This window comes from Aulonocara stuartgranti, assembly GCF_965226115.1.
Source record: "Aulonocara stuartgranti genome assembly, chromosome: 16".
Classification (NCBI taxonomy): domain Eukaryota; kingdom Metazoa; phylum Chordata; class Actinopteri; order Cichliformes; family Cichlidae; genus Aulonocara; species Aulonocara stuartgranti.
The window spans coordinates 27,308,673-27,452,851 of NC_138952.1; the positions used below are offsets into that span (position 1 = coordinate 27,308,673).

At 42.2% G+C, this 144,179-nt stretch overlaps 2 protein-coding genes across 3 annotated transcripts; both read left to right on the forward strand.

Moving 5' to 3' along the window:
• Positions 1-244: 244 nt before the first annotated feature.
• Positions 245-60,350, forward strand: LOC309691586 (amine oxidase [flavin-containing]-like). Of its 2 annotated transcripts, XM_082509365.1 has the most exons (16): positions 245-335; positions 438-638; positions 32,747-32,841; positions 33,112-33,249; positions 48,285-48,389; positions 48,510-48,601; positions 49,386-49,527; positions 50,575-50,724; positions 52,331-52,490; positions 52,570-52,666; positions 53,814-53,867; positions 53,953-54,010; positions 54,099-54,196; positions 55,654-55,765; positions 56,536-56,598; positions 57,032-60,350. In XM_082509365.1, the coding sequence occupies exons 2-16, from the start codon at positions 584-586 to the stop codon at positions 57,185-57,187; spliced, it is 1,575 nt and encodes a 524-aa protein (XP_082365491.1). In that variant the 5' UTR covers positions 245-335; positions 438-583; the 3' UTR covers positions 57,188-60,350. The 2 variants fall into 2 exon arrangements, with proteins under 2 accessions (XP_082365491.1, XP_082365492.1); XM_082509366.1 differs by lacking the exons at positions 245-335; positions 438-638; positions 32,747-32,841; positions 33,112-33,249 and adding an exon at positions 35,963-35,982.
• Positions 60,351-76,297: 15,947 nt separating this feature from the next.
• Positions 76,298-100,992, forward strand: LOC309691585 (amine oxidase [flavin-containing]-like). Its single transcript, XM_082509364.1, has 15 exons — positions 76,298-76,500; positions 78,047-78,141; positions 78,412-78,549; positions 89,772-89,876; positions 89,997-90,088; positions 90,999-91,140; positions 92,188-92,337; positions 94,608-94,767; positions 94,847-94,943; positions 95,418-95,471; positions 95,557-95,614; positions 95,703-95,800; positions 97,258-97,369; positions 98,310-98,372; positions 98,806-100,992. Exons 1-15 carry the CDS (start codon positions 76,446-76,448, stop codon positions 98,959-98,961), a joined length of 1,575 nt encoding a protein of 524 aa, XP_082365490.1. The 5' UTR covers positions 76,298-76,445; the 3' UTR covers positions 98,962-100,992.
• Positions 100,993-144,179: the final 43,187 nt, after the last annotated feature.

The following is a 144,179-nucleotide window of genomic DNA, read 5'->3' on the forward strand; positions in this document are numbered from 1 at the left end:
ATAGATAGATAGGAGCTGCCATAGCAAGTATAAAGCTGTTCTGTGTCTTTGTGCAGCCAGATGCATTCTTTGGATGCACCTCACGCTCTACTTAGCTTTGTGTAAAGTAAGATGACGGTTAAACTTGAAAACTCAGTGTACACACCCTGGTATTATATAATACTATGCTGATAAGAAATATGCTGATAAGCCTTTGGCCAGACAGTTACAGCACCACAGTCAGGGACATCTGTGCTTTTACAACTACTGCAAAGCATAAAGGACTAAAAAGAAGACACACAGAGCCACGGAACTGTAATGGGTTTTTAAATTTCCTAGTGAAATGTGGGTCTATAGTAAGTAATCTATACTTTCTTCTTCTTCTTATGTTTTTTTTTTTTGTTTTTTTTTTCTTTTTCATTCCATAAATTGTTTTCTCTAACCCTCCAAACCCACAGGGCAGCGCTTTACTATGGGTAGGCGGAGTCTGCAGGGAGTGGGCCTGCCCGGCGCTTTTTAATCCAGATGCTCTCCGCCGTGCACCCTGCGTCCGGCAACGAGCTGACACAACCAAGAGGTGAAAGAAGACACACCACCCAGCAACATGACTGCACCCAGCAACACCTACGATGTTATAGTGGTCGGCGCGGGCATATCAGGTAGGCTGCACGTCAGAAAACTTTAGTTTTGTGTTCAGGCTCCGCGGACGAGCTGAGCAAATAAACCGATTAAAGCCAAAGCTCCGAGCAGAGCTGGTAGCGGTCAGATGCGCTTTGTGGAAGGTTAACTACACAACTGTGGCCGTGAGCGAGTGTGTGAGAAGACGCGGCACATCCTGTATCCACAGCTGACTGTGTGCAGAGCTGACAATGATGGAGGGTTTTTTTTATTCGTATTGTTTTTCTTCTTCACGGTGTTCTTCCGTGAGGCTGCCTCCCCTCCCCTCCAGCAGCTAGTCAACCTCTGTATCACCGCAGCAACAGCAGAGCAAGTTGAGTAACAGCTAATCAACCAGCGCATACTTTGTGTTACATAAGAGGACGTGAGCTGGAGGGGTTCGCGTAAATGATTGTTGCTCGCATCCATAAGGCTGACATGTGTCTTGGCCCGTGTTGTTGGATTGTACAGATAAAAGCAGCTGGTTTGTGTTCGCTCTATGATCCAGGTGGAGACTGGCCGTGATGCTGAGGAGGAGTCCAGCAGCCATGTGAAAAATGACGCGATGTGTGGATTACAAACGTTGCATTTGACGCAATAGGTGTAATATTGCACACTTGCATTTTAAGTACAAGTTGGCAATCTCCCCCCCCAGTAGTAATAAATAATAATAACAATGATAATAATGCATAGGAGGGGAGGGAAATGCACTGGGCGCCTTCTGGTACTAAACACTCCTTAGAAAACAGGCTGTGTGCTGTTCTTACCTAACAAGGGAAACCTTTACTATGAGGATAGTGAATGTTCTCAATCCTAGAATGCAAATCTTTGTACATAGTGTCATTTGGTAGGGATGTGCTGATACATCAGCTGAATATCAGTGTTGAGTCAAAAAATGATTTTATGTCCAGTATTTCTGCTTATGTATGTATGATAAATAGTCTGCAGTCAGCAGGATTTACAAAGAGGTTATGTATAAAGTAAGGAAATCCGTATCTTTATGACTCTGTCTTCTACATTATAACCGATCCAGACCTTACCTAACTGTTACGTTATAGGTTTTGCAATTTCTGCTGCCTTTTTGGCCAGACCTCTCTTGAAAACAACATTTTTAATGTTGGTGAAACATTTACATTCATAAATAAATTATCTAAAAAAGTCGCTTTGCCCAAAACTGCTTGTAGCTGTCACTTTGTGACAGAAATGTTCTTTCTGGCTCAGACTGGCTTGATACCAAATCACTTCTTGCAAATGATCACTTTTTGGCATAGCACTGGTATTGGCCAAAATATCTGCAAATATGATGGTGTATTGTAGCCAGTATTTATCTGGTGTTGCACGTCAGTTTTGCACTGCCTGAATAGTTCAAAGTTGGGCTGGGTGTAGGGCTATTTCCATTGGACAAAAACGGAAAATAAAATCCACAAAAACATTCAAGATTGGGAAAGAAAGAAAGAAAAATAAAGGGAATGGACTGCCACTTTCTAGTACCGCAGGTTTTTTTGTTTTGTTTTTGTTTTTTGACTGTCTTGCCCGGTCACACTAGGAAAAATTGGTGATTGTTCTTTTTCTTTTTTTTTGCTTTTGAGTGGTTGAGGTGGCCAGATGATCACCCAGAGTTTGAGCCTACTGTACAACACCCTCAACTTCAGCAGGACCACTTTCCATATCAAGGCGATTGGAAACAGGTTGCCTTTCACCAAGTGAGCTGTTTCCAATTGTCCAACTTGGACTGAGTGCAGTCCCTCTCAGGTAGACTGGCAAAGGTTCGCAAACAATTACCCTTTAATTTATAAATGCAGGCAGATTGCCAACACATTGTGATCCATGTGCAGTGATGAATGCTACAGCGTGTTTCTGTGCAGTGGTGGACTCGACTCGGTTATATTCTGGTCATTTTTGAGATATTACCACAAACAGATTGCATGTAGTTGACAGCTTAAACCATTCAGTGGGAAACTGGTCGCAGACTTTCTCCCAGTCTTTGATGTTTTCTCGCCATCGTGACATTTTGAAGATGGCAGTTGACTGCGAGTGGTTTTAAACCAGGTCCTGTCTTAAATTTAAAACATTTGAATTCATTAAGTCTGGTAAGAATAATGAGCTCTGAATCAAAGACGCTGATTGACATACTGTATGTCAGCGGTCCCCAACCTTTTTTGCGCCGCGGACCGGTTTATGCCCGACAATATTTTCACGGACCGGCCTTTAAGGTGTCGCGGATAAATACAACAAAATAAAACTAGTACCGGTACCGAAAAAAGAAGATTTATTCATAACACACGTGAAAAGACCCAGGAAAACCGAGTTAACGATAAAAGCGATAACAAAATAACGCTGAAAACCTGAGCCTCAACTCTCGCGGCCCGGTACCAAATGACTCACGGACCGGTACCGGTCCGAGGCCCGGGAGTTGGGGACCGCTGCTGTATGTGGTGTAACGTCAAAACTTTGAATCCCTGTTGTTCCCGGCTGTTTCGATGCAGCTACACAACTTTCAGACACACACTCCTGCAAATGAGCAGTCAGGTTGGCAGGTGCAAAACTTCAGGGCAGGATTTTAGCATCTGTGGCGTTGGTGCGGTGACTGAAGTTGTTTTTCCCGATGTGAGTGAACTTCTGTCCTTTCTGTTCCCCATGCCTGACCGCTGCCTCACTCTCTGTTAGTCTGACAGTTCCATCGACTGCCTGCCTGCCTGCCTGCCTGCATGTCTGCTGTCAGGCACTAAAGAATTTAGGTCAGTGTCAGTTCAAATACCAGTCACACAGACAAAAACAAATGCTACAGAGAAAATGCAACAACACCAGAAGACCCTGCTGGCTTCCCCCTGCTCTGACTTTCCTCACTTTCCCACATTAGGTTCTTGTAATTACACCGTTTGTTTGTACTGCTGCCCTTTGCAGGGTTACAATGAGGGCCACATATAACAATCACTGTCCAATCAAAGCACATATGAAACAGGAGGAAGAGGGAGTGCTCTTTCTGCCCCTTCAGCACCTCTCCACTAAGATGTGTGTCTCTCTAATTTGCTTGCAAATGCAATTGTCTGTTTTCTGCCAGCCAGGACCACGGACCTGGTGCGTTCGTGGCCCTCAAGGTGCAGCCAACACTTTCTGAGAAAACATTAAATGCTTGTGACAGCCTGTTATCAAACCAGCAGCCGAGAGGATGCCAAGGAAAAGGAGTGGAGGAAAGGAGAAGGGGGAGGAGGAGGGTCAGATAAGCAGAAATAACAAGGAAGGGACGATTTCCTCATGTTTTGCCTGAGCAGCTGTGAAAGTGGACAAGAATATGTCAGGATTAGGGAAGCGAGAAAGGGAATAAAGTGCAAACTGGGAACTTGAGTTGGTTGTGAAACAGCAAAGAGGATGGAAGTGGTAAAACAGACAGTTCAAAAGTAAGTGGTTCACAGGGCCTGTATCTCCCAAGCTAACTTAAAGCTGTCATGCAGTGCAGCATAGTTTCCCCCATTAAACTGCACAGTAGAGGATTTAGAAACTTTGGCTGCACTTTGTGGTGATGAACTCTGCTGGACTTTTACCCGGAGAACTGGCTGTAAAGTTAAATGACTGTAAAATCCCAAGATAAAATTACACATGTGAGCACATTAGGGCAGGCAAGGGTCCAAGTAACATACATGTCATAATCAGACAAAGAACCAACATGCTTCCTGCACGTGTCTATAGCGTAGTTTCACAAATAGTCCTTTCTTGGTGTGTGACTGTTTATGTGTGCTTCGAGAAGGGAATATAATCATTCCCATTCAGTGCAGTTTTCCATGTTGTGTATACTTTAAGAACATTTTAAGCTAACAAAGCGCAAAACATAGAAAGCTTTTCAACCAAAGTGCTTGTCTGTGTTTAGAGGGTGTGTTGTGCTTTTATACTTGTTAGAAGTGAATGCAGGTCAGACATTGGTTTACCCAGCCGACGTGAATCGTTTTGGTTCACTCGGTGCACCATTTGTCATCGAGTGACAATGTTGTATTTGTGCCAATAGAGGGGATGCATGCTCTATTACCTCTACTGAGGCACATCCTTACTTTCTTAAATGATGTGTGAAATGCTACATGGAATTTGTGATGATAAATATAGAGTAAATAATCAGCTGCCTCGCCAGTGACTCCCTCGTCTTAGGAAGAAGCTAACGTCATCTGTGGTTGGGAAACACGAGATGGCAAGGACCACAGCTCAGGGTTAGCTTAGGGTTCTGTACAATCATCCCCTGTGAGTCGCCATTAACTAAAAATGGAGGAATGGGTTAAGGTGCATCTATTAAGTATTGCCATCCACCCATTGTGATAAGCACTGTGTGGCCCAAATACAAAAAAACAGCAGCAGTGAGAGAAGTTATATCCCTCTTGGTGAGTAGGTTAGCAGGAGAGCCAGGTTCACATCTAACAATGAATGATTTAGCCTACTGTGATGAATAATGAATAAAGCAGATTCATCCGAGTGAACATACAGTATATCAGCTGAACAGTATTAAGTTATCATATTATTATCAATAAATTTATTATTGATTTACTGTCACAAATTGAATAGATCGGATAAGGAGCCTCATATTTAATGATGCAGGCTTTATTTGAATGATAGTTTGACTGTAGCATTGTGGTTGTATAATAACTACAGTTCCCTCTCTAATACAAATAGAAATGATTCAGCTGAAATTAGGGCTGCCACGATTAGTCGACTAGTCACGATTACGTCGACTGTCAAAATCGTCGACGACTGATTTAATAGTCGACACATTGTTTGAAGCTTTGTAAGATCACAAAAGAGGCAGGAATAAGTAGTGGGACTTAAGAGTGTAATAACGGACTGAAACAGAAGATGGCAGCACTGCATGTACAAGGATGCCAGCTGCCGTTAAACCCCAAAGAAGAAGAAGTAGCTCTGTCCCAGAATTCATAGCGCAGCCCAGCTCAGTTTCCAACAATGGCGGCAGCTAGTTAGTTTTACTATTACTCTTATTATTCTTTCTGGGTCACAAAATAAACGTTTAACATGTTTTTAGGCGAGAATGTAGCTGTGTAAACCTCACATATCTGCTCAGTTTATCAAGACACCACATATTTTCAAAAGTTTTCAGAGACGTCTGTTACCCACCAGCTCGATAGCTAGCCGGGGGCAAGGCTCACTAGAGCCCGTGAGAACACCGGACTCCCGGCAAATCGTTTTCAAACCCACCGCCGTTTTTCACTACTCAGGTTAAACATATATAAGTCACTTAGATAACTTCAAAATGTCATTGTTTGGCTTTTTTTTTAGTATTTTATTTGTTCCTGAGTAAATCAGTTTGGCTGAGATCAACGTTATAGTTTTTACACAGCTGAAAAAAGTCAAGCAGACAACTGATTATCAGAAGTGTGAGATACTCGAGAATATACTGCGGTGTCCCGTTATATTTTAGATAGCAAGGAGTTTATTAAACTTCACCGAAACAATCTGCAAATTTCATTAAAATTTAATAAAGTATCATCTTGTCTTTATTTTTAGTTAGCACATACCTTAAACACTTAAAGCTGTAAGCTAATGATAGTTATATAAGAGCAGATGCATGCTGGTGCAATAAGCTGTACGTTTTATGTCCAATGGATGCATGATCTGATTAGTCGACTAATCGCAAAAATAATCGGTGACTAGTCGACTATCAAAATAATCATTTGTGGCAGCCCTAGCTGAAATGTATGTCTGTGTTTATGGGTGTGTTGTTTTCATTTAGCCTTTGCGAGACACACTCTAGTTCTCACAGGTTTGTTGTTCTGTACAAGTTTATCATAGTTAACTAACACTAAACTGAAAACAAGGTTTAAGTTAAATTAAAAAATAACTGGGAAACACTTTTGTAATCTTTGAAAACTAGCTAAAATTAAAATATAGAGGAAACATCCTTAGTTTTGGCATCTGTTAGTTTGGTGAAGGTTTTATTGTAACTTACCCGATGAGGCATTGATGGATGGTTTACTGAGGCTCTCAATGTCTACATGACTCTGGGTCAACCACTTTCATAAAGTTCTGTTTTTATTGTAATATCTGTGCTGATTTTTTCAAAATGTGGCCTCTGACATATGACCTCCATACAATAATGATTCAAAATATGATTTTTCTGCTTTACTCAGCACAGTACTTCCTATAGAATTATATTCCATTGGTGACAGTGGAGTTGATGCATGCTGATGTGCATGCATATCTGTGAGCTTAAATTGAGAAACACCCCCACTTTCTTAAATTATTTATTTTATGCTAAATTTTGTGATCATAGATAAATATCAGTGGGCCATAGCAGCACATGAACCAGTTCTCCTTCTCCTCATAGGGCCTGGTTAGAATGGCCTTCTTGATTGCAGTGATCTTCCAGACATTTGGTATCTTGCATGATATTGTACTTGGAGTCTGTTTGAGCACAAGACAAGACACTTTCAGTTAGGGCTGGGCCATATTATACCGTTCACGGTAATACCGGCATAATGTTAAGCAACGATAGGAAAATGAAATATCGCGATAGAATATGAGAAAAACGCGCATGCACAGTGCCTTTGTTTTCATACGCACATGGCCGATGACAGATGAACCAGAATTGGTTTGTAAAAATGGTGCAACTTCAGTGATGTGGAACTGGTTTGGTGTTTGTCCGTCAGATACACGACAAAGCGCATTTTTTTGCAGAACATGCAAGCGGCCGTCGTTATTGTCGTATTTGTTGGACTAAGATGCTCTTAAATCTGGGAGTAATCTGGGTGCTAAACTCCGTATGCTTCAGGTCAAACAACACTGCAGCATCACTGAGAGTTAAAAACTGTCTAAATTCTTTCATCTTTAATAAAACGATCAGCATTGCTGCTTTACCAGGTGTAACTATGAAGTTTAACTTCCAGGCATCCATGAAAACAAAATTTATTACATTTAACGGAGTTAGAAGTTAGCAGGAAGCTAGCGGAAGTTAGCTCGCTAGTTTCGCTAGTTACCTAAGCATGATATAGCATGTTCTGACTGAGAGATTTCTGAAAAAATTCAAACGTACAGCTCTGCTATCACTTCCAACATAAATGAAGACAGGAAACTAAACAGCAGTGACGTTTGTAGGGTTACTGAAGTTGGGCTAGCTGGTATATAATGATGTGCTCCGTGATCGCTAGCGACACACAGTGTTGCCAACTTAGCGACTTTGTCGCTATATTTAGCGAATTTTCAGAAAAAGACGTGAAAGCGCTTATCGCTTTTACTCTCAACAAGCAGCGGGTGCTGTAACGCAGTCAGTTCTTCTTTTACTCTTTTACTCTTATGCTGTTTTGTGGATCACAAGGTTTAAAACTACTTATAAACACACACACACAAAGTAACTCCACCAGAGTGCCTATTTCGGGTCACTTTTGCCGGTCCAAGCCCGGGTAAAGGAGTAGGGTTGGAATTGTGACATTAAAAAACAATAATTACTAAAAGAAATTTAATTTGTAGTTCTAAATAAACTCTAAATGCATTTAGGACGTTTTTTACTCACTTTATGTCTCTTCCACGATGTTATTTCTCTCAACAACAACATAGGTTACAATTAGATTAGCATGACCAATTATGCAAATTGGGCGATGACGTCATTTAGCGACTTCTAGCGACTTTTAGGACAGCCAATAGCGATTTTCCTTACTGAGGAGTTGGCAACACTGGCGATACAGCTATGTTAGCATAACATAAACAGTGAAGCTGGAGGAGGAACACTAACACTTTTCCACATATAAAAGTTAACGTTAAGGTTCCTGATAGTTAGAGACAAATGCAGTCGCATGGCAGGATGCTGTAAACGGACCAAACTTCAGTCAGGAGAACAACTGAGATTATCCATCCACAATACAAGGTTAGTCATTAATATACTGCAACAACATGGGAATAGAGCAGCTGCCAGAGAATTCAACATTAATGAATCAATGGTACAGAAGTGGAGGAAGCAAGAAGAATGAGTTTAATAAAGTTTGATTTATCTGACTGCTTTGTTTCACTTAATGTGCCTTATAATCCCGTGCACCTTATGGTCCGAAAAATACGCACTGCACACTGCAGTTTAATGTTGCAAAGCACCTCTTTTTAACTTCAGTGGCTATTATACATGGTTATGCTCAGGATATGTCAGCCCATTTCTACTGGAAATGCCTTTTGGTTAAACTCTCAGCAAGGAATTTGCATTTGCACTGTTACATTTTTATAAAGCTTTAATGTACATAAAAACCAGCTTCTTGTTTAAGTGAAAATAAATGGAAGGTTGTCTTTTTGCGCTAGTAATGTTGTGGAGTTGTATTTTGTCTCGCATCAATTATATCGTCAGTTATATCGTTATCGCAAATTTTCAAATATATATCGTGATAAATATTTTTGGCCATATCGCCCTGCTCTACTTTCAAGTAAGAATGCTGAATGATGTGGTCATCCTGCCAGCAGGTAAAAATTCAAATTCAAATTTTATTTGTCACACACACACAACCATACACAGTATGACATGGGGGTGAAATGCTTGTAGCTGTACAATGCCCGACCATTAAATGACAGAAGAAAAGTTTTACAATATTTACAATTTACAGGTAACACGAGAGGTAACACGAGATGGAAAGTTTCCATTGCACTGCATTGCACTAAAGGCATTACCAGATACAATTTAGTTAAAGGATTTTAGTAAGTGCAATCCTGGTGATGGCAGAGGATGGCATCTTTCCGGAGGACGTAAGTGATAACTTATGTTCTCTGTAAAGATAACTGTGACATGAGTGAGAGCTGAGCTTTAAATTCACCAAAAGTCTCTAAATTCTACGTCCTACGTCCACCAATGAGATAACAGTGATATAAAAAAGATAAAACTCTTGTATATAAGAGTCAGTGCTCCCCAGGGTGGCTGTGGCTACAATGTAGCTTGCCATCACCAGTGTGTGAATGTGTGTGTGAATGGGTGGATGACTGGATATGTAAAGCGCTTTGGGGTCCTTAGGGACTAGTAAAGCGCTATATAAATACAGGCCATTTACCATTTACCATAAATTCCTAATTGCAGATGGTGAACTTTTAGCAAGAAGACCTGAAATACCTAATGTAAAATCACTCGAAGATAACCAAAATTCACCTGTTTCATGATGTTACAGTGTTGCAGCAAGTTACATTAAAATTAAAACAGTTGGGTTAGAGACAGTAAATTGTGAAGTAGAAGAAAAACAAACAAAAAACCCAAATGAAGTATATCAAAACTGTGATAGACTTTCACTTTTTACATTTTTACTGACCCTGATATCCTAAGTATTCAGTTAAATTAAATTAAATGTTATTTTATAGCACCAATCACAACATCAGTCACCTCAAGGCGCTTAGTATTAAAGACCCTACAATAATTCAGCAAAACCCCATCAATCAAACAACCCCCTATGACCAAACACTAAGTTGAGAGTGGGAAGGAAAAACTCCCTTTCAACAGGAAGAAACCTCCAGCAGAACCAGGCTCAGGGAGGAGCACCCATCTGCTGCGACCGGTTAGAGGTCATCCAGATCTTTGTCTTTAAGACATTCCTGCAGTTTAACTAATTGGTGCTTATCATTTGGCTTCATGGAAAAATAAAGCTGGATATCATCTGCATAGCAGTAAAAATCATGCTGTGCCTTCTAATGATACCCCGGACCCTGTTTTCTTCCCACTGTTGCTAAGTGCTTGCTCATAGGGTGCTGTCTGATTGCTGGGGTTTTCCCTCTAATATTGCAGGATCTTTATTCTACAATTTAAAGCCCCTTGAGGCAACTGCTGTTGTCAATCGGTGCTCTAGAAATAAAACTAAATTGAATTTAAGTGGTGCGTTCAATCTCATAAATACATTTCTAGGACTCATTGCACCTGCTGTGTTCTAAATATATCCGTCAACGTATGTGAACAGTCCATATGTGAATAAATCCTCACCTTCTCTTGCAATTTAGCTTCATTATGGCTTCAATCCTAGATAACCACTTTCTCTGTCCAGCTGTGCAAACAACAGAGCCTGTGGTGTGTGCGGTCTGATTCAATCATTCGTTGGACAACATGTAATAAGTGCATTTCTGCATGCCTGCGCCTCTGTGTTTGCCTTGTGTGTGGCAGCTAAAGTCATGAGAAATGTCAGGTGTGTTAATGTTACAAATGCTGACGTTGGCTGTGTGAAAAGTGCATTCAGCTGATTGATGTTTGCACACCTGGAAAGCCCTTTTCTCTGTTTGTGATATATTTTAATTGAAGGATTTAGGGTAGGCTTATGAGGTCCTCTGTTTTTTTGTTCACTGCTTGACTGACAAAATTATCTGTCTGCCTGATGGTATATTTAACGATTGCGTGAAAGGAAATTTACAACTTTAAAATGATTTGCTATCCTTTTGAGGGCACTGCCCCTTTAAGGAAGTTGCTATAGATAGAATCACATGGGAAACTGATACAACTCACATGTCTGTATTGCACATGCACAGCTACAACACTGCCTTCCAGCCAGTTCTAACTCAGCGTAGAATGAAGACAGCAGCTGTAAAGCTCAGTTGTTTACATATTATATCTTTGGTGTTTAGCTCATTAAAACGTTCATTGCTGATTTATGGTGGGTTGTGTTCCAGACTGTTTCTTGGCAGGGAGTAGTCATTTCCTGGAATTGGTCAAGTAGAGGGCTGGTTACTGATCCTAGAGTGGAAACTAAACATGAAGAAGGCTATTTTAATTATTGCACACCAAACTTTCAAAGCATATTAAACCTGCTCTGACCTTTGTAGCAATGAAACATCAAATTAAGACCACCTGCTTTATGAACCAGGTAATGGGTACCAGCAATGTTCCCTCTAATTTTTCATGTGTCTGAGCGAACACACAAACTCCCTGAGCGGTCCCTTGGACTACTGTGAGCAACAGCAGACGTGTGCACTGTGGTCACACCAGCATCGAATCCATCCAAGTTACATGGTTTATTAAAATAATCAAATTACAGCATTTGCATTTATGTTAGACTACTTTTAATTAACTGCTTTAGCCCACTTACAATGAAAATTTAAAAAAAATCTAGTCATTGACCTGTGTAGTATGTTCACACTATTGGAAGTAAAAATAACTTGAACTCCAAAACACAACTTAATTTTTCTTTTTTTATATATATATATATATATAAAGCTCTGACTTGTATTATGAGTCTGTGGTCTGGGAGCGAGTCCTGTAACTCTCTGTCTGCAAAATACAGTATATAATGACCAATGTTGGGCAATTAATTATATAGTTACTTCTTCAAAAAAGTAACTGAGTTTTGTAAACAAAGTTTTTTGCAGCTGTTTACCTAAAAATGCAGCCAAGACGTTTTTTTAAAATAAACATTTCAAACTATTTACAGAACAATCAGCTGTTCTGCATCAAATTTGATGCCACACAAATTATTTGTGCCACTCCAAAAAATTATTTCTGTCCACTATGAGATAAAGGAGAACAACAGCCTGATACCTGCAGGCCTGACAACAGGAGATGTGTCACTCCTGTAACACCTGTAACATTCAGCAGTCGCCTCATTGTTCTGACGCACACAAGAAAACTATTGACTACACTACACACTAACTACACAAGATTTGCACTAAACATGGCGAACCTCTCACATCTCAAAACACCGCGTCACTCCTAAAACTTCCCCCTTCCTAAACAACTAAATACCATGTTGCCATATCATCTTTTGATTGGTCGACATGGTACATTTTTCGACGAATAGGAAAGGGTTGGTTTTTTTGGTTTCAACTTTGCTCACAGGCGGAGAGCGTTTTCCTTATAAAACACCATTTTTACTGTTTCTTCCCTCAGTAAATATAAACAACGATAGTATTCAGGAAGAAAACCAAACATTGCAGATATTTTTATCATAACTCTGGTTTTACGTGGCCTATCAACTCAATTTACAAACTGGTATAAAGTCCACACTTTTTCCATCAATTGCTCCGTCTGTCCTGCTCACATCTCCAATGGTTGTACACGTTGTCATTAATGTGGCTTCACTCCACATCAGCCGCTTTGCTAGCTAAAACACCGGTGTCGGCACATAAGGACGCTGTCATAGCCTGTCAACGACGTTGATTAGCTGCGTATATACGAATGTGAATCGCATCATTGGCTGGACTATGGGATAAGGTGGCATCGTTCTAATCCCATACGGGAGCAGCCAGTCACTTACTGACTAACACTGCAAAACAGAATTGTTAAAGTAAAACTTTCAATTCAGGTTAGATTTTTTTTCTGTGCGCAGAGACCGTGCCAGCAGTGTGCAATTGCGCACGCGCGCAGCTTAGAGGGAACATTGGCTGTATCCCAATTCAGGGTCTGCACCCTTAAAGTACGCAGCTTTAACGGTCCACAAGGGCCGCGTACTCAAAGACCATTAAGGCCGGAAGTGCGAGGCTTGTGAAATGGGACGGTCTAGCCTCCGTCGCGCTGCCCAGGTTGCCTAGCAACCATGATACTAACATCTGGAAACGTTTCATACAGCATTGTTTGACAGAAATGAAGGAGAAAATCTTTTGTTCATTTGTTTGTTTCTTTCTACATGAGCTTTGATCATTCTCTGTAAGATTAAGCTCAGCTATTGAACAGCGTATATTTTAAAGTAAAGGCTTTAAAACCAAGTTAGTACAAACGTCACTAATGTCACATAACTTTGCCGACATGTGGCCAACAGTAATGTTTTAATGTTCTTCGTTAGTAAACATTTGCACATAAATAAGTGACATAATATTCAGTACTTACTTAAAGTTTACTCTTCGGGTGCCCCTCATCCACTGTTTTTTTTTCCGGCAACATTATCCACACCCACCGCCGCGCTATGCATTCTGGGATATGTTGGGTCACGAAGTCTACACGTCCTTAAAATTCAGGGAAATGAAGGACGCATTTGAGGGCCGCATTTCGAGCAGCCTTTGGATTGGGACAGCCTTTGTCGCGTTGCTGTGACGTAATCGGCCTTAAAATGCGGCCTTTAAGGCTGCAGACCCTGAATTGGCTGTGTCCCAATTCAGGGTCTACACGCTTGAAGTACGCGCACTACGCGTACTACGTACGGTGCGTACTATGAGTACGAGAAGTGCGGAAGTGAGAGGCTTGTGAAATGGGACGGTCTTGCCTTCATCGCGCTGTTCAGGTTGCCTAGCAACCATGATACTAACCGGGAGAAATGTTTCATACAGCTTTGTTTGACAGAAATGAAGGAGAGAGAAAAAAAAGTTTTTTTGGTCATTCATTTTTGTCATGACATCACTTTGATTAGTTGAGTATCTGAGGCTGAGACCACAGGACTGTAAAACACGATTGTTGGGCTTCACTTCTGTACTGAACAGTCATTTCAAGATTAGTTAGTAAATAACAATTAGCTAATGTTGTTCATGAGACTAAAATCATCTCACTGTGGTAATGTAAATATAAAATGACCAATATTATAGTATTGTCAGATTATCATGAGATATATCTCTATCTATCTATATATAGATATGCTTTAAAACCAAGTTAACACTGAAAGTACAAACATCACTAATATCACACAACTTTGCCGACATGTGGCCAACAGTAATGTTTTAATGTTCTTCGTTATTAAACATTTGCACATAAATAAGTGACATCATATTCAGTACTTACTTTTGACAGTTCACTCTTCGGCCGCTCCCTTCTGCCGTGTTTTGCGGCAAAATTATCCACACCCACCGCCGCGCTATGAATTGTGGGATATATGGGACCACGAAGCATGCACCGGACCACGCTTGATATTTGGGGAAATCGACGGTGCATTTGGAGTATGCATTTGAAGTACACTTCGAATTGGGACAGCCGTCGTCGCGTGGCGGTGACGTAATCGCACTTAAAATGCGTACTTCAAGCGTGCAGACCCTGAATTGGGACACAGCCATTGGGTACCAGACCTCTAGGGTTCTCTTGGTATCTGACACTTGCAGTGGATCTTTTAGGGCCTGTGGGTGGGGCCTCCGTGAATCTGATCAGTGATATGAATTATGCTTAATTAGCTCAAGATATGGGTGGACTGCACACTTTAGACTCTTTGAGTTCAGGAAGCTGTTTCTGAGGCGCTTCATCAAAATTTAAATGAAAAAAAAGTCGTTCACTTAATGCATAATAAAAATATAATATGTAGAATTTGGGAGTTTTGAGTGGAAAAGAAACTTTTTTTACAACAGTTCTCATTTTTTGAGATACACTAGTACACACATTTTTTGGGTGGTTGCAAATGTAAATTTCCAATAATGTTAGTAACAGTCAGTTAAATGGTAAATGGACTGACATGTATTAAGCACCTTTCTACTCAATCTGAGCACTCAAAGCTCTAATTTTCATCATTATAAAAATCAGGACCTAGGTAACCCTAGGTCCAGTTATCCTCATCACCTGTTTCCTGACAACACACACAAAAGAGAATATTCTTGTGTGTAAATTTCAAGCTATTCTGTAATTGCTTGTCAGTATTGCTCCTCAGTTTGTTGCTCGTAAAAACCAAATTAGTGTCTGCATGTTGAGAACATGAGATTGGGAAAATGTAATTGCAGCACATCTTGTAATTGTCTCCCCCTGCGGATCAATATGTAGCCTCATTGGGCTCCTATTCAAGTGTCTCACTTGTCACTCAGACACTATTGGATTTTTTGTTTGTGTTCCTGTGAAAAGAACATTGTCTGGGCGCAGACACACTGAGACACATGGAGAAAATCAAATGTCACACACTGACGGTGTGATTTGTCTCTCTGAAGAACATGTTCTTCAATATTCTTAGAAAGCAGGTTCTAATTTTCAATTTAGGGCATAACATTTTTTTTAAAGAAAAATATTTTACTCAACATTAAACAACATCTCAGATTTATCCCTTTAAAAACAACTACACCCCTCATGTGTAAAAGATGACATAATTTGTTAACACCAGTAGTGAGAAGATAAATACTTTTATCTGTTTATGGCATTGTAAGATACAAACTAACTGCTAGTCATTGTTATTTAGCAATAAGATTGGACAGCTGGATGTAGCCACCATAATGTCACCAACATGTTTATGAACTTCTGATTTATGATTCCAGTTTGGCCTTTTTTTCTCATTGCTATATTGTTTTTTTTCCAGTGTGTATGATCATATTTTGCTAACTGTAATTACTGCTAGCATATAAAAAAGTAATAATAGAAATTCATTCATCACAAAAACTCACAAACTGGAGCAATGACTCTCTAAATAGTTGGTAGAAGAGTTGGTACAGTTAACGACACAGTAAGTTTGGATCGTTTCTACTTGTATCTCGTTTTGAATCACCCCGAATGTGCATATTGATTTGTCATATTGTTTTAAACCCTCATTTGTGTTTTACCCGTGCATTCTTTGCTGGTGTTTCTCAGGCTCTTCTTTTTTCTGACGGCATGCTGTATTTTTTGTTCACCCTCTGCAAGTGCATCAAAATAACTTTTGTTTTTCTCTATCTGGCATTTGGGTTCTCTTTTTGCTAAAAATATCAGAGCAGGTAATGTTATGTGCAAAATAATTGCATTACAAATGCTCCAAAAAGCACCAACAACACAAACATGGTTGACTGGTCTAGTTACGTGAATACAGTGAACTGTGGTGAAGCCTAGCAGGCAAACAGCGGCCTATTTGTCCGTACTCGTTTTTGGAGTGGGCATTTGAGCGACTGCAAATGAGACATGCAGTTGCAGCTAGAATGAAACAGCTAGTGTGTCTCTTGATTTTTATAGCTAAAAGCTAATCTGCTTACAAAATTGCTATGATTAGGGATGTTCCAATACCAGAAATTTAGCAGATGATACTAACGCACATAGAATCACATACTTACTTCTCTACACCCAATTTAATACCATGGTTTAAAAAAATACAAACAAACAACAAAAACAGAGTGATTATCCCATCTCTGACACAGTGATGGCAGACCAGTTATTTAAAATTTTACCATTATAGTTTGTTGACATGACACAGACTAAAATGTTAGGATGGTTGCAGAGTAGCCTTGTAACGTTACTATGAGGTATGATGATCATTACATAATGTTAGCCTAAGCTTTTGTATAACAGTAGCCATTGCGAAACATAGCTGATTTTGCAGTATGATAAATTGCACAGTAAGATAAGATAAGATAAGATAAGATAACCTTTATTAGTCCCACACGTGGGAAATTTGTTTTGTCACAGCAGGAAGTGGACAGTGCAAAAGTTATGAGGCAAAAATTAGAATACAATAAGAATAAATACAGTACACAACTGTACAGAATAGAATAAAATAAAATACTATATACAGTAGAATAAAATAAAATAAATATACAATAAGATAAAAATAGAATACAAATACAAATACTATATACAACTGAGTAAAAATACAACGATGACAGAAAGGATTATTGCACTTAGTATTATTGCATATGTATGGATGTGTGTGTTTGTTCAGTTAAAGTCTTTATTATGGAGTCTGACAGCAGTGGGGAGGAAAGACCTGCGAAATCTCTCCGTCCCACACCGTGGGTGCCGCAGTCTCCCACTGAAGGAGCTGCTCAGTGCTGTCACAGTCTGCTGCATGGGGTGGGAGATGTTGTCCATCAGGGATGACAGCTTAGCCGCCGTTCTCCTGTCACTCACCACCTCCACTGGGTCCAGAGGGCATCCTAGAACAGAGCTGGCCCTTCGGATCACCCTGTTCAGTCTCTTCCTGTCCCCAGCAGAGATGCTGCCGCCCCAGCAGACCACGCCATAAAAGATAGCAGAAGCCACAACAGAGTCATAGAATTTCTTCAGGAGTGGGCCCTCCACTCCAAACGGTATAAGAGTCAGGTATTTCCATACCTGACTCTTATACCTTTTTTTAATCAAGGAGTCAGGGTGGCGCCATCACAATAGCTGCACTTTTTTTTAAATATTTCCACGTGTAGGTTTTGCTGTGCCATTTGTACTTTTTCCTGTCCTTCTGCAAGTCCTTCTTCTTCTCCAGCGAGTAAGAGTTGACACAAACTGCAGTTGTCTTGGCCAATTCCAATTTCTGACTTATTTATCTATGTATGTCTGAATTTTGCAGATTATAATTTTTATTCTAAGAACTATAACTGAGAGCATATACATACAAGTAAAACAAAAAATGTTCTTCAATGCCTATTAGTATTATCATGATAAAAAAGTTACTAAACTAAATTTCTCACAAATTACAGCATGTTATAGGCTACACAGATAATTAACTGAAATGAGATTTTACCTTACTAAAAAAGCAGAGCTTGTGGTTACCTCTGAGCAATGAATAGCTTATCTTCAGCCACTTTGTCTTTGTTAGCGTCTTTAAAATGTCCACATTCAGCTGGGTCAAGGTGATTTAATGGGGTTCCCAGTCAAAATATCTTTGTGGAATGCCCCACCAAACTTGGATTTCACACTTGGAAAGTCAGAGCAGATTTACATACCACAAGTTAGCGATCCAAGATGCTGGCACTGGATGTAAAAAGTAGTAAAACTGTAAACTTTTAACCTGTACTGCAACTGTTGTGGGGTTTTTATTGACTTACTAAATAAGCCATCTCAGTGCACTGAGTACTTTCTATCAGTCTGTCCATGAATGTGTTTTTTAGCCGCTTTGCTAAGAACCGAAACAAAACAAATTTTCCCCAGCTTCTTCTGGATCGCACTAACTTAGGAGCGACATCACTCCAGAGTTCTGACATGTGAGTTCCAAGATATCTGGAACACAACACAAGTGTCTGAATAGGTTTGTTGTTCTGTACGAACTGTACGGTTTATTGTAGGATCTACTGTACAATATAAAGCGTCTGCTGTTGTGATTTGGCGCTATATAAATAAAATTGAATTGAATTGAATTGAACGTTTTCAGGGTGGCCCCCTTATGGTTTACTTTGGCAAACGTTGTGTCTTCACTCACTTTAAAGACCATCCACACTAATGATGCATCTCTTACACGAACACGAGGTATAGTTCTGAAAAAACAAAACAACTAGGTGCTGTCACATTTTTAGAATTTTGGTATACTAAGCATCAGTTCTAGTGACATCTCTAGTGTGAATCTTCTTATCTAACTGTCAGCTAGACAAGAAGACAGGCGATAGACTGAAAAGACAAAAAAAACAGTGCCATTTAGGAGTTGTTAGTTGATTCTGAGCTGAATGTCTGTCAGCTCTCATCTGGTGTAGTTGAGGGCTGTTAATGTGATTGGGACTATTAAAACTACGAAACACTGGGGGGGAAACATGGCAAGAGCAATTAGAAGTGAAGAGACAAATGGCAGGTGGTAAGCCAGAGGTGGAATGAGGGAAAGTCAGATGATAGAAAACAGCAAGCAGCAGAAAAGAGATAAAAGCAGGAACAGGAAATGGCCAAAGGAGTGCAGTTTTGAAACATTCACTACAGTCACAATCACACGCTAGATGGACAAATATCCATTACTGCCACCCATTACTGATAAAAAGGATGTTATGTGTTGAAGATTACAGGTTTAGTGTAGGTAGAGCAGCTATTATGGCACAGGAATCGTATTAGTTCTCAGCCAGATTATTTAATTCTTGGAATGAATTAAATAATCAGAGACAAGAAGCAGAAGCTGAAGCTGCCTGGTTTACATGGCCACACCTATTCCTGGTCATAACCCATATCCTGATTTTGTCATGTTTTGTCATGTCATGGAAAAATGATGTTAAATTAAACAGAGAGAAGCTCATGTCCACACTTAATAAACAGGGCATGACTGTGGCAAATCATAGGCAACCAGGCAGACTTTGTCTTTTGTAGGGTAGACCTGGGTTACAAATGGGCTTGCAGGTGAGCAATAGGTGGGCCCCTTATGAGAAAGCAGATTGGATATGTAGAAGGGTGTCACCTGACATTGAAGTGAGCTGCTCTGCAGGGATTGTGGCTGAGCTTAGTTGTGGCAGCTTTCTGCAGTACCTGGATTTTTGTTTTGAATGAGTGTGAATTGTACTGGGAACGTTTACTTTCAGAAACCGTGGGAGACAGGCTGATATCTTTATACACACACACACACACACACACACACACACACACACACACACACACACAGTATACAAATACGGTTTGCTCCTGCCAAGTGACCAAATCTTAACAATTACTGTTGTCAGGGAAACTGTGCCTGCCACTGTCTCTTTTTCCAGCACAGAGGGCAGAGGGATGAAAAGAAACGTGTGTGCTCCTCATAGCTGTGCAAAAAGCTTTGGAAACTTACTCCACTCTATCAAATAAGGTCCAACCCATAAACAAGTAGTCTCAAAACTTACGTTAGACTCTGTGTCCAATAAAAATATAATGTAACAGTTAGTTGTTTTTTCCCCCCCCCTTTCAAATGTCTCAGAGACACCAAGCAATTAGGTCAACCAGAACCCTAAGGTGCTGTGGTGGAGAGGAGAAAGGCAGTGGTGGGAAATCAGGGGAGAAAAACATATACAGGGATTTTCTGGGAGACAAAAACAGGAGTACAGAGATGGGGAAAGGAATCCAACTGCACTGGAGCGCACAGCAGAGGAACCAATTCACACTGCATTATAGCTCTAAATTGCGCTGCCTTATGTTTGTTCACATGCTTTGTATATATATATATATATATATATATATATAAAAAAAAAAAAAAACACCCAGCACGCCCCTGCGGGCGGTTTATCCTTCAAGCTCGGGTCCTCTACCAGAGGCCTGGGAGCTTGAGGGTCCTGCGCAGTATCTTAGCTGTTCCCAGGACTGCGCTCTTCTGGACAGAGATCTCCAATGTTGTTCCCGGGATCTGCTGGAGCCACTCGCCTATCTTGGGAGTCACCGCACCTAGTGCTCCGATTACCACGGGGACCACCGTTACCTTCACCCTCCACATCCTCTCGAGCTCTTCTCTGAGCCCTTGGTATTTCTCCAGCTTCTCGTGTTCCTTCTTCCTGATATTGCTGTCATTCGGAACCGCTACATCGATCACTACGGCCGTCTTCTTCTGTTTGTCTACCACCACTATGTCCGGTTGGTTAGCCACCACCATTTTGTCCGTCTGTATCTGGAAGTCCCACAGGATCTTAGCTCGGTCATTCTCCACCACCCTTGGGGGCATCTCCCATTTTGACCTCGGGACTTCCAGGTTATACTCCGCACAGATGTTCCTGTACACTATGCCGGCCACTTGGTTATGGCGTTCCATGTATGCCTTGCCTGCTAGCATCTTGCACCCTGCTGTTATGTGCTGGATTGTCTCTGGGGCATCTTTACACAGCCTGCACCTGGGGTCTTGCCTGGTGTGATAGACCCCAGCCTCTATGGATCTTGTGCTCAGAGCTTGTTCTTGTGCTGCCATGATTAGTGCCTCTGTGCTGTCTTTCAGTCCAGCTTTGTCCAGCCACTGGTAGGATTTCTGGATATCAGCCACCTCCTCTATCTGCCGGTGGTACATACCGTGCAGGGCTCTGTCCTTCCATGATGGTTCCTCGTCTCCCTCCTCTTTCTTGGGTTTCTGCTGCCTGAGGTATTCACTGAGCACTCGGTCAGTTGGGGCCATCTTCCCAATGTATTCTTGGATGTTCGTTGTCTCATCCTGGACTGTGGTGCTGACACTCACCAGTCCCCGGCCCCCTTCCTTCCGCTTAGCGTACAGCCTCAGGGTGCTGGACTTGGGGTGAAACCCTCCATGCATGGTAAGGAGCTTTCTTGTCTTTATGTCAGTGGCTTCTATCTCCTCCTTTGGCCAGCCTATTACCCCAGCAGGGTACCTGATCACGGGCAGGGCGTACGTGTTGATGGCCCGGATCTTGTTCTTACCATTCAGCTGACTCCTCAGGACTTGCCTGACCCTCTGCAGGTACTTGGTGGTTGCAGCTTTTCTAGCGGCCTCTTCATGGTTCCCATTCGCCTGCGGGATCCCCAAGTACTTGTAACTGTCCTCTATGTCTGCAATGTTGCCTTCTGGTAGTTCAATCCCCTCAGTTCTGACTACCTTCCCTCTCTTTGTTACCATCCGACTACACTTCTCCAGTCCGAACGACATTCCAATGTCATTGCTGTATAGCCTGGTAGTGTGGATCAGTGAATCGATGTCTCGTTCACTCTTGGCATACAGCTTGATGTCATCCATGTACAGGAGGTGGCTGACAACTGCTCCGTTCCGTAGTCGGTATCCGTAGCCAGTCTTGTTAATGATCTCACTGAGGGGGTTCAGGCCTATGCAGAACAGCAGTGGGGACAGAGCATCTCCTTGGTAGATCCCGCACTTGATGGTGACTTGTGCTATGGGCTTGGAGTTGGCCTCTAGTGTTGTACGCCACATCCCCATTGAGTTCCTGATGAAGGCTCTTAGGGTCCCATTGATCTTGTACAATTCTAGGCATTCCAGTATCCAGCTGTGGGGCATTGAGTCATAGGCCTTCTTGTAATCAATCCAGGCAGTGCACAGGTTGGTCAGTCTGGTCTTGCAGTCTCGGCTGATTGTTCTGTCTACCAGTAGCTGGTGTTTTGCGCCTCTGGTATTCTTGCCAATTCCTTTCTGTGTCCCGCTCATGTATTGACCCATGTGCCTGTTCATCTTAGCCGATATGATGCCTGACAGGAGCTTCCATGTAGTACTGAGGCAGGTTATTGGTCGGTAGTTGGAGGGGACCGGTCCCTTCTTGGGGTCCTTGGGGATCAGGACCGTCCGGCCTTCAGTTAGCCATTCCGGGTGTCTCTCGTTAACTAGCAGCTGGTTCATTTGTGCTGCCAGACGCTCGTGGAGTGCAGTTAGCTTCTTCAGCCAGTAGGCGTGAACCATGTCGGGCCCTGGTGCTGTCCAACTCTTCATACTGGAGACCCTTTCTTGGATATCTGCCACTGTGATGGTTACTGGACCCTGTTCAGGGAGGTCGCTGTGGTCTGCCCTCAGATCCTCTAGCCACTGAGCATTGCCGTTATGGGTTGCATCCTTCTCCCATATGCTCTTCCAGTATTGCTCCGTCTCCAGCCTTGGTGGTGCTGTTCTCTTATTGTTCCCTTGCCACTGAGAGTACACCTTTGCTGGTTCTGTGGAGAACAGCTGGTTTATTCTCCTGCCTTCTATCTCTCTGGTGTACCTCCTCAAGCGGCTGGCCAAGGCTGTGAGTCTTTGCTTGGCAGTTTCCAAGGCCTCAGGTATGGACAGCTTGCTGTATTTCTTAGGCACCTTATTCGTCGCACCTTTCTGCAACTCCGTTAGTTGGCTAACCTCTCTCTTGCCCTCTAGCCTCCTTCTCCATGGAGGGTACTGCCCCTTGTGGCTGTTCAACTTGTAGCCAAGCATCTCACTGATCACTGCTGCCGTATTGTAGATCAGCTTGTTAGTGTCGGTAATCGTGGTTGTGGGTATTGTCCGTAGTGCTGCATTAACATCATCTAGCAGACCTTCTGAGGGTACTTCACGTAATCTTGGTAACCGGCTACGGGGGATCCAGGTTTCAAGCTTGGCCATGATCCTATTTTTCAGGTCAGTTCCTCTCGCACTCAACGATCCTTCTCCTATCACACTTGGGGCTATGTACCCAATCTCGGGTGGGGGTGATGATATCTCCCCCCTGACCTGGCGTCCTGACTCCTCCTTGCCGTAGCATTTGTGTTGTACCTCGTCAATCTCTAGCTGTGAGAGCAGTCCCTTCTTTCGAATGTTGGAACACTGAGCTACTAGTTGTTTCGCCGTCATTGTGGATGTTGGGTATCGAAGAATCCATAGGTCCCTCATCCTATTCATGTAGCCCCTTCCGCCGGGGTTACTTGCGTAGTAGCATTCCAACAACGCCCTGTTTTCGTCCCTTGCCCACCGATGCCTTCTTGTTCCAGTAGCCCACTTTTCGTCAGGGTGCCCTGGTTCCTCAACACCTGACGCGGACCTTGTTGATCCGGGCGACGTCCGAGCCGGCATGCCTTCATATTTATCTGTCTCGCTCATGTCTGCGGTAGGCTTGCTTAGCATAGGGGGTCTAGCCTTAGGACCCTTACTGGATACAGACGCCCCAGGCAGGAATCGAACTTGCGATCCTCTGTTCCAAAGGCGTGTAGTCTAACCACTACGCTATCCAGCTGCTATATATATATATATATATATATATATATTAGTGCTGTCAATAGATTAAAAAAAATTAACTAACTAATCTCACAATTTTCTGTTATTAATTGCGATTAATCTCAATTACTTTATTAATAGCCTGGCTCCAATTACATTTTTTTATTCTTTATATTTTAAGTAATTATCGTTGTTCACCGAAGTCCAGTGGTCTCCGGTGAGAGCGACATTCCTTACTTGCACAAGCTTGCTGGACTGCTGAGCCCTCTGGTCCCCATACAAAGTGTGCAGTCTCGACACAATGGTTCCTCTCGAGGGCAGATTGTAACACTCATCTCCTGATGCAGCACGAATGATTTCTCTCAGTCCATCATCTTCTACTATGCTAACTGGTCGGCAGTTTTTAGCTATCCAAACAACCAAGGAATTGGTTACCTTTTCTCTCACATTTTTTGTTATTCGTCCACAAGCACCATACTCCTGAAGCGTAGACTGGCGAGGTCCCGTAGAGGTGGATTCAGTTGGGTGTTTTGCTCTCAGGTGATACGCCAGTGATGAACTGCTTCTGTGGTACTTGAATTCAGCGTTGCAAATTGTGCATCTTACTCTCGTTTTGTCCAACAAGCCATCAGGCAACTTCTTAAAGAGAAACTTTCCACCCAAAAGTCCGCCCTCGTCCATGCTTGCGTGTGTTAGCTAGTGTTAGCTAGATAGTAGCATGGTGTCACTTCTTCTTCTTCTTCTAATCATTTCTGTCAGGCCAAACGCCAGCATAGCACACTGTTGCCCCCTCCTCCAGAGGTGCTCATGAATTTAAAGGTCTTAGATTACAGGAAATTAATAAAAAAACAAAATCAGCGTTAAATTTTTTTAATGCATTAAACATTTCGCGTTGATCTTAACAATTAACGCGATAATTTTGACAGCACTAATATATATATATATATATATATATATATGTATGTGTAAAAAAAAAACTAAAAAAAAACACCCAGCACGCCCCTGCGGGCAGTCTATCCTTCAAGCTCGGGTCCTCTACCAGAGGCCTGGGAGCTTGAGGGTCCTGCGCAGTATCTTAGCTGTTCCCAGGACTGCGCTCTTCTGGACAGAGATCTCCAATGTTGTTCCCGGGATCTGCTGGAGCCACTCGCCTAGCTTGGGAGTCACCGCACCTAGTGCTCAGATTACGACGGGGACCACCGTTAACTTCACCCTCCACATCCTCTCGAGCTCTTCTCTGAGCCCTTGGTATTTCTCCAGCTTCTCGTGTTCCTTCTTTCTGATGTTGCTGTCATTCGGAACCGCTACATCGATCACTACAGCCGTCTTCTTCTGTTTGTCTACCACCACTATGTCCGGTTGGTTAGCCACCACCATTTTGTCTGTCTGTATCTGGAAGTCCCACGGGATCTTAGCTCGGTCATTCTCCACCACCCTTGGGGGCGTCTCCCATTTTGACCTCAGAACTTCCAGGACATATTCGGCACAGATGTTTCTGTATACTATGCCGGCCACTTGGTTATGGCGTTCCACGTATGCCCTGCCTGCTAGCATCTTGCAGCCTGCTGTTATGTGCTGGATTGTCTCTGGGGCATCTTTACACAGCCTGGCACCTGGGGTCTTGCCTGGTGTGATGTCAGTGGCTTCTATCTCCTCCTTTGGCCAGCTTATTACCCCAGCAGGGTACATGATCACGGGCAGGGCGTAGGTGTTGATGGCCCGGATCTTGTTCTTACCGTTCAGCTGACTGCTCAGGACTTGCCTGACCCTCTGCAGGTACTTGGTGGTTTCAGCTTTCCTAGCGGCCTCTTCATGGTTCCCATTCGCCTGCGGGATCCCCAGGTACTTGTAACTGTCCTCTATGTCTGCAATGTTGCCTTCTGGTAGTTCGATCCCCTCCGTTCTGACTACCTTCCCTCTCTTTGTTACCATCTGACTACACTTCTCCAGCCCGAACGACATTCCGATGTCATTGCTGTATATCCTGGTGGTGTGGATCAGTGAATTGATGTCTCATTCACTCTTGGTATACAGCTTGATGTCATCCATCAAGCTGTATGGACAACTGCTCCATTCCGTAGTTGGTATCCGTAGCCAGTCTTGTCAATTATCTCACTGAGGGGGTTCAGGCCTATGCAGAACAGCAGTGGGGACAGAGCATCTCCTTGGTAGATCCCGCACTTGATGGTGACTTGTGCTATGGGCTTGGAGTTGGCCTCTAGTGTTGTACGCCACATCCCCATTGAGTTCCTGATGAAGGCTCTTAGGGTCCTGTTGATCTTGTACAATTCTAGGTATTCCAGTATCCAGCTGTGGGGCATTGAGTCATAGGCCTTCTTGTAATCAATCCAGGCAGTGCACAGGTTGGTCAGCCTGGTCTTGCAGTCTCGGCTGACTGTTCTGTCTACCAGTAGCTGGTGTTTTGCGCCTCTGGTATTCTTGCCCATCCCTTTCTGTGCCCCGCTCATGTATTGACCCATGTGCCTGTTCATCTTAGCCGCTATGATGCCTGACAGGAGCTTCCACGTGGTGCTGAGGCAGGTTATTGGTCGGTAGTTGGAGGGTACCGGTCCCTTCTGGGGGTCCTTGAGCATCAGGACTGTCCGGCCTTCGGTTAGCCATTCCGGGTGTCTCTTGTCAACTAGCAGCTGGTTCATATGTGCTGCCAGGCACTCGTAGAGTGCAGTCAGCTTCTTCAGCCAGTAGGCGTGAACCATGTCAGGGCCTGGTGCTGTCCAACTCTTCATACTGGAGACCCTTTCTTGGATATCTGCCACGGTGATGGTTACTGGACCCTGTTCGTGGAGGTCGCTGTGGTCTGCCCTCAGATCCACTAGCCACTGAGCATTGCCGTTATGGGTTGGTTCGATACTTTGGTGTCACGGTTCGATATTTTTTCGATACAAAAAAAAATGTTCATGCCTTTTTAATTTGTCATTTGTTAAATTTTCACGGCACATTCCGCACCACATCTCTGCGTTCATCATTTGTTTGAAGCCAGCTCACCTCCTGCAACTACTTTTCCGAGAATACGCGCCTCTTTTGTGGTTCGGACTCCTTCTGACATTTCTTTGGAGGTGGAGGAACATCACAGTAATTTCTTAAAGGAGCTTGCTTCTTCGACATCTTTAAGAGTTCTAAACAAATGTCTGTCCTCCTCCTGAAAATCTTATGTACGCAAACACGCATTGCAACTTCTTATCTTGTGCATGTTTTTTATTTTGACAGCGATTCACTTGTCATGTTTGCATAGTAAGCTAACGATTGATAAGACGATGTCAGAGGAATTGGTGCGCAAATTATCATCACTCACCAATCAATGCTGTCGCTCTCTATACACAGTTCACGCGATTGCAAAGTGAAAGCAAAAAACAAGCGCAAATTCAAACGCGATTTCAATATGTCACATATTGACAGTGGCTCACCGATGCCAATGACATAATTACCCAGCTACATTACCGAAAGAATGCAAAAGCATTGACATATATTTTTCCTTCCTACGATAGGCCGACGGGCAGGGCAGAGATAGATTTTGGTAGCCCGACTGGAAAAATCGCTAGCCCGGGGACGTCGGGCTAGCGATTTTGCGAGCCCTGTATCTAATTGAGGAATCACTCATCTTTGGAAAAGAGAGTTTATTACAGAGAAATGTCTCTTTCCAAAATAAAAGCTATACTATACGCTTCTTCTGGGCTATATTCTCAGCAGCATATTAAACATATCAGGTCCCCATAAGGAGAATCACGTGCTAACGGCTGTCTAAATGACTCGGGTAAAGTTTGTAGCACGCGTGCTTGTTGTTTTTGTCTGCTTCCACTTGTCTTTGCACTAGGATGATGTCGGTGTAAATGTGCAGTCATATTTGTTGTGTTCCCACTAGTGCTGTCAGCGTAAATCTCGTTGAAATGACGTTAATGCCACAACACGGCAAATCTCCGTTAACGAGCTACCGTGGATCGCCCCGTGCATGGGGCTGGACGGCCAACACGTTAACGAGCTAACGGCGCTAACACACTAGCTCCCATCCATGTAATTGACCATTGCGTGGCACATCCGACATACTGTTTTACTTTAGTCCATGACGCGCTTACCTTCAGGGTCATATGTCACATGAAAACCAAAATAGTTCCAAACGCCACATCTGAATGAGGGTGGGGGAGGTTCAATTTGCCATGTTGCAAGGAGAGCTTAACTTCTGTCTCGCTAGCTTGCCCTGCGCTCAGTGAATCTGCGTTCGACTACTCCGCCTAGGCTGCACTGTTGAGTGCAGATCCACTGAGCGCTCAACACAGACAGCATTGTCAGAAGGAAAGTTGATAAAATAAATTAAAAATTTTGTATTGTTCGATACATATGCGTACCGAACCGAAAGCACTGTATCGAACGGTTCAATATCGATACGAGTATCGTTGCACCCCTAATATACATATATATATTATATATATACTTGCCTCATTCACACAAGCACTCTTTTTTCTACGTAAGCACTTTCTATCTAACACTCACAGTCAGAGCAACTTGATGAAGGATATTTGGTATGCAGACTGGAGCAGACTTGGATCGAATTGGAAATTAAGACCCCCCCACCCCCACCCCTTCCACCTTCTATTTGGAAGATCACCTACCTTCCAATTAGTAGGTGACCTGCTCTACCTCCTGAGCTACAGTCACCCCAAAGCTGAAGTGTTCTTGCACCCTCTTTCCAGTGTCCTCAAAATCATTCACCCTTCTCAATCACAAAGGATGTTCCAGCACCTAAAAACACCTCAAAGAGGCAAGGACAGGTGAGATAAGTGTGTCTGGAAGAGCTAAGAGCGAGGGAAGCATCCCTCAAAAGGACAGGATCTCTTAAGACTAATACTATAGAAGCAAGGATTTCTCATTTTCTCTCCTGTGTTCTTCAGTCTTGTTCATGGATGTCTCCTGCACATTTTCACTAAGACAGAAAGAAGAGATGAGATGGCAGGAAGCGAGGAGGCAAGTTAACATAATTAAATGCACCCAGGTGTCCCAGGGAGCGATCCATAATATAATACTTCTACTTATACTACTCCTCCTCTCTTGTCTGGTCCCTCGTTAAATACATCTGCACAAAGGATGAGAAGCACCGCTGAACTGACACCAGCTGTTCCTCAGATGTCAGGAAGATTGCACTTCAAGGCAACTACATCTGTTTGATAAATATCAAGCTCGTCTTCTATTGCTCATTACCAGCTATATGTGGCCATAAGTGAAGGTGGTAATGTCCATTGACCTGTAAATCCGCAGTTTCAGCCGTCACTTTCAGCTTTACACCGGAACAGCTGCACCATTCATCCTCTGCATCTAGAAATTCAGAACCAGAGACCAAGTTTTATTCAGAAACATTGTTAGCTTATCTCCATAAAAATGCCATTGTACATTGATTTAAGGTCAAAATTCGTCTTTCTTTAAAATGTAGAAAGCAGTTCAGATTTTAGCTTAATTTTTTGTGAGCTTCTAATATTTTTATTGTATTATTATTTGCCACCACCAACATAATTTCCAGACCTGACTTCTGACCTTTTGAATGTAAAACATAACAAACTACTGCAGTAAGTATTGCAAAAAGACAGAAATTCAGAAACATTTTCTATCTGTATAAACAGACAGAAAGAGCAAATGCATGAAGCAGTAGTGAAGAAAAAAAGTAATTGTATGATTGGTTTTGATTTCTGACTGAGATTCTTGGATGGTTTCTATTTTATTTTCTTTCTTTTTCTTGCCTCCCTGGCTTTTTGGTCCATGAAGTAGCTCGGCCTGAGTGTGTTCATTTTCTTTATTGTTGTTGGGGGAATGGAAGTAAACATAAGGGGAAAACTCAGCCGGCATCCTTTTGAAGTGATGATCACTTTTTGATCTATTAGTTGCGTTTGTACCATGTTTTTTAATTGAAGAAAAGGGGGGATAAAAAGTGAAGCCTTGATTTGGATAAATAAGCTTTCTGATCAAAGGACTAGTCCAACGGGAAGCTACTTTTGCAGCGATTGCTGTAGGCATAAACAAGAGATGCAGACAGATGCTCTTTGTTTTCCAAGACAGAGAGTGACCTTTTGAGCCGAGTGTAGGTTAATAGCATCAATTTAATGGAGATTTGTGAGCCTCCTCCTGGTCAAGTCTAATGCTTTCTGCAAAGCCTGACAGGCTGAGCGCTTTTGTACATAGAGAGGAGGCTGACGCTGGGTAATGCAAAATAAACTCTGTTTAAACTAATGTAAACCTTTCCAGATCAAATAGGGCTTAGTCAGATTTGGCAGGAAAGAATATAGGGGTGAAGATGGCGAGGCCAGAAGGGAATTTAGGGCGAAAGCCAGGAAAACATTTGCACAGATGTGGGTACCTGCTGACAGTAGAGACATTTTGCTCTGTGCTGTTTTCTATTACAAGTTACCCCCTGCTTCTCTGCTCCTCATTTATCAGTGTCTGCTGATGAACATGCAATGAATATAACATGCAGTATGTAGGCTTTTGTGTGATTTTTGGCATGCTCATTTTTGTTTTATTAAAGAGTGCCTGTTTTTCTCTTTAACATTTTTTTCTGTTAGACTCCAGTAGCTTTGCACAGTTCAACAAAGTTCTCAGCTCATCCTCAAGAATAAAACACGCTATTACCTTTAAGCCTTACTTTGTTCCAAATTGGCTGCCCCTCACAATCAAAAGCCGGTCATCCGCCATTTGTTCACTGCCACTTCCTTTAGTCTCTTCCAGTTAAAAGGGAGTTCTTCCCCCACACTGTCACCAACTACTTGCTCATAGGCGATTCTTCATCTTTTTATTCACAGTGCCATGGTGGATTGACATCTGAAAGTACTTTTCCACACTGCCAGTTAGGGCTGGGCCATATTATACCGTTCACGGTAATACCGGTATAATGTTAAGCAACGATAGGAAAATGAAATATCGCGATAGAATATGAGTAAAACGCGCATGCGCAGTGCCTTTGTTTTCATATGCACATGGCCGATTGTTGAGTGAAACAGATGAACCAGAATTGGTTTGTAAAAATGGTGCAACTTCAGTGATGTGGAACTGGTTTGGTGTTTGTCCGTCAGATACACGACAAAGCACATTTTTTTGCAGAACATGCAAGCGGCCGTCGTTATTGTCGTATTTGTCGGACTAAGATGCTCTTAAATCTGGGAGTAATCTGGGTGCTAAACTCCGTATGCTTCAGGTCAAACGAACACTGCAGCATCACTGAGAGTTAAAAACTGTCTAAATTCTTTCATCTTTAATAAAACGATCAGCATTGCTGCTTTACCAGGTGTAACTATGAAGTTTAACTTCCAGGCATCCATGAAAACAAAATTTGTTACATTTAACGGAGTTAGAAGTTAGCAGGAAGCTAGTGGAAGTTAGCTCGCTAGTTTCGCTAGTTACCTAAGCATGATATTGCATGTTCTGACTGAGAGATTTCTGAAAAAATTCAAACGTACAGCTCTGCTATCACTTCCAACATAAATGAAGACAGGAAACTAAACAGCAGTGACGTTTGTAGGGTTACGGAAGTTGGGCTAGCTGGTATATAATGATGTGCTACGTGATCGCTAGCGACACAGCTATGTTAGCATAACATAAACAGTGAAGCTGGAGGACGAACACTATACACTTTTCCACTTATAAAAGTTAACGTTAAGGTTCCTGATAGTTAGAGACAAATGCAGTCGCATGGCAGGATGCTGTAAACGGACCAAACTTCAGTCAGGAGAACAACTGAGATAATCCATCCACAATACGAGGTTAGTCATTAATATACTGCAACAACATGGGAATAGAGCAGCTGCCAGATAATTCAAAATTAATGAATCAATGGTACAGAAGTGGAGGAAGCAAGAAGAATGAGTTTAATAAAGTTTGATTTATCTGACTGCTTTGTTTCGCTTAATGTGCCTTATAATCCCGTGCACCTTATGGTCCGAAAAATACGTACTGCACACTGCAGTTTAATGTTGCAAAGCACCTCTTTTTAACTTCAGTGGATATTATACATGGTTATGCTCAGGATGTGTCAGCCCATTTCTACTGGAAATGCCTTTTGGTTAAACTTTCAGCAAGGAATTTGCATTTGCACTGTTACATTTTTATAAAGCTTTAATGTACATAAAAACCAGCTTCTTCTTTAAGTGAAAATAAATGGAAGGTTGTCTTTTTGCGCTAGTAATGTTGTGGAGTTGTATTTTGTCTCGCATCAATTATATCGTCAGTTATATCGTTATCGCAAATTTTCAAATATATATTGTGATAAATATTTTTGGCCATATCGCCCTGCTGTACTGCCAGTAATGCATCCCCAAACCATGGCAGAGCCTCCACCACCTCGCTCCAGACTCTGATGTCCACATTGACAATGATTTGAAGCAACATTTTCAAATTTGAATTGACTCTCAGTCTAGCTGTTTAATTTGGTGTACCTTTTCTCCCAGTTTCCCCTTCTAAAGAACAGCTTCTTAACAATATTCTGTGTGTTTAGCAGCCCTGTAGATCAGCGCTTCAGAGCCATATGCTGCCCTCTAATTCTCTGCATGTGTGTGTGTTCATGCCTAGATTCATTTAGTAGTCTTATTGAATTAAAGTATAACTAGGAGTGCCAGAGGTCAGTGTATGAAAAGCTGTTTTTCTTCAGTATACTCTGCGGTTGCTAAACCAATGAGTACTCAGTGCTTTTTTTGTTAGCTCTTCCTCCCCACATGATCAGCAGGTTGGCTGGTTTGTGATTCCCCAACAGCCCCCACCCATCCTTCCCCCTCCATTTTTCCCAGAGCTCTCTCAGTTCATTTGAAAAGCAAATGTTATGTAATTGTATTTAAGAGTTGCATGCCTACCTAAAAGCTAATCAGTGTAAATGCACAACGGAAAACAATTAAAGTGGGAATAGCTGTTGATGGTATAACAATGTCCTAACTAGCATTAGGATTTTTGGAAGCCCTTTTTGTCATTAATTTTAAAAGACCTTTAAAATCCCTGTGTGCCTTTTGCTATTGCTTTTTTTACAAGTACAGAAAGCACATATATTGCTTGAATCCTTATGTTTAAGTCCTGTTGGTGTCTCTGTCCTTCTGCAGGTTTGAGTGCTGCAAAGCTGTTGAAAGCCAGTGGGCTCGATCCTGTAGTGTTGGAAGCCAGAGACCGGGTTGGTGGTCGTACCTTCACTGTGCAGGTAAAGCAAAGAGTGTCAATACTACTGTAGGAGCGGCTCATAAAAGAGACAATCAGTAACAGTAATATAAATACTTTCCAGCCTTTTTAATTTTACAACCAAGATAGTGTATCTATTGCTTTTAATGGGCATACAGAAAAAAAATGACATTTACATTCAAGTCATTTATGAGCGTAGAAGTACAAGCATAGATCAGTTAGCCTTTTCAGAAATATGTGTGACATTTCTTTCTTTTTTGTCATGATCTAATTGCGAGTATGTGTCTTTTAGAATAAGGAGGCAAAGTGGGTTGATCTAGGCGGTGCCTACATTGGACCGACACAGAACCGCATCCTCCGTCTGGCCAAAGAGTACGGCATAAAGACCTACAAAGTCAACGAGCAGGAGAACTTGGTGCATTATGTTAATGTGAGTGTCTTTTTTTTATTGCAGATAATTTTCTACTCCAAGCTTTCTTGGTTTATGTCATCTCTGTGTACTCAATGACAGATGTTTACTCATGACATGTTCCAGATGTATTCTTCACTTTAAGTGATGGAGTAAATGATGACAGTTTTCAGAAGATGATGCACCATATCTTGAGTCTGACCCATTATCCAATAGAAAGGAAATCCAAGTCTCTGCTACTTTTCTGGCATCACGCAGTAGGCATGGCAACAAGGATCTTTATCAACATTTTTCAATTGCCACTTTCTGCCGCTGGCACTTTTCCTGTCAGCTTGACTTTTTTATATTTACTGACCAAAGTTGCAACGTTAATACATTGCATGAGCTAACAGAGCTAGCCTCTTTGCCATCAGCAGTAGAGTTTGAAGCATTTTTTGGGAATCTTTTTGTTTGCACTAACAACGAAGTAATAACTTGTCACGTTATCATCATTGTTAACTTTAGTTCACTTGACTGTAATCAAAAAAATTAGCCACCCCCCCCCACACACGGTCAGACAGAACATATAGCAGTGGAGGAGCTTGTTAATGATCTCAAGACTGGGACCAGTTACCAAGAACACCAATGGTAACACACTGGTTATAACACCAGACCTCAGTCCTGTAGAAAATGTGCTGTAGGCGGCTTTAAAACCTAAAGCATTTAGAGATTTTCTGTAAAGAGGGCCAAAACCCTCCTGAGATGTGTGCAAACCTAATGACCAACTACAAGGAATATCTTTTTTTTTACTCTTAGTTTTAGTTTTTTTGGACAGTGGTTTGGGGGGAAAAAATGAAATATGTGGAGCAGAGCCATCTGGCTAACAGGAAGAGCTACGTGAGGATGCCCTTCATGGACTATAACTCCACATTCAACTCTATAATCCCAGACATCCTTATCGCCAAACCGACCTCCTTCAGATGCCCCTTTCCCTCTTATTCCTAGGTTAAAGCTCGGTAAACACCCTGGTAAAGAAGACCCAACAGCGGCTGCACTTCCTCCATGTCCTGAGGAAGAAAAACCTGGACTAGAAGCTACTGCTGGGCTTCTACTGCTCCTCAGTGGAGAGCATGCTCTGTGTACACAGGGCCCACAACTGAGATCAGAAAGGCTGTGCAGAGGGTAATTAATACTGCCAAAAAAAGGCTGTCCTCTGCCACACCTGGAGGCCATCGCCAGATTCTCCTGTCTCAGACAAACCAGGGCCATCACAGGTGACCCTGCCCACCTCCTGTTTGACTCGCCAAACTCACTAACAGCTTCTTCCCCTGGGCCATTTGGACTATTAACAAACAATACGCCACAAAAAACTCCACTCCTGCCCACCCAGCCACTAATCTGAGCCATGGTCTGAGTAACCCTCATCACTCAGGCCACTCACACACAGACTTTCCAACTTTTGCTCTAATGTATGTCTTTTGTCTCTTGTTTGTATATATTAGTCTTGATTTTATATATTTCTCATGTTTGTTATTTATTCCTGCTGTCTTACTATTTAAATTTTATTCCTGCAAAATTGGCATGGGGCACCCACAATTTTGTTGTACATGTACAAATACAATACGGGACTTTTCTATTCTATTCTGGCTGCATTTTCAGCCCTAAAGTTTGCCGTTTAAATCACTATTGCCCATATATCTCCCCTATATTGCTTTCTAGATTACTTAAAGAAAACTGAGGTACTATGAAAAAGAAAACCAAATGTTCCTGTGGTTTCCTATATGTCTACAGAACAGCCACCACTCCTCCCTTCTTTAGCATTAGTGACTGGAGATGTTAATCTTTGCCAGAGGGATTTTAGTAATGCAGTTTCTCTTTTCTGAGTGGTTGAAAGGCAAACAAAGAGGAAAGGAAGAAAGAGACACTCAGGCTATATTTCTTTGTTCTTGTTATTCTGTGCTCAATATCTCATTAGTGAGGCTGCACCACTGTCCTTAACAGAGTTGTGTTCTTCTACCTGATTTAATTTTCCATTGCTACTATGTCCCCTGGTGAAACTACCCCTATTGTAAATCACTGGGCTGAGTAACGTGGCTGGGAGCTTTCTCTGTGTGTGTGGATGGAGAGTGCCTATGTTGGCTATCTTCAGTCACTGAATTATAACTTCAAAGCCAGTCCAATCCGGTCGTTAAGTCTGACGTCACTAGCCGTGTCTGGGCCTAAACTCCGCTGCAGGTCCATATATCAAACGATCACTATGGCATTACTGAGAGTTGAAAAACTGTCTAAAGTCTTTCATCTTTAATAAAATGATCAGCGTTCTGCTCTACCAGGTGTAACAATTGAGTTTAACATCCAGGCATCCATGAAAACGGAATTTATGACATTTAACTGAGTTAGAAGTTAGCAGGAAGTTAGCTCGCTAGCTTCTATCTAAATACAATATAGCATGCCCTGACTGCGGGGTTTTGGAAACAAATTAAAACGTACAATTCTGTTATCACTTCCAACACAAATGAAGACAGAAAACTAAACAGCAGTGACATTAGTAGGGTTACTGAAGTTTGGCTAGCTGTAGCTAATGATGTGCTACGTGACCGCTAGCGACACAGCTATGTTAGCATAATATAAACAAGCTAACTTTTTTTCCACTCGATAAAAGTTAACGTGAGTGTTCTCGGTGATCAGGAACAAATGTAATCGCATGGCAGGATGCTGTAAAAGGACCAAACTTCAGCCAGGAGAACAACTGAGATAATCCATCCACAATACGAGGTTAGTCATTCATATACTGCTGCATGGGCTGGGCTGTAGTTACATCCTAAGGTTTTAAAAACTGAGCTTAAATAAATGATTAGCGGTAATAAAAGCCAAGGGAGGTCAACAGTGATCAGTGACTGTTTTAGGAGCTTTTTTTGTCATGAACCGAAGTTCCGAGCACAGGCAGGACCCAGTAGCAGAACACACACACTAGGGTAGGAGCGAATAAAGAAAGTAATTTTTATTGCAAGTAAAGGTGTCCCGTGAGGGTAGCCTGAAAAACAACGTATGGAACCAGAAGAAACCGAGGGACCGCGCAGGGAACGCCGAGAGCGGGGCTGTGAGAGGCTGTAAAACAAAAAGAGAGACAGATTACTGGGGTGCGGAAAAAAGGCAGCATACGAGGGAAGGTGGAGTGTGCGTCTCACGGTGATAGCCGGGCCGAGTGAACCAGAGGGGGGTGGAGCTCCAAAAGGGGTCGAGACGGCGAAGCTGATGGTGAACCAAATCTCAGGCGGACAGGTGGACAGGCAGGTGGCTCGAAAACAAAAACACGCCGAGTTGTGATCTGGGTACACAGGGAAAAAACAGTGTTAGGTCCGATGGAGAGTTTGTCATAAGAGTTCTTTTCCCGCAGGCGTACGTTACCGCTGAGAGGCGACTACGGACTGGCGTGGAGCAGCAGGTAGGGCAGGATTAAATAGTCCACCTGGTGATCGCCTGGGATGGGATGCAGGTGTGGGGTTAGCAGCCACGCTCGTGGGCGTGGACATCCCAGCAGCACCCCGGACGCCGGGCCGCGGACCATGACATTTTTGAGATTAAATAGAAGAAAATACATAACATTAAACATGTTAACAACACAAAAGCCATATTAAATGCAGACTACTTTAGGCCTGGAAGTAGGATTCGTCACGTCATCACTTAACGACCGGGTGGATTATTATTACTTCTGCCCTCTAGGTGTGTGCACAACAAAATGCACATATGAAACACTACAATATATCCCCCCCTCCACCAACACACACACACACACACACGCACACGCACATACACACACTAAAACATATGGTATTAACAGATTATCAGATTAACAGATACCGTGACCATGTATAGTACATAACACTCCACATAGATTTCTTTACTTTTCTGCACTCATTCCTGGCCGAAGAATTGTAAAATATTATTATTTCTATTATATTAGTAAAAAATATTTAGTGATAGCTGACGGTGACGAGTGTTCGATGGTTCTTTCTGTTTTTTTAAAAGAACCATTACTTTAGCAAAAGAGACAATAAACCACTATGAAAACACCTCATTACATGTATAACTGCATTGATGATTGAAATTGTGGATAAATCAGCAAAAGCAAATAAATAAGTAAAGTAAAAGTAATTATTCTACAGAAAAATGTTCCTTGTCAGTGTTTTATGGACCACAACTAATAGTGGAAATGTTTAAGGCTAAGGTAATTTCAAACTCATTTAAAGCTTTTACTCTGTTTAATCTACAGTAATGCATGGCATTCTACAAAACCACAGAAACATAGGCCTACATTTGATCTTTTAAAAAGAAAGAGGAGCTAGCTACCTTTAGCAGCAGTTTGCCTCGCATGCTGGTCTCCCACTAGTCTTCCACCAAATACCAGACATTTATCTACATTACACACAGGAAACGTGCTACATTTTCCAATGCAAGCCGTTTCCAAGGCAAACAGAGCTTCCAGCGACAGGCTGGAATGACAGAATGCTGTTTGAGATGAAAGGAGAGAGATTGCTTTCACCTTGGCACGTTTTAATTGATGCCAGTTTTTAGATTTGACTTGGAAAGCACTGCTTCCCTCGCTTTTCCAATTCTAGCCTTAAAGTGAATTTTATGGTATGCCACATATGCCATGCTTCCTTCCTCTAACCGAGAGAGATTGTTGCTACACTATGCATAGCTCACTGAAGGTGCAGATTTAAACACCATGGAGTAGGTGTTCATTTGCAGGATTAGAGTACACTGGAGTGGCAGCTGATGATATTGCTCTAGTATTTATTTGTCAGAAAGTTATTTTTAAAGGAGCACGTTATTTAGCATTTAGTAAACCTGTGTTCTTTCAAACTTGCACAGCTGCTGCTAAAAAATACAGTCTGTGCAGAATAATACTCTAGATAAGGGGTCGGCAACCCTAGGCACGCGTGCCACAGTTGGCACGCGAAGGGTTAACTGATGGCACGGCCATAGCTGGACTGGCCATCTTGCATAATGGGCATTTGCTCGGTGGCCCGATGATTTTTTATTTTTTTTGTAACGGTATAAACAATGAAAGGTGTTGGATTGGCCAGATGCTGGCCGGTGTGTAAAAATAGCTCAGTTGTTTGGTGGTGGCATCGTGGAGCTTCCACAGATTCAGTAAAATTAACAAGTGGTGGAGGCTGCACGTGGATGAGGGAGATCGGAGGCAGGACGAGGAGAGACCCAAGGCGGCCGCCGGTCCGAGCGTCAGGTGAACTGAACTTCAGGTAAGAAGTTATGACCTGCAGTCTATCTGGGTCAGATATAAACCAAGCTTAGGTGGAGTTTATTTTCATTATGCTGACTTTTTACAGTCAGTTACAATAACTCGTACTGCGTACTAGCTAGCATGATGGAGTTTCTATACAGCTGGGTCGGTGCTATGATGTTACTGATAGTGAACTTTATTTTATTCATAAGGTTAATTAGTAGAGTTGCCAACCGTCCCGTACAAACGGAATCGTCCCGCATTCAGAAATATTATTACGAGTTTCGTGTTGAGCTGCCCGATGCGCCGCCCGGCGTAGGAGGAACTAAGTCTAAGTCTAAGTTGAGCTGAGAAGGAACACAGTTTGTCCTGTACTTCAGCTAGAATGAAAAAAGACACAAAGGTGGAGTTATTCTGTGTCTTTGCTGCACAGCTGCCTCTTCTTCTCTCATTCTCTCCCCCTCTCTCTCCTGTTGCTACTTCAATCATGAAACTGATCAATGATCAGCTGATCGGCTTTTCTCTCTTGTTTATCGCCTACTTTGCGCCAGAAAGAGGAAACCGCCGGATGTCGCGCTAAACAGCACGTTTAAGCTTCATCAGCTGTTGTTAGAATTTATTTAATATTAATTTTTAGTATCAGCTGATGTTTGCTGGAGCCACAGCTGTAAAGCTGCTGGTCATGATGTCGATTTGGATATGTGGTGAGAGGGAAACATGAAGATGAAACCAGGAGATGTCCTTACTGAATCATCAGAGCTGAACAGGTGATGGAGAAACAGGTTTACCTTTTAGGTGACATGAATGAGTTGAAGGGAAGTTATGAACTGTTTCTGAGAGACAAATAACACCAGGATCCTTTTCTAAGTAGCTGACAGCTGGTAACTGTGCAGGGGCGGGTCTAGCAAAGTTTTGCCAGGGGGGCAGGTAGGGCATTAACAGGGAAAGGGGGGCACAAAGAAATACTTTTCTTTGTTCTTCTCATTTAAAATGTCTGGCTGTTATTAAATAATTATCTGAAGCTTACAACCAAAGTTTTTATCTGATGTAAAATGTATAGAAATCATACATATACCAACAAGATTTTACATCACTGTCACAACAGCATTTGTTTTCATTCAAAGGCTTTATGGCTTTAATACCTTTTTTTGTCCCAGTCCAGCCCTGGGCACGACACGCAGTAAATTAATCTGAGAAGGTGCATCAAAAAATAAATGGCCGCGCCAGCGGTGCACATAGCAAATCAGCTTGCATAGACACATTAGTTGTGCCGCTTCTTAATGACAGTATCTTAACTAACAACCCCAAGTACTAGATTCAACTTGTAATTGGCTAAAAATAACTTAGCCTACTGGTGAGAGGGACGTTGTTAGCTTTCCACATTCCGACACTTCAAAAGCTTCAGGAGCTGTCCGCTCAGCACAGCATCAGCACCACGGAGATACATGGATACATCCGTAGACTCGAGACACAATGCACTTTTGGGCCTTTCAGGTGTATGGACCAATGTTTTATTTTCTGATCAAACCAGAAAGCTTTAATGAGCAGCTAGATTTGTCTCGCATTAACTGGCTGAGTTAATGCCAGTTAATGCAACATCGAAGCAGCTGGAATCCACAGCTGTGCATTTTCACCTGCTGGACATCACTACCTGACAAGTTTAACTGTCTTCAGAACATTGCAGAGGCCTTATTGACAGTATTTGGCTCTACATATCTGTGTGAGCAGATTTTCTCTCACATGAGTGTCCTCAGGTAGCCGTCTGAATGCTGGACACTCGGAGACCTGTGTCTCTGAGTGGGAGACCAGAGATCACATTATTTATTTATTTATTTATTTATTAACCTTTATTTAACCAGGAAGATCCCATTGAGATTAAAAACCTCTTTTTCAAGGGAGACCTGGCCAAGATAGGCAGCAGCAGATGTCTCACAGTTACAGAAATTACTCAAACACAGGCAGCAACAACACACATGCAACAATAAGTGAAAGAATACAAATAAAATAAAAATAAAATTCAATAAAATTCAAATAAAATAAAAAGTCAGTTAAAATGACAATCAATCTAATTGAAACAGTTGCATGTTATGGACTTGGCCTCAAGGATTCGTAGTTTAGATTTAAAATCACTTAATGAAATGAATTCAGTCATTTTCCATTCCTTCTGCAGTTTGTTCCAGGCCGAGGGTGCTAAATGGACAAAAGCTCTTTTACCAAGTTCAGTTCGGGCAAATGGAACAGAAAGCAACAAGTAACCATGCGGACGAAGAGAATACCGACCAGCATGTTTCATTACAAGCAGGGAACATATATAAGAAGGCAGCAACCCAAGTATCGCCTTATATATAAAACTGTATAAATGAGAGTTCCTCCGACTTACCAAAGCAGGCCATCCTACCTGAGAGTATAACTCACAGTGGTGAGTCTGAAATTTACAGTTAGTGATGAACCTCAGAGAAGCATGATACACAGAATCAACCATTCGAAGACATTGAGCAGAAGCATTCATATATAGAATATCACCATAATCCAGCACAGGCAAGAATGTTGCAGCAACAAGCCGCTTCTTTGTATTAAAAGAGAAACACAACTTATTTTGAAAATAAAATCTCAGTTTTAACTTCAGGTTTTTCACAAGATTCTCTACATGTGGTTTGAAGGTAAGCGAGTCATCAATTAAGATTCCCAGATATTTATAGGTGTGAACCAACTCTATTTTATTACCTTCAAGAGTGGTTACTGATGGGATTGTTTGGGCTCGTCTCCTTGATTTAGAAAACAACATGAGCTTTGTTTTGTCTGCGTTGAGAACAAGTTTAAGCTGATGTAATGAGTGCTGGACAGCAGAAAAGGCTTTCTGCAAGGAGTCGATGGCTTGGACAAGAGTTGAACCACAGCTGTAAATAACTGTATCATCAGCATAGAAGTGCAAGTTTGCATCTGGCACATGTAGACTAAGATTGTTTACGTAAATGATAAATAGAAGGGGACCTAATACAGAACCCTGTGGCACTCCGCTGTGCACTGTAACAAAGTCAGAACATAGACCGTCAGATTTAATGCACTGAGTCCTGTTACTGAGGTAGTTTGAGAACCATGCCACTGCTCTCTCAGAGAGTCCTGACTGGAAGAGTCTAAGTTTTAAAATACAATGATCAACAGTGTCAAATGCTTTTGACAAATCAATAAAAAGGGATGCACAGTGTTGTTTTTTATCAAGTGCAATAGTAATATCATTTACCACTCTAATTGCAGCTGTGATAGTACTGTGATTCTTCCTAAAGCCTGATTGATATTCAGATAAAATGGCATTGATGTGCAAAAACTCCTTTAACTGCTCACACACAAGAGCTTCAAGAACTTTGGCCAGCACAGATAGATTAGATATTGGTCTGTAATTAGTTAACACTGCTGGGTCGCCCCCTTTTAATAGAGGAACAACAAAAGCTGATTTCCATACTGAGGGAATTTTATTCATGTCCAGTGTGAGGTTGAAAAGTGTTGTGAGAGGCTCTGCTACAAAATCAGCTGCCAGTTTCAAGAAGTAAGGATCTAGTAAGTCTGGTCCTGGAGATTTTCTAGGATCTAACAGTTTAAGAGCTTTACAGACCTCCTGCACAGAGAAAGGAACAAAGTTAAATGGCTGACCAGTGTACACCGGAAGGTTTGTGCCAGATTTTACAGAGACTGGGTTCAGAGAGTCAAACAAAGAGCCAGAAGATATAAAGTGCTTGTTAAAACAATTCATAATCTCCTTCCTATCATAAACAGGAACAGAATCCTTAAAAACATAGGTGGGTAGAGCGTGGGAGCTTTTACTCACTGAAAGAGACTTAATGATTTTCCAGAACTTCTGTGGATTATTTAGGTTCTCAGTGGTGACAGACAGATAATATTCTGTTTTAGCTTTCTTAATAGAGGAAGTACATCTGTTTCTTAGTTGTCTGAAAAGAAGCCAATCACTGGGGTAGCCTGTTTTCCTCGCTTTGGCCCAAGCTAGGTTACGCTCATGAATGATATCTGCCAGCTCTTGGGAGAACCAGGGGTTTTCACGACCTTTTATCCTATATCTTCTTAATGGAGCATGTTTATTCACAATTTGCATAAACCCATCCTTAAAGAATGCCCACGCTAATTCTACATCAGGGATCAATCCTATTTTCTTCCAGTCATAATTTGACAAATCATGATAAAATGCTTGCTCATTAAAATGTTTAAGAGTTCTTTTAAAAATAATACGATGTTGTGACTTGGCCACTTTAGTATTTCTAATAGCAGCAACAACACAGTGGTCACTTAAGTCGTTACAAAAGACACCCAAAGATGAAAATTTATGTGTGTCTCTGTATTAACAAACATGCCATATTGGGTTAGTTTATTTTTCCTTATCATTCTTGTGAGGCACGGTGGTTAGCACTGTTGCCGCACAGCAAGAAGGTCCTGAGTTCAATTCCACCATCAGGCCGGGGTCTTTCTGTGTGGAGTTTGCATGTTCTCCCCGTGTTCGCGTGGGTTCTCTCCGGGTACTCCGGCTTCCTCCCACCGTCCAAAGACATGCAGCTTGTGGGGATAGGTTAATTGGATAATCCAAATTGCCACTAGGTGTGAATGTGCGAGTGAATGTGAGTGTGAATGGTTGTCTGTCCCTGTGTGTTAGCCCTGCGACAGACTGGCGACCTGTCCAGGGTGTACCCCGCCTTTCGCCCTATGACAGCTGGGATAGGCTCCAGCGCCCCCCGCGACCCTGAAAAGGATAAGCGGAAGCGAATGGATGGATGGATGGATTCTTGTGAGGAGACCATAAATAGCATTTGTATTTTCTGTTGTACAGTTCATTTGGTGTTATGGATAAAAAGTGTCTTTTTTTTGTTTCAAAATAGCTGATAACTATTCGCTGATAGCTGCCAACATCTGCGAACAAATATAATTCTACAAAGTGGTTCTATGTAGTGTGTAACTGTTCATATAGAGCGTTATTAAATTTACTGCTAATGCAATCATATGGCGAAATGACCTCTGAGGAAATTTTAAATGGCACTCGCCATCAGAATGGTTGCCTACCCCTGCTCTAGATCTCACTTGGCTGCATTTAAAAAAGCCACCCTGTGTTTTCCTTGTTGAATTTAAAACATCCAGGCACAGGAAAAGACGAGAAGTCTTCTGTGCTATGATTACTTGGGTAACATATTGATCAAGAACACTGTGTGCTCTCTGTGGTTTTTGTTTAGTCCATTTATTTAGCGACTGATTGACAATGAAGCATGGTTTCGTGATCTTCACCACCCTGTCCCTAGCACTGATGTATTATTGACTTAACCTACTTACAACAGCGCTGCGAAATATCACCAGCATAACACAGACAGCAGTTAGAAAACACATTTCTCTATTTCTGCTGTTGTGGCATGTTATGTGAACCCTAAATGAATCCATTCTGGTGTATGGGAGCTCCCATGTGACTGTGTCTCCCTAGCTACTATCTCTGTAAGATCCACTCGAAGACTCAGACTCACACACGCCACTCGTAGCTTCCTGGCTGGTTTCCATGGCAGCATGCCTCATCAAAAGCAGCTCCCACCTATCACTGTCAGGCAGTGTGTATGTGCTCTGTGTGTGCACATGTTTGTGCTTTTGTGTATGCATATTCTAGTGTTACTGCTCTCACAGCTTACACTGATATACACGTTCACACACCAACAAGTGTTACAGTGGTCCAAGATGGAAGTTAAGAGTCTTGCTCCTTCTCTTCTCTCCATTTTTGCATCTCCTCGTAGCTGTAACTAATGCCTTTTTAAAGCGCTAAAAATGGGATGGGATGCTCACATTATTTCCCTTTTACCAGCTGGTGGACTGAGCTTACCATTAAGCTGTGATGGAAGTGGCTACTATGGCTTTGGCTACCCTGTTATGGGTGTGGCGAAAAGACCCAAATGAAAGGCTCTCAAGCCAGAACTTCCATCCATCCATTCGCTTCCGCTTATCCTTTTCAGGGTCACGGGGTCGCTGGAGCCTATCCCAGCTGTTCAAGGTAGAACTTATTAAGCAGAAAGAAACAACCTATATTAAGGTGAAGTAAAGGAAGTCTTAGAATGCTATAATAATTACAGTGATAAGCAAACTCAAAACTCTAGTAGCTATTCAAATGGGGCCTTTCAGAGAAAATGTCAGGGTTTTGGAAACCATTAGATATTGTAAAACTGTTTGCATTTTATGTTGGCCAATAATGAATGCCCTGCAAGATAGAAATACAAGAAATCTTTAGACTGGCTTCAGAGGTGGTGTTTTGATATGATTTATTATCTTACACCTGAGAACCAATCCCTGCATCGGCAGTTCACAGCAATCAGTCTTTATTACCTATATTTTTATCGTGTGTGTGTTAGTGTTTTACTACACCTTTTTGTTTGTCAGTAGCTTTGAATTACAAAAGAAGAAATTCAAAAGAATAAACTCATAGTTTCACATGGTGACACAAGTCAATAAGACTTTATATGAACAGTAAGCAGTGATCTAACCCATTTGACACCCTCTACATTTCTTCACAGAACAAAAGCTAGAGTAATTGTAAATCAGCATGTGTCCCAAGCCATTGTGTAAGTACAGCTAGCTTTCAAGCAAGCCATGTAGCTAATCAGCTTTTCTATGGCAGATTGTAATCCAAAAGGCCAGTACTGCTTTCCCTTATCAGCAAACCACCGCCTAACAGGCAAATGCAGCTCTCAGCACTGGATTCATTAATGAGGGATCACTATCAGAGACGGGGAAACAGACTTTGATTAAATACTGTGCTTGCTTATCAGAGATTGAGAAAGAGTCCGGGATTGTCCCTTGGATCCTGCAGTACTTTGGACGCTGTGCATGTTTGCACGTTCACAGGACCAGTGAGGGAAACGGCCGTACCAGCTGTGTCTGTTTAGCTTGCTTTTAGAGAATGCCAAGTGCTGCACATTCACTAAGAAGCCACCAGCTTGTGAGAGCTGGCAAAAAGCAGAGGGAACAGCCATCTGATACACCAGTTTGTCATTTTTAGACACACTTTGACATATTCAGATATATTATTTGGAGTTGCATTATTTTGCAACCAAATCAAATCTGTTTTTCTGGTGTTTTTTGGCAAATATGAGACGAGCCTTTATATTCTTTTTGGTCAACAGTGGGTTTTGCTATGAAACTCTCCCATCGAGACCATTTTTGCCTTGTGTAGTTCTTACTGGATAAATCATGAACACCTTAACTGAGGCAGGTGAGGCCTGCAGTTCTTGAGATGTTGTTCTGGGTGCTTTTGTGACCTCCTGGACGAGTCATTGATGCACTCCTGGAGTCATTTTGGTCACTGGCCACTCCTAGAAAGTTTTCTCAATTTTTGAATAACAGCTCTCCACTTGGTTTAGTCTTAGAAAAGGTTTTCCAGACTGATGGATGTTATTGGCTTTGTCTTTCAGCTGTTTTTTTGCGTTTCTATAGATCAAGGCATGACGTGTTGCTTAGCTTACTTCACTTTGTCAGACAGGTTATATTTAAGTGATTTCTGGATTAGTGTGGCTAGTTGAAAGTGAACTTTTCAAAGGTCAGCTTTCCAAAAAATGTGGCTGATCAAAGTAAATTCACAATTTAACAAGGGAGGGCAACTACTTTTTCAAATAGGACATGGTAGGTTTGTGTAGCTTTTTTCCCTTATTAAATGAAATGATTAGTTAATCTAATCATTTAATAATTTACTAAATTTTAAAACTAAATGTAGTTTAAAAAATAAGAAATCAAGAAGAGCAAACATTTTTCCCAGTACTGTATATTACGTTGGGCAATAAAATATTTATTGATCATAGATGTTTGTTTAGAAGTCAGATAAGAGCGTACAATGTAATTTGGATAAAAGTCTAAGGGCAGTGATTAGCGATTTCTGAGATTAATTGAAATCTTTATCTTTATATGGTTGTAATAAAATCCTCCTACTCTGAAGTACAGTCACCTTTGTCTTCAAGCAGTCTTCGTTTGGTCCTCTGATTGAGGACACTTCCCTGCTCGCTGATGTGGAAACAGATGTTGCCATGCTTCATCTCCCCCTCCTCTTCTCTCCTCCCTCTGTATTCTCTTGGCCGTGGTCACCATGGAGACAGACCTGTTGTTCTGTGCACAGAAGCAGAGACAGTATGCTGCAATGAGACACATCATCATCATCATCCCTCTCTGTCTATCACTGAATTCTGTGTAGCAGTGAAGAACAGACTGTGAATACTAAAAAACAAAGGTGCTGTCGCCTTGCAGTCACACACACACACACACACACACACACACACACACACACACACACACACACACACACACACACACACTTTAAAAACAAACAAACAGGTGATCATTTTATTTCAGTAAATGGCTAAATCTAGTAATATCACAAATGATTGTGCAGCTGCTTTTACATGTTTTAAGCAGTGAAAGTCACACAACACTTTGCTGTGCTATTTTTATTCAACAGAAGTCTTCTCTTTCATTGTTTTTGAGGAGTCTGATCTGAGAAATGTGTGAACTTATTATTGATCTAAGGTTCTCAAAGAATGTTCAATTGTTTTCTGTGGCTCTCCAGTGAAAATGACAGAATTTGTTGATACCGAATTTGCCATGCCGTGGGACAGTATGAGAACAATTTGCCTTTCTTTTTTTTTCTTAATTTTGTACATTTTTCCTTTGCAACCGTCCATCTAAATTTCAGAACCCTTGCTATAGATAATATAATTAAAAGTCTTATTTCTTATAATTACCCCTTAGGAAACACTTTATTGTGCTTACCCATGTACTTTTTTATGCTAATCTAACAGATTTGTTTTTTCTTAGCATAATCATACTTTTTGGTGATGCCACTACAGTTGAGTCTTGTAGTTTAAGAGGTTACACATTTCTGTTTCTGTAATATTTATGCATCAATAATGATTTTCAATGATACTGAGAGAGTTTTGCAAGGAGAAACAAAGAAATATTGCTATATTTGACATTAGACTAGCTCAGTAACGGATTTACCTTTAACCGTGACAAGAAGATTTTAGGGCTACATAACAGCTGGACAGTTACAGCTGCATTGTTGGACAATGAAATGAACAACTAAACACTTTTGATATTTGTTTTGTTTTTTTCCTTTATTACAGTGGTATCACCTTACACAACACAATAAGTTAAGAGAATGTAAATAATAGGAACCATTATTAATTCAATACAGCTGCAGACAGCTGCAGTGTCTCTGAGCTAGCAGCTCTGTGAGGCTGAGGGAATTTCAACAGTTTGTGTTTAGTGGGACTTGAAATAAATGTCCTTGTCAAGCTAAATGCCATATTACGGGAGAGATTATTTGAGGTTACATCAACACGTAGCTAAGAGACCATTGCTAGAAAGCAACAAAAATTCATCTCTAGTTACAATTGTGTTTTGGAAACCAAAACACAAATAAGTGACCTTGATAGTTTTGAAACCACTGCATCTACCCCTGACTGTCACCTCTGTGTTTGTATGTCTTTGTGTGTGATTGAGAAATGCAGAAATAAACTAGACCAGGCATAAAAATTATGGCTTTAGATTATGGCTACTCTTATCACATTTAATGATTCAGTATCTCTGATTCAGTTGTAAACATTGCACAAGCTATTACTCCACTTTCTCCACCACTCTTCAAACTGCTTTCACGGTCAGTTAGAGGTCAACTGAAACAAATCTTTAATGGCAAATGCTGAAATGTTGTTCTTTGAATGCTGCCATCATTAAGCACAGCTTTTATAAGCAATGGTTATTTGATGATTGAAGAATATTGTTTTGGTGATGATGGCCGCAATCATGTGTCCAACAGGGAAAGTCTTACCCATTCAAAGGCTCCTTGCCTCCCATGTGGAACCCCATCGCTTTGATGGACTTCAACAACCTCTTTAGAACAATGGATAAGATGGGCGAGGAGGTAAAGCAGTTCTCACTATTAATGAGTATTCTTATTAATAAGCATTCTAGATTGGTTTACTGGACAGGTTGCACACCTGCTACATGCCTGACTCATGCTGAACACCCTCCTGCATTTCAGATTCCCAGAGACGCTCCCTGGAGAGCTCCCCATGCTGAGGAGTGGGACAAGATGACCATGCAGGAACTCTTTGAAAAACTCTGCTGGACCAGGTAACATGTTCAAAATGTTTCCCGTTTGTGCAGAGAATAGGTCTAGCTATTCATCCTGTTATCTCTGAACGTTTATATCCAGGGTAAAGTTGTATTGCTAAATCTAAAGCTAATGCTAAAGTTATAAGCTAATGGTAGCGAGCTCAGTTAGCAAGGTATCTCATAGGGTGCATGGATGCAGCATTCTGCACAATTCCACTCACCAGAGCTGGAAGTAGAATTAACCAAAGAGCACATCATGCTATTTCCAATAAAATGATCTAAAAGGCTCCAACACCACAGTCACAGTTAAGAGGTCCAGTTCAGTGACTCAAACTTGCAGAGGTGGAAATGGTTACAGCTTCCTGTGTCAGCACTAATAAGAATAAGAATTCTCATCCCTGCAAAAACTTTGAAAACGGATGCTGAAGGTTGTAGCTGTTTCATAGAGGTTTTTGGTGGAGAAGCTTCAGTATATGATGCACTGTGAGTGAGAATGTTTTTGATAATCTAATTACTGTGTAAATTTAAAATATGCAGCTTGTAAAAAGTAAATTACATTTTTGTAACAACATAGAAATAACAGTCCTTCACTAATTAAAAGATTGTACCGCTCCTGTGTTTGAATTACTGCTCAAATGTAGATTATGTGCAAGTCTCTGCTGGAAAAGTAGGACAAGCAAACAGAAATCCCTGACATGGTGATTTATTTGTGCTTTGTTCACACTCTTACAGAATATAAAAATTGTGACTGGGGTACCTGCAGTATTTAAAGACTTCTTACCTTCCATGTAATCCCTCCCAGAACTGCTCGTCGCTTCGCCACACTGTTTGTCAACGTAAACGTGACCTCTGAACCCCACGAGGTGTCGGCTCTCTGGTTCCTCTGGTACGTCAAACAGTGCGGAGGGACAATGAGGATCTTCTCCACCACCAATGGAGGACAGGTATGTCTGCCCAAAATTATACCTACTGATTCAGAACAACAGACTGAAAGAATTCGTTTTTTTATATATCTGTCTGAACAAACAGAATATTCTCTCGGCGTGCCAAGAAGTGGACTTGCGTTCTCTGCCTCTCACACAGATTCATTCAGTGATTCAGAGGAGCAGTGTGAACGTCAGAGGGAGATCCCTCACAGCCCAGTCTCCTTAGTCTGGCCTGAATAAGATGCTGTCCACACAAAAGATGTTTTCTTGGAATACTCAGGGCGTCTTTTCTGCTGCCGTTCCTCAAGCTGAGGGCCTTGTTCCCATAGCCACAAAGGCTTTGGTAAACAAATGACAAACAGTAGTGCAGTCGGCTCCTTCCTGTTTGCTCCACATTTAAAGCTTGCACGCCTTGTGGATGGTGCATACATAGGGGTGTTTGAAGTATTTACACATAGTCATCTTAAACATATGGATATGCTATTGGTATGCATTGCTTCGAGTGCAGCTGCACTCCTCCTGCAAAACTGCAAATGTGTCTTTAATCAAACAAGACAAGAAGAGGCTCACCTCGTTTCACCGCCCAGGACTGATTCAGGTGTAGCTCGTGCTTTCACAGCGACTGCTTGACAAATTCATCCAAATGCCACAGAGGAATGCACACAATGTGTTTCTGGTCAGGGATGAGAGAGATGTTGACACTAACCACATGGAAATGGTTTTGTGTATCGGAGCTTTGACAGCCCAAACCTCTCTACCTCCTCACTGTCATCTTCATCATTTAACATTTGCTGGCCTGGCTTTATGAACGTGTTTCTTTTGAATTAAGATGCAGAAATTTGTAGTGAAGGAAATGAATGCGGACTGAGGATAACCGGTGTGTATCACCAGGATAAATCAGGGGATTTTATCGGCTTCATTCCAAACTGGGAGTTTATTAGCCTTGCCGAGGGGTACCCAGAGGGGGATCAGAGTCACTTCTACCCAATATAAATAGAAACCAGTGTTGCTGCATCTGCTCTCCCTGTTGGTGCGCACTGAACTCTGCTCTCTTTGTGTCTCAAGGAGAGGAAGTTTGTAGGGGGTGCGAATCAGGTGAGTCAGTGCATGGCGAGGGAGCTGGGAGACCGAGTGAAGCTGCAGTCTCCAGTCTACAGGATCGACCAGACCGGAGACATGGTTGTGGTGGAGACCGTGGACAAGCAGACCTACAAGGTGAGTTGAGTATATCACCAGTATTTCCTTTGAAGTACTATTCTTTAAGGACACTTTTTATGTCTTTCCTTACATATTCTGCTTTAGTCAGAAATATAATATTGAGCTGGAAATGAGCATTTGAAGTCGATTAATGTTTATTAACTGTATCTAGCACCAGATGATCTCAGAGATTACAACAAGATGGAGAGAAACCTAAGTATTCCACCTTTGAGCAGATCTTGGCCACAGTGAGAATAAAGTAAAGAGAGGAAAATAGAGGAAATGCGCTCAGGGAATCTCTGACCACAGAACAGTTTCCACTTTGCCTCAGTCTGTTTAAAATGAGCTTTGGCCCAGAAATGATGGCGGTGTTTCACCATCATGTTCACATGATAGAGCTTTAACCTGTATTTGTGAACAGTACAGTGTTCATAGACAGTGATTTCCAGAAGTGTTCCCGAGCCCTCCCAGTGATTTCATGACAATCATGCCTGCTTTAGTGCAGTGATGCAGCAGGGCCCAAAGGTCACGGGCATCCATTATTGATTTTCAGCCTTATCCTTTGCACACAGAAATTCCTCCAGATTCTTGGAATGTTTTGATGATATTATTCTTTTCAGTTTGATGTTGAGGAACATTTTTCTGAAATTGCTCCACAGTTTGTAGACACAGTTTTGGGGGTTTTTGCAGAGCATCTCTGAGATGCTCTTTTTATCGCTGGTCGTGTCACTTTGAGACATGTCACTGCCATCAAATTCAAAGTGAGCTTTTTGTTTCTGTAAATGATAATAGTAGATTTCTGATATTTTTCTGTATAAGTGAATAAAAGATGGCTTTCTGAGATCGGCAAGTCACTGCATTCTGTTTTCATTTACAGTTTACACAATGTTACAACTTTCTGAAACTGGGTTTGTAGACACAATTGATTAGTTCAGTCCAGTGGTTCCCAACCTTCAAATGGCCCACAAAACAAATAGTCAGAATGACTTTGCTTATATGGATACATCACCGTTAACGAGCTGATAAGATAATGAATAATGACGCTGCTCTTATGTTTCAGTAGATTGTGAATGCAGGACTTTCCTTTTCCTGTTTTCCTGTTACTGCAGCCATGTTTCAAATAACTGTTATAGTGTTTGTTTGATTTTATTATGTATTAGGAAATGAAACAGATACTATATTTATACACTAGGTAATGTGAGATAATGCAGTCTGAATATGAAACATCCATGTATCTGTAAAACAGTAACTGCTTCACAGTGTTACTCACAAACTTCACTGGCACTGCTGCTCTTTGGCTGCCATCTACTGGCTGCTTGGAAAAAAGCAGTTAAAATGTACATGATCTGTGTTACTTTGTTGATTAGGTTGAATGTTTTCATTTATGGTCAGATGTTCCATTGTAATGAATTATGGGACAGCATTTTCTCCCCTCTTTTCATAAAGGATAGTCCAGTGTATCCTATATTAAAGGAAGCACTGAAGCCTCTTTCCTTAGTATTTGGAGAATTGCAACATCTCTTACTATGGCTGATGACTACCATGCAGATACTTCTGGGTCACATCTTTCAGTTATAAACAGACTATTGGTACGCACTGTGTACTGTCTCTGTCTCTGTGTTAGGCCAAGTATGTGATCGTGGCCACACCACCTGCTTTGAATCTGAAGATGCACTTCAACCCTGAGCTGCCCCCGCTGAGGAACCAGCTGATCAACCGTGTTCCCATGGGCTCTGTCATAAAGTGCATGGTCTACTACAGAGAGAACTTCTGGAGGAAAAAGGGTACGCAGGAAGTGAAAACACAGAGAGAGCGAATGCTGTTCAAGATGATGCCATTTCTAACGTTTTATTGTGTTACCAGGTTACTGCGGCAGCATGGTGATAGAGGAGGAGGGCGCTCCCATCGGTCTCACCCTGGATGACACAAAGCCTGATGGGACTGTACCTTGTATTATGGGGTTGGTACAGAGCTTCAAACAGTTCTCTGTAATTGTGTATATTTTGTATTATGATTAGGGATGGGTATCGTTTAGGTTTTATCCAATACCAGTACCAAACCGGTACTTTTGAAACGGTGCCGGTGCTTAAACGGTGCTCGAACCGGTGCTTAAAGAATGAAGAACACACACTTTGTCCAAAAACCTCTCATGTTTAGCTGTTTCCCTCTTTTTCTTTGGTCATTTTAGCCTTTTTGGCCAGGGTGAAGGGAGTATCTGCCATCAAACAAGAAGACAGCCTCATGTAACTACGACGGTGTTTGCTAGTTCACCTTAAATGCGTTAATGTAATAACGTGGTTAGCGTACTCAACGTAAATTACACATGAACAACATTAAGCTACTCACGCAGAGAAGAACGGCTGCTGCTGCCATCATCATCCGTCATCATTTCTGCTACACTGGCAGGGCTAGGGGCCAGGACTCTCCTCTTCGGGTTCTTGGGGGATGTTGCTAACTCCGGGTCCGATAACAACCCGCAGTAGATGTGCTCGGTGTGAGGTCTCGCAGCAAGCTATCAAATACGGCGCATTTCTCGACTTTAAAAAAATGCTATGCGTCGCCAGGTGTTTCATCAGATTCGAGGTGTTACCTCCTTTGCACAGTATCACCTTAAAGCACTTGTTGCAGGCTGCTGAGTTTGCATCTTTTGCTGTGAAGTACAGCCAGACTTTTGACCGCTTCGCCTTGGGCATTTTAATCTGTAGCTCTGCTCTAAAAGAACGTACGTACCTGGGCCCGCCTACTACGCTTGGAAAGGTAAAATGATTGGCTAGAATCCAAAGTGTATCACATCTCAGGGGAAATAAAGCACCGAAATGCTAAGTGATATCAGCAGCCCCAAAGAAGTATACAATGCTGCACCATGCTTTAGTCAGGTTGAAATACACATTTCGTTCACTAGTGATTATCAGAGGGTTACTGACTGGCCTGTAGGCTTGTGTCTCAGCTTTACCATCTGACTCTGACTCTGACCTAGTATTCTCGCATGAGCTCCTACAAGAATTTCCATACAGTGTAGGACTTGTGCTTGAATGGAGCTAAACACAAGTGATCCAACCAGCCACACATGCTCATGTAGTGTTTTCTCTTTTCACTCTCCCCCCCAGATTCATCCTTGCCCACAAGTGCAGAAAGCTCTCAAGCCTGTCCAAGGAAGAAAGGTAGACACCAGTGGACAGAGATGGAAAAAAACTCTCACGAGCTGTGAGATCAGTTTAATCCCAACTCCTGTGTTGTTGTGTTTAGGTTGAGGAGGATCTGTGAGATCTACTCCAAAGTGCTGGGCACAGATGAGGCTTTGCATGTGAGTTTGGGTGCAGAGTGGTACACAGTCATGTGGATACTGTGGAATCACTTGACTGACTGCTCATGTGCCTGCTTGTTTCCTGCAGCCGGTGCACTATGAGGAGAAGAACTGGTGTGAAGAGGAGTACTCTGGAGGCTGCTACACAGCCTATTTCCCCCCAGGAATCCTTACTCAGTTTGGCAGGTGAGTCTCTCTCACATGTGTACACACACAAAAAAATAAACATAAATATGAAAGTGTGATCTTTTCATTTCAATTGACTTAATTTATTTGAACGTGTCAGCTCCTGGATATTAATGGCTAATGTATTGTAGCAGGCTCACCCGGACGACTCGCCTAAAGAAGGCCCCTGGACATTTGAAAGACTTTGTGTGGGGTGATGGGGTTGTTGGGGACAACTGACCCCTTCAGGTGCGGGCTATGTAGAGGGCTAGGGGGAGGGGCCGCTGGCCCAAAGGCTTATGGGTCTATACCTGATGTTAATGTTTCTAAGTTGTAGCGTTATAACGGCTGCTACAGTTAACATGTGTTGATTTGTCATTGCTGTTGTTAGTATGTAACATTACTGTAGCTGTGTGTTCTGTGCTTAGTGTGGCTGGCAGAGCACTGTGATTTTGAGCACCTCTCACTATTGCTGTGTGTGAAAGGGCATTCCTAATAAAAGGCTGTCCTTCCTGTAGTTTAGCGTTGAGGCTAGCGCAGGAACAGCAGGTTGAAACAGTCTCTGTCTCCTATTTCGCCTGAGCTCACCACAATATGTTTCAGCAGGATTTGCACTTATTTCTGCAAATCAGCGCCACTCGTACTCCATAAAATGACCCTGCCTGTCTGTGCACAGTTCCAGAGGGGACTCACTGAGATCACAACACTTTGTGTTGGATAATTATGTTTACCACACAAGCAATACTGTGATCTCATAATTCATCTTTTTTAAAGAAAAAAACTGACCGGTCCTGTTGGAGGCGTTCCTAACTGAATGGTGTTGTTGCTGCATTTCATGGGTTTTATTGGAGTGTGAACAAATGAATGCATTTTCAGTACAGCAGGACGTGTCCCCAGGATTTGCCCATTAAATCTATAAAACACAATCCAGTGCCGTGGCTGTTTGCAGGTATCTGATAGATTGCAACTGGTTTCATTTATTAGTCGAAGCTGCTTGTTGTACAGATCCTGGTGCATATGTTCACTATTAGAGTTTTGTTAACCTCCATATGAAAAACTGAAACTCCTTGTTAATCGTCATGTGAACCATATTTCATGTCTAAATGTCCTCACCAGATGTGCAAATGTGTTCTCACTCACAATGAAAAGTAAGCTGGAGTTGGAAACCTAACATTGTGCTTTTTTATACAGAGTAACTGTTTCACATACCGGGTGGCCCTGCAAGAAATAGAGTTAAAGAAAAAGTCCTTTCTTTGGTTCTTTTACGTTGAGCACAGTGGGGGTGGGAAGATTAATCCAAAGGAAATTCACTTTGTGTTATATAATCCCATATTGCACTTATTCAGGTGAGATTATATTCTTAAATGAAGTGAATCAGTACAATGCTGGTGCATACATTAAAAATAAAACGTGTTTAAAACCTGTAAACCAGTTTAACCTCTGAAGCCTCTCCTGTTTCTCTCTTTTTTGCTCTTCAGAGTGCTGAGAGAGCCGGTGGGCAAGTTGTACTTTGCAGGCACAGAGACGGCCACCGAATGGAGTGGCTACATGGAGGGGGCCGTACAAGCTGGAGAGAGAGCAGCCAGAGAGGTCAGAGAGCATTTAAGTACCTGCTTTTCACTGCTACGTGTTAGCAAATACCAGTTCTTACCAGTTTAAACACCCTTAGAGGCAGGTTACTTATATATACCAGGTGGAAACCACTTAAATCATGCAGCTGGCACACCTATTAGTCACACCTCAGCCTGCTCCTGGTGTTGTGGATGCTCAGCCAGCAGTGCTGGGGGTCAGCTGATATCAAATCATGACATCCTCGCCTTTTCTCCCCTCTCATTTATGTCTGAGCACAGCTGACTGAAACAAACCATAGAATCAAAATGGTCCTCCCCACTCAGTCTTCTAAATCTCTCTTTAAGACACTCGCCTGCTGCTTGCACTTTATGTCCTTCTTCCAAGGCATTAACATTAGGTTTGGTTTCCTAAGATACTCCCCCATGTGTTCATGTTCCTCCATGTTTCTTAGCTCTGGCTCTGCTGCAGAGTAGGTCAGTTACAGTAAAGGCCAGTCAAGCCTGAGTAGATTATCTGAGTGCATTAAACATAAACATACACTTATTCTTCTTTTTATTACTTAAGTTAAGTTGCTGTGTCGTGTCGTGTTGTATGTAGTGCCAACGTGGGACAGTTCCCCAATTTCATTGTGCTATTGTACTATGTATGACTGTGCAATGATAATAAAGAGTTATCTTATTAACATCACCCAAACTCAAAAATGTGTATCATGTTTAAAATTTAGACTGTTAGACTGTATTTTGATCCTTTTGAAGTCTTAGACTGACACCACCAATGTCTTTTCGCAGGTCATGTGTGCGATGGGTAAACTCCAACCTAATCAGATCTGGCAACCTGAGCCTGAGAACGATGTAAGAGAAGTCCTTATGCACCAAATTACAAGTTGGCCTTTGATTAAAAAAATGAACAATCAGTGGAGAAACACTCTGAAGTCTCTCGTCATGAATCCAAAACACTTTTTACCATAAATGACACTGTGAAAAAGATCATCTTGTAATAAATGAGAAAAAAACTACCAGGCAAGACCATAATGTTTCTTGGGGTTGTAAACCAAGAGAGGTCATTTTCTCCCTCGCTTTCTATACAATCATTTTCAAGCAGAAGAGTTGCCCCCTGCTGGTCGTGTAAAAAAATGCAGGTTTAAGACACCTATGCATTGTTTACACATTTTGGACCCAAGATTACATAAGTTGTATATTGCCAAATCATCTATCAAGTATCTAGTTAATATCATGCACATGAAAAAGGCAGATATCTGATATCATCATTCCCTCCGTCCTGCAGGAAATCCGGGCACTCCCGTTTGTTACCACCTTCTGGGAGAGAAACCTGCCTTCGGTTGATGGTTTCCTCAAATTCTTAGGAGTCTCCACATTCCTGTCTGCTGCCGCCGCAGCTGGCTTGGTGGCCTACAAGAAGGGCATCATCCCCCGGAGTTAAACCACCCTGTCGTCTCACTCCTCCACATCTCAAGGGAACACGTCTCAATAGACACTTGTGTACTTCTAGTGCTTTATGGGCCCAAACTACAGAGTAGTGACCTACATAGGGTATACATTGTTTTTTGAGAAACACCGTGATGTGAGAAGGACTGCTCAGCTCATGCAAAAACACTAACACACTGTTACTCTGTCCACAAACGAAAGAGAGAATGAAGCAGGTGAGAAGGGCTGACTGAAAGGTGTTTGAGAGGAGGGACGAAAGCCTAACTTCAGTTTAAAACATGCAGACTCAGATTGTGAAACCAATGAAGGAAAAAAGATCAGAATCAGTTCGTAAGGGGAAACCTTCTCTGTCACTATTACTATCCCATACAATGCCAATGAAATCCACTGTGTCGATTATATGTGAGTTTATAAAAGTCGCCATGCTTACTGTGTGTATGAGCCTCGTCTGTGTCGCATGCTTCGGTGAGCATGCGTTCGTGAGCGTGTGGTCATCAAAGTTTCTGTACAAAGTTGCGAGCGCGTGTGCATGAGTTTCCACTGTGTGTCTAATTACCGCTGCCTATTTTAGGTGCCAATTTATTCTGGCCAAGCAGCCGTAGCTGTTTGACGAAATCCAGTGACTTCAGAAGAGAAAAGAGTCAGTATAGTGACACTGTCCACATAGAAAATCAGAGAGGAGGTTCAAGGACAAGTGGGGCTTTTTCTGTCAGCAAATCCCATGAAAACACAAATGAATAGTGAATTTTAGCATTGTCTTTGTAGCTAAAGCCAGATGTGAGTCGCAACCCTAAAGTGAGTTGGTACCGCGTGAAATGGGTTTTGTTGTTTCTCTTAAATTTAAATTTTATTTACATCCCAAAGCCCAAATTATGTGCCCTAATATGAATCCTAATATGTAGCCTAATAATGTCATATTAGGGCACCAAATGTGTATTATTCCCAATGAGCGATCTGTGCAGTTGAAGGCTGGCTCCAAAAGCAGGTAATTCCTCACAGACTCCTATGTTAAGATGTCTAGGTTTCCACCTGAAAAGGCATCTTTAAAGCCTGGGGCAGTCTTTGTAGCTAATTGTCTCCTTCATGGTGACTCCTTTCATATAAATCCTCTGTTTAAACTATAGTAAGTCTTAGGTATCAGCAAACACGGGCTACCAAATATGGCCACCAAAAATTAAGACGGTGCCAGTCTAAGTACTGAACCCATAAATTTAATTGGTAATCCATAAACTAATGGTGACAATAATGATTATTATAAATAATTATTAAACACTTCTCAGTTATAGTTACTTGTTGTTTTAACTCTTTACCCGCTTGTATAAATCGACCAGGAGTGACCTTGAATGCTTCAGGCTTATAGAACAAAACGACTGGTGTGCATCATAAGTTAGTGCGGGTGGTCTCTCCCTGTGCAACTAGACTTAGAAAAACCCAGAAACTGTTCTGATTGTCTTCAAACCACAACTTTATTGATATATGCTGAGGTGTCAAAACTCATCATCAAGGCTACAAAGGGGATGTCGTCAGTGTCTCTTTATGGAGTAAAGAGTTAAAGTTTATCCAGACTGAACACAGAGCAGGTACAGATGTTCAACAAATAGTTATGTTTTCTATATTTTTAATCTTCAAGTATACCAAATTTTTCATATCCATAGATAAAAGTGTGCACGTTTTATTAATAAGAGCTCAGAAGTGGGGCTAGAAGGTGAATGCAGCTTAGCTTTTTGTGACTTCTCAAACAATCTAGTTTTTTCCTGTAGTTTCTCTTCAACAGGAACTCTAGGCTCACGTACATAAGCCAGGAAGTGGTAAGACAGACCAGTTCACTGTTAGAATTTGTGGGATTTGTTGACAGACAAAAAGAAAAACTCATCCTAAGAATGAGAAGAGTCAGCCTTATTCTTTTAATGGAAATGTAGTGGTGTCCAGCTGCTAGTGTGGTAATCTATCGGTCAGTATGACGGAAGCATTTGAATGTATTTTCCTCACACTAGATAACACATGCATGGTGGTTTTGCTAAGGTAATCACATTTTTCACTTGTGTATTTTTACCTTTTCACATTCTCACTTCAGATAAACACGATCCCACCGGCTCTAAGGCGTCCTTGTAACAACTGTTTTGATTTGTTTAGGAAAAAGGAAACTGTCTTTTAGAGAAACTTTAAAGAAATGACATTCTTGCTGAAAAACTGACTCGCTGCAACAAAGGTTTAAGTACTGGCTGCTCAGCAAGCAGTGTCATCAGCAATCATTTGTCCGGGTAAAATCATTTGTCGGGGGTGTAGATGTGAAAGCCAACCTGCTGCACAGTCCTCTGTGTGCAGCTCTTTATGCCCACTACAAGAATCATGCTGTTCTTGTCCCAAAGATGTTTGTGAGTGTAGTTTATCTGTTGTGCCTTAATGGAAATTGTAACGTTTTTGTCATTTTATCGCAAGTGCCTGTGACTCTGACACTCTCAGCCCTCATCCCTCTTTCCCTCCCCCGCCTGCTCCGGAGGTGAGAGGTCAGATGGACCAGGTCATCGGTTCAAGGCATCATCTGCGCTCATTAACAGGGGTCAGCATTGTGTTCAAGTGTATCCGAAAACCTTTCATTTTAAAAGTTCCCCTTACCTGAGTTATGTCCTCACTGCAAACTTGACTCAGGTAAAGCCGGGTGTAAAAACACAGCATCAGAGCTCAGACTGTTGAGGTGATCCCTCTGCTTATCTCTGTGTCCGTGTGTGCTTCGTGTTGTCCCTGCAGCGCTTCTTCCCTCGTTGTGGTGTCCCTCTCCCGTCTGACCCTCAGTCCCAGTGCAGGTTTTATGTGCAGTTCTAGAAGTAATGATTGAATAATAATGTCACTTTTTGAACCATCACTAAAAGTGTTTGAGTTTATGGTTGGCTGAACAAACAAAGCCAGCAAATTCCATCCACCCTGTCGAAAAACAACAACAACAAACTACAGCACTCACAACAAACCATCAGCAGACGTGATGCAGCGTTATTCATTATGGGGTTTTTCTGGAGATACCCCCCCTTCCTTTGTCCTTCTGTGCATATGAGCCTTCTTAACTATTCCTGTGACCTGCTCTTTGATGTCTTTGATTCCTCATACAAAGCTGGTGATATTTAACAAAATGTGAAATAAATCTTTTACTCGCCTTAACCTGATTTATTCTGGTGTCGTGTGTCATTATGTCGACTCAGAGCAGAGCTACAGCCCAACGGAGTGAAAACAGCGGTGTAATAGTTAAGAAAAATGTGGGGAAAAAATCATTAAAAGCTAGTCCAATGCCCAATGTGCCCAGGAAGAATAAAACTGCAGTTCCAAAAAGGACACTGTGTCATTTGTAAATAAAACCAGAATCCAATGATTTGCAAACAAGAGAACATATATGACATATCAAATGTTTAAGCTGAGTCAGTGTGCCATTTTAAGAAAAATAAAAGCTCATTTTGACTTTGATGGCAGCACCTGGTTTAAAAATAGTTGAGACGGGGCAACAAAAGCCAGGAAAAGTAGGTAGTGCTAAAAAGAAGGTTAGGTTAAACAGCATCAGATCAGTAACATGACTGGAGTGTAAAACGAGCGTTTCAGAGGAGCAGAGCTTCTCAGAAGCAAAGGTGGACGGAGGTTTACCAATCTGCAAAAACCTGCCTGTACAAATTATGGAACAATTCAGAATAATATTCCTCAACATAAAATTGAATGTGGAGAAATCTGTGTGTGCAGGGGACAAGTCTGACAATCAGTATTGGATGTCTGTGAACTGAAGTGAAAACAGATGTGATTCTGTCATGAAATTCACTGTCACATGAAAATCACCGGCTGTGAACACATTTCACTGTACCACCCACAAATACAGGCTGAAGCTCTACCGTGCAGAGAAGAAGCCATACGTGAACATGATCCAGAAACACCACCATCTCTTCTGTGCCAAAGCTCATTTAAAATGAAGTGACGTAAAGTAATCAATCAAACTGAAATTTTAAATTCTTTCATGGAAAACACTGATGACGATGGTAAAATGGCCTGTATTTACAGTGGGGCAAAAAAGTATTTAGTCAGCCACCGATTGTGCAAGTTCCCCCACTTAAAATGATGACAGAGGTCAGTAATTTGCACCAGAGGTACACTTCAACTGTGAGAGACAGAATGTGAAAAAAAAATCCATGAATTTGTAACCCAGTGTTAATTTGGTTATCTGATATTGTGTGATATTCAGTATATATGTATATATCTATATTGGGTGTTATAAAATGTTCTTCAATGATTTTGAGTTGTTTTTTTTACTTGCTATTGGTTTGCGGCTGCTTTACGACAGTCGACTGTGGTAGTACATGTGGGCTATGAGCTCACGTGGCTTGTAGCTGTGCCAGAGAGCAAGCTTGGGTGAGCTAGCGGGGAATATCTCCTTCTGCAGTAGCCTTAAAAAAGACTATTGTTCGTTCTCCTGCCAGGTAAAAATCTGTTTCGTATGTATATCATACTATTCCATGTGTTAGCTATGATGTGATGTGTAGTAATGGTTATTAAGGTGCTAATCGCTAATCGAGGCTAAGCTAGCAAGCTCGACAATTAGCCGCCATGCTAAGCGGACGTTGGTAGCCAAGTTCGTATGTCACTGTAGGGGCTATGAGCTCACGTGGATTGTAGCTGTGCCAGAGAGCAAGCTTGGGTGAGCTAGCGGGGAATATCTCCTTCTGCAGTAGCCTTAAAAAAGACTATTGTTCGTTCTCCTGCCAGACGCCTTACTGCTGTGCTATCTCGCTGGTGCCATTAAAAGGACAAGCGGCTGCCATCCCTTCATCCATCCGGACCTTGATTATTTGGACCGAAGTACTCACACACACGCCCGCACTCAGTGCCATACACTCTCTTTACTTTGCTGCCCAGCTAACATCATTGTTTTTTTTCTTTTCTTTTTGCATTCACAAAGACTATCCAAAGACATTTTGGTTATTGTCAAATAGACACTCTCTGATTACGGACTGAGGAGGTTGTGGTGTTACAACCCCAGGACTGAGAAAAAGGACTCTTTACATAATATATTCACTTGTCTCCTGGTTAGGAGAAGTGATTATTGATGGAAATATTTTTCTTCTTCTTGTCTTCATTTACATTGTATCCCAGAGAAGTTTTAAGTTGTTCAGGTTGAAACATTTGCACTTAGAGTCTGTTAAGTTTCCTTTGATGTATCAGTGTCAAGCTGATGTTTAAGAGGGTATGTTAAGGACAGATGTGCTCCAGTCCATCCAATCCTTTAAAGTGCTGGACACCGATGGTAAATTGCCATCAGACCCTAAATAAATTGTTCTCTGCTGTTATCCATATTGCTTCACTCATTCTTTGGTGAGTAGACGTATTGGTTACAAATCTACATGGTAGGATTTGTAAAGAATTTATTCGTAAATTAGGGTGGAAAATAAGTATTTGGTCACCTCAAACAAGGAAAATCTCTGGCCCTCACAGACCTGTAACGTCTTCTGTATGAAGCTTTTCTGTCCCCCACTCGTTACCTGTATGAATGGCACCAGGCACGTGCAGAGGGGGGCTAGAGGGGCTTGAGCACCCGCCCCTTTCCTGATGGGTGCCCAAAGTGCCATTTTGTTGAGGCAACTTTTTAAAAAAAATTTTTTTTTTCTTTAATGTGTGTGTGCGTGAGGAGTCTTGTCTGTGCCCCTCAACAATAATATTTAACTATTAATCACAGTTTTGCTAAATAAAAGGATCTGGCTTGCATCAGTCACATGATCACCAATGACCGCCCTTGACGGCAGAACGTGCTGGTTACGAGCCGGGAACGAGCTCACAAAGTGCACGCGCATTTTTTCCGGTCCGGAGCTGTAGGAGAAACACAAGTTAACTCAGAGACACAGACTGATGCGACAAAATCATTTAGTAGGTGTACAGCGTACACTGTAGTGTATAGCACCCAGGAGTATTAGCTTATTACGTACACGTTGGTAAGCTGTCTTGTTGCAACTGACGAACTGAAACAAACGAGCGTGCTGTGCAACAGCGCGACAAACATTACCTGTCCTTTTATTAACTGCACAAGTAGTGCTGGTCATAGCTGCTGGCTACCTGTGTAAGGCTGTCATGGGTCTGTAGCTCTGTCACCGTTTTAGGGAACATATTTAGTTTTAAAGTATTTAGAAACATATTTAGTTTTAAAGTAAGTTTCCGGGCTTTTCCTGCCTTTCTGGAGGGATTATATTTCACTAAAAAACGATCTAATATGCATGTCCACATAATTATGCATTATTATAATTATAATATATTAAAAACACACGCTGTATTTTAAAGAACATACATTAAGAAGCAGATTATATTAGATTTATATTTTAAATAAGACAAAATTTGGATTTTACAGCAGTAAGATTATTGTATCTCTACAGTTTAAAAATGTAATAAGCTTTCTCCCTGCACAGAGTGGATAGTGAAACAAATGGAATCATCATAATGACATTATTTCATATTTATTACTTCCCCCTACTCATTGCTTTATTATTGTAGCTCTAGTAATAAATAATAATGTAAGGATTCTGGATCAGCACAGTGATGCCCATAGTATATACAGTATTCTGAAGAAGGTCTAAAATGTCATTGTGTGTGCGTGCATGTGTGTGTTTTATTTAGATGGATTTTTAAAAAAAATATTACTCATGATATAATATTGTCCAGACATGCCTGGTAAGGACATGAGGAGGAAACAGTAGGAGCTGTGTGAGGCTACTAAAGGCAGTGCTATAACATTTTTCTGTCATCACTTTATTATAGATTAAGTGCAAGAGTTGTTAGGTGTGGATAATTAGATTATAGTTTATTGCAATAGCAAGTTGTGCCTTGTTCTCAGATAGACAGCAAGTGGAGAGTGATATATGAAATGATGGGATGGAAGGAAGAAGAGAAGCAAAGAGTGAGTCACAGGCAGAGCCTAAATTATTTCTCACAGTTTTTTGTTGCCTTATGGTTCCAAGTGCTGTCACCAATCTTTGCATTTTGTTATTATTTCATGACACTTGTTTAATCAGCTACCATCTCTCCTATGGACTTTTTAATGTTTTCAGTCTCAGATCAACACAGCCCTGCCCTCCAGCACTATCCACAGCAACCCCTCAACAGCAACATTGTACCCATCAGGTAAAGCATCAGCTACGTTTGCTTTGCCTTGTTGCCCATATTAGATTCTTGATGAATGTGTGTTGTTGTTATTCAGCCTGGTTCAATGTGCCCCTTTTTAACTTTGAGCACCCGTCCCTTTAAACCTCTCTGCACAGCCCTGAATGGCACCTGTTTGAACCCATCATCTGTATAAAAGACACCTGTCCACAGCCTCAAACAGTCAGACTCCAAACTCCGCCATGGCCAAGACCAAAGAGCTTTCGAAGGACACCAGGAAAAGTATTGTAGACCTGCACCAGACTGGGAAGAGTGAATCTACAATAGGCAAGCAGCTTGGTGTGAAAAAATCAACTGTGGGAGCAATCATCAGAAAATGGAAGACATACAAGACCACTGATAATCTCCCTCGATCTGGGGCTCCACGCAAGATCTCATCCCGTGGGGTCAAAATGATCATGAGAACGGTGAGCAAAGCTCCCAGAACCACACGGGGGGACCTGGTGAATGACCTGCAGAGAGCTGGGACCACAGTAACAAAGGTCACCATCAGTAACACACTACAACGGCAGGGAATCAAATCCCGCAGTGCCAGACGTGTTCCGCTGCTGAAGCCAGTGCATGTCCAGGCCCATCTGAAGTTTGCCAGAGAGCACATGGATGATACAGCAGAGGATTGGGAGAATGTCATGTGGTCAGATGAAACCAAAGTAGAACTTTTTGGTATAAACTCAACTCGTCGTGTTTGGAGTAAGAAGAATACTGAGTTGCATGCCAAGAACACCATACCTACTGTGAAGCATGGGGGTGGAAACATCATGTTATGGGGCTGTTTTTCTGCCAAGGGGACAGGACGACTGATCCGTGTTAAGGACAGAATGAATGGGGCCATGTATCGTGAGATTTTGAGCCAAAACCTCCTTCCATCAGTGAGAACTTTGAAGATGAAACGAGGCTGGGTCTTCCAACATGACAATGATACAAAACACACCACCCGGGCAACAAAGGAGTGGCTCCGTAAGAAGCATTTGAAAGTCCTGGAGTGGCCTAGCCAGTCTCCAGACCTCAACCCCATAGAAAATCTGTGGCGGGAGTTGAAAGTCCGTGTTGCTCGGCGACAGCCCCAAAACATCACTGCTCTCGAGAAGATCTGCATGGAGGAATGGGCCAAAATACCAGCTACTGTGTGTGCAAACCTGGTAAAGACCTATAGTAAACGTTTGACCTCTGTTATTGCCAACAAAAGTTATGTTACAAAGTATTGAGTTGTATTTTTGTTATTGACTAAATACTTATTTTCCACCCTGATTTACGAATAAATTCTTTACAAATCCTACCATGTGGATTCATGGATTTTTTTTTTTTTTCACATTCTGTCTCTCACAGTTGAAGTGTACCTCTGGTGCAAATTACTGACCTCTGTCATCATTTTAGGTGGGGGAACTTGCACAATCGGTGGCTGACTAAATACTTTTTTGCCCCACTGTATATAGCGCTTTACTAGTCCCTAAGGACCCCAAAGCGCTTTACATATCCAGTCATCCACCCATTCACACACACATTCACACACTGGTGATGGCAAGCTACATTGTAGCCACAGCCACCCTGGGGCGCACTGACAGAGGCGATAGACGATGAGTCATCAGATCATATATCTCTCCAGTGTGTCCTGGGCCTGCCCCGGGGCCTCCTCCCAGTGGGACATGCCAAGAACACCTCGCTCAGGAGGCATCCTTATCAGATGCCCAATCCACCTCAGCTGTCTCCTTTCGATGTGGAGGAGCAGCGGCTCTACTCTGAGCCCCTCCTGGATGGCTGAACTTCTCACCCTATCTCTAAAGGAGAGGCGAGCCACCCTTCGGAGGAAGCTCATTTCTGCGGCTTGTGTCTGCAATCTCGTTCTTTAGCTCACCACCCACAGCTCGTGACCATAAGTGAGGGCGAGGACGTAGATCCACCGGAAAATTGAGAGCTTCGCTTTTACACTCAGCTCTCTTTTTTACCACAACAGACTGGTTAAGCGTCTGCATCACTGCAGCACCAATTCGTCTGTCAATCTCCCGCTCCCTTCTCCCGTCATTCATGAACAAGACTCCGAGATACTTAAACTCCTCCACCGGGGCAGGAACTCATCCCTGACCCGGAGTGGGCACTCCACCCTTTTTCAGCAGAGGACCAAAGCCTCGAGTCTGGAGGTGCTGATTCTCATTCCCACGGCCTCACACTCGGCTGCAAACTATTCCAGTGCAGACTGGAGGCCATCACCTGATGAAGCCAACAGAACCACATTATCTGCGAAAAGCAGAGATGAGATTCTGAGACCACCCAAGTGAAAGCTTTCCCCGACTTGGCTACGCCTAGAAATTCTGTCCATAAAAATTATGAACAGAATCGGTGACAAAGGGCAGCCCTAGTGGAGCCCATCACCCACCAGGAACAAATCCACTTATTACCGGCTATGTGGACCAAGCTCTTGCAACGGTTGTATGAGGATCTAATGGGCCAAACACCCCATTCTCCCGGATCACCCTCCACAGGACACTCCAAGGGACACAGTTTAATGCCTTCTCCAAGTCCAAAACACACATCTCCCTCAGAATGCTGTTGAAGCTCCAGAGGTGTGCGCTGAAGACCTCAAGGACTGGGATCTCTGCTAGGCTTTCCCCGCACACCCTCACTATATGTTTAGGCTTGAGTGTCCAGAATATTTCGCCGCAGGTCTAGTGATATAACTACAAAATTGATCATCGACCTGTGGCCCAGAGCGTCCTGGTGCCATGTGCACTTATGGACATTCTTATGTTCAAACATTGTGTTGGTTATGGCCAAACTGCGGTTTGCACAGAAGTCCAACAACAAAAAACACCACTCAGGTTCAGATCCGGGAAGTCGTTCCTCGCTATCAAACCCCTGCAGGTCTCACTGTTGTTGCCCAAATTAGCATTAAAGTCTCTCAGTAGGACAACAAAGTCCCCAGGTAGAGCAACCTCCAGCAGAGTCCAGCCCCTTTCCAGGAGGCTGGCTCCAGAGGCGTGCACTGAGGTAAGCCCAACTATATCTAGCCGGTACCTCTCAACCTCACGCACTAACTCAGGCTCCTTCCACACCAGAGGTGACATTCCATGTTCCAGTTGCCAGTCTTGGTTGCTGAGGCTCAATCAGCCAGGGCCTCCACTCCTGGCTGCGCTCTGCTCACAATGCACCCGACCCCTACGGTGCCTCCTTTGGGTGGCAGGCCTGCAGGAAGATGGGCCCATGTCCCTTTTTCGGGCTGTACCTGGCCAGGCCCCATGGACTAAGGCCTGGTCACCAGACGCTCGCCCTCAGGCACCTTCCCTGGGCCTGCCTCCGGGGCGGAGCCCCAGTAACCCTATCCCAGGCAGGGTGAACTGTTCCCTTGGTGGTCTTAATAATAATAATAATAATAAACTTTATTTATAAAGCACACTTAAAAACCAAGGGTATGCCAAGGTGCTTAACAAGTAAAATAGAGTATAGGAGGAGGATAATAGAAATAGGACCAAAGCAAGTACTAAATATGCAAGCAGATAACTGTCACTAATACATAGGAAAGCAACAGGTACAGAGCAAACAAGAATTTAAATGAGCATAAAAGTGCATGATATAAAATCATAAAAGAAATATTAACTAGAGGGAAAGGCAAGATTGAATAAGTGGGTTTTTAATCGTGATTTGAACAGTGCAATGGAATCATAGGGGTCTTCTGAATCGTTCTTTGTCTGGTCCCTTTGTCAGCATTCTTTGACTTTTGAAGGCTTTGTTACCAAACTCATGTTGGGCCTCTGCTGCTCTGCTGACAAAACACCACACTGTGCGCACCTGTTTCCCACTGAAGCAGTGCATAGTGAACATTAAAGATTGAGGATATAGCTGGAGCTTATCCTGCATATCAAATATTACAGACATGTTTTGGAGATTAAAACACTTCCTGCTATGTCATGGTCACATTCCCACCGACTCCTTCGGTCTGTAGTGCTTTGTAGTCCCTCGCCTGTCCACCACATTCATACAGCCACCAGCACAGCATTCTCCACAAATACACATCATTTAATGTAACAGGTATTTTCAGGAAAATAATTTAGTGTTGGATTTTTTCTAAAACATCACAATGCCAAGGAGCCGCTGACTGATTAAATTGCTTCCCTAGGAGCTGTTATAATATTAAAATAAATGACTCTATTCTTAGGCCAAAATAAGTAGTCAGAAGTACTAACAAATCTAACCTAACCCAGTCTTCAGATGCTTTAAGAATACAGGCACTGTTTTCATCGGGTATACTGCCACACAATGAGGAATTTTAATGATTTTAAAAGAAAGAATACAGGATCACTGATACGTTACAAGAACACAATTCACACTGCGTGATCAGAGAGTTACTGCTGATGCTGTATTGGACTGCATTTGTTACAGTCCTGGGCCTGTGGCCCAGTGTTTTGATTTTGCATTATTGTTTATTTGTCTGCTTTCTTCTTGGTTCGTGGCTACTAGTGTTTTGGTTTCTGTTCTGTACTTCTTAGCTTGTGGATTTGGACACCCCTGACAATAATAACGGTGACAGAACAGTAATAACTTATTTTATCCGATAAATAAACACTTTAAAATTGAAGTTTTTTTGTATATATTGTTGGGATTAAATTATTTGAAGTGCCTCAATTCTATGCTTTATATTAACTAAAATGGCATATAACCATGTAGTGTAGTATTAAGTGGACACGGCCCTGAAATAAAGGCATTAGACTATGTGTCCTTGGGGGGTAGAATGCTGTAGACTCTCGCTCACGCTTGCCTGGGAGAAAGTAGATAACAGGGGACCATCTTCTAGTGGAAAGCTACTGAAACACTGTTGTTTAGACTAGAGAGGGACCAGCAGGCACCTATTGTTAATTTCTGTGTGTCAATGTGTGCTGAAGGAACTGCCCCGGTGGATTTTGATGTTGGATGCTGAGCTATGAAAATCCCCAAGTACATTTTCTGTTTTATGATGCATTATACTGCTGATTTATAAGAAATACTGTTTGCAGAGAATCATGGCCTTATTTGTCTGATTAGAAAGAACAAAACACTGCACAGGAAGCCAAGGTCCTAACTTAGACTCATTGAGAGAGAGAAAGAATGTGAATGCTTGGAGGGGGTCTGAAGCTATAAGAATGTGAGAAACAGTCAGACACTTCGAGATTTTGCCGGACACCCTCCTGTGCAAAACTACCGTCCGGATGTAATGCTCAAAGTGTTTGTATGGAATAATGACAATTGTGTTGGTTAAAGTGATTGTCATTGAGCATAAACACCGAGTGTTGTTCTTCCTTCAGCCCAAAGATCAAAGAATTGGGATATTTAACAATATACGTATATATGATTAGATTAGATTAGATTAGATGAAACTTTATTAATCCCTCGGGTGGGTTCCTCCGGGAAATTCAGTTTCCAGTAACAAAGCACCGACAGAAGTTGCATGTTACAGATACATTAAGGGGAATGAGAGTAAGGATATAAGCATAAATACACCATATATACACATATATAGATACAGAATATACAATATGGATAAATAGGATTGCTCATTTGAGTGAGTATATTGCACAGTGATTATTGCACAGTCAAATATAAGAAAGAGACAAAAAACAAATATTGCAAATATTGCATAGTGTAGAAAAGCACCTACAGCTCAGTTGTTCCCGCCCTCCCTTGTCCCCCTGTTTCTCCTCCCTCTCCCCTCCAGTGAGGAGTTAAACAGTCTGATGTTGTGTGGGACAAAGGAGTTTTTAAGTCTGTTGGTTTTTGACTTTGGGAGAAGCAGCCTGTCGCTGAATAGGCTCCTCTGATTGTTTACGACCGTGTGCAGAGGATGCCCGGCATTGTTCATAATGTCCATCAGTTTCTTTAGTGTCCTTTTCTCTGCCACTGTCACCAGAGTGTCCAGCTTCATGCCGACCACAGAGCCAGCCTTCCTGATCAGTTTCTCTAGCCTGCATGAGTCCTTCTTTGCTGTGCTGCTCCCCCAGCACACCACAGCATAGAAAAGGACTCCTGCGACCACTGACTGGTAAAACATCCTCAGGAGCTTCCTGCAGATGTTAAAAGACCTCAGCCTCCTGAGGAAGTACAGTCGGCTTTGGCCTTTTTTATACAGGTGCTCTGTGTTGCATGACCAGTCCAGTTTGTTGTCCACCCACAGCCCGAGGTACTTGTATGTGTTGACCACCTCCACCTCCTCCCCCTCTATCTGAACTGGCAGTGGACCTGGTCTGGACCTCCCGAAATCCACAACCAGTTCCTTGGTCTTTGAGGTGTTGAGTTGCAGGTGGTTTGTGCGACTCCATGCGACAAAGTTCCTCACCAGACTTCTGTACTCCTCTTCCTGATCATCCCAGATACACCCCATGATGGCCGTGTCGTCTGCAAACTTCTGAATGTGACATAATTCAGAGTTGTAGCAGAAGTCAGAGGTGTACAGGGTGAAGAGAAGAGGGGACAGCACAGTTCCCTGTGGTGCTCCTGTGCTGCTGACCACTGTGTCAGACGTGATGTCCTTCAGCCTGACGTACTGTGGTCTGTCGGTGAGGTAGTCGGAGATCCAAGCCACCAGGCAGGGGTCCACCTCCATCCTGTTCAGTTTTTCCTGAAGCATACAGGGCCAGATGGTATTAAAGGCACTGGAGAAGTCAAGAAACAGGATCCTGACCATGCCTTTTCCCCCATCCAGGTGTGAGTGGGCTCTATGCAGGAGGTACAGGATGGCATCCTCCACTCCGACACCCGCCTTGTAGGCGAACTGTAGTGGGTCCTGGGCATGTTGTACCTGTGGTCGGAGGAGGTTGAGGAAGAGCCGCTCTAGAGTCTTCATAAGATGTGACGTCAGTGCTACCGGTCGGAAGTCATTCAGCTCATTGGGCCGGTTCCTTTTGGGGACTTCCATAGGGCGGGCACTCTTCCCAGTCGCAGACTGAGATTGAAGACTCGTTGTAGCGGCTCCCCAAGTTCAGCAGCACATGCCTTTAGCATCCTAGGACACACCTTGTCTGGGCCTGCTGCCTTTCTGGGGCGAAGCTTCCTCAGTTGTCTCCTGACCTGATCCACTGTGACACTGGGAGATGTTGGGGAGGAGGGGAGGGGGGGAGATGTCTTGCTGCTGAGAGAGGGATTGGAGGAGGGGGGTGTCATGGTGTCAGGAAGGGGGGGAAGCGAGGGAGGTAGGGGAGTGGGGAGAGGACTCTGTAGTAAATGTAGTAAATATATGTATGCTTTTAGAAATAATGCAAATTCATTAAAAAAAAGTTACGAGTAAACTCCCTACAGGCCATGGGACTTCCTAAAATTTGCACAGAGCCAAAAATAAATAAATAAATGGATGGATTAAAACAAAAGTACAAAGGAGAAAAAGACAATGAATGAATTATTAATGAATTATTATTATACGTGGATGAATGAATTGTGTTTTTGTGTATTTCATTTTCTTAGTAAAATTTGAGTCAATAGTAAGTTTAAAAATATTATTGTTATTATTATTAATATTATTAATAATATTAATAATTATTATTATTATAATAATAATGCATTTTATTTGAGGGCGCCTTTCAGAAACCCAAGGTCACCTTACAAAGAACAAAATGAATAAAAGGAACAATAGTCATAAAATACATAAAATAAGTTAAAATTGCAAAGCAGAACTTGACAACAGATAAAATCAGCACTAAAGCGAATGAACCAGTTTAAACAGATGTGTTTTGAGCTGTGACTTAAATACGGAGAGGGAGTCAATATTTCTTATGGCTGGAGGAAGAGAGTTCCAGAGCCGAGGAGCAGAGCGACTGAAAGCTCTGTTCCCCATAGTAATAAGGTGTGAGGACGGAACAGTAAGATGAAGAGCAGATGATGATCTGAGAGGGCGGGAAACAGTGGTGATATGGAGCAGGTCACACAAATATAAAGGAGCAGATTTATGGATACACTTGTATGTAAGAAGTAAGATCTTAAAATTTATCCTGGCTTCTATGGGCAACCAGTGAAGTTGCTGAAGAACTGGGGTAATATGAGCTCTTAACAGAGTACGAGTTATGACCCAAGCTGCAGAATTATGAAGAAGTTGGAGTTTATGAAGGGACCTTTTAGGGAGACCAAATAGGAGGGAATTGCAGTAATCAATACGGGACGTAATAAGACTATGGACAAGGATGGCAGCAGCATGGGGAGTAAGGAAGGGACGGAGTCTGTTAATATTACGTAAGTGGAAGTAAGCAGACCGTGTTATGTAATTAATGTGAGACTGGAATGAAAGAGTATTATCAAGTATGACACCCAAACTCTTAGCCTGAGGGGAGGGAAGGGTAGGAGAATTTTCAATGTTAATGGAAAAACTGTGGGATTTGGTTAAGATAGATGGTGTACAAACAAGTAAAGCTTCAGTTTTATTACTGTTAAGTTTGAGGAAATTGGAGGAGAACCAGGATCTAATCTCAATAAGACAGTCTGAGAGGGAGGGAGGTGGGAGGGATGAATTGGGTTTAGAAGAAATGTAGAGCTGGGTGTCATCGGCATAACAGTGAAAATTTATATTATATTTTCAGAATATATGACCAAGAGGAAGCATATAAAGAATGAATAAAAGGGGCCCTAATACTGAACCCTGGGGCACACCAGCAGAAACAGGATAGAGACTTGAAGAATGGGATTTAAATTGTGGCACATCCGCAGTGAACTTTGCTGTGAAAATGATCTAAACAAAAGGAGTGCTGATTTCGGAATCTTCAAGTGTATGATAAGATCAAAATAAGCAAAATTGCATTTCATGTAATTAAACGGTTTTTTTAAGAAAAAACTGAAAACAATGACAGTTACAAATGTATTGTGCATTAAACAAGTTCAAACGTGGTGATAGAGCCAGCTCTGTTGCGGGTCATTTTGACCTGTACTGTGTAAATCCACTCAGAGTTGTCAAAAAACTGCAATAATAACCCCCCATTCTCTGCGGCCTGCTGGAGCGGGGGGGCTAGGAGGAGGAGTTGGCCGTCCGACTGCGGTCTGGAGTGTGGGGCCTCCCTGCTGCTGCGGAGTCGGGGCGGTCTGCCTCCCCCCACCGCAGGGAAAAGGGTAACACCACCTGGGTCTGGGTGCAGTTCCCCCCTCCAGGGGCAAGGGTACCTAGACCCGGTTCGTAGAGTACGCTTGGGGAGTGTGATCGTGTGTACAGCGTCTCTTTATGTCTGTCTCCACTTTGGTTGAGTGTGGAGTAATTGCATATGAGAGCATGAGGGTGGGAATGGATGTTTGTATATGTGTATGCCTGTATGGTCTGTGTCTATATGTCAGGTTGGGTGTCAGGCGCCACCTCTCTGGGGACATCTCAGGCCCTCCAAGGTTTGGAGGCCTATCTCCCCCTACCACCACTTCCCCTGCCAGTGGCGGACTCCCTCAGGTGTCGGTGCGTTGGTGGTTCTTTGTGTCCGGGGATGGGCATCCAGGTACACACCGGCTCACTCCTTAGCGGCCGCTTATCGGGGCCTGGAGCCTGGGGCTCGCTGGGGCCACTTCGGAGGTTGGGTGCCCCCGGCCTCTCGGCCTGGGTCTCGGTCACTCAGGCACGGCTGGCTGCCGGCGGAGCTCACGGGCGCGTCACTGCAACTCCCCCCTGGCTTCTGCTCCGCGGCTGCTGAGTGAGCCCTCATCTGAGACTCTCCTCAGCTCTTTCTGGGACAGTGGCGCGGCTGCCCCTCTGTTGGTCTTCCTTGGTCTCTTGTGTTCTGGGGGCCTCTGGATGTCTGGAGTTTTGATCTCCTCCATACCTGCTTCATGCCCTGGAGGACGGGGCTGTGGCCCCCCCACACCCTCTAGCAGATCATTACATGAAGGAACCTTTTTTTAAAAAAAAACAAGCGCGTCCATGCTCACAGGTGTACACACGGGTGATCACACCCACAAACTACACCCTTTTTGGCTCCTACCTCAAAGCACACTGTGTTCTGTTGATCTTATGTGCTGCACAATAATGTTTAATATTTAGTATTTACTGTCATATTCCCATATATCATTGTGATGTTGTTTATTCTATTACTCTTGTTCTGTTCTGCTTGTTTTCTTTTTTCTTTCTCAGCAGGTGATCCAGGTGATCGATATATGCATTTTTTTTTTCTCTGCTCATTCTGTTGGTTTATGTTTTTTGCCCTTCTCCCCCGTCCCTCTTCTCAGCTGTTTCTCTTTCCCTCTTTCTTTCTCCCCTTCTTTCCCCCAGTCAAGTCTGTCCCGTATTCAGTAAGTGAAAATAAAATAAACAATAAAAGGTGAATCAAATGGACCATTACGGCAAGGCTGGGATGGTCAGTTTGGTAAAGTAAATCCGTTGGGCATCTTTCTTTGCCTTTAGACAACAATTCTGATGGCAAAAGAGCCAAACGGGACAGGCAAAAAAAAAAAAAAAAAAAAACTGCAATAAAACAAAAGCAACTTTACTTTCCATTAGATAAACATTTAGACATACAACACAGTTTGACTTTCCATAACTATTTGTAGGAACAATTTAGTCGAGGTTTCGTTCTTACAAACACATTTCTTTTGAACTTGCCTGATGTTCTCAGTTTTTCAATGTTCAACATTTTCAATTTTGTCCACATGATGGACAGAATGTAACTGTGCTTTCTGTAGATGTACTTCTTGCATTTCTGACAAAAAGTGCTTGTTTTAAAACATGAATCTTCCTAACTTAGATTTAAGACAAACGATTTCTACGTCTCCTCCAGCCTCAAAAACAGATGACAAACCAATCGACACACCTGAGTTACTGACTCTGTTATATCCACTCACTCTCACTGGCTCTGTTTATTACTGATCACTGTGTAACTGCTGTAAATTCACAGTAACTGCCACCTCCTTACAAATGTTTATTGCATTAACCACACTTGTACAGACTGTAGTTATATACAGTCTGTACAAGTGTGGAGAGTTAACTCTCCAGTCATGTTGATGGATTGCCTATATTGGCTGAAAATATTAATTTCCAGGAAAAAGACACAGGCAGACGATGCTTACAGGATGTGATGTGACAACACTAATGAAATATTGATGTGTCATAGTTGTCCAAGGCGTATTTCACTGTTATGGAAAAAGAAAATATTAAAATCATGATGACCAATTGGAGTGGTGATTTCTATGATTTTGTGTATATAATTTGGCATTTCTTACTGATGTAGGCCAAAAATAAGTACATGATATCATTTCATTCAGTTCAAAGGTTTATTTGCATGACGCACAAACAGACACAGTTGAAAGGTACAAATGTATCGTGCATGAAACGAATTCAAACGTGCTGCAGATGTGTGTCACAAGTTGATCTGGCTGTAGGCTGTGGTACTTGGCCAGAGGTGGCGCTGGTAGATTCGAGTCCATGTAAGTGCGCACAAAGTAAACTGCTCGCTTTAGTTGTGAAGCAAAATCGCTGAAATCGGAGTAATAACACGTGCGAGGGGAACGATAACGACGACAAGATTCCCCCGATCGTTTACTCTTGCTGTCCTGTGGACAACATCGGCGTGGTGTTAATTGTTTGTTTTCGCGTCGCGCATGAGAATATCACCAGGTAAACTCGCGATATTTTTAAACATTTTGTTGTTCAACAGCATCAAGACTGACGGAGTGTGTTTGAGATAACCTCACAAGTGTCACAGATGACACATTTGGCGTTTTTTCCTGGTTTGTCGGTAGCAGCTCCTGAAATGCAAGTCTGCCACACATCTGTTCGACTAACGCCAGTTGATCTAAACGCCAGTAGATCTGGAACACCGGGTAGAAGTATAGAGCCACAGGTGGAGAGACAGCCAGGCAAAAACGGAGCCGCAAAAGATCCGTAGCAGAGTACTGGAGAAGAGCTGTCGTCGGGTGATGAAAAAAAAACCCAGGTATTATTATTATTATTATTAGTAGTAGTAGTAGTAGTATTCCATAAAATGTTTTTTCCTAATGGCCCTCCATGCCCACAGGGTAGGGCTTTACTATGGGTGGGCGGTCTCTGCAGGGAGTGGGCTTGCCCGGCGCTTTTTAATCCAGATACGCACCCTACGTTCGGTAGGGTGCATATCTGGATCCGGAGCTGACACGGCCAAGAGGGGAAAGAAGACACACCACCCAGCAACATGACTGCACCCAGCAACACCTACGACGTTATAGTGGTCGGCGCGGGCATATCAGGTAGGCTGCACGTTAGAAAACTTTAGTTTGGTGTGCAGGCTGTGCGGACGAGCTGAGCAAATAAACTGATTTAAGCCAAAGCTTCGAACAGAGCTTCCACAGTGGAAGAAGCTGTGTGTGTGTGTGTGTGTGTGTGCGTGTGCGTGCGTGCGTGCAGAGTGACGGAGAGTTTTTCATTATTCGTAGTGTTTTTCTTCTTCTTCCGTGAGGCTACCTCCCCTCTCCTCCTCTCTCCAGCTCTTTCACCTCTGTATCACCGCAGCAACAGCAGAGCAAGTTGAGTAACAGCTAATCAACCAGCGCATACTTTGTGTTACATAAGAGGACGTGAGCTGTGTGGAGGGCCAGGAGTGAGGAAATAAATGAATGAAATACGTTATTAAATAAATAATTAAATTTGTCATTAATTAATTAAAATTTAAATTAATTAATTAAATAAATGTTTAAATAATTAATTAAATGCCCATTAATTTCATTTAAAACATTGAATAAATTATGTGTTTATTTATTTCAAATTGTATTTAATTATCAACACATTTAATCAATTATTTAATGATGTATTTATTTAATTCATTTTGACAGTCCTGACCCTGCGGCTCTCTTCATGAATTACTTTTATCTGCCAACCTCACCCATCAAACTCAGGGGGTGGGGTTAATGGTGTTCGAGTAAAAACCATTGCTTTGGCCTGGTGGCCAGTCTTTTTATTGGACATTTCTCTAACTAACTGAACTTGCCTTTAAATACCCTGTTTGTATGTCACCGAATACAGTTTAAATATTTTTTTTAGCCGAGAATGTAGAGGTTTAATCTTCAGATATCTGGTCGGTTTGTCAAGATCGAGCCTATTTGCAAAAGTGCTCCGATGATTTCGGAGATGTCTGCCCCGCCCAGTCTCACAGCAAAACCTGTGACATACCCATACTCCATATGCCAGAGGTCAGTGTATGACAAGCTGTTTATCTACTGTATACTCTGTGGTTGGTGAGCCAGTGCTCAGTGCTTTACTTGTTAGCTCTTCCTCCCCACATGATCAGCTGGTTGGCTGGTTTGTGATTTGTTGAGAACCTCAATCCCCCCTGCCCCCCTCTATTTTTTTTCCCCAGAGCTCTCTCAGTTCATTTGAAAAGCAAATGTTATGTAATTTTATTTAAGAGTTGCATGCCTACCAAAAAGCTAATCAGTGTAAATGCACAACGGAAAACAATTAAAGTGGGAATACCTGTTGATGGTATAACAGTGTCCTAACTAGCATAAGAGAAACCAGATTTACTTTAAAAATAAACAAAGAAGTTCAAATCTTTGTCTTTCTTATCAGATTTTCCAAACGATCCTCTTGATCTGGTTTTGAGTGATCTAATAGAGCGCAAAAACAATGTTTTTCTTTGAGAAGGGGATTTTTGGAAGCCTTTTTTGTCATTTATTTTAAAAGACCTTTAAAATCCCTGTGTGCCTTTTGCTATTGCTTTTTTTACAAGTACAGAAAGCACATATATTGCTTGAATCCTTATGTTTAAGTCCTGTTGGTGTCTCTGTCCTTCTGCAGGTTTGAGTGCTGCAAAGCTGTTGAAAGCCAGTGGGCTCGATCCTGTAGTGTTGGAAGCCAGAGACCGGGTTGGTGGTCGTACCTTCACTGTGCAGGTAAGGCAAAGAGTGTCAATACTACTGTAGGAGCGGCTCATAAAAGAGACAATCAGTAACAGTAATATAAATACTTTCCAGCCTTTTTAATTTTACAACCAAGATAGTGTATCTATTTCTTTTAATGGGCATACAGAAAAAAAATGACATTTATATTCAAGTCATTTATGAGCGTAGAAGTGCAAGCATAGATCAGTTAGCCTTTTCAGAAATATCTGTGACATTTCTTTCTTTTTAGTCATGATCTAATTGTGAGTATGTGTCTTTTAGAATAAGGAGGCAAAGTGGGTTGATCTAGGCGGTGCCTACATTGGACCGACACAGAACCGCATCCTCCGTCTGGCCAAAGAGTACGGCATAAAGACCTACAAAGTCAACGAGCAGGAGAACTTGGTGCATTATGTTAATGTGAGTGTCTGTTTTTTTATTGCAGATAATTTTCTATTCCAAGCTCTCTTGGTTTATGTTATGTCTGTGTAGTCTGTGACAGATCACGACATGTTCCAGATGTATTCTTCACTTTAAGTGATGGAGTAAATGATGACAATGTTCAGAAGATGATGCACCATATCCTGAGTCTGACCCATTATCCAATAAAAAGGAAATCCAAGTCTCTGCTACTTTTCTGGCATCACGCAGTAGGCATGGCAACAAGGATCTTTATCAACATTTTTCAATTGCCACTTTCTGCCGCTGGCACTTTTCCTGTCAGCTTAACTTTTGCATGAGCTAACAGAGCTAGCCTCTTTGCCATCAGCAGTAGAGTTTGAAGCATTTTTGGGGAATCTTTTTGTTTGCACTAAAAACAAATTTTTTACTTTGCACACAAAGTAAAACATTGTTATCATCATTGTTAACTTTAGTTCATTTGACTGTACCGTATTTACCGCACTATAAGGCGCACGTAAAATCCTTAAATCTTCACAAAAATCGACAGTGCGCCTTATAATCTGGTGCGCCTTATGTATGAATTTTGTTTTGTGCTTACTGACCTCGAACTGGTTTTATGTGGCACACTATGCTCAAAAATCTGTCAAAAAAAGATTTTTAGTGCCACTTTTTGGAGCATTACGGTTACCGTTGCCAGGAGCCTCGCGGAGTAATACGTACTGTGCTTCAACACAACATTACCGTGTTGTGTGTGTGTGTGTGTGTGTGTGTGTATAACGACTCCAAAATGGCACCCGTGAAGAGACACGCTTACGAAGCTGATTTTAAACTTTGAGCAATTAGTTATGCAGAAGAGAATGGAAATAGAGCAGCTGCGAGACAATTTGGCATTAATGAGTCCATGGTGCGCAAGTGGAGGAAGCAAAAAGATGACCTAAAACAAGTAAAGAAGACCAAAAGGAGTTTCCGAGGGAACAAGGCGCGATGGCCGCAGTTAGAGGACAAAATTATCAATTATCATCATCTTTCCTCCCCACTGCTGTCAGACTCCATAATAAAGACTTTAACTGATCAAGCACACACATCCATACATATGCAATAATACTAAGTGCAATAATCCTTTCTGTCATCGTTGTATTTTTACTCAGTTGTATATAGTATTTGTATTTGTATTCTATTTTTATCTTATTGTATATTTATTTTATTTTATTCTACTGTATATAGTATTTTATTTTATTCTATTCTGTACAGTTGTGTACTGTATTTATTCTTATTGTATTCTAATTTTTGCCTCATAACTTTTGCACTGTCCACTTCCTGCTGTGACCAAACAAATTTCCCACGTGTGGGACTAATAAAGGTTATCTTATCTTATCTTATCTTAAATTGAACAGTGGGTTATTGAACAGAGAACAGCAGGTAGAAGTGTCTCTACAGTCTCTATTCGACTCAAGGCAACAGCGGTAGCACGTGACATGCAGATCAAGACTTTCGAGGGGGACCTTCTTGGTGCTTCCGTTTTATGAAAAGGCATAATCTCTCAATCCGCACAAGAACTACTGTCTCACAGCAACTGCCAAACGATTACAAAGAAAAGTTGGCCATTTTCCGCACGTACTGCCAGAATAAGATCACTGAAAAGAAGATCCGGCCAGAACACATCACTAACATGGACGAGGTCCCCTTCACCTTTGACATCCCCGTGAACCGTACTGTCGAGAAAACAGGGACCAGTACGGTATCTATACGCACCGCAGGGAACGAGAAGTCATCCTTCACTGTAGTTCTGGGCTGCCAAGCTAATGGCCAGAAACTACCACCCATGGTCATTTTCAAGAGGAAGACTTTGCCAAAAGAAAAGTTTCCGGCCGGCGTCATCGTCAAGGCTAACTCAAAGGGCTGGATGGATGAAGAGAAAATGAGCGAGTGGCTGAGGGAAGTTTATGTCAAGAGACCGGATGGCTTTTTCCACAAATCTCCGTCTCTTTTGATCTATGACTCCATGCGCGCCCATCTGACCGAGGCTGTCAAAACTGTTAAGGTTCAAAATTGAGGAAGGAGAGTACAAACCACCCTTGGTCCAGAAGCTCTTGGTCCAACAATGATTTTAATGAACACACGTGTGGGAAGACACTCTGTACGCAGACAGCCAGTAGTCCTCGACTTAATCAAAGCATGAACAGATATTTTATAGCATCAGGGTTTGATTTACTGACGCCCCTTCATGCGTCACAGATACATTTTATACATAGATCAGATCAACACCACAATGACTTTTCACCCAGAAGATCATCTTCTATTTTCATGGCTGGTACTTTCCGTTCTTATCTTAAAGTGAATTGTTCCTCTTTCTTGTCGAGACATAACTAATCTCTCCTCTAAATAAATCTAACTAATGTGTGTGTATGTGTTGACCTCACATGCTCTTTGTGTCACCTCTTCACCTCCAACCTGCTGTGTCTTGTCCTCAAATGCTCTTTCTCAATTCACCTGTTGCACTTCTGACCTTTCACTAGACCAGAAGCTCACTGAGACTATGTGTATGTCTTCTACTAAATAAATGTTTTAACCAAGAACCTCTACTTAAAAGCTTAATATAAAATGACCTGATATATAAGTGTTTTGTAAGCATGTATTGCAATTCCTTCTATGGCTCCAAGTCACTTGCACAATAGATTGTCCGGACATCGCGCCGAACAAAGCTTCCGACCCCCAATTAATTGACCGAGCTCCAACTCTTTAATAAGCACAGATATGCATTGTGTATAAAATAGTCATAACTGCACCTGAAATACAAGGTCAACATAATAACTGTATGCATAACATCTTAAGGCCATCTTAAAGCTATCTGTTACATTGTTAAAGCCTCGTCTTAGCCTGCTGCTCAAAATAACTTTCACTTCTGCAAAACTCTCCAAGCCTGTTTCCTGTCCTGTTACTTTTAGCCTTTCTGAAAGACACACACTGTTCAACCCCTGAATGCAATATAAACTCCAGATTATATTATTAATGCAATGGTAATAATGATGATTATTTAACAATAGCAGTAAAATAATTTCCCTGCTCCACACTCCCTCTCTCGACCTCTGGAACACCAGAGGTCGCAATACATTGTGTCCTCGCTCAGACCCTCTCTAGCCGTCCTCTGGCTCAACCAGCTCCCATTCGAGAACACTCCATGTGTAAGCTTAGGTTTTCTCGGTCCCTCTCTGGTGGTTCAGCAGGCCTCGAGATCTCCAGGATCCTCGCCCCTCCTGTGGTCGCCGAGATCGATCTTCTGCAAAGGAAACAAAACACCTTTTCCTGCAACTCCCTAACTTATCCTTTTTGGGACTCTGTAATCAAAAGCCTGATCCTAATTATGTTCTTAACTTATTGACTTATATTTATATATATTCTTCAACGTTACTCATCCCTTTAAAACTCTTTAAGCCCTGCTTTCACGTCCGGTTGCTCGCTCTATTTTTCCCTATATGATCATCAACATCCTGTACACAAATTGTCGCTGCTGCAAGTTCCTCTACTCTAAAAGATCCAAAAGAAAACAACCACTTTAATCAATTAAGTTTAAGCATATAAGCAATTACTCCTGTATACATTTCATCATAGCTAAATGCTGCCTTGAAACAACTCCTATGTGTTAACTTCATTTTAACCTCACATTTCCTATGTTATAACCCGTTTTTGGTATAGCCTTTTTATTTCATTTGCTCCCTTTAATGTAACAATACCTTCTAATTCTAATTTATCAGACTTAACCAAAATATATGCTTTCCTTCCTCTTTGGTCCTTCTTTAAGTTCAGTCAAAAAGCTAAATGAATTTGAGGCCTTTTGCCTGGAATCAATACTGTCATGTGTGTTTCTGTGTAATATCTGTCTGTGTAAGCCTACATTATAACCACTTCTTCTAAAGATCAAAAAAGAAATCAAACCTGTTCTACTCCTTCAACCCTCACTAATTTTCCCTCTAAGATTTATTCACAGCTTTGAACAACCGGCATTGTATCTTCTAAACAGGATTCAGTTCTGTCATGGTCCTGGGCCATGTTGGTCCAGTATTCTTGGTTCCTTGTATTTTCGCTCCTTATTTAGGCCAGGTTTTCTGAGGTGTCCTGTTGTGGTGTTCCCTAAGTGTTTTTCCCTTTGTGACTCTTACCCCCTTGTGCCCCTCTGTGTATTTATGAGCTCTCTCCTCTCTCTGTGTTTATTCCATGTTTCCCCCAGCCTGTTATGTCTGTGTTCTCCCCGTGCTTTCTCTCCTCCTGTCTGAACCTCTGTGTACTTCCTGTTTTACTTTGACAGTCTCTCGTCAGTATGCGTAATGTTGTGTTCACTCCTGCCCTGTCTCGTTATGTTTATCAGTGTCACCTGTGTTCCCCACCTGTGTGTAATCTCCCTGTGTTCTCTGGGTGTATTTAAGTTGTGTCTTCTGTTATGGTAGTTGCTGGTTCGTCTGTGTTGTTTCCCCTCGGTCTCCCTGCGTCTCTTGTGTATTTCCCCGGACCTCCCTGCATCCTCGTTTCTGGTTTGTGTTATTAGCTTACCCAGTTTAGGTTTCCGGTTTCTTGTTTTTCCACCAGTGCTGTTTTGTGCCCACCGTTGTAAATAAATATTCACCTGCACCAGAGCTGCCGCCTTTTGGGTCCTTTTCTACAACTCCACACGGCTTGTGGAGGTCCCCTTCACCTTTGACATCCCCGTGAACCGTACTGTCGAGAAAACAGGGACCAGTACGGTATCTATACGCACCGCAGGGAACGAGAAGTCATCCTTCACTGTAGTTCTGGGCTGCCAAGCTAATGGCCAGAAACTACCACCCATGGTCATTTTCAAGAGGAAGACTTTGCCAAAAGAAAAGTTTCCGGCCGGCGTCATCGTCAAGGCTAACTCAAAGGGCTGGATGGATGAAGAGAAAATGAGCGAGTGGCTGAGGGAAGTTTATGTCAAGAGACCGGATGGCTTTTTCCACAAATCTCCGTCTCTTTTGATCTATGACTCCATGCGCGCCCATCTGACCGAGGCTGTCAAAACCCAAGTGAAGCAAACTAATTTGGAGCTTGCCGTCATTGCGGGTGGATTAACCAAAGAACTCCAACCACTAGATATTGGTATCAACAGGTCGTTTAAAGTTAAATTACGAGCTGCGTGGGAGCATTGGATGACAGAAGGCGAACACACATTCACCAAGACAGGGAGGCAACGCCGAGCGAGTTACGCCACTATCTGCCAATGGATCGTGGCTGCTTGGGCTAAGGCAGGGGTGCTCACACTTTTTCCGCATGCGAGCTACTTATAAAATGACCAAGTCAAAATGATCTACCCACTACAAAAATCCAAAACATATACTTATTTATAAATATATTGAGGATTCTTTATATCTACAATGAATATACATGCATAACCGCAATATCCAATATTTCACAACACAATTAACTATGTAAATTTTTTGTCATTACCTGAGTTTACTCTGATGACTTGCACTGAATTGAATCAGCCAGGGATGCATAGTCCGGACAGTAGCTGCTGACGGCCAGGTTTAAGAGAAAAAACCGAGAGCTAAAAATTGGAGTTAACTCGCTGACTAGCTTGTCAGTTTTACTACACTTCGCGCCGCTGTTTGCGCATGCGCAGCGACCTAAGCGTCAGAAAAAATCTGATGTCATCTGACTGGCTTCCCTGTATCAATCAAGTGACGGGATGGATGATAGGCTGGCATCTATTTTTTTAATGCCATGCGATCTACCAATACTACCTTTGCGATCGACTGGTCGATCGCGATCGACGTATTGAGCACCCCTGGGCTAAGGTATCAGTCTCAAGTGTCGTCCGAGCTTTCACGAAGGCTGGAATAATCACTGAACAGCTAAGTAACAGCAACGAGACTGATTCAGATAATGATGAGAGGGATCCGGGCATGCTTGATGCCGAAATTGCCCAGCTGTTTAACTCAGACACTGAAGGTGAAGAGTTTGATGGATTTGTGGAAGTTGAATGAACTGGAAATGTAAGTGTATTGTTCAATATTTGATGTTTAACAGCTTAACAATGTTAATAGTTACTGTGAATGAGTTGGTTAAATTTTAACTCATCCGATTGTTTTATTCTGCTGAATGCACTTTAAACGCCTTTTAATCCGGTGTGAGAGGGATCCGGGCATGCTTGATGCCGAAATTGCCCAGCTGTTTACCGTAACTCAGACACGGAAGGTGAAGAGTTTGAGGGAATTGTGGAAGTTGAATGTACCGTACTGGAAAAAGTATATTTTTCAATATTTAACGTGTTACAGCTTAACAGTGTTAAGAGTTACTGTGAATGAGCTTAATAAAGGTCGAGTTATTTTTTTGTTTGTCTTAATGCGCCTTATAATATGATGCGCCTTATGTATGAAAACAGAGCCAGTCTTCAACAGTGCGCCTTATAATCTGGTGAGCCTTATAGTGCGGTAAATACGGTAATCTGCTAAATTAGCCACTCCCCCCACACACGGTCGTACAGAACATATATACTCAGTGGAGGAGCTTGTTAATGATCTCAAGACTAGGAACAGTCACCAAAAACACCAATGGTTACACACTGGTTGTAATGGTCTAAAATTAGAGAATAATGTGGCTCAGGAGGTAGAGCAGGTCATCTATTAATCAAAAGGTACGGGTACATTAGACATGCTAAAGTGCTTTGAGCGTTCAAGTAGAATAGTAATGTGCTGTATAAGAACCACTCCATTTACCATATACCGAATCTTGCAGCGCTCACAAGGTTCCCCCTGCTCAAGAAGGCACATTTACAAACCCCTCTTAAGTTTGCCAGTGAACACCCAAAAAATTTAGAGAAGCCTTGGAAGAAAGTAATGTAATCAGATGAAAACAAAATCGAGCTCTTTGACAACAACTTAACCCACAGTGTTTGGAGGAGGAGAAGTGATGAGTATGACCTAAAGAACACAATCTCCACAGTCAGAGGTGGAAATATTGTGTTTTGGGCTGTTTTTCTGCTGTGGGTACAGGATGACTTCACCGTATAGAGGGGCCAATGAATTGGACTATGTGCCGTAAAATCTTGGACAAGAGTCTTCTTCCATCGGCCAAAAAACTGAAGATATGAATGAGTCTTCCAGCATGACAATGACCCAAAATATACCACCAAAGAAACATAGGAGTGGCCAACGAAGAAGAATGTTAAGTTCATTTTGCAGCTTAACCATTCTCCAGACCAGACCTTTCTACCAGTCCTGTAGAAAATGTGCTGTGGGGGTCTTTAAAACCTAAAGCATTTAGAGATTTTCTGTAAAGAGGAGTGGGCCAAAATCACTCCTGAAATGTGTGCAAACCTAATGACCAACTACAAGAAATATCTTACCAAAGCTCACACTGAGCTCAGGGTTTTATTTGATTTGATTTGATTTTTTTTTTGGACAGTGGTTTGGGGGAAAAATGAAAAATGAAATATCTGGAAATACTGGAAATGCCATCACTGTCACCCTTCACAGAGCGCTGAGCCATCTGGCTAACAGGAAGAGCTATGTGAGGATGCCCTTCGTGGACTACAGCTCAACATTCAACTCTATAATCCCAGACATCCTTATCACCCAACTGAGAATAAAAAGGCTGCGCAGAGGGTAATTAATACTGCCAAAAAATAATTGGCTGTCCTCTGCCACCCCTTCAGATCCCCCCTGCCACCTGTTCCTAGGTTCAAGCTCGGTAAACACCCTGGTAAAGAACCCCCAACACTGTCTGCACTTCCTCCTTGTCCCAAGGAAGAAAAACCTGGACCAGAAGCTCCTGCTGGGCTTCTACCGCTCCTCAGGGGAGAACGTGCTCTCTTACTGCCTGGTTGTCTGGTTAGAAACGCTGCGTAGAGGGTAATTAATACTGTCAAAACAGTCATTGGCTGTCCTCTGCCACCCCGGAGTCCATCGCTAGATTCTCCTGTCTCAGACAAACACAGGTGACCCCGCCCACCACCCGTTTGACCCTCCACCAATCAGGTCCCACACCCCAGACTCACTAACAGCTTCTACAGCTTCTTCCCCTGGGCCATTTGGACTATTAACAAACACTACCCACCCCTACCCAACAAGTGTTACAATGGTCCAAGATGGACGTTAAGAGCCCTGCTCCCTCTCTGGGCCTGTTTTTCCATCTGCTCGTAGCTGTAACAAATAGAAGTGCTATCCTAAAAATATATTTTAAAAATGACTGCACTATAATGATCTCCATTTGCCTATGGGATGGGATCCTCAAATTATTTCCCTTTTACCAGCTGGTGGACTGAGCTTACCATTAAGCTGTGAGGGAAGTGGATCCTAGTGCTTTGGCTACCCTGTTATGGGTGTGGCAAAAATTAGGCCAAATGAAAGATTCTCAAGCCAGAACTTATTAAACAGGAAAAAACAACAACAAGAGAATAATCAGAATCTGAAAATTTCACAAAACACTTGACGCATCAAACACTGGAGGATAGCAAACAGGAACAGAGACATGAGACACAGACAGTCTGACAAAGGACAAAGAAAACACTATGACAATATATACACAAAACAGATCTTGAACAGATCTTAGAATGCTATAATAATCACAGTGAAACCATCAGATAATGTAAAACTGTTTGCATTGTATGTTGGTCTCTCACATAATGAATGCTCTGCAAGATAGAAATCCAAGAAATCTTTAGACTGACTTCAGAGGTGGTGTTTAGATATGATTTATTATCTTACACCTGGGAACCAATCCCTGCATCGGCAGTTCACAGCAATCAGTCTTTATTACCTATATTTTTATACCGTGTGTGTGTGTTAGTGTTAAAATTTTAAAATTGTTGTTGGTAAATCACAAACACCTTGACTGAGGCAGGTGAGGCCTGCAGTTCTTGAGATGTTGTTCTGGATTCTTTTGTGACCTCCTGGATGAATCATTGATGCACTCTTGGAGTAATTTTAGTAGCCCATTTGTGAATAACAGCTCTCCACTTGGCTCAGTCTTAGAAATGGTTTTCCAGACCGATAGTTGTCAGCAGCTTAGTCTTTCAGCTGTTTTTGAGTTTCTTCAGATCATGGCATGACGTGTCGCTTAGCCTACTTTACTTTGTCAGACGGGTTCTACTTAAGTGATTTCTGGATTCAGCAGTTATCAGACCTGAGTGTGGCTAGTTGAAACTGAACTTTCCAAAGTTCAACTTTCCAAAAAATGTGGTTGATCACAGTAAATTCACGATTTAGGACATGGTAGGTTTGTTTAGCCTTTTCCTTACTAAATTAATGTATTAATTAATCGAATCTAATAATAATTTACTAAATTTTAAAACTAAATGTAGTTTAAGAAATGAGAAATTAAGAAGAGCAAACATTTTCCCAGTACTGTATATTACAATAGGCAGTAAAATAACTATTGATAATAGATGTTTGTTTCAAAGTCAGATAAGAGCGTACAATATAATTTGGGTAAAAGGCTAAGGGCAGTGATTAGCATTTTCTGTGGTTCTGTGAAATCTTTATCTTTAGATGGTTGTCATAAAGTCCTCCTCTGCAGTACAGTCACCTTTGTCTTCAAGTAGCGTTCTTTGGTCCTCTCATTGAGGACAGGATCTTAATCTCGAGACTTCCAGGCCATATTCGGCACAGATGTTTCTGTACACTATGCCGGCCACTTGGTTATGGCGTTCCATGTATGCCCTGCCTGCTAGCATCTTGCACCCTGCTGTTATGTGCTGGATTGTCTCAGGGGCATCTTTACACAGCCTGCACCTGGGGTCTTGCCTGGGGTGATAGAGCCCAGCCTCTATGCTTGTTCCTGTGCTGCCATGATTAGCGCCTCTGTGCTGTCTTTCAGTCCAGCTTTGTCCAGCCACTGTGGTACTGACACTAACTAGCCTCTGACCTCCTTCCTTAAGCTTAGCATACAACCTTAGGGCTTAAAGTTGGCCTCTAGTGTTGTCCACCACATCCCCATTGAGTTCCTGATAGTTCCTGATAAATTTACATTTAGTTTCTTCTTAGGGTCCTGTTGATCTTGTACAGGTCTAGGCATTCCAGCATCCAGTTGTGGGGCATCAAGTTGTAGGCCTTCTTGTAATCAATCCAGGGAGTGCACAGGTTTGTCAGCCTAGTCTTGCAGTCTCGGCTGACTGCTCGGTCTACCAGTAGCTGGTGTTTTTCTATGTCTCTGGTGTACCTCTTTAAGCAGCTGGCTAAGGCTGTGAGTCTTTGCTTGGCAGTTTCCAAGGCCTCAGGTATTGGACAACTTGCTGTACTTCTTAGGCACCTTCTTTGTCGCACCTTTCTGCATCTCCGATAGTTGGCTAACCTCCCTCCGTGCCACCTTGATGCCTCCAGTCTCCTTTAATGCAGTAATAATGCAGTTACAGCTGCATTGTTTTACAATGAAATGAAGAACTAAACAATTTTGATATTCTTTTTGTTTTGTTTTTTCCTTTGGCTCTATTACAGTGGTATTACATTACACAACACAATAAGTTAGGAGACTGTAAATAATAGGAGACATTATTAGTTTAAGCTGCAGCTGCAGACCAAGACAGTACAGTGTAAGTGTTATTCCAGAATTGTCTCTGAGCTGACAGCTCTGTGAGGCTTGGGCATTTCCACAAAGATGTATAGACAGTTTTTTTCTCTTTCAAAGAAGTTTGTGTTTAATAAGGTTTGAAATAAATGTTCCTGTCAAGCAAAGCTCTCAATACTCAAGCTCTCAAATAATCTCGCTAGAGAGATTATTTGAGATTCCATCAACACACATAAATGAATGTACTCAAACCATTGTTATCCTCCACATAGCAAAGGGAACTTTGCTAGAAAGCAACAAAAATGAATCTCTAGTTACAATTGTGGTGTGGCAACACTTTAGTGGTTTTAAACCCACTGCATCTACCCCTGACTGTCACCTCTGTGTTTGTATGTCTTTGTGTGTGATTGAGAAATGCAGAAATAAACTAGACCAGGCATAAAAATTATGGCTTTAGATTATGGCTACTCTTATCACATTTAATGATTCAGTATCTCTGATTCAGTTGTAAACATTGCACAAGCTATTACTCCACTTTCTCCACCACTCTTCAAACTGCTTTCACGGTCAGTTAGAGGTCAACTGAAACAAATCTTTAATGGCAAATGCTGAAATGTTGTTCTTTGAATGCTGCCATCATTAAGCACAGCTTTTATAAGCAATGGTTATTTGATGATTGAAGAATATTGTTTTGGTGATGATGGCCGCAATCATGTGTCCAACAGGGAAAGTCTTACCCGTTCAAAGGCTCCTTGCCTCCCATGTGGAACCCCATCGCTTTGATGGACTTCAACAACCTCTTTAGAACAATGGATAAGATGGGCGAGGAGGTAAAGCAGTTCTCACTATTAATGAGTATTCTTATTAATAAGCATTCTAGATTGGTTTACTGGACAGGTTGCACACCTGCTACATGCCTGACTCATGCTGAACACCCTCCTGCATTTCAGATTCCCAGAGACGCTCCCTGGAGAGCTCCCCATGCTGAGGAGTGGGACAAGATGACCATGCAGGAACTCTTTGAAAAACTCTGCTGGACCAGGTAACATGTTCAAAATGTTTCCCGTTTGTGCAGAGAATAGGTCTAGCTATTCATCCTGTTATCTCGTTTATATCCAGTTTAAAGTTTTATTGTTAAATCATGTGACACAAATGTTGAAGGTGGTCTCTAACAAAAGAAATGTCGTTTTATTTTCTAATATCTCATATGAGTCAGCGAGGCTGGCTGGTGGAGTGATAGGTTATAACCTAATGTTAGCAACCTCAGTTACTAAGGTTTCATGGGTGCAGCATTCTGCACAACAGACTTGGCATGAAATGCTAGAATTCCACTCACTGAAGCTGGAAGTAAAATTAACGCTCTTTGGTTAATTTTGGTTAATTGGCTAATTCCAATAAAATGATCTCCAACACCACAGTCACAGTTAAGAGGTCCAGTTCAGTGACTCAAACTTGCAGAGGTGGAAATGGTTACAGCTTCCTGTGTCAGCACTAATAAGAATAAGAATTCTCATCCCTGCAAAAACTTTGAAAACTGATGCTGAAGGTTGTAGCTGTTTCATAGAGGTTTTTGGTGGAGAAGCTTTAGTATATGATGCACTGTGAGTGAGAATGTTTTTGATAATCTAATTACTGTGTAAATTTAAAATATGCAGCTTGTAAAAGTAAATGACAACAGTCCTGCACTAATTAAATGATTGTACTGCTCCAGCGTTTGAATTAATCCTGTAATGTATCCTATATTAAACTAAAATAAAACTTTAGTTCAACTTTGAAACTGCTCAAATGTAGATTATGTGCAAGTCTCTGCTGGAAAAGTAGGACAAGCAAGCAGAAATCCCTGACATGGTGATTTATTTGTGCTTTGTTCACACTCTTACAGAATATAAAAATTGTGACTGGGGTACCTGCAGTATTTAAAGACTTCTTACCTTCCATGTAATCCCTCCCAGAACTGCTCGTCGCTTCGCCACACTGTTTGTCAACTTGATCGTGACCGCTGAACCCCACGAGGTGTCGGCTCTCTGGTTACTCTGGTACGTCAAACAGTGCGGAGGAATAATGAGGATCTGCTCCACCACCAACGGAGGACAGGTATGTCTGCCCAAAATTATACCTACTGATTCAGAACAACAGACTGAAAGAATTCGTTTTTTTGTATATCTGTCTGAACAAACAGAATATTCTCTCGGCGTGCCAAGAAGTGGACTTGCGTTCTCTGCCTCTCACACAGATTCATTCAGTGATTCAGAGGAGCAGTGTGAACGTCAGAGGGAGATCCCTCACAGCCCAGTCTCCTTAGTCTGGCCTGAATAAGATGCTGTCCACACAAAAGATGTTTTCTTGGAATACTCAGGGCGTCTTTTCTGCTGCCGTTCCTCAAGCTGAGGGCCTTGTTCCCATAGCCACAAAGGCTTTGGTAAACAAATGACAAACAGTAGTGCAGTCGGCTCCTTCCTGTTTGCTCCACATTTAAAGCTTGCACGCCTTGTGGATGGTGCATACATAGGGGTGTTTGAAGTATTTACACATAGTCATCTTAAACATATGGATATGCTATTGGTATGCATTGCTTGGAGTGCAGCTGCACTCCTCCTGCAAAACTGCAAATGTGTCTTTAATCAAACAAGACAAGAAGAGGCTCACCTCGTTTCACCGCCCAGGACTGATTCAGGTGTAGCTCGTGCTTTCACAGCGACTGCTTGACAAATTCATCCAAATGCCACAGAGGAATGCACACAATGTGTTTCTGGTCAGGGATGAGAGAGATGTTGACACTAACCACATGGAAATGGTTTTGTGTATCGGAGCTTTGACAGCCCAAACCTCTCTACCTCCTCACTGTCATCTTCATCATTTAACATTTGCTGGCCTGGCTTTATGAACGTGTTTCTTTTGAATTAAGATGCAGAAATTTGTAGTGAAGGAAATGAATGCGGACTGAGGATAACCGGTGTGTATCACCAGGATAAATCAGGGGATTTTATCGGCTTCATTCCAAACTGGGAGTTTATTAGCCTTGCTGAGGGGTACCCAGAGGGGGATCAGAGTCACTTCCACCCAATATAAATAGAAACCAGTGTTGCTGCATCTGCTCTCCCTGTTGGTGCTCACTGAACTCTGCTCTCTTTGTGTCTCAAGGAGAGGAAGTTTGTAGGGGGTGCGAATCAGGTGAGTCAGTGCATGGCGAGGGAGCTGGGAGACCGAGTGAAGCTGCAGTCTCCAGTCTACAGGATCGACCAGACCGGAGACATGGTTGTGGTGGAGACCGTGGACAAGCAGACCTACAAGGTGAGTTGAGTATATCACCAGTATTTCCTTTGAAGTACTATTCTTTAAGGACACTTTTTATGTCTTTCCTTACATATTCTGCTTTAGTCAGAAATATAATATTGAGCTGGAAATGAGCATTTAAAGTCCAGTCTAGTAAATATTCGAGGAGCTCGATTAATGTTTATTAATGGTATCTAGCACCAAATCATCTCATGGCACACCGCACTAAATGGTCAAAGGGATTACAACAAGATGGAGAGAAACCCCTTTGAGCAGAACTTGGAAAAAGTGAGGATAAAATAATGAGAGGAAAATAGAGGAAATGCACTCAGAGCAACATGGAAGGTCCCTCATCAGCATGTATCACAGAGAGGTGGTTCTTATACTTTACCCTAACGTTTTCCAATTTGTGATACTTTGTACTTTTATGTCCCTGCATTTCAGAGGGAAATATCTAACTTAACTCACATTCATCTGTGTGATGGCTGTAAAGGGAGACATTTTAAAACAGGAAATAAATAAATATATGTGCAGATGTACGTACAATCCTGATTCTGAAAAAGTTGATGCTGTGTAAAAATGTCAAATAAAAATAATGCAATTATTTTCAATCTCATAAACGGAGCATAGAAAGTGCAAATGGATATTGGCTCATTTTGAACTTGATGGCAGCAACTGTTCTCCAAAAAGTTGCGTTGGGGCCATGTTTAAGACAGTTTAGCATCGCCTCTTCTTTTAACACCTCCTCAGCAACTGAGGAGAGCAGGTACTAAACCTTTGGGAGCAGGAAGTTGTCTCATTCATGTTTGATTATATATGTCAACAGTTCTGGCTCTCCGTCATATATCTGTTTTTTTTTTTTTCATTTCATAATGCTCCAAATTAGTGAAAGGTCTGGACTGCAGGCAGGCCGGTTCAACACCCCAACTCTTTTACTTCTGCTGAAGCCTTTCTGTTGATTTCTCTGACCACAGAACAGTTTCCACTTTGCCTCAGTCTGTTTAAAATGAGCTTTGGCCCAGAAATGATGGCGGTGTTTCACCATCATGTTCACATGATAGAGCTTTAACCTGTATTTGTGAACAGTACAGTGTTCATAGACAGTGATTTCCAGAAGTGTTCCCGAGCCCTCCCAGTGATTTCATGACAATCATGCCTGCTTTAGTGCAGTGATGCAGCAGGGCCCAAAGGTCACGGGCATCCATTATTGATTTTCAGCCTTATCCTTTGCACACAGAAATTCCTCCAGATTCTTGGAATGTTTTGATGATATTATTCTTTTCAGTTTGATGTTGAGGAACATTTTTCTGAAATTGCTCCACAGTTTGTAGACACAGTTTTGGGGGTTTTTGCAGAGCATCTCTGAGATGCTCTTTTTATCGCTGGTCGTGTCACTTTGAGACATGTCACTGCCATCAAATTCAAAGTGAGCTTTTTGTTTCTGTAAATGATAATAGTAGATTTCTGATATTTTTCTGTATAAGTGAATAAAAGATGGCTTTCTGAGATCGGCAAGTCACTGCATTCTGTTTTCATTTACAGTTTACACAATGTTACAACTTTCTGAAACTGGGTTTGTAGACACAATTGATTAGTTCAGTCCAGTGGTTCCCAACCTTCAAATGGCCCACAAAACAAATAGTCAGAATGACTTTGCTTATATGGATACATCACCGTTAACGAGCTGATAAGATAATGAATAATGACGCTGCTCTTATGTTTCAGTAGATTGTGAATGCAGGACTTTCCTTTTCCTGTTTTCCTGTTACTGCAGCCATGTTTCAAATAACTGTTATAGTGTTTGTTTGATTTTATTATGTATTAGGAAATGAAACAGATACTATATTTATACACTAGGTAATGTGAGATAATGCAGTCTGAATATGAAACATCCATGTATCTGTAAAACAGTAACTGCTTCACAGTGTTACTCACAAACTTCACTGGCACTGCTGCTCTTTGGCTGCCATCTACTGGCTGCTTGGAAAAAAGCAGTTAAAATGTACATGATCTGTGTTACTTTGTTGATTAGGTTGAATGTTTTCATTTATGGTCAGATGTTCCATTGTAATGAATTATGGGACAGCATTTTCTCCCCTCTTTTCATAAAGGATAGTCCAGTGTATCCTATATTAAAGGAAGCACTGAAGCCTCTTTCCTTAGTATTTGGAGAATTGCAACATCTCTTACTATGGCTGATGACTACATGCAGATACTTCTGGGTCACATCTTTCAGTTATAAACAGACTATTGGTACGCACTGTGTACTGTCTCTGTCTCTGTGTTAGGCCAAGTATGTGATCGTGGCCACACCACCTGCTTTGAATCTGAAGATGCACTTCAACCCTGAGCTGCCCCCGCTGAGGAACCAGCTGATCAACCGTGTTCCCATGGGCTCTGTCATAAAGTGCATGGTCTACTACAGAGAGAACTTCTGGAGGAAAAAGGGTACGCAGGAAGTGAAAACACAGAGAGAGCGAATGCTGTTCAAGATGATGCCATTTCTAACGTTTTATTGTGTTACCAGGTTACTGCGGCAGCATGGTGATAGAGGAGGAGGGCGCTCCCATCGGTCTCACCCTGGATGACACAAAGCCTGATGGGACTGTACCTTGTATTATGGGGTTGGTACAGAGCTTCAAACAGTTCTCTGTAATTGTGTATATTTTGTATAATGATTCCATATTGTACACTACATCGCCAAAAATATTTACCTGTCGCAGGACAGCTTTCAGACCTGAGTTATAAGATTGGTTGGCAAGTGGTTACTGGAGGTTGCCAGATAGCGCTAAGTGATATCAGCAGCCCCAAAGAAGTATACAATGCTGCACCATGATGAGTGCTTTAGTCATCATTAGGGTGGAATACACATTTTTTTCACTAGCGACCTTTGATTATCAGAGGGTTACTGACTGGCCTGTAGGCTTGTGTCTCAGCTTTACCATCTGACTCTGACCTAGTATTCTCGCATGAGCTCCTACAAGAATTTCCATACAGTGTAGGACTTGTGCTTGAATGGAGCTAAACACAAGTGATAAAGTCATCCAACCAGCCACACATGCTCATGTAGTGTTTTCTCTTTTCACTCTCCCCCCCAGATTCATCCTTGCCCACAAGTGCAGAAAGCTCTCAAGCCTGTCCAAGGAAGAAAGGTAGACACCAGTGGACAGAGATGGAAAAAAACTCTCACGAGCTGTGAGATCAGTTTAATCCCAACTCCTGTGTTGTTGTGTTTAGGTTGAGGAGGATCTGTGAGATCTACTCCAAAGTGCTGGGCACAGATGAGGCTTTGCATGTGAGTTTGGGTGCAGAGTGGTACACAGTCATGTGGATACTGTGGAATCACTTGACTGACTGCTCATGTGCCTGCTTGTTTCCTGCAGCCGGTGCACTATGAGGAGAAGAACTGGTGTGAAGAGGAGTACTCTGGAGGCTGCTACACAGCCTATTTCCCCCCAGGAATCCTTACTCAGTTTGGCAGGTGAGTCTCTCTCACACGTGTACACACACAAAAAAATAAACATAAATATGAAAGTGTGATCTTTTCATTTCAATTGACTTAATTTATTTGAATGTGTCAGCTCCTGGATATTAATGGCTAATGTATTGTAGCAGGCTCACCCGGACGACTCGCCTAAAGAAGGCCCCTGGACATTTGAAAGACTTTGTGTGGGGTGATGGGGTTGTTGGGGACAACTGACCCCTTCAGGTGCGGGCTATGTAGAGGGCTAGGGGGAGGGGCCGCTGGCCCAAAGGCTTATGGGTCTATACCTGATGTTAATGTTTCTAAGTTGTAGCGTTATAACGGCTGCTACAGTTAACATGTGTTGATTTGTCATTGCTGTTGTTAGTATGTAACATTACTGTAGCTGTGTGTTCTGTGCTTAGTGTGGCTGGCAGAGCACTGTGATTTTGAGCACCTCTCACTATTGCTGTGTGTGAAAGGGCATTCCTAATAAAAGGCTGTCCTTCCTGTAGTTTAGCGTTGAGGCTAGCGCAGGAACAGCAGGTTGAAACAGTCTCTGTCTCCTATTTCGCCTGAGCTCACCACAATATGTTTCAGCAGGATTTGCACTTATTTCTGCAAATCAGCGCCACTCGTACTCCATAAAATGACCCTGCCTGTCTGTGCACAGTTCCAGAGGGGACTCACTGAGATCACAACACTTTGTGTTGGATAATTATGTTTACCACACAAGCAATACTGTGATCTCATAATTCATCTTTTTTAAAGAAAAAAACTGACCGGTCCTGTTGGAGGCGTTCCTAACTGAATGGTGTTGTTGCTGCATTTCATGGGTTTTATTGGAGTGTGAACAAATGAATGCATTTTCAGTACAGCAGGACGTGTCCCCAGGATTTGCCCATTAAATCTATAAAACACAATCCAGTGCCGTGGCTGTTTGCAGGTATCTGATAGATTGCAACTGGTTTCATTTATTAGTCGAAGCTGCTTGTTGTACAGATCGTGGTGCATATGTTCACTATTAGAGTTTTGTTAACCTCCATATGAAAAACTGAAACTCCTTGTTAATCGTCATGTGAACCATATTTCATGTCTAAATGTCCTCACCAGATGTGCAAATGTGTTCTCACTCACAATGAAAAGTAAGCTGGAGTTGGAAACCTAACATTGTGCTTTTTTATACAGAGTAACTGTTTCACATACCGGATGGCCCTGCAAGAAATAGAGTTAAAGAAAAAGTCCTTTCTTTGGTTCTTTTACGTTGAGCACAGTGGGGGTGGGAAGATTAATCCAAAGGAAATTCACTTTGTGTTATATAATCCCATATTGCACTTATTCAGGTGAGATTATATTCTTAAATGAAGTGAATCAGTACAATGCTGGTGCATACATTAAAAATAAAACGTGTTTAAAACCTGTAAACCAGTTTAACCTCTGAAGCCTCTCCTGTTTCTCTCTTTTTTGCTCTTCAGAGTGCTGAGAGAGCCGGTGGGCAAGTTGTACTTTGCAGGCACAGAGACGGCCACCGAATGGAGTGGCTACATGGAGGGGGCCGTACAAGCTGGAGAGAGAGCAGCCAGAGAGGTCAGAGAGCATTTAAGTACCTGCTTTTCACTGCTACGTGTTAGCAAATACCAGTTCTTACCAGTTTAAACACCCTTAGAGGCAGGTTACTTATATATACCAGGTGGAAACCACTTAAATCATGCAGCTGGCACACCTATTAGTCACACCTCAGCCTGCTCCTGGTGTTGTGGATGCTCAGCCAGCAGTGCTGGGGGTCAGCTGATATCAAATCATGACATCCTCGCCTTTTCTCCCCTCTCATTTATGTCTGAGCACAGCTGACTGAAACAAACCATAGAATCAAAATGGTCCTCCCCACTCAGTCTTCTAAATCTCTCTTTAAGACACTCGCCTGCTGCTTGCACTTTATGTCCTTCTTCCAAGGCATTAACATTAGGTTTGGTTTCCTAAGATACTCCCCCATGTGTTCATGTTCCTCCATGTTTCTTAGCTCTGGCTCTGCTGCAGAGTAGGTCAGTTACAGTAAAGGCCAGTCAAGCCTGAGTAGATTATCTGAGTGCATTAAACATAAACATACACTTATTCTTCTTTTTATTACTTAAGTTAAGTTGATGTGTCGTGTCGTGTTGTATGTAGTGCCAACGTGGGACAGTTCCCCAATTTCATTGTGCTATTGTACTATGTATGACTGTGCAATGATAATAAAGAGTTATCTTATTAACATCACCCAAACTCAAACATGTGTATCATGTTTAAAATTTAGACTGTAAATTTTGAGGCCAGAGGGGCTGATGGCGCGATATGGCAGCCTCGCTTCTGTCAGTCTGCCCCAGGGCAGCTGTGGCTGCAACTGTAGCTCACAGTGTGTGAATGTGAGAGTGAATGAATAGTGGAATTGTAAAGCGCTTTGGGTGCCTAGAAAAGTGCTATATAAATGCAATCCATTATTTATTATTATTATAAGTCTTTGACTGACACCACCAATGTCTTTTCGCAGGTCATGTGTGCGATGGGTAAACTCCAACCTAATCAGATCTGGCAACCTGAGCCTGAGAACGATGTAAGAGAAGTCCTTATGCACCAAATTACAAGTTGGCCTTTGATTAAAAAAATGAACAATCAGTGGAGAAACACTCTGAAGTCTCTCGTCATGAATCCAAAACACTTTTTACCATAAATGACACTGTGAAAAAGATCATCTTGTAATAAATGAGAAAAAAACTACCAGGCAAGACCATAATGTTTCTTGGGGTTGTAAACCAAGAGAGGTCATTTTCTCCCTCGCTTTCTATACAATCATTTTCAAGCAGAAGAGTTGCCCCCTGCTGGTCATGTAAAAAAATGCAGGTTTAAGACACCTATGCATTGTTTACACATTTTGGACCCAAGATTACATAAGTTGTATATTGCCAAATCATCTATCAAGTATCTAGTTAATATCATGCACATGAAAAAGGCAGATATCTGATATCATCATTCCCTCCGTCCTGCAGGAAATCCGGGCACTCCCGTTTGTTACCACCTTCTGGGAGAGAAACCTGCCTTCGGTTGATGGTTTCCTCAAATTCTTAGGAGTCTCCACATTCCTGTCTGCTGCCGCCGCAGCTGGCTTGGTGGCCTACAAGAAGGGCATCATCCCCCGGAGTTAAACCACCCTGTCGTCTCACTCCTCCACATCTCAAGGGAACACGTCTCAATAGACACTTGTGTACTTCTAGTGCTTTATGGGCCCAAACTACAGAGTAGTGACCTACATAGGGTATACATTGTTTTTTGGGAAACACCGTGATGTGAGAAGGACTGCTCAGCTCATGCAAAAACACTAACACACTGTTACTCTGTCCACAAACGAAAGAGAGAATGAAGCAGGTGAGAAGGGCTGACTGAAAGGTGTTTGAGAGGAGGGACGAAAGCCTAACTTCAGTTTAAAACATGCAGACTCAGATTGTGAAACCAATGAAGGAAAAAAGATCAGAATCAGTTCGTAAGGGGAAACCTTCTCTGTCACTATTACTATCCCATACAATGCCAATGAAATCCACTGTGTCGATTATATGTGAGTTTATAAAAGTCGCCATGCTTACTGTGTGTATGAGCCTCGTCTGTGTCGCATGCTTCGGTGAGCATGCGTTCGTGAGTGTGTGGCATCAAAGTTTCTGTACAAAGTTGCGAGCGCGTGTGCATGAGTTTCCACTGTGTGTCTAATTACCGCTGCCTATTTTAGGTGCCAATTTATTCTGGCCAAGCAGCCGTAGCTGTTTGATGAAATCCAGTGACTTCAGAAGAGAAAAGAGCACCTAAAGTGAGTTGGTACTGCGTGAAATGGGCAATGTTGTTTCTCTTAAATTTTAATTTTATTTAAATCCCAAAGTGCAAATTATGTGCCCTAATATGAAATTACTGAATTCGTATAGCTAATTGTCTCCTTCATGGTGACTCCTTTCATATAAATCCTCTGTTTAAACTATAGTAAGTCTTAGGTATCAGCAAACACGGGCTACCAAATATGGCCACCAAAAATTAAGACGGTGCCAGTCTAAATGCTGAACCCATAAATTTAATAAGAAATCCTTAAACTAATGGTGACAATAATGATTACCGTATTATAAAGAATAATTAAACACTTCTCAGTTATAGTTACTTGTTTTAACTCTTTACCCGCTTGTATAAATCGACCAGGAGTGACCTTGAATGCTTCAGGCTTATAGAACAAAACGACTGGTGTGCATCATAAGTTAGTGCGGGTGGTCTCTCCCTGTGCAACTAGACTTAGAAAAACCCAGAAACTGTTCTGATTGTCTTCAAACCACAACTTTATTGATATATGCTGAGGTGTCAAAACTTATCATCAAGGCTACAAAGGGGATGTCGTCAGTGTCGTCAGCAATCATTTGTCCGGGTAAAATCATTTGTCGGGGGTGTAGATGTGAAAGCCAACCTGCTGCACAGTCCTCTGTGTGCAGCTCTTTATGCCCACTACAAGAATCATGCTGTTCTTGTCCCAAAGATGTTTGTGAGTGTAGTTTATCTGTTGTGCCTTAATGGAAATCATAGCGTTTTTGTCATTTTATCGCAAGTGCCTGTGACTCTGACACTCTCAGCCCTCATCCCTCTTTCCCTCTGGTAAGTTCCCCTTACCTGAGTTATGTCCTCACTGCAAACTTGACTCAGGTAAAGCCGGGTGTAAAAACACAGCATCAGAGCTCAGACTGTTGAGGTGATCCCTCTGCTTATCTCTGTGTCCGTGTGTGCTTCGTGTTGTCCCTGCAGCGCTTCTTCCCTCGTTGTGGTGTCCCTCTCCCGTCTGACCCTCAGTCCCAGTGCAGGTTTTATGTGCAGTTCTAGAAGTAATGATTGAATAATAATGTCACTTTTTGAACCATCACTAAAAGTGTTTGAGTTTATGGTTGGCTGAACAAACAAAGCCAGCAAATTCCATCCACCCTGTCGAAAAACAACAACAACAAACTACAGCACTCACAACAAACCATCAGCAGACGTGATGCAGCGTTATTCATTATGGGGTTTTTCTGGAGATACCCCCCCTTCCTTTGTCCCTCTGTGCATATGAGCCTTCTTAACTATTCCTGTGACCTGCTCTTTGATGTCTTTGATTCCTCATACAAAGCTGGTGATATTTAACAAAATGTGAAATAAATCTTTTACTCACCTTAACCTGATTTATTCTGGTGTCGTGTGTCATTATGTCGACTCAGAGCAGAGCTACAGCCCAACGGAGTGAAAACAGCGGTGTAATAGTAATGTAAAAAATAATATTAATTAAAGCTAGTCGAATTCCAAAAAAAAAGACACTGAGTCATTTGTAAACAGTGTTGGGGAGTAACGGAATACATGTACCGCTGTTACGTATTTAAAATACAAAATATGAGTAACTGTATTCCGTTACAGTTACGGTTTAAAAAGGTGGTATTTAGAATACAGTTAATTTATTGAAATAAATGGATTACACGGCAGTATTTTCCTGTTTCATATTGTCGCGGGTCAGGACTGTTTGGGTTTTGTTTGACAGCTATGTTCTGTTGTTCCAGGCGGCAGCTTTACGGTTGCCATGGTTACAGGGTGACTCTCTCTGAGACTGTGCGTTTCCTGGGTGAGAGAGCGCCTTTTCGTTGTTGTTGTGCTAAGCTACACAGAATACTACAGGCATAGCCCTAAAGAATGTAGCCTCATGGGCAGTGTAGTCCGTGCTGCTGGGAGAATGGACTGCCATACCCGTTCAGTGTTGCCAATTTAGCGACTTTGTCGCTATATTTAGCGAGTTTTCAGACCTCTTAGCGACTTTTTTTTAGAAAAAAAAGTCGCTAAAAAAAGACGTACAAGCGCGTATCGCTTTTACTCTCAACAAGCAGCGGGTGCTGTAACGCAGTCAGTTCTTCTTTTACTCTTTTACTCTTATGCTGTTTTGTGGATCACAAGGTTTAAAACTACTTGTAAACACACACACACAAAGTAACTCCACCAGAGTGCCTACTTCGGGTCACTTTTGCGGTCCAAGCCCAGGTAAAGGAGCAGGGTTGGAATTGTGACATTTAAAAAAAACAATAATTGCTAAAAGAAATTTAATTTGTAGTTCTAAATAAACTCTAAATGCATTTAGGACGTTTTTTACTCACTTTATGTCTCTTCCACGATGTTATTTCTCTCTCCAACAACATAGGTTACAATTAGATTAGCATGACCAATTATGCAAATTAGGCGATGACGTCATTTAGCGACTTCTAGCAACTTTTAGAACAGCCAATAGCGATTTTCCTTACTGAGGAGTTGGCAACACTGTACCCGTTATGTGTCTGTGAGCGCGAGGAGGGAGAAAAAAAGAGAGTGGGAAAGTAGGAGCTGTCATCCAGCAGAAACGGGAGCTGGAAGCATGTAAATATAACTAGAAAAATTTGCATTTCCTGCGAAAATGCAGTGTGGATGCTTTAAAGCTGAAGCTGTATGCAAAACCTAGCTGAAAAAGCTGAAAAGTTGCAGAAATTATAAAAACTTTGCAGAAGCAAAAGAACTTTGCTAAAATGTAATAACTTTGCAGAACTGCAATATCTTAGAGGAAACATAATACCTGGCAGAAATACAATAGCATAGCAGAACTTAGCAGAAATATTGTAACTTGCCAGAAACATGATAACTTCTCAAAAATACAAGAATTTAGGAGAAATAGTATAAGATAACAGAAAGAATATATATTTAGCCAAAAATACTTAAACATTACGGAAACACTATGATTTAGAAAAATAGTACAACATAGCAGAAATACTGTGATTTACCAGAGACACTGTGATGAACTATGAATATTGTAATTTTAAATTAATACTATGTTTCAGCACAAATACTCTAGTTTAGCAAAAATATTACAACATAGCAGAAATACAATTATATAGCAGAAATGCTATATTTAGAAAGAAAAATATAATATAGTAGAAATACTATGATTTAGCAGAAATACTACAATATAGCATAATAACAATGATTTAGAACAAATACTATGATTGAGCAGAACAGTAATAACTTAAGTGAAAATACTGGAAAAGTAAAATGACAAGAAATAAAAAAAAAAAAGAAAAAAAAGAAATTCAGAAATGTAAAGAGAGAGACACACACACAGGGTCTATGCCAGTCAGCCATTCTGAATATATTATATTTTTATCAAACTATGAGATGCTGCCCTAAAGAGGGTCTTTCTCTCTCTCTCTCTCTCTCTCTCTCTCTCTCTCTCTCTCTCTCTCACTCACTCACTCACTCACTCACACACACACACACACACACACACACACACACAGGGAGAGAGAAGCAAGTTTCTAGGTCAGTCAAGCAGCCTCGGAGCTGCTGAATTTGAATCCACCAATCAGAGAGGCTGTGTACTTTTCCCCGCCAAAACAGGTGTACACACGCAGCACAGAGAAACAGGATTTTTGTAGTCTATTTCTCATAGTGAGGATTCCCCTCAAACAAATGGCCATAATTACCTAACCGTAGGGGTTAGAGCGGTCGTTCTTAGATCGTTTTGTTCAGAAGAGATGGGGAAATTGTCAAGTGTTGACAATTTATCATTAAAATATGAATTTTTAGAGATATATGACATGGATGACGGGTTGGTTTAGAAGCCACGAAGACCCCAATATGCAAATCTGAATGCCTCAGCCCACATATATGATTGGCTGGCTGGGAAGCCGTGCAGGCCCTGATTTGTAAATTTGAATGTCTCATCCCTAAGATATGATTGGCTGGCTGGGAAGCCGTGCACGCCCTGATATGTAAATTTGAATGTCTCAGGCCTCACAGAGGATTGGCTGCCTGGGGACCTGGCAGTAATATATAGAAATAGTATGATTAAGCATAAATACTACATTTACTAGAAATACTATGTTTTAGCACAAATACTATAAAAAGCAGAAATACTATATTAAGCAATATAAATATCCTATAAAAATCCTATAAAAAGCAAAAATACTATACTATGATTTGGTAGAAAAACTATAATTATTCAGAAATACTATATTTGGCAGAAATACTATATTTAGCACAAATCTTATAAAATAGCAGAAATAGTATGATTTAGCACAACAGTAATAACTTAAACAGAAAAATTGGAAAAGCAAAATGGACAGCTGAAAAAATGCTGAACATGCTGAGGGTCCCTCAAATATACTTGTTAAATGAAAAAAATCAGCAAAAAAATATATAACAGCCACACAATCACAAATATGTACACATAAGGAAACACACATGCACAGAGACACACACACACAAGATCCAATTCAGTCAACCAGTCTACATATATTGAATTTAAATCTTACAATGAGATCATCCCATTAAAAGGCTTTCTCTCTCTCTCTCTCTCTCTCTCTCTCTCTCTCTCTCTCTCTCTGTCACACACACACACACACACACACACACACACACACACACACACACACAGGGAGAGAGAAGTGAGTTTCTAGGTCAGCCTGGGAGCTGCTGAATTTGAATCCACCAATTAGAGAGGCTGTGTACTTTTTCCCGCCAAAACAGGTGCATGCAGCACAGAGAGACAGGATTTTTGCAGTCTATTTCTCATAGTGAGGACTCCCCTCAAACAAATGACTATAATTTCCTAACCGTAGGGGCTAGAGCGGTCATTCTTACACCGTTTTGTTCAGAAGAGATGGGGGAATCTTCCAGTGTTGACAATTTATCATTGAAATATGAATTATTAAAGATATTTGACTTCTAATGCACCATAACTGAGTAGAGCGAAGCAAAAACTGCCTTGACTTGCCCTCAAAAAACGCTTTGTAACTCTAAATCTATTTGGAGTATCGATATCATTCTTTCACCGTAAGAGACAGCAGGCTTTGGTGAACAGTCATGAAAATTTTCAGGTCGCTGTGGAAATCCAACAAAAAGTTATGATGAAAGAAAAAAGTGGTTCATTTCCAGAGTTTGAAATCTGAGCGAAGGACGAATTTCCTACTCTCAAACAAGTCCAACTCATTTCAGAACGGTAATAGGTGAGAAAGAAATTCTTGAATTGTGAGCGTCAGGAGTGTCTGAAGATATACGGGGACAAGCCTCATGTTTTAACTTCGCTTCGTTAAGGAGATATGACGATTCGAAAATGCCTCTCATTACAGAAATGCAGCGGTGATTTTGAACAAACTCCATTGACTTTATATGGAGAGTTTTCCGACTTTGTGTTGGTCTGAGGAGATTTGCCAAAATTCTATAAATCCCACAACAATGATAGTGACATTTTCTGAAAGCCAGCAAAAATACCTACTTTTTGATGTATAATTTGTGGAAGTTGAGTGAAAATTGAGCAAGTAGCAAACAGTTGTTCGGACATGAAGAGAAGACTGCAAAACCTTCAGTGGCACACTGGTTGCCAAGAGCATAGCAACCCTAACAACGCATGTATTTTGTGAAAAATCACAATTTTGCAACTCAAGACTTTAAGAGGCATAAAAGTAAAACGGTAAAAGATTTGAAAAAGCTGATTTATACCTGAATAGCCCAATAATTTGAGAACATTTTAAAGTTTGAATGGTTGTTCTAGGTGAAAATATGAGGAAGTAGTTATATTTCAAAAACAAGAAAATTTTACCAGAATTGCAGAAGTTTCCCATTCATTTCAAATTAAAGGAAAAAAGCTTAATATTTTAAAAAGTATAATAGTGAAAAATACCAAAAGACATAGCCGTCATTAGCAGAAATAGCAGAATAGTTTAAAATTTGAACGGTGAAAATAGCACAAAAATTGTGGAAGTAGATCCACGGCGAAAAGTGTACGGAAACATCAAGAAGGAACTCAATAGTGTGGATGCTTAAAGCATCCACACAAATAACCACTGCAGCCAAGAAGAGTGCCTGACAGCCCAGTTGTAAGTAAGCTATTAAGACTCGACTGTACACCGTGTTCCTGTTTTCCTCCGGAACAATAAGTTCCGTTGCAGCAGCCTTTCAACGCCTCTCTCTGTCTCAAACTTGACCCAGACAACAAAGTAAAGCTATTTTTCGGCTACGAGCCCGACACGAACCCGACGTATTAGTCAGAGGTCCCTTTACTACGGTTCGGAGCCGTGGACCTTCAGTAATAGTAATAAATCACACAGCAATAGTACATTCATGTAGTTGTAAAAAGCATGATAACATATTAAGTAATCCAAAGTATTCAGAATACGTTACTCTCATTGAGTAACATAACGGAATATGTTACAAAATACATTTTGGGGCATGTATTCTGTAATCTGTAGTGGAATAAAATTTAAAAGTAACCTTCCCAACACTGTTCGTAAATAAAACCAGAATCCAATGATTTGCAAACAAGAGAACATATATGACATATCAAATGTTTAAGCTGAGTCAGTGTGCCATTTTAAGAAAAATAAAAGCTCATTTTGACTTTGATGGCAGCATCTGGTTTAAAAATAGTTGGACTTCATATTTAGACTTTAATGACACTCCCGGAATATCTGCTTCTGTTCTATGGGAAGCAGGGAAAGCTGTGATGAGAGGTAAAATAATTTCTTTCTCATCACACAAAAAGAAAGAAGAAAACAAAAATATTCAGGAATTAGAAAAAAACATCAAATCACTAGAAGAAGCCTACGCGTGCGACCAAGATCAGGAAACATTGAACAAAATATGCAAAACAAAACTAGAATTAAATGAAATTATTAATAAAAAAACACAATTCCTTATACAAAGACTTCGCTTGCAGAATTTTGAACACAGTAACAAATCAGGTCGATTTCTAGCTAACCAGCTAAAAATAAATAAAGAAAAAACAACTATATGTGCTGCTAAAGATTTATCGGGGAACATAATATATGATCCTGGAAGAATAAACAACATTTTTAGGGATTTCTATGAAACTTTATACTCACCACAAATAAACCCATCTAAAAATGAAATTGATCTGTTTCTTGACAACGTAACTCTTCCAAAATTACTAGATAGTCAAGCAATGGAACTGGATTCGCCACTGACGCCAAGTGAACTCCAGGAAGCCCTGATAAGTATGCCCAATAATAAGGCTCCAGGTCCAGACGGCTTCCCTGCAGAATTCTACAAAGAATTCTGGATAATTTTGGCACCAGTATTCCACGGCATGTTGCAGGAAATCGAGGAAAATGGCAGACTACCACCAAATAATCAAATCAAATCAAATCAAATCACTTTTATTGTCACATCACATGTGCAGGCACACTGGCACAGCACATGCGAGTGAAATTCTTGTGTGCGAGCCCCACAAGCAACAGAGATGTGCAAACACAACAACACAAACGAGCAAAATACAAGAATGGCCAACCTGAAACTAATAAATATATGTACAATATATAATAGTGTATGCATTTCTGGATGTGTATACTAAATATTTTCCTACGTGTGTGTGTGTGTGTGTGTGTGTGTGTGTGTGTGTGTGTGTGTGTACACATTTTTACAAATTAAATAGTAAAAAAAATAAAAATAAAATAATAATAATAATAATAATAATAATAATAAAATATATAAAATATACAGAGTTGAATATGTGCAAAACAAGTGGCATTTATATACAGTATGGAGTGCATAATGTTAAAGTTCCAGTAGTGAAGCTGAGGTGTCTATGACGTGTTCAGCAGTCTGATGGCCTGGTGGAAGAAGCTGTCTCTCAGTCTGCTGGTACGGGACCGGATGCTGCAGAACCTCCTTCCTGATGGAAGCAGTCTGAACAGTTTATGGCTGGGGTGACTGGAGTCCTTGATGATCCTCCCCGCTTTCCTCAGGCAGCGCTTCCTGTAGATGTCTTGGAGGGAGGGAAGCTCACCTCCAATTATCCGTTCAGAGCACCGCACTACTCTCTGGAGAGCTTTGCAGTTGTAGGCGGTGCTGTTGCCATACCAGGTGGTGATGCATCCAGTGAGGATGCTCTCAATGGCACAGTGATAGAAGGTCCTGAGGATGCGGGGGCTCATGCCGAATCTTTTCAGTCTCCTGAGAAAGAAGAGGCGCTGCTGCGCCTTCTTCACTGTTTTGTTTGTGTGTACTGACCACGTAAGATCCTCAGCCAGATGTACTCCAAGGAACCGGAAGCTGCTCACTCTCTCCACAGCAGCGCCGTTGATGGTGATGGGGGTGTGTACTTCTCTGCACCTCCGGAAGTCCACTATCAACTCCTTTGTCTTTGCGACGTTGAGGGTGAGATGGTTGTCTTGACACCAGTGGGTCAGGGCGCTGACCCACTGGCCAACATTAGTCTCCTGCTAAAACCTGGCAAAGACCCTTTATTTCCCTCAAGCTATCGTCCAATTTCTCTTTTAAATGTAGACCTTAAAATAATCTGCAAAGCTCTCTCAAAGAGATTAGAGAAAATGACCCCCCTCTTAATTCATCCTGACCAAACTGGTTTCATAAAAGGTCGGCACTCCTCAACAAACACTCGTAGATTACTTAATTTAATAGACTACTCATACGATAAAAACATCGAAACCATAATATTATCTCTAGATGCAGAAAAAGCATTTGACAGAGTTAACTGGAAATTTTTATTCGCAATTTTACACAAATTTGGTTTTGGAAACTCTTTCATAAACTGGATAAGAATATTATACAATTCCCCAACAGCTCGTATCAGAACAAATGACCAGACATCCTCCAGCTTCTATCTCCTGAGGGGCACCAGACAGGGATGCCCACTCTCCCCTTCACTTTTTGCAATTTTTATCGAACCTCTAGCAGCAGCATTTAGACAGACTACAACAATTAAGGGCATAAAATGTAAGAACATAGAACATAAAATCAGTCTCTATGCGGATGATGTGTTGCTTTTTCTGCAAAACACACAAACCAACCTCTCTGAGGTAATTACTTTAATAAACTGGTTTTCAAGAGTTTCAGATTATTCAATTAACTGGCCAAAATCTACAGTTCTCCCCATTAACTGCTCCTTCCATAACTCTTCCTCTGCCCCACTGCAATCCGGAAATATTAAATATTTAGGTATTAATGTCTCTCCTAAGCTTTCAGACTTAACTAAATTAAACCACATCCCACTTCTAAAGAAAGTAGAAGGCGATCTGACTAGATGGAAATCTTTACCCATATCACTCATGGGAAGGGTCGCCACTATAAAAATGATGATCTTGCCAAAAATAAATTACTTATTTTTGATGATCCCTAACAAACCATCACAAGATTGGTTCAGATCTCTGGATTCATATATTTCCAAATTCCTTTGGAAAGATAAACCCCCGCGTATCAGCTTAAAAACGCTACAAAGAACCAAGGATAGAGGAGGATTAGACCTGCCTAATTTTCACCAATACTTCTTAGCCAACAGGCTTCAGTTCATCTCAGAATGGTTAAAACATACCTTCTTAGTTGAGCCCTGGCTAGATGTTGAACAGGCACTATGCAAGGATCTAGAGATTTCAGACCTACCATTTATTAGCTCAAACATCAAAAGACATGAATGCTTTAAAAGTATCAACATCAGCTTTTCTCTGACAGCATGGTGGGAGTTTCTAAAAATAACGGAGTCTTCATTAATCCCATGCAAACGTACACCTATCTGGAATAACCCTGACATATTACAAAACAATAATATGATTAATTTCCCAGAATGGAGTTGTAAAGGAATTAAATACTTAGAACATATATTAGAGGGAACAGAATTTATTCCATTTGACAGACTAGTTGCACAATATGGGATCAACAAGACAAGATTTTTAGAATATCAACAAATTAAATCCATAGTAAAAAAGAAATTTAACCTCAGTCAAGTTGAATTACAAACACCACTAAGTGCGGCACATTTTCTTACTCTTAAATCCCCCAAATTATTATCTAAAATATACAGAACACTTTCTAAATTAGATGAATCAATATCCCTTCCTATTGCAAAGTGGGAAGCAGATTTATCAGTCAGCTTAGACCAAAACTTCTGGTCTCAGATTTGCTTAAAAACCTTTAAATTAATTAAAAATCCCAGTCTGCAATTAATTCAATACAAAATACTACATAGAGTGCACTATACAGGTCATCGGATGTTCAAGATGGGCTTTACATCTTCCAACAACTGCTCACACTGTCAAGGCAATACACCAGACAATTACATCCACGCTCTTTGGTTCTGTCCACCAGTGCAAAAGTTTTGGCGCGAGATATGTGAAGACTTATCAAAGTGTCTGAAATGTAACATTCCAACCTCCCCCTTAGTGTGTTTACTGGGCAGCTTAGATAATGTCACTTCAGAAAAGAATATAGCCCATATGATTTTCACTGCCCTATGCATAGCCAAGAAAACAGTCCTCATGAACTGGAAAAATAAAAATAATCTTAATTCTAACCAATATAGAAATTATCTATTAGATTACATTAGTCTTGATATAGCCTCTGCCACCACATCAGATCAATTGCTCTGGGCTCCTTTGATCAGCTCCATCACCTAGTGGGGGTGGGGTGGGGGGTCATAATTTGGTCCCACCTTCACTGTTGTGATTGGTGTGGGGGTAGGGACAGGCTTAGGGCGTCGGGGGGTTCCCCGGAGGCATCTTCCTTGGGGGGCTCAACCCGGGGTAGCGGTCATGTCCGGTTGGGGGCTCTGTTGGCTCTCAGGTGACTGTTTCCTCGCGGCTGCGTGCAGCGGGGCTAGGGGAGGGTCTGTGCTGACGGACGTGGATTACTGACCTGGTAGCCTGGCTGGCCCTGGGTGGGTCCGGGATGGGCGTGAGGTTCTGGGGGCGCTCCGTCTCTGGGCTGGGGCCCGGGCCGGGCCTCGGGGGCTTGGATCCTGGTTGGTGTGTTGCCGGGGTTGTGGGCGGGTGGGTGCATGGGGGCCCGGCCCTGGAGCAGGGTGCCGCCAGTGCGTCGAACCGCCTGGGGGGCTCTTCAACTGGTGGGGGAGATGGTCACATCTTGCAGGAGCTTTCCTCTCTTCAGGAACTCTCTCTGCAGGAGGGGGAGATACAGAAGAGGTGGAGGAAGATCTCAGCCTGGGCGTTTACTGTCTTATGTAGTCTGGAAGATGAGTGGATGGTGGGGTGGGTGCAGTTTTCTCTGTGGTGGGGTTGGGTGGACTGTCCCGGGCTCTGTGGGGCCGGGAGGCGCTGCTGCACTGGGCCCCGGTCTGGATGGGCCTGGGCCCCCTTTCCCTGGTGGGTCGCAGAGTGTGGGAGTGCCTACTGGGGTCAGCGGGGGAGCTGGCCCCAGGGAGGGGTTACCTGCCCCTCCCTTCCTTCCCTCCCCATCTCCAGCTGCCTCTCTCTTCCCGCTCCACCACAACCACCCACACATGCAGGGCCTTGGAGTAGGGGTATGTCACCAGGGTGCAGAGGAGGCTACCCCCCCCTCTGTCCCCTTCTGGCTGCCTCTGCCTCAATTTTATCCCACAACTTAGACATTCACATTATTCACACTCTCATTACACATACATATAGGATCTTGGGGGTGGGCACAATCACGGAGTCCAAATTACCATCAGGGTGTACACCTCACCCCTGGCGTCGTTGCCCACCTCTCAATTTTAAATACACTTAGACATTGAGGGCTATCAGGAGGGACTATGCGCTTACCTGCTGCTCCTTGGCAGGTAGCTCCATGCCCTCCTGGGTTTTAATTGCACCTTAGAACACACATGCATCAACACTACAATGAGCGGGTGGAGGGAGGTTTGGAGTCTTCTCCCACCCCCATTCTCTGCGGCCTGCTAGAGCGGGAGGGCTAGGTGGAGTTGGCCGTCCGACTGCGGTCTGGGGTGTGGGGCCTCCCTGCTGCTACGGAGTCGGGGTGGTCTGCCTCTCCCCACCGCAGGGAAAAGGGTAACACCACCTGGGTCTGGGTGCAGTTCCCCCCTCCAGGGGCGGGGGCACCTAGACCCGGTTTGTAGAGTACGCTTGGGGAGTGTGATCGTGTGTACAGCGTCTCTTTATGTCTGTCTCCACGTTGGTTGAGTGTGGAGTAAGTGCATATGAGAGCATGAGGGGGGGAATGGATGTTTGTGTCTGTGTGTGCCTGTATGTCTGTGTCTATATGTCAGGTTGGGTATCAGACGCCACCTCTCTGGGGACACCTCAGGCCCTCCAAGGTTTGGAGGCCTATCTCCACCTACCACCACTTCCCCTGCCGGTGGCGGACTCCCTCGGGTGTCGGTGCGTTGGTGGTTCCTTGTGTCTGGGGGTGGGCGTCCAGGTACACACCGGCTCACTCCTTGGCGGCCGCTTATCGGGGCCTGGAGCCTGGGGCTCGCTCGGGCCCCTTCGGGGGTGGGGTGCCCCCGGCCTCTCGGCCTGGGGCTCGGTCACTCAGGCACAGCTGGCGGCCGGCGGAGCTCACGGGCGCGTCACTGCAACTCCCCCTGGCTTCTGCTCCGCGGCTGCTGAGTGAACCCTCATCTGGGACTCTCCTCAGCTCTTACTGGAACAGTGGCGCGGCTGCCCCTCTGTTGGTCTTCCTTGGTTTCTTGTGTTCTGGGGGCCTCTGGATGTCTGGAGTTTTGATCTCCTCCATACCTGCTTCACACCCTGGAGGACGGGGCTGTGGCCCCCCCACACTCCCTAGCAGATCGTTACATGGAGAAACCTTTGGAATACAAGCGCGCTGATCCACACAGGTATGCACACAGGTGTTCACTGCTCGTAGACCCAAATTACACCTTTCTTGGCTGCTACTTCGAAGCACATCTGTCCTGCGTGCTGCACAACAACATTGAATATTTAGTATTTACTGCTGTTTACACTTAGCTAGATTAATGCGATGGTGTTGTGTTTAGTATGTTGCTTTGTTTTGTTTTGTTTTTGTCTTTTTTTGCTTGTTTTCTATTCTTCTCTCAACAGGTGATCCAGGAGATTTTTTTTTCTCCCCCCTTTCTCACTGTCCCTCTCCCCTTCTGTTTTTCCTTTCCTTCCTCTTTCTTTCTCCCTTTCCTATCTCTCACTCATGTCTGTCCCGTCTGTAACATCTGAAAATAAAATATAATAAATAATAAAAACAAAGATCGACCAAATGGACCAATACGGCAATGCCACGATGATCCATTTGGCAAAGTAAATCCATTGGGTATCCTTGTTGGTCTTCAGACAACAATTCTGATGGCTAAAGAACCAAATGGGACAGGCGAAAAGACAAAAAAAAAAAAAAAAAAGTTGAGACGGGGCAACAAAAGCCAGGAAAAGTAGGTAGTGCTAAAAAGAAGGTTAGGTTAAACAACATCAGATCAGTAACATGACTGGAGTGTAAAACGAGCGTTTTAGAGGGGCAGAGCTTCTCAGAAGCAAAGGTGGATGGAGGTTTACCAATCTGCAAAAACCTGCCTGTACAAATTATGGAACAATTCAGAATAATATTCCTCAACATAAAATTGTCTGTGTGTGTGTGAAGGGGACAAGTCTGACAATCAGTATTGGATGTCTGTGATCTTTGGGCCCTCAGATGGAGTTGAAGTGAAAACAGATGTGGTTCTGTCATGAAATTCACTGCATTAGCCCCAAAACACAGAAATCACCCGCTATGAACACTATGTGTCGGTCGCTAACGAAACGGCTCAGACCCAGCTTAGAGCCGGGTCTTTGAAGTGAACGACGCGAGCCTACTCCTTATTGGGACCCATGGTTTTTTTTTCTTTCTCTCACCCTCTCTCACTTTTTTTCCGCTTCACTCCGCACACGAGCCTTGTGCTTTGCGCTGGGAAGACGGGGGAGGGGCGGTATTTACACTGGCAGTAGCACAGGAACAGAGCAGGAGGGAGAGAGAGAAAGGGACAACAACGTCACATTAGAAAGGTATAGTAATCATCCACAACTATTTTCAGTTGCGGATGATAAAGGATTCAGAAAGTTTATTCATGCAGGCCCATATGACAGAGAATATGCATCTTCTCTTCCTTTGGAATTTGAATGTGCTTTGTCTCTAGGGGCCACCATATATATTTATATATAAACACATATAAATAAAACCACGGGTTTTTTTACATTAGTAATTCTTTTTGTGCATAATTTTATATTATTGTTAATAATAAATTAATTAAAGCAACAAAACAACCTGAAGAGCCGGTTGGGAGCCGAAAGAGCCGGCTCTTTTTAGTGAGCCAAGCCGAAAGAGCCGGTTCTCTAAAAAGAGCCGGAAATCCCATCACTAGTGAACACAGTTCACTGTACCACCCACAAATACAGGCTGAAGCTCTACCGCGCAGAGAAGAAGCCATACGTGAACATGATCCAGAAACACCACCATCTCCTTTGTGCCAAAGCTCATTTAAAATGAAGTGACGTAAAGTAATTAGTCAAACTGACATTTCAAATTCTTTTATGGGAAACACTGATGACTCCATAAAGAGGGACCATAAGGTTTATTATCAGCACACAGTTCAAAAGCCATCATCTGGTATGGTGTGTCAGTGCCTGGCAGATTGTACATGTAGAAAGGCATGATATGTGCTGAAAAAATAACAGCTCCCTCTTGTTAAATCATGAATTTGCTGTGATTAACCAAATTTGTTGGAAAGCTGAGTTTAATTCTACCAGCCACACTGAGGCCTGATTACTGCCAGAGCTGCTGAATAAAGAAATCATCTGACAAAGTGAAGCAGGTTAAAAGTTCTCAAAAAGCAACACATGATGTCACGATCTAAAACTCAAGAACAGCTGAGAAAGAAAGTCAGTGACACCAGTCTGAAAAGAGTTACAGAGCCAGTTCCAAGGCTTGTGGGAGAAAACTTGGAACATTGGTCAACCTTCCGGGGAGTCGCCAGCCTACCAAAGCACATCAACAACTCATCCTGGAGGGTTGCAAAAGACCCCAGAAAACCATCTAAAGAACTGCAGACCTGCATGCCTCGGTTAAGGTCAGAGTTCATGATTCAGCAATAAGAAAGACAGAGGGCAGAAATGGTAACGTTCTAAGGAGAAAACCACCGCTCACCAAAAAAGAACACAAAGGCTCATCTCACATTTGTGTGTTGCCTCCTTCAATGGCCAGTGAGAGTTTGAGGAAGATATTTTGTGCACTTATGAGACAAAAGTTGAACTTTTTGTAAGGTTTTAGTCCCGTTATATATGACTTTTTGTAACTGATGGAGCCATGAATTCTGCTCTCTACCAGAATATCCTGATTTTTATGCCCTGAAGCTCAAACACACATGAGTTATGTATGAGTTATGGTGGTGGTGTAATGGTGTGGGGGATGTTTTCTTGCTATACCAACTGAGCATTAAGTCCCACAGCATTCCTAAAAATTGCTGCTGATCATGTCACTCCCTTTATGGCCACACCTGTCTTCTAAGCAAGATAATGTCAAATCATCTCAAACTGGTTTCTTTAACATGGCAATAAATTGGAAACATCTGGGTCCACACCTCAAAGCCCGTACGGCCCTGATGAGGGCCAGGCAACGTTGCTGAGAAAGCGAAAGAACTGACACACACACATGTTTCACTGACAAGTGGGTAATTAACTTACTGGTTTTGGAAACTATAACCAAGGGCACTGTTGAGAGAGCATGTTTAAACCCAAATGCATTCAAGCAAATAATATAATCCTAAAGGTTGGAGCACAACTGGGGAAACCAGGAGGCAGACAACTGGAAGAGAGACTGACAAACCAACAAAGTTTGAGGGTGAGATGGAACTAGATATACACTGGGGGACAATGGAGACAGAGACAAAGGTGGCACCATGAAAGCAGCAGAGGAATTAGACATATTGTCTAATGAATAAATGCTTGAACAAATCCTACAACCTTTCATGAATGTGAACAAAAGTTCCTGGTAATCATCTGAGTGCTGTAAAGGCAACAGGCTTCAGTGTAACAACAAGTGTAAAAGAAAGAAAAAGGAAAAATAAACTTGCTCTGGGAACAATGTGTGCAAAAATGGCAGTGAACACTCTGACCAGGTGGTGGAGCTATAGGACAAGTCAGTGGATCACAAGACATTAATTTTCATCATCTGGAAACAGTGGGTGTTTGTGCACAAATTTGTTGCAGTTGCACTGCAAATTTGTTGCAGTGTTTTATTATTGCTGTTTTGATATTTCATTTCCAGGTGGTTGACAGAGGAGTTGACACTTGAGCCAGCACGGTAGCGTGGCTGGAAATATTCTGGCCGCTTTCTTCGTGACAATGTCACAATAAACAGAAAGCAGTCAGCAGCCAAATTACTGATAAAAGGACTCAATAACAGATGGATAAGTGTTTAGGACTTTCATTTAGTGAAATTTTAGGCCTCTAGCTTCTCGACTGGAATTCTCTGTAGAGTGTGTATTTGCATAAACCAAATACCATCAAGATCTCAGCAGGACCCCAGGAGAGCTGAGGCTCAGAGAGTAGTGCTGGGGTGGAGCAACAGAGGGAAAGAGTTCATCACGCAAGAGACTAGACCAAATCTGGGCCAGGAGGGCAAGAGAAAGGGTAAGAGTTTGAGGCCTAACAATACCACTTCCACTTGTCATAAATGTCATACACCACATAGACAACCTTTACTTCTAGGTTTCGCAATACAGCCTGCTTTTTGAGACAAAACACACTGTAGCTTATCTTTTTCAGGCCAGTCTTGTCCCCTCAGTGTGTGTGTGTGTGTGTGTGTGTGTGTGTGTGTGTGTGTGTGTGTGTGTGTGTGTGTGTGTGTGTGTGTGTGCCTGCATGTCTTCATGCCAGGACTCTCTGCAGTGATAAGATGCCTTCCTCTTTTATCTCTTCAGCATTTAATTGAATCTTCCACTTTGAGCTCCTCACTGAGGGCTCCTTCAGACAAATTCAAGAATTGTAAAATCGGGATAAATCACCACAGTGCATGGATGTCAGTGCTGAGATTATTTAAAAAATTCCCTTATGAAGTGAGACACACAGAGTAGCAACTACCAATGCGTTTATTTTACTTGGAAGGAAGCATGTAAAAATAGTAAACAAGAAGAAGTGCTTGTGTGAATTGATGAATGAGAAGTTGTCTAAAGTGCTCTGAGTAGAAAAGCGCTATGTAAGAACCAGTCCATTTACCAGCTTGCATACACATTGAAAGCAAGTGCTCACCAGGGCAATACTACAAGATTAATTCTTCCAACACTGTCATGGGAACAACCTTAATGCTCTTATAATTATATAGAAACAGCTACATGATGTACTCGTACATGATTGTTACTGTGCGGTGGATCACAGATAGCAGAGGAGCTACGACAATGCCTGAGAAAAGGACAGATTAGTGGGACAGAAAGGGAAAGATTCATTCAGAGTGTACCAAAAAGACTGTTGCATAGCTTTAATTTTAGAGTGTTGCATAACTTCAATAATTTTCTATTAGTGCTTCTGCTGCCTTTTTCTGTTCAGTCTCATTATGAAGTCCAGCATAGAAGCAGTGTTTTATTATTGCAGTTGTGCGTTCTGCCACTAGAGGGCAGAGAGAAACCACTAATGCAGATTCAATAGAAACCAGTAAATGTTGTCATTCAAGCACATGTCATTTTTGGATTCATTTATTTTTTTCCACACGTGATGCCCTCGTTTGGTGTTTTAAGAATTATTTGCATGCACACAAGACACATGGGGGGCGGTCTTGCTGTCACATTAATCCTGAACTGGGGTTAGTCATGTTGTCCCTGGGCTTCTTTTGCTGGTTGACATATGGCACTTATGTTGCTTTCATCACTCCATTCTGAGCTGTGATAGCCAGAGGCTCATCCAGTCTCGGATTGACACACCAGGCTTAGTCACTGTAACCACTTTCCAGTCCCACGCTGCAAGGCTCTGACAGCGTTTGCTTTCCAGTCTACACAAAGGTTGTGTAACTGCAGCATGCACCAGATCAGCTGCATGGGAAGTAGCAGCACCACATCTGCTGTGGGGCTGCTGTTTTTGCTTTATTTGACATAGGTGTCAATGCAGGTGTACACACGAGCACACACCCATGCTCCAGCACCGCCACCTTTAGCCACACCGTCTCTCTCTTTATTAGACTATAGCTCTGCTCCTGGCTCCACTGCAGCTCGCTGTGATATGAAATCTGACACTGTCAATTTACCTCCCAATCCGTCAGACTGTGAATTGGATTCAGATGGCAATGTGGTGGGGACAGGGGACTTGGAGCTGTGGCCTTGGCAACCACTAGCCATCCATCCGTCCACATCCATATCCCAACAAGTTCCTTCAACGGTGAAATCGTTTGCAATCTTCCGTTAAATGTTCCCACTGCATGCTCGGTGTTAGATTGTTTGTTTGTGCTGGGGTATCAGGGGACGTCGGTTTCGACTCCACCATCGACTGAATGTGAGTATGAATGGTTGACTGTCTGTCTATGTTAACCCTGTGACAGTCCAGGGTGTGCCCTGCATCTGGGATAAGCCTCAGTCCCCCTGTGACCCTGATAAGAATAAACGGAAGAGAATCGAGGGATGTTATTGAATCTCTTTTAAAAGAAACCCAATCAAGATCCATTACTTTTTAGCAGCTACAGTGGGGAAAATAACTATTTGATCCACTGCTAATAAGTTTGCTCACTTACAAAGAAATGAAGGTTTCTCATTTTTATGGTAGGTTAATTTTTTTGGAGAGAGACAGACTAACAACCAGATATCCAGAAAAACACACATCAAATAAACATATAAATTAATTTGTGTAAAATAAGAATTTGTTTTAGCCAGAATTCTGACTCCCACAGATTGGCTGTATGCCGCTATGACACACAGATTACTATCTATCAATAAATTACAAATTGAAAGTTTGATTTGAAGTTGTAGACCTGCACAAGGCTAGAATGGACTACAAGACCATCAACAAGAAGCTTGGTGAGAATGTGACAACTGTTGGTGTTATTATTTGGAAGTGAACAAATGTGGATGTCTTCCAGTGTGACAATGATCCAAAGGCAACAAAAGAGTGGCTAAAGATTGAGCATATTAAGGTGATGGAGTTGCCTAGCCAGTCTGCAGACCTCAGTCCTATAGAAAATCTCTGGAAGGAATCTCCCAGTTACCAAGCAGCAGCCAGAAAACCTAAAGGATTTAGAGAGTTTCTGTAAAGAGAAGTGGTTCAAAATCACTGTCTCCAGTTGTAAAACCTCACTGGATCGTCTGCAGCTTGTACAAAATACTACTGCAAAGCTCCTTACCAGATCCACATCACACCCCTCACACTGCACTGGCTCCCCATTAAATTCAAAATTCAAAATGGTCACTGCACCCATTTCCCATTTTTCTAACAAAATATAAAGAAATTAAGGGAGACTCAAGGAGAGTGAAAGGTACCTGGAATGGTGACTTAATTTGAACACTTCAGCCTTGAGGAAGTAATGAAGGTAAATAGGGAGATGCATTTTGTTCTGGTTTCACTGACTATCTATAATCTTAACACAAATAAATACAGCTTCCAAGAATAGGAAGAATTAGAAAGAACAACATTGTCAACATGTCTGTGAAGGTTCTCAGTCATCCAGGTCATCGTAGTCAAAGGAGCTTGGAAAGAAAAGTGTCTGGACTTCTTTAAGTTGCTTGAAGACGTTTCACCTCTCATCCGAGAAGCTTCTTCAGTTCTAAGGTCAAATGGTGGAGAGTCCCAGATATAAACCTAGTGGGAGTATCCCCCCACAGAGGGACAAAGGACCCCCTGATGATCAGACACCAGCGAGGGAGGATAAGAAAGACAGACGCAACAACATTGTCATCCCCTATGTAGCCGGTGTATCGGAAAAACTCAGGAGAGTTTTCTCCAAGCACGACATCCCGGTGCATTTCAGACCCAGCAACACGCTCAGACAGAAACTGGTTCACCCAAAAGACAAAACGCCAAAACACAGACTTAACAATGTGGTGTATGCTGTACAGTGCAGCGAGGAATGCCCAGACCTCTACATCGGAGAGACCAAACAGCCACTTCACAAGCGCATGGCACAACACAGAAGAGCCACCTCCACAGGACAAGACTCAGCAGTCCATCTGCATCTTAAGGATAAAGGACACTCTTTCGAGGATGCCAATGTTCACATTTTGGACAGAGAGGACAGGTGGTTTGAAAGAGGAGTGAAAGAAGCCATCTATGTCCACTGTGAGCGACCATCTTTGAACAGAGGCGGTGGTTTACGACACCAACTCTCTGCCATCTATAATCCAGTTTTGAGATCCCTTCCCAGACGCCTTAACGCCCACTCACATCCTGGGCCATCTGACCTCAGGAATTCGCATGATAAGGTGGGGCCAGGTTTCACAATGAACTCACCCAAAACCCTGGCTGATTGGGACCCACACCCAGTTTCACACCTTGGCTCAGGCGATTAGAGGATCATCAGGGGGTCCTTTTGTCCCTCTGTGGGGGGTTTCTCCCACTAGGTTTATATCTGGGACTCTCCACCATTTGACCTTAGAACTGAAGAAGCTTCTCGGATGAGAGGTGAAACGTCTTCAAGCAACTTAAAGAAGTCCAGACGCTTTTCTTTGCAAGCTCCTTTGACAACATTGTCAACGTACCCAATGTACTCGATTAGTCACAAGTCAGTCCAATTATCAATACAAAATTAATAAAGTATTTCAGTGATACAATGTTACTACAGCCTGGGATTAAGAATCCTCAGCATTCCTCTTCATCAATGGAGCAATCGTTTTAAAGTATTAGCAGTGTTGGGAAAGTTACTTTTAAAATGTATTCCATTACAGATTACAGAATACATGCCCTAAAATGTATTCTGTAACGTATTCCGTTACCTTATTCAATGAGAGTAACGTATTCTGAATACTTTGGATTACTTAACATATTATCATGCTTTTTACAACTACATGAATATACTATTGCTGTGATTTATTACTATTACTGAAGGTCCGCGGCTCCGAACCATATTAAAGGGACCTCTGACTAATACGGGTCCGTGTTGGGCTCGTAGCCGAAAAATAGCTTTACTTTGTTGTCTGGGTCAACTCTGCTAGGGAGAGACAGAGAGAGGCGTTGAAAGGCTGCTCCAACGGAACTTATTGTTTCGGAGGAAAACACGAACACAGCGTACAGTCGAGTCTTAATAGCTTACTTACAACTGGGCTCGTCAGGCACTCTTCTTGGCTGCAGTGGTTATTATTATATTTACATGCTTCCAGCTCCCGTTTTTGCTCGATGACAGCTCGTACTTTTCGACTCTCCTTTTTCTCCCACCTCCCGCTCACGGACACATAACGAGTATGGCAGTCCATTCTCCCTGCAGCACGGACTACACTGCCCATGATGCTACATTCTGCATTCTGCCTATTAGCTTAGCACAACAACAACAAGGCGCTCTCTCACCCAGGAAACACACAGAGCGAGAGCGTCACCCTGTAACCATGGCAACCGCAACACTGCCGCCTGGAACAACAGAACGTAGCTGTCAAACAAAACCCAAACAGTCCTGACCCGCGACAATATGAAACAGGAAAATACCGCCGTGTAATCCATTTATTTTAACAAAGTAACTGTATTGTAAATACCACCTTTTTAAACAGTGACTGTAACGGAATACAGTTACTCATATTTTGTATTTTAAGTACGTAACGGCGGTACATGTGTTCCGTTACTCCCCAACACTGAGTATTAGCATAGCCAAAACTCCGGCTCCTCTGTGAACACAACTAACAAACACATTAGGGTTTTGCTTGCAAACAGATTCCACCACTGTTTTGTGTTTTCCTCTTCAGGGAAGCCACATAAGCATTAGGGAAAAAATCGATACTGTGTAGTATCGTGATATTTTGTTTGCTAATAATGTATCGATACAGGGACAGCAGAAATCGATATTTTGTTACAAAAAAGGTTTTTGTGCTCTGACTTCAGAGCATGTTGATCCTTTTTCTGAGCAAGAATCCTGACATTCCTTCACTGTCCAAATGTGTTTAACTTTTTTTATGGCAGCAATAAAAATGACAGTTTACTTATTTTAATTTAAGACACATTTTATTTTAATTAAGTTTAAAACTTTTTTATTTAATGTAAAATTATATTTTGTTTTAATTTACTTTCAAATTCTTCAGTTGCTGAAGGGGCTGCATAGTTTTCATAAATTGCATAGTTCAGAATAGCTATAATCAGTGTTGGGGAGTAACGGAATACATGTACCGCCGTTACGTATTTAAAATACAAAATATGAGTAACTGTATTCCGTTACAGTTACCGTTTAAAAAGGTGGTATTCAGAATACAGTTACTTTGTTGAAATAAATGGATTACACTGCGGTACTTTCCTGTTTCAGGACTGTTTGGGTTTTGTTTGACAGCTACGCTCTGTTGTTCCAGGCGGCAGCGTTACGGTTGCCATGGTTACAGGGCGACGCTCTCTCTCTCTCTGCGACTGTGTGTTTCCTGGGTGAGAGAGGCCTTTTTGTTGTTGTTGTGCTAAGCAAACAGGCAGAATGCTACAAGCATAGCTCTAAAGAATGTAGCATCATGGGTAGTGTAGTCCGTGTTGCAGGGAGAATGGACTGCCATACACGTTATGGGTCTGTGAGCGCGAGGAGGGAGAAAAAGGGGAGTGGAAAGGTACGAGTTGTCATCGAGGAAAAACGGGAGCTGGAAGCATGTAAATATAATAATAACCACTGCAGCCAAGAAGAGTGCCTGACAAGCCCAGCTGTAAGTAAGCTATTAAGACTCGACTGTACGCTGTGTTTTCCTCCGAAAACAATAAGTTCCGTTGGAGCAGTCTTTCAACGCCTCTCTCTGTCTCTCGCAAGAAAAATTGACCCACACAACAAAGTAAAGCTAGTTTTCGGCTACGAGCCGACAGGGACCCCGCCGTATTAGTCAGAGGTCCCTTTACTACAGTTCGGAGTCGCGGACCTTCAGTAATAGTAATAAATCACACAGCAATAGTACATTCACGTTGTTGTAAAAAGCACGATAATATATTAAGTAATCCAAAGTATTCAGAATACATTACTGTCATTGAGTAACGTAACGGAATACGTTACAGAATACATTTTGGGGCATGTATTCTGTATTCTGTAATGGAATATATTTTAAAAGTAACCTTTCCAACACTGGCTATAATTGTACCAGATGGTTGCATTCAGTTAAGTTGGACTAGACTGTAATACAAACCGTTCAGTTTGTCAACAATAAAACTGACTGAAATGAGAGAAAGACTGAGTGTGAGACTTTGATATTAGATAAAATGAATATTGATAAAGTTTACCTTTATGTACAGAATCTGAATATTGCAAAATATTTTTAAAAATTGCAATAATATCATATCGTGGGATGTATGGTGATTCCCACCTCTAATAAGCATCACTTTAGATTTATGATTGAAAAAGCATCTTCGAGAGCAAAAGAGCAAAGCTTTCATAGCCAGACATGTCAGTGTGTGTGTGTGTGTGTGTGTGTGTGTGTGTGTGTGTGTGTGTGTAGTACAACAGCTTGCAGTGTGATACTGACCATCCCAAACCCTTGTGCTTTTCTCTAGGTGAATGAAATTCTTGTTTTATTAGTCTATTACTTAGACCTAATTAGCAAATATGTGTTCTCTGTGTTTCACCTTTTACAATTTATGAATGTATTCATAAACAGGTGGGTGGGCATCCTGCTCAGGGCCAGACCTGTAGCTTTTCCGACAATGACAATATCACTGAACATTGAAATAACAGAAATGAAGGGAAAGAAATTCTTTTTGTTATAGTTTATTCTTTGCATTTGAAAATACAACACACACACACATGCACACATGCACACACACAGGCAGAAAAAATGTGAATGAATGAGACGTGTTGTATGAAGCACTTTAAATGCTCATGTAGAATAGAAAAGCACTGTATAAGAACTGGTCCATTTACCAGTTTGCGCTGTAGTGTTTTAGTGTTTCAGGATGTCCTAAAACTCGCTGAAAAGCCTTCAGCTAATCCAAAATGCTGCAGCAACAGTACTGACAGGGACTAGAAAGAGAGAGCATGTTTCTCTTGTATTGGCTTCCCTTCACTGGCTTCCTGTTAAATCCAAAATTGAATTCAAAATCCTGCTCCTCACGTACAAGGTCTTAAATAATCAGGCCCCATCTTATCTTAATGACCTTGTAGTACCATATCACCCTATTAGAGCACTTCGCTCTCGCTCTGCAGGCCTACTTGTTGTTCCTAGAGTATTTAAAAGTAGAATAGGAGGAAGAGCCTTCAGTTTTCAGGCCCCTCTTCTGTGGAGCTAGCGTCCAGTTTGGATTCGGGAGACAGACAGTATCTCTACTTTTAAGATTAGGCTTAAAACTTTCCTTTTTGCTAAAGCATATAGTTAGGGCTGGACCAGGTGATCCTGAATCCTCCCTTAGTTATGCTGCAATAGATGTAGGCTCCCAGGGGATTCCCATGATGCATTGAGTTTTTCCTTTCCAGTCACCTTTCTCACTCACGTCGGGGTGGCTGTAGCTCAGGCGGTAGAGCGGATCGGAGGGTTGGTGGTTCGATTCCTGGTTTCCCCTAGACTGCATGCCAAATATCCTTGGGCAAGATACTAACCCCAAATTGCTCTCCGATGCATCCATCGCAGTATGAATGTGTGTGTGAATGTTAGTTAGAAAGCACTTAGAAAATGTGCGTGTGTGAATGGGTAAATGCACAAATTGTGTAAATTGCTTTGAGTGCCCAGAAGAGTAGAAAAGCGCTATGTAAGAACTATGTAAGAATTTACCATTCACTTGTCCCTTATGAAATAAATTTGGTCTAGTTACTCTGTAACTTGTAGTAGTTAAAAAAGGGTCAGAAATAACAGCAGTTTGAAAACTATAACTTGTCTCCAAGAATACCTTCTAACTGCGCTTTAGTATATTTATTAAACATTAATTAACTTCAAAATCCTGAACTGCTAACCCAAAGTCATAGGGTTTCAATTTCTTTAAATACCAAACAACTATCCTTCCTTCACCGGCACCATCAAAGAACCTTGAGTCCTCAGTTAACCAGGGAACAGAGCCAACGTTGCCTCTCCTGACTTACAGAGCTGGTCCTCTATGAAATACTGGGGCCAGGATGGAGCTATCCCAGCCGGCACTGAGCCTGCGGTCTTCACCGTTCTCCTCATCTCACTCTGCTATAGGCTTTCTAACTTATTGTCCAGGGCTGGTGGGACCGACGCCAGATTTATTGCAAGATCCTCAATTGATTACAGCATCGTCTCTTGTCAGACATTTCAATTTGGTTGGAAGAGGAAAAAAATGAGCTTTCCAGTTGTCTGCCATCGTGATTTATGGAATGTGTTTGCAGGTATGTTGTCATGCACGGAGAAAGGAAAAACTGACAAATCTGCCTCCAGGTTAGAGTAGCATTGCTGGGTTTATAACCACTTAAAGGAGTATTATGTTTAATTAAGAATATCCCATTCTGTTTGGTATGATGGATATGACTTTACTCATAAGGGAGCCATGACAATGGATTTTATTACCAAAGGTCAGGATTCACAGTACCAGGGTTCACCATACATATAATAATCATAGTCCAAAAGTATCTCAGTATTCTTTTAATATTACCCAAAAAAGTGTTTGTAATATCCAGGAGCCGAGTCTGTTGCTTATTTTTACTCTAGAGTTCCACAAAGATCCCAGTACCTAGCAGGACCATTAGCCTCACAATGGCTTCTTGGTGACATTGACAGAGCACTGAGGAGAATTTCCTCTGATATGGAGCCATCAGAGCCTAGTAATGATCAACATCAGTCACTCTGTCAAAGCACATAGACAAAAGAAAGTGAGTGCGACAGGAAAAGTTAGTGAGAGGTAAGATCTTTAGAAAGGTGAGAGGACAAAGGAGGTGGCAGTGCAGAAACATTTAGAGGAAGTGAAGAAGAGAAAAGGGAGAGAACTGGACTTGTTTTCTTTCTGACAGGAGGAACTTCTTCATAGTTTGGAAGGGGTGTTTTTTTAGCTCTTACCTTAGGGTAGATAACTTCCCAGCACAAGAGAAACATCCAAACTGTAAAGAAATACTGTTTGAGGGTCAACATTTTATTTTTTTTAATATATTTTTTGTATTTTGAAAGAGAGAATTGGTTCATTATATTTAGAAAGTGTTCTGCTGGAGGAGAGTGAAAGTAAATGACACAGCTACAGGATCTCTTAAAAGGACATTTTCTGACAGGTGACACAAGAACATCAACCCAAAGCAGCAACACAGAGGGCTCTGCATCCTCTCAGCTTCCTCTGATGGTGGGTGAGAGAGTAGTCAAATCAAATTATACGAGCTCGAGAGTTTTAATTCCAGCCGTGGCTGGTACGTCACTCTCTCTAGCCCTGCAGGCCTTTCCATCAGCACTCTAAAGTGATAAATAAATGGGGTAAATAGTAAATCCACCAAAGGCTGCAGTGGGAAGGAGGAGAGGGAAGGAGAGTTGGGGGAGGCTCTCTGAGTCTTAATCCCTCGAGTGAAATAGCTGCAGCACAAGTCGAGCCCTGGAACCCAATATAGTTTATTTCACTCGCACTCACTCTTGTTTTCTCTCTATATACAATACCAGCTCTACTCTCCTGTCTCCTGCACATGTAGGTAAATGGTCCATTACAGTGAAAGCAGAGAAATAAACACTCAAGTGCAAGACTTGAGGAAATCAGCAGACATTGTCATTTTCCCAGCTGGTTAAAATGTGTTCCATTTTAAATGCGTAATGCCCTTGAGGGTGGAAATAGCTAATCACAACTCATTCTAAATTAGTCTTGACAAATGGCAACCTGGCTTAATCATATCGGAACGCTAACTATGTGGAGTGTTATCAGATTATTCTACCTCAACGAAGACCCAGCGTGAGAGCTCACTTCTGCAGGGGGAAGTTGGGATTTGTTTGCGCATACATGGAAATGCATCATTGTGCAACGACGCAAGAGCATGATCACATTCCATCTGCTCACCTGTAGAGCCAACATCACAGGGTGGGAAAGTTTCACAACAAGACCAGGAAATAATAGGAAGAACGTGTCAGGGTATAGAGGCTGGGCTCTATCACACCAGGCAAGACCCCAGGTGCAGGCTGTGTAAAGATGCCCCTGAGACAATCCAGCACATAACAGCAGGGTGTAAGATGCTAGCAGGCAGGGCATACATGGAACGCCATAACCAAGTGGCCGGCATAGTGTACAGAAACATCTGTGCCGAATACGGCCTGGAAGTCCCGAGATCAACATGGGAGACGCCCCCAAGGGTGATGGAGAATGACCGAGCTAAGATCTTGTGGGACTTCCAGATACAGAGGGACAAAATGGTAATGGCTAACCAACCTGACATAGTGATGGTAGACAAGAAAATGGCCGTAGTAATAGATGTAGCAGTTCTGAATGACAGCAACATCAGGAAGAAGGAACATGAGAAGCTTGAGAAATACCAAGGGCTCAGAGAAGAGCTCGAGAAGATGTGGAGGGTGAAGGTAACGGTGGTCCCATGGTCACAAGGTGCGGTGACTCCCAAGTTAGGGGAGTGGCTCCAGCAGATCCCAGGAACAACATCGGAGATCTCTATACAGAAGAGCGCAGTCCTAGGAACATCCAAGATACTGTGCAGGGCAAGAGGGGAATTTATATACATTAGTCCAGACATTGTTCAAGAGGCTTCGTAGTAGGCCGTGCTGTTGTGTTCCTTTTAAAAAACAGAAGAGGCTTCCTTCTGGCAGTACCTCCAAACAAGCCATACTTGTTTGATCTGTTTCTAGCTCTACTGTCACGAACTTTAACATTTAAAAAGCTAATCGAGGCCTGAAGCCTCTGACATGCAGCTCTTGGGCTTTTTGGAGTTTGACTGAGCACTGCATGGAATGACCTTTGGTTGAATTTCCTGGGACGCCCACTCCTTGGAAGATTGGCAACTGTCTAAAACATTTCCCACAATTGAATACTCTTTCTTACCATAAAATGAGCAAACCCTGAAGTGTTTGGAAACAGCCTTATGATGTTTCTTACTGAAGTGTTTGTGTAAGGTCATTACGCTGGCTGGGGCACCAGAATGCTCCAGACCTGAAAACATCTGAAACCTGAGCTTCTGTGGAGGTTAATCACCAGTTAATCAAGTACAGCAGCACAAGGCTGTTAGTTTTCTTCTTAATTTCTATGGAAGTAGTAAGGGTGTACTTTGTTACTCTGTATTTTGCTTTAGTTGGTGCATTACTTGCGTAAGTGCTCAGAATGGGACTCGCAGGTACTGACCTGAAGTCAGCAGCAGCACTGGAAGGGGCCCGGAGGTGCACAAGGAGAAAACCATGGAGGAAGATTAGGAAATTTAATCAAAAAATCAATTTTTGCAGACAGACCGAATGATTGAACGTTAATATACAAACTGGCAGAACCCATAAAGTAACTGAACATTTATCTTTGAAACAATATTTTCCGTTGTTTTGGAGTTTTTAACACAGGATGTCGTGCTGCATTCTTTGTGTTAATGTTGTTGTTGTTTTTGTTTTGTTTTTACGAGCTTCCCGCTATTCACTGAAGCCCATTAATCTCAATCTGAGTGCAGCTGAATGCGAGTAAACCATTTCTACACAAACCTTGCCAACCTCCAAGTCTCTCTTTTGTTCCTCACACCTTTGTGTTCTGTGCACCACTCCGCCCGTTTTAGTCACCAAACAACACCTCAGCAGGGCCGCGCATTTAAGGTGTAAATGCAGCTCTGTGTGTGTGCGAGTGTGCGGTAGTTTCCCTGTGATTAGCATCCATTAGCATTCAACTTGACTGCAATTATATGCTTTCATTTTCTCTGTCACACGAAGAGTCATTGTTTATTATTATGGCTCCGTTGCGTGCCTTTGTGGCGCTGCCATATTCTCGTCATCAATAACGCTGATATGCCAAATGGGGCAATGAACTACTGTCACCTCACACTTTTGGAAATACAGAAAGATTGGAAAATACTCCTCAGCAGATTCAATTTTTTTTTTAAATGTTGCTATGGGCCCACTGCAGCACTGGCAACCTTCAGCTCTCTGTGTTTCATACTTGATGCTCAGACATGATGACAAGTCTGTGAATGTTACAAACTTGTATGTCTTGATTTTTCTTATCATCAACATGGATTAATATAAATGTAAACCCTGGCAAGGACGAGTGAGTAGAGAATCTAACATGACGAAAGTGCTTGTAGAAAAGCAAAGCCTCGGTGCTGGCCTAACTTAAAATATCTGGATTCTTATTTAAGGAGTTCCTGCAAGTTCAAAAGAGTGTGATGCATTTTTCACAGAGGTTTCATCAGGATAGGTAAAGGAAAAAAACACAGGCTGTCGTGACTGAAACCAGCTCCCAATATTTTTTGCATGATTTTACCCCCTTTCAACCTGCTGATCAGTAATGCTTCCTCTTATGTTCAGGGCCCATTGTTCCCCTCTCACCCTGCAGAGCTCCCTGTTGTTTCTGACCTTCAGCCATCACTTGACTCAGCCACATACACACCTGTTCACAATTCCCTTTTCAGTTGCCTGCAACTCTCCCTTAGCCACTTACATTTTCCTTCCTCTTTCCTGCCTCTCTTGCTGTACACACACATGTATGTAGTTTGTATGTGTTACCAGTATGCATTGAATTAATTCTAATCTATAAAAATGCCAAAGATAACACAGGTTAGTAGATATGAAACAGTATTTATGTGTAGTATGCATCCCAAAAACCTGGCTTATGGCTGCATGGTGTGCAGTGTGTCCTAGAAAACAAGTGGAGGACAAAAGATGTTGTGGTAGGTATGAAAATAACTGTACAGCAGATGAACAGGATCTGAAAGAGTAATTAATATAAATGCTTTTTACTTTCCTTCCATTTTCCACTTTCAAGTTTCTTGCTTGATCAACATGTACTGAGGAGATAAGGAAAGTGGAAGGAAAGTAAAAAGCGCTACATCAGACAGAGCAGAACAGAACAGAATCAACTTCCTGGGATTTCCTTACCTGGATTATTGACCATGGATCAATACATCACTTGCAAATATTTCCTAAGTAGCACTAACTAGCAGTAGGAATGCCATTGGTTTTTCAGGCACTAAAGTTTCACATCAGTTCATCCTGATTTTTTACAGTTTATCTTAAGAAGCATCAGTGAACGTCTGTACCAGATGTCATTCAAATTGATTCAAGGTACTGATTCAAGATATTTGTATCAGTAGAACAACATTGCCATCTGTTGACTCATGTTACTGCAACACATTCTCACTCCTAGAAACATGTAGATTACAATACTGAAAAAACTAGTCATATTTTAAAGCAGCATTTACCTTTACCATCATTGTCCAAGGCAAAGGGATGGCCCTTTGGGATCTGCCTTCAAGGAGAAATCTTAAAAAGACTTGGAGAGGAGTAGCAGATATCCAGTGGTGGCAAAAGCACAGATACATGTTTTAAAATCATAAAACGTTGAAGTGCAGATTCAACAGATTTACTCAAGTAAAAGCAGAAAAGTACAGGCTCTGAAAGATACTCAGTCTAAGAAAGCAGCTCTTTGAATGACGTATTTTGTGCAAACCTCACTGAAACTTTCCTATAGTGATATACTAACATTAGTATGTGGCAATGCAAACTTTCTTTCAGTTTGCCAAATCCAGGAACAGAAAAGTGAACACGATCAGGGATTAAAGAAAGATTTGGCAGTTTGGGGGAACAATAAGATCATGTAAGAGTCAATATCTGTGAATTTCCCAACACTGATACAAATCTTTTCTTTAAAAAAAATCAGGAAATTACACATAAGCTTTAAATTTACAGTTTATCAAATGCCACTGAGCAGTCCTTACCTTTAAATCTAACATCTTTTCTTTCTCTCCTGTCCTTTTACTTACCTCTTTCTCCATCTTTAAGTGAAGTTAGCGCTCATTCTGTTTCTCTCCTTGGGAAATATAACATCTGGACCTTTAGCTATCAACACAATGGGTGACAAAATGCACACAAACACAAACGCTAGATTTGGAATGACCTGCCACTTAAAAAAACGTTACTCCCTTTATGTTCACACCTCTTCAGTAACACCAGCTAGATACTGAAGCACCTCAACCACAACCCATGGACAAAAATGCTGTTCAGTCCAATTTAACCCTGAGTATAGCACTATAAATTATGCATACATTATATGATTTTTGCCTTTCTCACTCCTTTGTTTGCAATAAGTAAGTGATTAATGCACCAATATGACTTCTCTGACCTTTGATTACCATCGTTAGACTTCCTGTGATAGTGACACCAATACAGCAATTTTGCCTGTGGTCTCATTGCTTGTATTTCAGCAGAAGACGGGCTCCTGTTGAAATCTGTTGCACATCCAAGTAAGCTGAAAAATGATACTAAAGGGGGTTTTGGTGTATCACTTTGTGTGTTTGGAGTAAGACCGGGATAGACGCTAGCATTCTGTGTATTCAAGGCAAACCTCTAAAAAGTTAAACAGGAGGCATTTAGGTAAAGAACGCAGATAATACTCAATAAACAGCACAATTAGAAAGGAAGAGCTTCATTTGAGGTGCTGAAAATATAATTACTACACTGGTGTATATTCATCTTCATGTCATTTTTATACACACAAAGGATACTCTGGAGATCTGTTCCCCCACCCACGCTGTGAACCCAATTGAATTTTTTTTTAAAATTCAGAACCTGTGAGGAGAGGGTGAATGAATCCATTATCCTGCTAATTAAATTCAAATAGTGGAAAGCTGTTGAGTGAAATCTTTTTTTTTCATTCATATCACGTTTATGCTGCCTCTCATCATGAAACAGTGATAAGAGACATCCATTTATATACAAATGGTCTGAGGTACGCTGTGGAAAATAGAATAATCATTGCACCAATCAAAAATGGATTGGAGGGGCCACCTCATCTTCCGCTAGCATTTAAGGAAACGAATGTCAAATTTTATACGGCAGCAGAAGAATGCACACTTCCACTTGCTCTTGTAGACATGCACGAGCACTGCTTCCTCCTTTAAGCATGTGGAGGAGGGACAAACAATCAAGAGGCACACTATAGGCCAGGGGTCCCCAATCTCAGTCCACGAGGGCCGGTGTCCCTGCAGGTTTTAGATCTCACCCTGGGTCAACACACCTGAATCACATGATTAGTTCTTTACCAGGCCTCTGGAGAACTTCAAGACATGTTGAAAAGGTAATTTATCCATTTAAATCAGCTGTGATGGATTAAGGACACATCTAAAACCTGCAGGGACACCGGCCCTCGTGGACTGGGATTGGGGACCCCGGCTACAGGCTCTCAGATTTATTGCTGTTGCAGTGGAGACAGCCTCAGGAATTGTTATCCCTCTCTTCCCTATTCACGGATGGCGGCTTCATTCTCCATCTCCCATCTCCCAGGCATGACCCCATTCACACGCTCCACTGGCTACTTGCATTGTGGGCAAACGCTGCTGATAGCTGCGCTGCAGAGCCTGGTGAGAGGCTGACCTCACCTCTATCGCTGACACACAGATGAGACTCCAAGAGTGGGAGGGTGGGCTGTCTACGTAAGAGAGAAGGAGGCAGCCACTGGGATGGAAGTGAGAAGAGACAGTTGAGAGAAGTTTAGTGATAGGTGTAAATCTAACTGTATGAGTAGCTTTTCTCTTGACCTCTGTGGTGCAGCATGCAGTCTGAATGACTGCAGCTAGCTTTAGCTGGCTGTCATTACTGTAATCATGACTGTTATTGTCACGGACCTGGGTTTGAGGGACACAGGGTTATTGAATATGTTATGGGCATGTGTATTTTTGGTGCTGCTGTCCCTCGTCTTCCTGGTTTGTGTGTGTGAGGGTGTGTGTACAGAGCGCCGGTCTACAGGCCTGGTGGGTGTGTTCAGCCTGCCGGATTGTTGCATAAGACTCCACGTCAGTGTCTTAGCTTAAGTTAAAATCAGTTTATACATACCTGCGAGAATGTGTGTCTTGGCGGCTGCCTCTGGTATTTTTCCCAGGGAGCACACCAGTGGCGTCGTTAGGCCTATTTTAGGGGTGCTGAAGCCTCCCTAAAATATTCTTAAGCCCCCCTAAATAATTTGGTGGGGGTTTTTTTGGGGTTTTTTTTTTTTTTTAACTTATTCGATTTTTTTTTTTACAGAACTTGCAGACAAATTCAATATAAAGATGCAGGAATATGAGTTTAAAGAAATAATAATATAAACCTGTCGCTATTCACACAAATATGATCATAACTCGGTTGGTCCCTTTCGCTTTACATTGTTAAGGTAGCGTCAGTGCTTCGTTATCCAATCCGTTCCAGTTGTTCACAGGGGACATCCACATGACTGAAAATCCAGTCCTCGTTTTCACTGCTACTTTACACTCCGCTCGTATACACCTGCGGACACACTAGCGTACATGTGGCAAACGGCAAGAAATCATGGATATACGCAAGTTTTTCAAGAAAGTAAGTCTTCATCACTGGCTGGTAGTAACAATTAGTTAGCTCCAGCTAACAGCAGAGAATCCCATGTAAATAATGAACCAGGTGCTCCCCATTTTGTAAATAAAAACCTGGCTAGCGCACTAAGTTAAATTGTTAGCATAATTTTAATTTCTGTCACTCGTTTTAGCTCTGAAAAATCCAGCTGAGCTCATTCAGGTATGGTTATCATCAGTGGAAATAATAATAATCACTCCATCCCCATTAACCTGTAGGAGTCAGGGCAGAGGAGCACAGAGAGGCAGAGGGGAGAGACGTCTGCTGGAGAGGTGAGTCAAAGGATGGAGTCATTTGTGATGCAGACAGTCTGATTAGAATTTTATGGGACTCAATATGGATATGAAATATGAAACATTTCAGTCACGGTACAACATATAAGACCTGTTTAACTTGAGCTTTTATTTAGGAGAGTCAAGGTTAGAAAGTGGAGAGAGCAAAGAGAGAGATATGTATATAAGTCAAATTAGCCTGACTCACATATTTTTGAGGGTTCTATTTTAATATTACTTCAATTCAAGTAATTTAGTAATATTTTTCAGGGCTTTAAATTGCAACCATTTTAGTCACATGCGTGCTCAAAATATAATGTTTGTAACTTCAAAATATTTGGGAGCAACAAATTACTGTGGAGCGGGAGCAGAAGTCATGATATTAGCAATTTACATTACAATTCAGTATGTTTTAATGTATCTTGAAGGGTGAGGCAGAAGGAGTGGCTGAGGGAGAAAAAGGTCAACAGGCAAGTTCAAGTCAGAGAGAGCAAGGAGAGACAGAGGAGCTGCAGCAAATGGATGGAGAGGCAGAGGAAGATCAAGTTATTACAGAGAGAGGAGAGCAAACAGGCCAAGAGAGGGAAAATGATGAAGCAGCTGCAGCAACTCATTATACTACAGGGTTTGATTTAGGTGACAAAGACACAGGGCCCAGACAGGTGAAGCTGAAGAGCTATCCACATGATACGTTTGGTACACAGAAGCGAGCATTTAACCACAGCTGGTTTGAAAAGCACAACTGGTTAGAATATTCAGTCAACCAGAGTGCAGCTTTCTGCTTCCCATGTAGAGTGTTTGGCAAAAACATCAAACATGATAGTTTGGTCAGTAACGGTTGCAAGAACTGGAAGAAAGCTTTAGTCATCTTTGGCAAGCATGAGATGGCACAAACACATAAGGACAGTGTTGTTACATGGAAAAGCTACCAGGGAACTAGCAAACAGGGAAACGTTGCACAGATGATAGCAACTGCAAATGTGAGTGAGATAGTCGAAAGAAGAGAGTATCTCAGACGAATTGTTGCAGTCACCTCTATGTTAGGGAGACAGGGACTCCCTTTTCGTGGCCATGATGAAGGTGAAGACAGCCCAAACAGAGGGAATTTTCTTGCATGCATGGAGCTTTTGAAGGAGTTTGATCCTTTTCTTCAAAAACATAATCCCCCATCAAATGCACAGTATATCTCACCAACATCCCAGAATGACATGATTGACTGTTGTGCCCAGGAAGTTACTAGTGTCATTGTATCTGAAATGACAAAGTCTAAAGTCTATTCCATCATGGTGGATGAGGCAAGGGATAAAAAGGCAGAGCAGTTAGCTGTTTGTGTCAGGTACGTGTCAGAGGGGGCAGTGAAGGAGCGTTTCCTTGCACTTGCAGAGATAAAATCATTTGATGCCCAGTCCATTGCAAATGAGATTCAGCAGCAGATCCAAAACTATGGTCTTGCAGAGCTTAAGTGTGTAGCACAAACATATGATGGTGCAGCCGTTATGAGTGGCTCCACTGGAGGTGTACAAGCACATTTTAGAAGGCTCCATCCTGAGGCTATCTATGTGCATTGTTATGCTCATCAACTCAACCTGGTTTTGTGCAATACTTGCAAGGCTGTCCCAGAGGCTGTGGAGCTTTTCAGCTTGTTGGAGTGTGTGTATTCTTTCTTCAGCACCTCCCTAGTCAATCATCATAAGTTCATGGAGACTCAGGCAAAGCTTGGATTGACAAAAACTGAGCTTGTGCAACTTTCAAACACTCGCTGGGCATGTCAGTTGCGATCAATCAGTGCAGTTCTTGAGACATTGCCTGCCATTTTGGAGTGCCTATCTGCAATTGGATCCCCCATAGCTGTTGGTCTCAGAGCAAAGCTCTACAAGTTCTCAGCAGTCTATGCACTACTGATGTTTCAGTCGATTCTGTCTGTAACCGAAGGACTCCACAAATTCCTGCAGAAAGAGACTTTAGACCTGGCAGAAGCTTTTATCTGCAAACAAGCTGTGTGTGACACACTTAAGGGCAAACACTCAGATGCATTTGCTACAGAGCTGTATGAGAAAACCAAGGCCCTGTGTAACACCCACAGTATCCCTGAACCAGGTGCCAAGACAAGGCACAAACAGAGGAAAATGGAGGATTTTGTCCTGGAGGCAACTGTGGGTTCACGCACTGAATTGAACAACTCAGACACATTGAAAAGAGAGTTACTTTTCCCTTGTGTGGATCGGATGGTTGGCGAGCTTGATCAAAGATTTTGCAGTGTAGATGCAGGGCTGCTAAAAGGCGTCCAGGCATGCAGTCCTAAATCTGAGAACTTCTTGAGTGAACCACACTTGAATGAACTTGCAAAGCACTACAGACTTGACCTGAAAAAAGAGGAGGTTCTGGTGGCCAGAAACTTTCTTACCCGGAAAACAGAGGCTGGATGTCCACCCAAAAATATGTTGTCTGTGTACAACCTCCTTGATTCAGACATGTTTCCCTCTCTGAAGGCAACCATCCAAGTTGCCCTAACAGTGCCTGTCAGCAGCTGCTCGTGCGAACGGTCCTTTAGTGCACTGCGTCGGCTGCACTCCTGGCTGCGTCAAACAATGGGTCAGAAAAGACTTCACAGTCTTGCAGTCATGTCTATTGAAAAAGACACGCTTCAGCATCTGAGTCACAACAGAGTGATTGACCGATTTGCCACTCTTAAAAACAGACGTCATTCTTTGATGCTTCCACCCACCAAGTAACTGGTGATTGCAGCCAGAAAAATGTACTTTTTTATTTTCAGTTTTTTTCTTGTTATTGATGCGGCAAACACATTTCCTCTGTTTTTTTGTTGTACTGTATTATAAAGCAGACTGAAATAAAACAATAGATCTATTGGTGGCCTAGGATGTTTAATCTGTCCAAAAAAGTAGGAAAACAATTTCTCAGTCTTTGTTTTCTGTTTGTGAAATTTTGTGCTCATTCACTACGTTCGTTCATGTCGTGTGCATCTCTTGGGGGCTAAGCCCCCCCTGTCCTTAAAACCTAGTGACGCCCCTGGAGCACACGAGGATTTATTGTCATTTTCTGCACTGTAAATAAACGCACCATTCACTGCGTTTGGGTCCTCCTTCCCCACGGTCTGCCACTCAGACCGTGACAGTTATGGCTGTTGTGACTCATCAGCATTAACCAGGCTACAAGCAACAATTGTATGCGTGCAGTCAGTTTCTATGGTTGTGTTGCCTGTATGGAGCAACTAAACTCCATCCATCCATCTTCATCCGCTTTATCCGGGGCCGGGTCGCGGGGGCAGCAGCCTAAGCAAAGAGGCCCAGACCTCCCTCTCCCCAGCCACCTCCTCCAGCTTATCCGGGGGAATACCAAGGCGTTCCCAGGCCAGCCGAGAGATATAATCTCTCCAGCGTGTCCTGGGTCTGCCCCGGGGCCTCCTCCCGGTGGGACATGCCTGGAACACCTCACCCAGGAGGCGTCCAGGGGGCATCCTTGTCAGATGCCTGAACCACCTCAGCTGGCTCCTTTCGATGTGGAGCAGCAGCTGCTCTACTCTGAGCCCCTCCCGGATGGCCGAACTTCTCACCCTATCTCTAAGGGAGAGGCCAGCCACCCTTCGGAGGAAGCTCATTTCTGCCGCTTGTATCCGCGATCTCGTTCTTTCGGTCACTACCCACAGCTCGTGGCCATAGGTGAGGGTAGGGACGTAGATCGACCGGTAAATTGAGAGCTTCGCTTTTACACTCAGCTCCCTCTTCACCACGACGGACCGGTGCAGCGTCCGCATTACTGCAGCTGCAGCCCCAATCCGTCTGTCGATCTCCGGCTCCCTTCTCCCATCACTCGCGAACAAGACCCCGAGACACTTGAACTCCTCCACTTGGGGCAGGAACTCATCCCCGACCCGGAGTGGGCACTCCACCCTTTTCCGGCTGAGAACCATGGCCTCAGATTTGGAGGTGCTGATCCTCATTCCCGCTGCTTCACACTCAGCTGCGAACCGTTCCAGTGCGAGCTGGAGGCCCTCACCCGATGAAGCCAACAGAACCACATCATCTGCAAAAATCAGAGATGAGATTCTGAGGCCACCAAAGCGAAAGCCCTCCGCCACTTGGCTGCGCCTAGAAATCCTGTCCATAAAAATTATGAACAGAACCGGAGACAAAGGGCAGCCCTGGCGAAGCCTATCACCCACCGGGAATGAGTCCGACTTATTGCCGGCAATGCGAACCAAGCTCTTGCAACGGTTGTATAGGGATCGAATGGCCCGTAGCAATGGGCCAGACACCCCATACTCCCGCAACACCTCCCACAGGACACCCCGAGGGACACGGTCGAATGCCTTCTCCAAGTCCACAAAACACATGTAGACTGGTTGGGCAAACTCCCATGCACCCTCAAGTATCCTGGAGAGGATAAAGAGCTGGTCCAGTGTTCCGCGACCAGGACGAAAACCGCATTGTTCCTCCTGTATCCGAGGTTCGACTAGCGGACGAACTCTCCTTTCCAGCACCCTGGCATAGACTTTCCCAGGGAGGCTGAGGAGTGTGATCCCCCTGTAGTTTGAACACACCCTCCGGTCCCCCTTCTTAAAGATGGGGACCACCACCCCGGTCTGCCAGTCCACAGGTACTGCCCCTGATCTCCACGCAACATTGCAGAGGCGTGTCAACCAGGACAGCCCTACAACGTCCAGAGCAACTAAACTCCTTAAGTTTAATAGTAGCAAATGTGTCATTACTGGCAAAAGCACCATTTTATGCAAAATTGTGCAAAAGTCTTGAGCCTTGCATGTTCTTCTATGCTAGGATGCTTTTATTACATTGACAGCGTTATTTGGGATTATTGTCATGCTTAAAATAATACCAGTGAGAGGCTTTCCATCCAGTACTGCAAAATCTGATTGTACTTTTCTGCATTCATAATTTCCCAGCAAACCCTAGGAGAGCCTCCACCATGTTTTAAAGATGGCTGTAGATGCTCACTGATGACCTGCTCTGTATCTGCTGGCGATGGCTTGAACCAAAAAATGTCTGGGTTGGATTCATCACTCCAACACCCATTGACTCTGATATTCAGTCCAGCTCTTATATAACTTGTTGTGCCTCAGCCCTTTCTCCATGTTATCCTTCCTTAAGAATGGCTTATTGGAAACCACCCTGAGGCTTTTCTGATGAGGGCAACAGTAGATGGATGCCTGGGGCCAGGACAGCTTTTTAAATGTAACAACAAAAAAAAATTACTCAGTATATCTTTTATGATATTTAAATTAGCTTGAGCTGAAACATCAAAGTGTGACAAATTCTTCATATAAGAAGAAATGAGGAACGGGACAAATACTTTTTCACAGCAGTGTAGGTGGGTTAACAACCCCTGAGAGAGCGTTGGAGTTTATTTACATGCCTCTGAAAATGGTCCCGTATAAGGACTGAACTGAAAATGAGTCAAAAAGCAGCAAAGGAAAATTTTAAACTCTACTTTAAAAATTAAAAGTCTGACTTTTTAAAAGAAAAATTAAGACCTACTAAGTACCAGATGATTTGTTATTAAATTCTGAAGCAAAACTTCAGAATGGGAAACAGTACGTTCCTTTTTCATCCGACTACATAAACAACTAAAAAAAAATACACGTAATTAAAAATACAAATGCCCAACCAGAAATGGAGCTGCAGTAATAGCATTAAGCACAACCGTGGCTTCACTCACCACAGCCAGACAGAGAGGCAGCATCTGTGCTAGCAAGCACAGGCATTTGAAATTTGTAATGAGCGATAAACACATCATGTGAAATGTCAAATTGTCTGTAGTTTGTGGAGAGCAGACTGTTCATTTCTGCTTAACTAAAGCTCACTACTTACCTGTTCTCGTTTATAAAGTTTATAAAACTACACTTAGTGTCTGTGAATAGTCGGACATATAAAAAATTGGAATCACTTCATTGTTAGTTTTGATTCTTGTGTGGACCTTGACACTTTAAGTAACTAATTAAATTCCTCCAGTCGTATTTCAGAGGTGAAAAGCACTGTTAGTGCTATTGAAGAAAGAGGCACCACCAGCGCAACACCAAACACATTCTGTCTTCTCTTTATCTGTTTCATACAGTCACAGTTATGCACACACACACACACACACACACGAACATTTTTTTTTCATAGCTTTAAAAAAATTGGGTCACTTGCATAACATCAGCACTTTATTACCTATATTTCTAACTTGGAAGTGTAAGCAAATCCAGGCTGTGCATAAAAAAAAGTTGCTTACCTTTGTGATGAAAGTGTGATTTTAAAAAATGGGTGACTGTTCCCATTTGTGACACAGAAAAGAAACTTTGATCTTAGAGCCAGCCTGATACGGCAGTGGCATATTTACTGTATTACACCCATGCAGAGAAAAATCCTCCACTTAAAAGTCTTTTTTTACTCTGTGTTCTCTTTTTACATTTACTTTGAAGTCCTCTTCAAGAAGGAAGAGATGAAAACCAGGTGTGACGTTAGGGTTAATTAAAACATTTTTTGGGGGAAACTGCAAAGCTTGAATCAGTTGCAGGGAACCACACTGAGCTATTTTACCATGCTTGGTTGTGGTTCACATTAACGGAGTAAGACAGCAGATTGCTGCAACAACATTTGACCAGCTTCATGTCATGATTGCTTGTCCAATGTACAACCCTAATTTGCAAAAAATGGGACGCAGTGTAAAATTGAATAAACACTAAATTAAATAATTTGGAAATCTCATAAATGCATATTATATTTATTGTACACACCAGGGGAAATGTTTGAACTTGGAGATTTTACTCTTTTGTAAAATATGAGCTCTTTTTGAATTTAGGGGCAAAGGCACATGTCAAAACTTTTGTGACGCTGGAAGAAAAAAAGGCCAGAAAAGTAAGTGTTGGTTAAACAAAACAGCTGAATGTAGCAATCAGGTTTATTTGCAAGAGGTCCTGAACATGATTGGGTATATAAAGAGCATCTTAGAGAGACAGAGTTTCTCAGACGTTAAGATGGGCACAGGTTCACCAATCTGAAACGAACTGTGTCTACAAATTGCGAAATAATTTCAGAATAATGTCGCTCCGTGTAAAACTGTGAATACTTGTCATGATGTCAGTCCGTAATCCTCCAGTAATGGATGCCTGTGATCTTTGAACCCTGAAGCAGCACTGCAGTAAAAACAGGCATGAATCTGTCATGGAAATGGCATCATGGGCTCAGGAACACTTTGAGAAATCAGTGTCTGTGAACAGTTTACTATGCCATCCACAAATGCAGGTAAAGCTTTATCATGCAAAGAAGCCATATGTGAACATGATCCAGAAATAACGGCATCTTCTCTGAGTCAAAGCTCATTCAAAACAGACTGAAGCAAAGTAGGAAATCCGTTGTGTGGTCAGATGAAATTTCATTTGGAAAACATGGACACTGGGTCCACCACATCTATAAAAGCACCATCAATGCTGAAAGGTATATAAAGGTTTTAGAGTGACATGAGCTCCGACACAGATGACTTCTCTTCCTGAAAAGGGATCGCATATTTCAGAATGACATTCCTAAAACTCCAAATGGCTTTGTAGTAAAAGAGTTCGGGTGCTGAAATGGCCTTGCTGTAAGTCCAGACCTTTCATCAAGTGACAACATTTGGCACCTCATACGATGAAAAGTACAAGAAAGAAGACTCAAATATCAAACAAGAACATTCCTCTCCCAAAAGTTTAGCAGCTGCTCTCCTCAGCTCCCAGATGTTTACAGACTGTTGTTAAAAGAAGAGGAGATGCTACTCATCAAACGTTTTAAAATGTACCGTTTAAAACAAAAGCACTGTGTTTTCTATGTTCTATTGTCAACTTCTCTTTAAACTCTGGAGAGCCACTAATGGACCTGCTAGTCTTGAACTCACAGGTTTAGGTGATGTACTGAAAAAAATACAAGATTTATTATAATTTTTAAATGTTTTTAGGTTTTCTCAGATCATTAAACTGTCTGTGAGAATTACTCCCTGTATCTGTGGAGTTTGGTCAGAGAATAGGTGCCGTTAAATGAGATACGAGGTACTACTGTGTCACACCTTTGAAGTGTTAAGCAGGAAGACTTAAAAAATGAACAAAAGTCAGTGATGGGATTGGGGCTGCCATGCCTGGCCTGAGCAGCAATCTTTCTCAGTAACACATGTGGCCTCTTGGTATTCCGGTCCTCAACGGCAAAGACTCAGCATTCAGCCTGATTCATCGTGCTCACCAACAAACACCACTGGCCATGCAGATTCTCAGCCTTCCCACCCTTGTTGCCGCTCTCACTGGTGCGTCCACAGGGACTGAGGCCAAGGAGTCTGAAACAGTCCACTGTCAGCAGTAGCAACAACACAGAGCCACTGCCATGCACGTTCATCCTGGGTACACAGCCCTCAGCGGCCATCCTCAATCTCCACCTGCAACGTCTGACACCCAGATGTTGTCTCATTCAGCTTCCACTGCCTAAAGGCTCAACAGCAAACAACCAGCTGCTGATGCCTTCATTTCAGCACGCACCATTTACCAGCCAGTCTCAGTTTTGGCTTTGCTGTCAGGAGGAAAAATGTGATTTTTTTTTTCTCTTTTAAATCTGAGTGTGATTGTTTTTAATGTGCAATTAGTCGTATTTAAGTTTCATTTACAATTTTGTTCTTTGGTTCCCAGCAACTATTAAAATAAGATAATTGGGGTTGAAATGATTATTGTGTCACAATCTGTTTTGCAGTGATGTTCTCTTTTTGCATTTCAGATAACAAACTTTCTTCTTAAATCCACTCCTCACCAGGCTGTGGCATGTTTCGTTTGGGCCATGAGTCATTCTTTCTTATTTCATTAATTTATGTTCAATTACAGTGAAAGGAATATATAAGATAAATATTTTTGTCTTTTAGTTCAATAAATCTGCTGTTTTTACACAGACTGACCAATTATGTTAAAAGATTGTGATCTTAACCTTGAATAAACTTGTTGTGATTATAGATTTGCCGTGATCAACCAGTCCTGCTTTGCTGTGACTAACTTTGCTCACCAGAATATTTTCATTACAAGGACTTCGTCTGCTTCAAACACTGCAATTTTATTACAGGGGTTTTGTAGAGTTTCTTCCACCATATTGTCTTTATACATTTACTGAAGGCTAGAAATCATGAATGAATAACGACAGCTGGATAATTCACACTTTTCGCCCCACGAGCTGCTCTTCAACACCTCAAAAGAGAACAAGTTATTGTGTTTGTTGGCTTTCCAAATGTTCTTAACAATCTACCTTCACCTTCCAAACAGATAAATGTTAAAAACTGAAATAAAAACATCATAATTTGGCCCTAAATGGAAAAAAAAGTGCTTTTCTGGTTGAAAAGTGTCTTTAAGTTCAGTGGTCAGATGATTCATGGTTGTACCCAAGCATAAAGTTCTGAAGGAGCTGTGTCTCGTGCACAGTGACTGAGGCAGGACACAGACGGCCACCTTTGATCTCGAGCTCTGTGAACTCTGTTTTCTTGGAAACAGATTGACAGATAAAAGAACTCAAATAAAGGAGGCCTGAAACATTTACTACAAGCCACTATTAAATACCTACCTATGGCAAGATATTATTAGATATAAGATATTATTCTTTTAAGTGTGTCATGCCACTGTTGATGTCAACTTATGATCATATAATCCTTGTGAGCGGCCAGTATGCGCTCTCTCAGTTATAAGACTCCTATCTGAATCTAAAAGCAAAGACGCCAGAGCCAAAGAAATCTTCCACTGAGTCTCCCCCACTGAAGCCCCAGGCTCATTCATTCATCAGTTTCCAGTTCAAATACTCTGATTCATCAGTGCATCATTACTTCATCAATTTTTTTTTCTAATTGGACTCAGCTTTCCAACATAAAAAGACTTCCCAGTGTGCTCATACCCAAATTAAAGTTCCTTATTGTACATTTAGAAGTACAGCAGCTTGGAATTGGACCAGTCCCCACTAAGGTATTGGTGCTGTAGCATTGACATGTGCTTTGCAGCTTAGAGAGGTCAGCATTGAACCTCTGATGACAGTTTCTGCACAGTCAGAGCAAACTGAGCACAGGGAAAACTGTTCCTGGCAAATTCAAACCCAGAAGCAAATACAATACAGCTAAAGAGCTGTAAGAACGTATTAAGTGCTTTACACTTAATATAAGGGGAAAACATCTAAGAGAAAAAATTTATAGTTCAACTTTATTGGACGGTTCCAGCAAAGGGGGGAGTATACACAGCAAAGGGTAACAGGTTAGACTCGAACCCATGCTGTTGCTCTCTGGCCATGCTGCATGTGGTCGCCTGCTTACCTGCTGAGCTCAGCCAGCACCCTGTTGGTCGCTAGCTGACAGAAAACATTTGAAAATGAGGGGTGGGAAACTCCTTTTTCTACCTTTTCTGTACTCAAAAAAATTACCTTCAGGTCCAGTAATTAGTCCTAGGGAGTATGTTTAACTTCACACAAATGGACTTTTAATGTACCCCTATTCCTGAGAGTGCAACAGTATGCCCACAAACCCTAGATAATGTGCTGCAATGGGCTGATGTACTATTTCTCGAGGTACCACTCATTTTATTTGTCCAAAATACACTCAGCTGTTTGTTTATTCAAGCACTGCAGCTTTGTATTTCTGTTCCCCATTGTCCTTTAGTGTGTTAAGTTTTAGTTGTAGCAGTTACTAATTGCTGTGTTTTTCACTAGAGCATTAATAATAGCAGTCACATGTAATCAGAGTGTTTGTTTGGTTGTTTTTTCCTTTCTCTATTTTCTTGGCCTGAAAGAAGTTATTATTGTTACTATTTCAGCATCGTAGA

What these genes read in the sequence shown, in the direction of transcription:
- LOC309691586 (XM_082509365.1), top strand. Translation starts at nt 584, where the DNA reads ATGACTGCACCCAGCAACACCTACGATGTTATAGTGGTCGGCGCGGGC. An exon ending in GTCGTACCTTCACTGTGCAG is followed by an intron (nt 32,842 to 33,111) that starts GTAAAGCAAAGA and finishes TGTGTCTTTTAG; the next exon opens with AATAAGGAGGCAAAGTGGGT. An exon ending in ACTTGGTGCATTATGTTAAT is followed by an intron (nt 33,250 to 48,284) that starts GTGAGTGTCTTT and finishes TGTGTCCAACAG; the next exon opens with GGAAAGTCTTACCCATTCAA.
- LOC309691585 (XM_082509364.1), top strand. Translation starts at nt 76,446, where the DNA reads ATGACTGCACCCAGCAACACCTACGACGTTATAGTGGTCGGCGCGGGC. An exon ending in CCACCACCAACGGAGGACAG is followed by an intron (nt 91,141 to 92,187) that starts GTATGTCTGCCC and finishes TTGTGTCTCAAG; the next exon opens with GAGAGGAAGTTTGTAGGGGG. An exon ending in AGCCTGTCCAAGGAAGAAAG is followed by an intron (nt 95,472 to 95,556) that starts GTAGACACCAGT and finishes TGTTGTGTTTAG; the next exon opens with GTTGAGGAGGATCTGTGAGA.